Source organism: Carettochelys insculpta, chromosome 6, assembly GCF_033958435.1.
Source record: "Carettochelys insculpta isolate YL-2023 chromosome 6, ASM3395843v1, whole genome shotgun sequence".
In the NCBI taxonomy this organism is placed as follows: domain Eukaryota; kingdom Metazoa; phylum Chordata; order Testudines; family Carettochelyidae; genus Carettochelys; species Carettochelys insculpta.
The window spans coordinates 69897250-70009975 of record NC_134142.1 but is presented as its reverse complement, the minus strand read 5'-3'; the positions used below and the strand labels follow the sequence as shown (position 1 = coordinate 70009975).

At 44.5% G+C, this 112726-nt stretch overlaps 3 protein-coding genes across 8 annotated transcripts; 1 reads left to right on the top strand and 2 right to left on the bottom strand.

Annotated features, from left to right (window-relative positions):
* Positions 1-210: 210 nt before the first annotated feature.
* Positions 211-19161, bottom strand: LOC142015403 (galectin-related protein A-like). Its single transcript, XM_074998879.1, has 4 exons — positions 18917-19161; positions 5980-6068; positions 1519-1693; positions 211-1126 (listed from the first exon to the last, which is right to left on the bottom strand). Exons 2-4 carry the CDS (start codon positions 6021-6023, stop codon positions 983-985), a joined length of 363 nt encoding a protein of 120 aa, XP_074854980.1. The 5' UTR covers positions 6024-6068; positions 18917-19161; the 3' UTR covers positions 211-982.
* A 367-nt stretch (positions 19162-19528) lies between these two features.
* On the top strand, positions 19529-98343 carry ZFYVE26 (zinc finger FYVE-type containing 26). Of its 6 annotated transcripts, none has more exons than XM_074997218.1 (44): positions 19529-19628; positions 20191-20354; positions 25328-25539; positions 26466-26544; positions 27189-27278; positions 30417-30969; positions 31202-31332; positions 32008-32172; positions 33233-33321; positions 33571-33731; positions 40966-41172; positions 44785-45441; positions 46072-46161; positions 46861-46929; positions 48964-49115; positions 53490-53688; positions 55222-55485; positions 55672-55791; positions 57547-57711; positions 58869-59096; positions 60555-60660; positions 64086-64825; positions 64993-65189; positions 65879-65983; positions 66803-66925; positions 67955-68131; positions 71143-71389; positions 72914-73012; positions 75248-75405; positions 76098-76267; positions 77458-77489; positions 77609-77629; positions 79764-79897; positions 80009-80229; positions 81232-81379; positions 82612-82821; positions 84914-85132; positions 86343-86540; positions 87211-87413; positions 90821-90962; positions 91463-91522; positions 92713-92895; positions 93627-93671; positions 94874-98343. In XM_074997218.1, exons 3-44 carry the CDS (start codon positions 25346-25348, stop codon positions 95081-95083), a joined length of 7761 nt encoding a protein of 2586 aa, XP_074853319.1. In that variant the 5' UTR covers positions 19529-19628; positions 20191-20354; positions 25328-25345; the 3' UTR covers positions 95084-98343. The 6 variants fall into 6 exon arrangements, with proteins under 6 accessions (XP_074853319.1, XP_074853321.1, XP_074853317.1 ...); XM_074997220.1 differs by having other exon boundaries at positions 79761-79897; positions 84917-85132; XM_074997216.1 differs by having other exon boundaries at positions 79761-79897.
* Positions 98344-99109: 766 nt separating this feature from the next.
* Positions 99110-110206, bottom strand: LOC142014540 (retinol dehydrogenase 12-like). The gene is made up of 7 exons (XM_074997213.1): positions 110107-110206; positions 106756-106874; positions 105895-106050; positions 105010-105114; positions 104337-104546; positions 102629-102818; positions 99110-100741 (listed from the first exon to the last, which is right to left on the bottom strand). The coding sequence occupies exons 1-7, from the start codon at positions 110184-110186 to the stop codon at positions 100639-100641; spliced, it is 963 nt and encodes a 320-aa protein (XP_074853314.1). The 5' UTR covers positions 110187-110206; the 3' UTR covers positions 99110-100638.
* Between the last annotated feature and the right edge of the window lie 2520 nt (positions 110207-112726).

Genomic DNA, 112726 nt, shown 5'->3' with positions numbered 1-112726 from the left:
CAATAACTCACATCAGAACTTGGCTCCTTGTCTTTAGGGGAGAGTGTCACAGGGAAAGGACAGAAGCATAAGAAGTGTAGATTGAAATTTATTGGGAAGGAATGTATCTTTTTCACTGTTTGCAAAACATCAAGTACACAGTATAGTGTGTCTATGTATAATAAATGTGTGTATGAGTATAATATAATAATTTGTAACCGCCACATGTTTGGAAGCTTTTCTAAACATATTGGGGAAAATGATCAGCACAACATTAAGATGGTTTGAATGTTTATTTCATAAAGCAGTAAAGAGGTTTGCTAGTAAATGGGGAGATATGGCTTGATACATTAACAGATGATGAAGATTTAGGTACTTTAGGTAACTGCATAGGGACAGTTAACACAGGCTGCCAAGATTGGGGCCAGATGCAAAGAGCTGCCAGTTCAGGAGGGCTCCACCAACTACAGAGAGTTGGAAAATGGTAGTGAGCCATTCACTGTTTGGAGGTGTGTGGCACAAGCAGCTTTGTACTGACCTGTGATCATAGTTTGGGGTAATAGAGTATCTGGTCCCATAATAAGGACCTTGTTCCCTCACCTATTTAACAGATTGCCTTCCATACGTACTAAATCCCACTCGCTTCTTTTAGATACGTGACCTAATAACCCCACCTATCCTCAGATGACGGAGCCCCTCTAGGCGGCATGGCAGAACAGTTTAGAGCCAACCAGGATAGAAAATGCTGTACACTGTCTGCATCACAGACCTTGTGGTCTAGGAAACCCAAAAGAATGGTTTTGCAAGGGACTTCACCCAACCTGTCATTGCAGCTCATCAGGGTCTGTGAGAAAAAGCAGGCATTTCAAACTTGTTAGGAGACAAATCCAAACAAATTCCACGTTTAAAATCTCAAGAGGCACCAAGAACGAAAGAGAAAATACTTCTATGTACAAAGGGTAAACACATTGCCTTAGTTCTTCGGTGACATGGAGTCCTTCTCTCAAGCCACTTTAGTAAGCTTGATATCCCCTGAGATTTGTAAAGCTGTTACCAAGTGGAGGGGCTGAACACGGTGAGTGAAATAACAGAGCTGCCGTCCATCAAGCAGGACCCGGATCTGCTGGTGCTCACACAAGAGCTCCATCTGCAAGGGAGCAAGGGCAAAGGGGGAATTAGACATCAGCACCATGGGCTAATTCACTAGCCTGGACTTTGGAATCCCAAGTGCTCTAGAAGTAGAATCCAGCTCCTCCATATGCCTTGTAAGTAAATTCTTCCTGCTGGAAAACTCTAACAGCAAATTGTCCTCAGTGAACAGGAGAAAGAACTTGCCTATAGAGATGGTACCTCCAGGCCAGGAGATGTTGGGAGAAGCTTGCACTGCAGCTCCCCATGCTGTATTAATTTGGTGGATGAACAGAACTCTCCAAGGCTGTCAGTCTGACACCTGTCAACTGTATAAAATTCACTGTTGTACCCAGTTGGTCATTCATTCTCATGTCTACCCTGTACAACCGTGACAAATAACAAGAATACCTTAAATGTGTCTCCTGCTGTGAATGGGAAGTACGGAATATTCTTCTCCTCTCTTCCCCATTTCCCAGCAATCTGTGCATTCCGCGTGATGGATTTCTCACTGAAGTTGACTGCAAGTGACAGCCCAATATCCTTGCTTGCATCCATAGGGTCACAGAGCAGGGTCACTGCAAAGCTGTAAGGACCAAGCCAGTGATTATGAACAGGACTTTTAGTCTGTGTCTACACTTGCATTCCTCTTTTGAAAGAGGTATGCAAATGAGGGAAGACGGATTCTTTCAAAGATGGGGTTTACTTTCAAAAGAGCAGCATCTACACTGGTTTTCTTCTTTCGAAAGAAGCTCTTTTGCAACAAGAATACGCAAACGAGGTGCCAAATATGCAAATAGGCACCTCATTTGCATTTTTGATTCCCCTCATTTGCATACTTCTTTTGAAAGAGGAATGCAAGTGTAGATGCACACTTACAGCAAACTACCAGAACAGGGCTGGAGTGACAGATGCACATAAGGACATATAGCAGCCATCCCAAAACACTTAGGCCGTTTCTACACAGCCCACTTCCTTTGAAAGTGGCATGCTAATACAGGGAACAAAAGATGCTAATGAGGTGCGGATGCAAATTCCCCGTGCCTCATTAGCATAATGTCACATGATTTGGAGTCCGGAAGACCGTTCTTCCAGACTCCAAAACGCCGTGTAGAAGTGCAGCTGCTGGGGGGGTTTGTGGAAGGAAGGAATTCCTTCTTCTGGAGGCCCCTTGGACTTCCTTCCAGAAGCCCCTCCAGGGCCACACTTCTACCTGGCATTTTGGAGTCCAGAAAAATGGTCTTCCGGACTCCAAATCACGTGACATTATGCTAATGAGGTGCAGGGAATTTGCATCCATGACTCATTAGCATCTTTCACTCCCTGTATTAGCACGCCACTTCCAAAAGAAGTGGCCTGTGTAGAAACGGCCTGAGGGTACATCTACACTTGCATTCCTCTTTCGAAAGATATATGCAAATGAGGTAAATCAAAAATTCAAATGAAGTATAAATTTGCGTATTTGATACCTCATTTGAATATTCTAATTTCAAATGAGCTTCCTTCGAAAGAAGAAAGCCAGCATAGACGCTGCTCTTTCGAAAGTGAATCCATCTTTGAAACAAGTCTTCTTCCGAATTCGTCTACACTGGCTTTCTTCTTTCAGAAAAAGCTCTTTCGAAATTAGAATATGCAAAGGAGGTGTATATCTCATTTGAATTTTGGTTTACCTCATTTGCATACCTCTTTCGAAAGAGGAATGCAAGTGTAGATGCACCCTTAGTGTCGCATATACAGCCATGTTTTAATGGTCTGGTGGTTGTAATAACCAGAAATAATATTCCCCTTATTCCTCTGCAAGTCTTTGGAATAACTGAAGCAGAACTGCCCTGAAAGACTCCGTTTCAGGTTTTTCACCTTGGGAGCGCTCAACCAGTTTTATGCAGATATCAAGCCAATTTGGATGCATTCAGTAATGCTGGGTACTGTAGGTTACTGAGTCTTAAAGTATTAACTAGTGACTTATTTTATGACGTGACAGTGATACTGCAGTTATGTCCAATGTAACAGTGCCCTATAAATACTTCTACTATGTAATTACTGGAGATTGTTTTTCTGTTTTAGTGTGATTAGAAAAGCAAAGAAAGAAGTGAGATCTTTAGTGCTAGATTGGTACCTTGATCGCTTTCCTTTATCTGAGTTGCAAATCATATGACAAAAAAATAAATTAGTAGAGTGCCTATATTTGATAATTTGTCACAGTTGCAGAGTTAACTGCACCTGTATTCCCCTTTGGTGCTTCCCATAGGGTACCATCTTAAGGTTTTAGCCTTTTGGCTATCATCTCTTTTGGGCAAAAACATCTCCCTCTTCCCTCTCCATGGTGACTGGGGTTTTAAGGCTATACAGCTCCCTGTCATACACTGAAATACCCAGCAATGCCACCCAACAGTTAGCACCTGTGCATTGTTTTCTCACCAACAGTTACTATGCAGCTCCTTCTAGGCAAGGACATTTATTCTTAAGCATTACAGAGAAAACATTTAAATAAAAGTTTCTACACACATTCACCCACCAGTTTAAGGAGGACTTAGTAAGCTACAGTTTTTCTCTCTCTTTCATAAGGGCTGGAACCTCACTTAGGCAGAAGAAAGTGTCCATTTGCTGGTCCAGAGTCAGTTTAAACCCAGCCTTTTCATATCAAAACCCCTTTCTTTGTGTGTTGGTCTCTGGAAAACCCAAATTGAATCAGAATACACAAGCCTTCCCAGGGGGGTGTTTAAAACCTCAGCATAAATTCTGAGTCATCAGTAGCGTGATTCTCCGCTGCTGTAGATTTTGTGTAGTTATATTCATCCATGTAAAGTGCCAAACAAATACTCAATGAAGGACTCATTATGGGAAGTTCTATTATTTGTGCTAGACAGGAGGTCAGACTACATGTCTGTAGTGATCCAGTGTCACCTTAAAAAAAATCTATGAATCTGGAGCAGAGGTGAAACAGAGCTGTAGCTCCAGAAGAATGGGGGAGGGAGCACGTTGTTTCATATTTCCCCTTGCCCTGTTCCCAGCTGAGCTATAAGCACACTTGGGATTTTGCTGATCTTTCCCCTCAGCTGGTGGCTGTGCTTGACCAGACTTTTACTGCTAACTCTGTTCAAGGGCATACCTCACAGATAGTGCTAAGATTTACTTACGAGTATTTTTAGTAAAAGTTGTGGAAAGGGCATAGGCTGTTACCTGTCCATGACTTTTACTATAAACACGTATTGCTAAATCTCTGTGCCTGGGCCCAGATGCTCTGAGGTGAGGGTCCCTTCTGCAATACTGAGGACTGACTACCCTGAGTTGCTGGCTGCTGGCTGTTCCTGGGACCACTGCTTGAGTGATCCTCAGGGCCAGGTGCCTGAGGCCACCAGGGCAGCAGCCAGTGCAGCTGGCTCCAGGGCAGCCCTTGGGACCACTCCTCAGTCACTCCCATGGACCATCCCTGGAACTGCTGCTTGGGTACTCATTAGGGACAGCTCAAGCAGTGGCTGGTGCAGCTGGTGTGACTGGCTGTAGGCTTCCCAAAAAACTGGCCCTGGGGACAGCTGCTTAGGCATCCCTGGGACCAGCTGCATTGGCCACTGCAGCTGTGAAAGTCAAAGAGGTTGACGAAGGTTATCAAATCCATGACTTTTGCAACCTTCATGACAGAATCATAGACCTATGCATGCATTAAGAAAAACTATGGTAGGAAAGGAACGCTCTACATCAAAGAGGTGGCTCTCTTGCTGGTCAGTGGTAAATATATCAGGATACATAGCTGTAAATAACTGGCATCTGAACGGCACAGCTACAGACCAGACTGTTTTATGCTTGAAACCCTGGATTCTACAACTTGTGCCAAATCAAATGTAGGATAGTGTCATCTTTATATGCCTCCAACGACTAGTGGACATCATAATCCCAGATCCTGGATTTGTCTGATACTGTCCAACAGAGCAACAGACCACACACACACACCAGATAGTTCATATCACAGAGACAAGAAGCAGAAGCTGGTGTTCCTCGCCCAATCACTTTTACCACATTTTTAGAGAAACTGAACTATCAGTTGTCTCCCCAAATTCAGTCTAAGGTTGTCAACCATACAGGATTGGCCTGGAGTGTCCTGGAATTGGCATCAATGTCCTGATGAGCCTGGAGATTTTACTAGGATATTTTAAGAAAATTATATTATGTCATGTTGTGGAGGAGAGAAATCTTCCTGGACAGCTTCAGTCAAAGTTGGCAACATTGCTTCAATCTCAATGCAAAAACAGAGAGATTAAGTTGTGGTTCATGATTATGAGTTTGTACAGCTTCCCTTCCACAGTCAAAGGAATGCAGGCCCTCAAGGAACCACTTGTTCTTATGGCCAGACCAGATGGCAGATACAGTAAACCCCTGGGTTATGTGGGAGTTGCATTCTTTCAACTCCCACGTAACTCAAATTTTCACACAAGTTGGGGGGAGCTTGCAGGAGCTGGGAAACTGACCTGCCCACCAGGGCTGGTCAGCTTCCTGGGTCTTGCAAGCAGTGGGGAGCTGGGAACCAAGCGGCAGCCTTATCTGGGGCTGCCACTGGGGGCTGGGCTTGAAGCCCAGCAGCTTCCCAGCCGCAGGGCAGTGGGGGAGCCCCCCCCAGCCAGCTGTGGGGCTGTGAGGTCTCCCTATCCCTCAGCTGGGGACCTCAGGTCTGTCTCTGCTGACCAGGTGCTGCCTGGCCAGCTTCCAGCTCTAGGGCTGCGGAGTCTCCCTGCTCACCCCCACAGCACCCCCCACCCTCCACTCCCATCTCTCGCATAAACATGAGATATGCACATTTTGAATGCGCGTTTCTCAGGGGATTACTGTACATCTATATGTGAAACAACCAATTGAACAACAGTTCCCCAGCCTACCTACCTCTTCGGGTTGGAACATATGACCCCAATAATGGTAATTTTCATGGCTGGTCTCAGTCCTCCTTTAATTTCACCAACATATCGCTCCACCTAGTGGGGAAAAAAAACTATTAAAGATCTCTTGATTTACAGCCTGCATAGTAAGTTTCAGAACCATGTGATAAACTGCATTTATTATACACTTGTGTCATTTCACCAGCCTTCTGGTCACTAATCAGTTTTTCTTGGGACTTACTCTAACAGTGCAAACCTTTAACCCACTGCCATTTTTCAGTATACAGTTGTACTCATTTACATGTGTAAAATTTTTTGAGAAATCTCAGATAGTAAATATGATAAAAGAGCTATTAGCGGTTTTCATCATTTATTTTACCAGCTGAGTCCACCATTGAAACTAAGTACAGAGTCAAAAGACTAAATCTTGCCAGACTTATCAGTCAAAATGCCAACTGACATCACCAAGAGCTCTTGCTAATACATATTTAGGATTTATCAGACTTTAGTCCAAATTGAGAGAGCTGAAAAGAGTTAAGAGAGTTGTGTAAGGAATTAGCCAACAGGAGCTCAATACTGCTAAAGGATTTGGGGAATGTGTCCTTTAGAGATAATTTGCATGAAAACGCAAAGGTGTGCATATCTAATGCCTTGTAAACAAAGCCTGGCGGGTAGCAGGTGAAGCAATGACGTTTTGTCTGTTGTAAACAGCATGTTGTAAAGTCACAATTTATGCTATCACCCAGTGCAAGAACTATGGAGTCTCACCAATGCTTGAAGCTGTTGTGTGGGTACAGGGCAGTCATCACTGCTGTGTAAGATATGGGTCACACAGGACTCCCTCCAGCTAAGTACTACCAGGTGTTAAGTGGGGAGGGATAGTGGTTGAATGAGCTGGCTGGGAGCATTTTGGCCATACAGTTGTAAGACTGGTTTAGCTTGTTCTAACCCCCCACTGTTCAAAGATAGATCTAAAACTAGATCTATAGTTATTCTGTGAGAATCCACCTTGGTGGATACTGAGATGCTGTGGCTAGGCTCAGAGATGAATACCACTATGAGCTGAAGTCACTGAGGTCTGGAATCACAGCATTTTGCCTACAGCAAAACCTACAAGACAGTGGGGAAATGGCCGGCAGAGCACAGCGGGAAGATGGCTGGCAGGAGCAACTGGCAGGCAGCCAGTAGGAGACGCAGAGGGGGCAAGCAGGAGCAATCAATGGGGCAGCTGGCAGGGGCAAGTAAACAGCCAGACCAGCACAAAGGTGCCATTGCCTCAGGCTGAGTGAAGAAATGCATCAGGGTGATGTCTCAGGGCCTGCCTGGCCTGGACAGAGTTGTAAGTGGGGCATTTGAAGTGGGGTACAGAGAAAGTTTGGGTGTGTGGATTGGATCTTTACAGTATTGGACTGGTGAGCCTGGGAGGCAAAAGACGCTGCTCAAACCATTTGAGCTGGGACAGTTACTTGAGGGTTGTTTATGAATCTGGGCATGGTATTTTCAGTGGTTTGAGCATTGGCCTGCTAAACCCAGGTTGTGAGTTCAATCCTTGAGGAGGCCAGTGAGGGATTGGGACAAATAGATGTCTGGGATGGTGCTTGGTCCTGCCAAGGGGGCAGGGGACTGGACTAGATGACCTCCTGAGGTCCCTTCCAGTTTTAGGAGGTGGGTGTATTTTTCCAAGCTTATGCCATATGACTTCTCTGCCTCTCTCCTTAAAAGGTTTTTTTCTACACTCAGATTCTGTGCTTGCGAGTGGGGAAGCATTGCTTGTCTGAGCTACCCAGAGGTGTGTGAACTTCCCAGGCTACTGGGTGGGGGCTCGAGCCAATTCTATGTGAGATGGATGAAAAGGAACCCCTAAATGTTGAACATGACTCTGGTTGCTCCCAACTCCTTCTGGCAGAATGGTTACAGTTGATTATAAAATACAGTAAACCCTCAAAATGTGCGAGTTCCAGTTGTGTTTAACTCGCATTAACGCAAGTTAAGCACAACTCAAAATCTAGCTTCCCCTCTCTCCCCAGCTCCAGCTCACCCCTGTATTTGGCTCTGGCTTCAGCTCACCACCCCTCATGCGTGGCTCAACTCCCCAGCCCCAGTTCAACACCCCCACCCCATGGCCTGGTTCACCACCCAAGCATTCCACATGTGTTGAATTTGAATATGTACTCAACTTAAAATTTCACGCTTTAATTTGCTTTAAATTTTCTATTCAATGGAGTGGGCCATTCTGTTAAAGACCTGAGAACTTGTATCCTGCAACATAGAGAATTTAATGAACGGATTAGAGCGTGAGATTTCTGAGTTAGATTACATATTCAAATTTGACACATTAACAGGTGGTATGAACAGACACATCAACTACCTCATGCATTACAAGGACTGCTTCCCTTCCTTTCATGCTCATAATTATCTCAGATAGGACAATTAACATTCCCCCCCACCTCTCACCCTCTTCCTTCTATCCTATTTGATTTATCAGTTTTACTGCAATTTTTTTTTCTTTTTGGTCCTCTGTACTTATATATGTCAGTCTGTACTGGAAATTAAATTGATCTGAAGAAGTGGGTCTGTCTCACGAAAGCTCATCACTGAATAAATCATTTTGTTGCTCTTTCAAGTGATATAGTTCTGCTGCTTTATTTTGCTGGAGTACAGACTAACACAGCTACCTCTCTGTTAGCACTAAAAATTAGAGCATTGTGGCAGTTTGTACAATCTCTTGTTCATAATTAAGCAGCTTCCATTCAAGTGTAATTTGCTACAGTAAAGTTTAAGAGTTACAAACATCTCAGGCAGAGCTGATGCGTGGGGGGGGGGCACAAGGGAGCACCTGCACCCCCCAAACACTGTAGGTGGCCCCGTGGCTAGCAGAGGGAAGTGGGAGAGGCATGGCACTGTCTGCAGTGATTAGACCCAAAGATCACTCTAATTTTTCCCATCTGTGTGCAGAACAAATTTTGTTCTGTGTGCCAAGGCATGTGCAGGTGTGCAACACCAGTAGAAACACAAGCTGCTGGCTCTGGGTGCTGTGCTAATTAGTTGGGCAGCATTTGAATCTCTCCTGGGTGGCTACCCACACACTCAGCTTACTGGGAGCACTTGTTGGGCCCACTTACTCTCACTGGCAGGAGCAGGAAGAAGTAGGGCAATGTGGCCTTAGCTCACTTTGATCCCTGGCTCCCAGCAGTTTGTTCAGGGGAGGGAGTGGGATCACCCCTGCACTCCAGGGCAGAAAGTGAAGCCATGTGGCCAAAATCCAGAGAAACAGAGCAAGCTACAACTGCATCACTCCGCTTCTCCCTGTTGCTGCCAGTGACTGCAGGGAACGGGGCTGCGTGACCCTTATGCCAGTGTCAGAACCCAACCCTACTAGTCCCATAGGATGCATTGCATAGGGAAGGGAGCATGGGGGAAGAGGCAGGGCGGATGTGAAGCAAAGGAGGAGAGTGGGGAGGGAAGAGGTAGGGCCTAGGGCTGAGGGTGTTGTCCTGACTCTCCCCCAGGCTAGAGGTGGCAGTCACATGGCTGGTACCCCCTCTGTATCCCTCGTCAGCAGTCACCCCGACCTCAGGAATGGAGGGATTTTGTAACTCAGAAATGTCTGCAACTCTGAACAAAACATTTTGGTTATTTATTCAAAAGTTTATAATGGAACACTGTCTGAATACAGGTTTATAATTTTACTCTGCAGAACAAACGTTACTTTCCCTTTGTTTTTATTTTATGTTTAACATGATACTTTACTATATTTGCTTGTTTATTTAAGTAATTTATTGTCTCTGATTGTGTATTTACAGTTCCAAATGAGGTGTGTGGTTGAGTGATCAAGTGGTCAGTTCAAAACTCTGGTGTGCGTAACACTGAGGTTCTGGTATATGTCACATGATTTTTTTTAACTACATCTGAAAATATGAAAAATTAGATCCGCTAGAGGATTAAACCTTAAAAACCAGCAGCTCTTTAATTCACCAAATGTTTGTTCATTTTCATGAGCATACAAACTACAGATAGAGCAGATTTCCCTAGTACAGTGATCCTCAAACTGAGGATCATGAGCCACAAGCCATGTGCTCTTTGCAGCATATGGTATTAATACACTAGGTAATTTAAAACAAAAAGCAGTCAAGTAGCACTTGAAAGACTAGCAAAATAGAACTATTTTGCTAGTCTTTAAAGAGCTACTTGACTGCTTTTTGTTTTGATAGTGTATAGACTAGCACAGCTTCCTCTCTGTTACTAGGTAATTTAATTATTTAACATCCTAAGGTTTCAACCAAGGGGGATGTTTTTACTGTTATTAACCAATTGTAGCTGATAAAACAGTAATACTCGGTCAGTCACTTTGCTGTGAAAATAATATAAACAAAACAATGAATTCACACTACTTTTTTTTTACGTAATGTTCATCACTTATTTGGGTTCTGAATGCTTGAGGTCTGAGTATCACTGGTCTAGTATATAGGACAAATGGTAAACATGCTTCAACAAAGAATGAATGGACACAAAACAGCTGTCAAAAAGCTCTTAACTCACAAGCCTATCAACCAGAACTTTAATGGAGTGGGCCATTCTGTTAATGACCTGAAAGTCTGTGTTTTATTGAAAAGGAACTTTAAGAATCGCCTGCAAAGAGAGAGTGCCGAGCTCTCTTTTATATTCAAATTTGACACATTAACATGTGGATTGAACTGGGACACCAATTACCTGGGCCATTATATGGACTCTTTTACATACTTGGTTTTATCTGGCTCTTGACTCCGCCCCACTCCAACCACCCCTCTCCTCTTCTGATTTGCCCACCTTGATTACAATTATTCTGATTTGTCAACCTTGATAATTATTTTTGGTTCTCTGTGCCTTAAATATTGAGTCTGTTCTGGTATGGCTATGGTCTGAAGAAGCGGGTCTATCCCATGAAAGCTCACCAACCAATAAATTATTTTCTGAGTCTTTAAAGTGCTACTGGACTGCTTTTTGTTTTGATAGTACATTCCTGTGTAACTAATCTAGCACTATTGAAAGTATGGCCAAGTGGTTAGGCTGCTTGCTTCAACTATGAAAGTGCTAGTTTCAATGCTTGGCTATACCCCAGACTTCCCCTGTGATCTTGGACAAGTTGCTTAATTTTTGTGTGCCTCATTTTTCCATGTGTAAAAACAGAAACAACAGTACTTCTTACCTCACAAGGTGGTGGTGAGCCTAAATACATTAAAGGCATTATGAATCAGAATAAGTACACAAAAATTATTTACTATGATTCCCAGGCATTTTCTAGGTTACTTTGTTTTAAACTGCCTCAAACAACTGAAGGTGGACCATTCCCTGTGGAGTCCCATCCCCTGTAGAATCCCATCCAAAGACTATCTCAGGTGCTTATAAATGGCTAGAAATTTTTTCTTAATATTCAGCTTAAATTTTCCTCATTTATTTCAGTGTAATTATTCCATGTTCTTCTTCTGATTTCAAAATAACTCTTAAACTATGTCTAGATTACCCAGATTACGTTGTCTGTTCTGGTATGGCTATGGTCTGAAGAAATGGCTCTGTCCCACAAAAGCTCACCACCTAAGAAATTATTTTATTAGTCTTTAAAGTGCTACTTGGCTGCTTTTTTTGTTTTTATAGTATATAGAGTAGCACGGCTTTCTCTCTGTTTCTAGATTACAGGGATTTGTCTGCAGAAGTCATGAAGTAATTTCGTAAGACAGGGATAACAGTGCAATGAAATTTGAGAACTCCTGTCGTAGAGCATCTACAATTTTATAAAATGCACAATTATTTCTTGGGGAAACTCAACAGCAACCGCAAGCGGGTAAATATAGGTTATTTATCAGAAGAAAAGTGTCAAAGGATGAGAAGCATTAGACTGTGGAGTACCCCAAAGAAGTGGCAGACTCCCCTGAGATATTTAAAATTAGACAAAGAAGGAGAACATGTCCTCCTTGCACCAAGCTTCATTTCTTTCTTAAGTGAGAGACAGTAAAATGAAATAATAATAATGTACAAACTGAAATATGGCCTATGAAGATTAATTACTTAATGTTTGCGAAACTCCGTATCGAAAGTACAATAATTCATATATATGATACCATAAAGAATAAATGTAAGTGTAGTCCTGACTTTCATGCCATTTTATCACTTATAAATTCTTCCATGGTACTCTGATTACAGCCAGAAGTCTGATCATTCCAGGTCATCCCTTCGCTGAGATGGAGCAAATGGTATGCTTGAAACCTACTGAGGGATCCAGTAAGAAATCCTTAAAGAGACCTAATTTTGTTACAAGAGGGCACATGCACCTTTTGAAGTTGTCTTTTTAATATATTTATGTATATAAAAACATATTTTCTATTTAAAATAGCTCCCACAAAGTGGACTTTTTCACTTACATTTGTGCCTCTGTCATTTTCGGTCATCTCTCTCTGCCTTTTACTGTATCCTATGCAGCAGCCAGCCACACAGCAAAATTTTCTGTGTGTGTATGTGTGCTAACAAAATACAAAACCCCCGGAATAAGGGGAGGATGTTAGGGGGAGCATTATCTCAGTCAAACACTGGTTAGACACCACCCGCTCAAAAAGCTGAGTCATAACAGCCTACTTACTCTTCATCTTCTGTCACACAGCAACAAAGAGATAGAGAAAAAGTGAGGAACATGATGGTACAAAGATACAGAAAACAGCTGGGAACTAGTTCTGGTAATAGTCTAAAGGCTGTGATAGTGCAATTAATTTCATGCATATGAACTCTGGCACCTACATGGAACCCATTAACTTTAGTGGGGTTCCATGCAGGCACAAGTGTTTAGCCAGATAGAGCCCAGTGCAGAATCAACCCTAAACTACATCTGTAGGGGCATACCATGGATTTATTATGACAGCATTATATTATCTGTTGTATTATCTATCTCTTTCCAAGGGATTCTTACATTCTGTTACTTTTCTGTCACTACTCATTCCATGTATGTTTTCAGAGAACTATCCACAACGATGCCAAGTTCTCTTTCTAGTATGGTAACAGCTATTTTAGACCCCCTTGTTTTGCATGTGTATATTTCCAATTTTGACCCCGGGGCACAGCTACACAGCCTGTTTACTGCCCATAGTAGCCTCTGCCAGCAGGGAGATCTCATGTGGTTATGCTAATTAACTGTGCAATTATACTAATGACACTAACACAAATGACAATACGCCTACAGCTGAATTGGAATGCATTATATCCTTGTGAAGCTCTGCACCAAGTCAGGATATGTTAACATCATCAGTGCTTATGCACCCACATTGGCGTCACGCACTGAAGACAAGGACTACTTTTATTATGGTCTTCAGAAAGTTATTGACTCCTTTCCAGCTGGAGAACAACTGTACATCCTTGGCAACTTCAGTGCAAGAGTTGGACTTGACCATCAGTCTTGGCCCATCTGCCTTGGTCATCACGGTATTGGGAAAACAAACGAAAATGGTCAAAGGCTTCTCAAATTCAGCTCTCAGAATCATCTCCGCATCACTACTACTTTCTTTAACTTGAAAGAGTGTCACAAGGTTACATGGTGTCAAATATCAGAGGAGTAGCTGTGTTAGTCTGGATCTGCAAAAGCAACAAGGGGTCCTGTGGCACCTTACAGACAACAGAAATGTATGAGCATAAGCTTTCATGGGCAAAGACCCACTTCGTCAGATGCAGGTTACATGGCACCACCTGAAATCCAGTCACTGGCATCAATTTGACCCTGTACTGGTACGCAGGAAACATCTCAATGCCATCAAATTTACACACACATAACACAGCACACACTACAACACTGATCATTCCTTTATCCTCAACAGAGTGAAAATCATCCCAAAGAAACTCTACATGACAAAGGAATGAAGTAAGCCAAAGATCAATACCCTCAATACGTGAGATGCTCTGTCTTCGCAAATGATCTCTCGCAAAATGGAACACAAACCAAACAAACCATTGATGAAACATGGTCCATGCTGAGAGATGCGATGTATGATTGCGCCAAATCTGCCTTTGGAACATGTAAATTCTCTAACAAAGACTGGATCGATGAAAACGCTGACATTCTTAGGCCTCCTCTTGAAAAAAACAAGGCACAGCTGAATAGCATAAAGAACCCATCTCAATGCATAAGAGATCAACTTCGATGTGCAAGATCTGCTCTTCAGAGAGAATCCAGGTGGTGTGCAAACAAGTATTGGGCCAATATATGGTCTAATATTCAAAAGGCATGTGATATGAGCTACCTGAAAACCATGTATGATGGACTGAAGAAAGCACTCAGACCAAATGTTACAAAAGTCTCCCCACCGCAGCATTTAAATGGACAGATGATCACTGACAAAAAGCTCCAGATGTGCAGATGGGTAGAACACTACTCAAGTCTTTATTCCCATGAGTGTACAACACAACCTGAACATGGCAACCCCATCCCAACTCTTTCAGATAGGTCTGAGTTAGATGCAAAGCCTACAGAGGAGGAACCTTCTCTGGCTCTTGATGCTCTTTCCAATGGAAAAGCACCAGGAAACAACAGAATCCCAGCTGAAGTCCTGAAGGCAAACAAGGCTATGCTCTTCCCCTTCCTCTATGACTTACTCCTAAAATGTTGGAGAGCAGATGTCCCACATGATGTGAAGGATGCAAACAACATCATCTTCTATAAAAGCAAAGGCAACAAGGGTAACTGCAACAACTACAAAGGCATCTTGCTACTGAGCATCACAGAAAAATCATTTGCCCACGTGTGAGCCGATGCCCAGGTGCCAGCTAAAGGTCTGGTGGGGCAAAGGGGGTGATGCCGCACCAGCAGCTACGCTAAGCAGACAGGGCAGGCTGGGTTCTTTGGTTTGCATTTAGTTCGAGTACAGCAGCAAGAGGAAAATTACACTTATTAGAGGCTTTAACAGTTACTTTTATTTATACAAAGATAGAAACAATTTAAATAAGACAAATGATTAAAGTACCACAATTGTGAATTTTTGTTTATAACTTTAGTAACAGTTAATAGGAAACCGCTGGCAGCGATTTTACAACAGAAGCGGCTGCTGCGTGTAAAAGGGGGTTTTAAACTGACCGCTCAATTTTATGAATGAAACCAAGATGGCCGCCGAGTGTATGACAGGATAATGATTTTTCTTGTGGTTACTAACGTTTACAGAAGGTAATTGCTGACCGCAGCTTGCCAATTAAGGTAAGGACCCCCTGTGGTTTGACAGACAAGATAATGATTTTCTACAGTTGGATGTAAAAGATAGTGGCCAATCGCAGTTTTCTAATAGATCAAAGGGGTAAACACGTTTTAAAGATAAGATAAGGTCTTTCTGCAGTTTGATTGACAGGCTAATGGTTTTTAGCAGTTTATAGCCAAAACAGTTAGTACCTGCGGTTTTTAAAGGGGAAACAACACAATTTAACTTAAGAAAAGTTTTAGACAAGCTAGCTAGCTCAAACTAATACAAGTAATGTGTACACAAGAAAAGCACATTGCAGGTGTGATTTTCACCCCTGCCTCTTAGACCTGGTGGAACCAGAGTCTTTCCCTCAATTCCTATACGAAAGAAGTGTAATACAGGTGTAATTCTTACCCCTGCTTCCTAGATCCGGTGTGACCCAGAATCTTTCTCTCAATCCCTTGGGAAGAAGTAGATACAAACCAGGCGTCCCCAGTCTCGGGAGTCAATTCCAGACCTGGCCAGCAGGTGTAGGTGATTGGAACTCAAAGGGGGTGGGCTGCCAAGCCCCTCTTTATACCCCTTTGGTCACGTAGGCTTCTTCCTGGTCTCAAGTGGCCAACTGGGGAGGAATGTGTTTGAACCCCAGGTTTCCCAGGGAAGGTGCAAGGCTCAATTTGCACCTGTGAATTGTGGACAGTTTGGCACCTTTGGAGGTGATGGGCGGAGATTCCCCGTTCTTCCTGGGGCAGTGATCAGGCATGTCAATCACCGATATCAGCCAGAAGGGCAGCCATTAGCTAGCCCATTCACTGTCTGGTTTCTGTGTATGGTAGAGAGGCTGGGTGAGACAGCACACCTGTGTTCCCAGGGCATCAAAGGCTGCCTGTCTCTCTCTCTGTCTCTCCCAGCGGGGGGAGAAGAAGAAAAGGCCAAATGGGGGGTTCATGTCTGGCTACACCACGTCATTCTCAAACACCTGCAAAAACTTGCAGATCGAGTCTATCCAGAAACACAATGTATCTTCAGGGCTGGCAGGTCAACAATGGACATGATTTTCTCTTTTCAACAACTACAGGAAAAATGCAGAGAACAAGGAAAGCTGTCATTCATAGTATTTGTGGACTTAACAAAGGCATTTGACACAGTTAGTAGATCAGGACTATACAGAGTATTAACCAAGATTGGCTGTCCACCGACCCTACTCAGGCTCATAACATCCTTCCACAGAAACATGAAAGCAATAGTGCAATATGATGGATCTCCATCAGACACATTTGCAATGAACAGCGGAATCAAACAAGGATGTGTTCTTCCCCCTACCCACTATGGCATATTCTTCTGTTTTGCTAAACTGCGCATTTCAAAAGTCTTCATTAAGGAACTCCTCTTCCCATATGATGCAGCTCTCATTGCTCATAACGAAGACAACCTACAGTCACTGATGGATTCTCTGTTCAGCACCAGCAAGTTGTTTTCCCTTGACATAAGGATGAAAAAAGCTGTTGAATTCACTCAACGTATACTTCAGTGACCCACTGTCATTCTGGATAAGAGCCCACTAGATATGTTTCAACAATTCTGTTACCTTGGATCTACTGTCACCACAAACCTATCCATGGACGAAGAACTGAACATCAGAACTGGGAAGGCAGCTACTATTTTTGGCAGACTTATGCAACAAGCATGAAACAATCCTCGGATGACAGGGAAAACAAAAATACTGATCTACCAAGCACACATATTGAGTATCCTGCTATATGGTTCTGAGGCATGGCCCGTCTGCTCAAACCAGGAGAAAAAATTGAACAGTTTCCATCTTCACTGCCTCTGAAGAATCATGAAATATCAACTGGCAGGATAAAGTTCCAAATGCAGATGTCCTGTCAAAAACTGGCATATCCAACCTCATAGCGATCCTCAACAGCAGAAGACTATGGTGGGTTTTTCATGTGAGAAGAATGGGTGACGAACGTCTTCCCAAAAAAATCCTCTTCGGTGAACTATCATGTGGGTTGAGAACAAGAGAAAGACCAAAGCTAAGATTCAAGGATACATGCAAAAACTCCATAAAAAAAATTCAACATCAATCCAAAATCGTGGAAATCTACATCATCAGATCAAAATACCTGGCAATGATTGCTACAACAGGACACATCATCTTTCAATAGTATATGTGCAAGCCACTCAAAAGAACTTCATCGCAGAAGGAAGAACTCTGAGACTCAAGAATTGGGAAATAGACTGAAATGTGGCTATTGCAATCGACCATGCAATCCCAATATTGAATGGATAAGACATGAGAGAAGCTGCAGACTCAAACACTGCCCATAGATCCTCACCGCCACTGCTAACCACCATCTCATGAGACAATAAGGAGACATAGTAGTATAGTGTACCAATGAACAGCCATTTGAAATTGTGAGACTACTTATTTCCACGAAGCTGCCGGCACTACAGGTCCGTGTAGCCCTGCCTGAGAGAGAACCTACTCTTTTATCCCATGACAGTTTACTTTGCTTATAGTCTTTGGTGAGGGACCATGTCAAAGGATTTCTGAAAGTCCAAGTATGCTATACCTACTGCTGGATGCTCTTTGTCCACAATTGCTAACTGCCCCTTAAAAATTCTGATTCGTAAGGCATTATATTATTTTAAAAAATCTGTGTTGACTTTTCCCCCACTTGTTTTCACATACATCTAATAATTCTGTTCTTAGTACAATTTCAACCAAATTCCCTGGTTCTAAAGTTACGCTTACCGCTCTGTGACTGCACAGATTCTCTTTGGAGCCTTTTTAAAAAATCAGTTCCATAGTGATCTTCTACTCATCTGGTACAAAAGCTGATTTAAGTGGTAGGTTACACACCATAATTAACAGTTCTGCCATTTCATATCTGAGTTGATTCAAAACTTTTATGAGAATATCATCTGGTCTTGGTTACTTGTAACTGTTTTATCAAATTTGTTACAAAGCATCCTCTATCACTCACTATGGACCAGTTCCTCAGATTTGTTACCTAAAATGTCTGAGTGGGACTCTCACATCTTCTGCAAACGAAGAGCAATGCCTCTCTTCCCAGAGCACTGCTTTACCTCCTCGATTGTCCAGTGAACCCACTGTTTGGCAAGTTCCCTGCTTCTGATGCACTTTTTTTTTTGTCTTTTTTGTCTTTTGCCTAGTTGCTTTTCAAAATCTTTTTGGCTTGCCCAATTATACTTTTCCAAGTGCCAGAAATTATGCTCCTTTTTATCTCGGTAGGATTTCACTCCAAATTTTTAAGATGCCTTTCTGCCTGTAACCTCTTTTTACCTTGTTCTTTAACCATTTTGGCATTTATTTAGTCCTTGAGCTATGTTTTATAATTTGAGGTGTTTTAACATGTTTCCCTGCAACTTTCAGGATTTCGTGATTGCATATTTAAATTCCAGGTAGAGTCCTCATTTTTGCGCAGTTCCTCTTTCTGAAGCTACTGAGGCTGGCTTCTCTGATGATTTCCCTCCCACATGTATGTTAAGTTTTACTCTTTTCTAGCTATTACCCAGCTGCAAGTTAGACAACTTCAGCGTTAGTGAAATAAACGATCTAGAAGGCAAGTCTTCTCCTACAGCCCAGCTAGTTCCGTAAGGTCGGAAGGAGCACGCACGCCGGGCTGGGTGAGTGAGTGGCTGAAGAGTGGTGCCGAAGCAGAAGCCGGAGAAAGGACAAATCAGGGAGGTTTAGGCCAACGGAAAGTCCTGCTGAAGCGCCACGGCACCTACCTAGTCATTCACAGCGTGGCAAGGGGGCGTACAACGCTACTGCGGTGGGGCCGAGCAAGGGGCAGGCAGACCCCCTCGGGAAGGGTGGGGGAGCAGCTCAGCGCACAGCGACCTCCCCAGGCAGAGCTGAGGTAACGGATCCGGCGGAGACAGCGGGCCGGGCACCCGTCTGCCCCGGCCGGGCGTCCAGCCATCTAGAAACAAGTGACACGACCCCCGCCCCTCAGCCGTTCGAGGGCGCAACTGCCGAGCCTCGCGGGGCCAATGGCTGAGGAGGCGGGTCGCCGGGGTGCTGGGAAGCCAGTTCACCGTGGCGGGGGCGGTTCTGAGAAATGCAAGGAGAGGGGGTGGCGCCTGCAGGACGTGGTTGACAATATGCCTGTGGGCACGCGACTGTTTGAGGGAGGGGTTTGGGCTCGGATTGGCGCTGCGTCATCGACACGTGGTTTCTTAGCCCGCGCGAGCAATGGAGCGGGTGAGGCTTCATTGCTCCTGAAGAAAGTTGTCACATTATTTACATATTCATCCAGTTTGACCAATAAGCTCTCGCCGTTCGGAGTATGCCGGTTGTCGGGACAGTCACCTGATTCGTCTTTCAAGATGGCCGCGGCTCTGGGGCGCTCAATTTGGGGAATACCGTCAGTGCGGACCGTCCCATAACTCCCGTGCGGGCAGGGGGAGCCGGACCGATCCACTGCGGCTTTCTTATGAGGTGTGTGTGTCTGCTATAGGGCTGCCGAGTCCGTTGGACGCGGAGGCGACGGGTTTGCAGATGTCTGCTGGACGCTAAGGGCCCTGCTCTCTGCTCCTGGCGGGCGGGCTCTGGGACGGGGAGCGGGAGGCAGCCCGCCAGTGGGAGGGGCAGAGAGCGGGGAGGGGGTATCTAGGCAGAGCGGGCTGGGGAAGAGGTTACTGGGGGCTGGGATTTCTGGGTGTGGGCGGAGGGCTGATGCCCCAGGTGATGGGTAGGACAGCAGGGGGAGGGGAGAGAGATGGGGGAAGTCCACTGCTGGGAGCGTGGTAGAAGGTAGCTATGTGAAAGTGTTTGGTGAATCTCTGAATGGGTACCCATGCGTGTGCTGTACAACAAATGCAAACACTTGGTTGTGGGGTTTGCACCCTTCACTAAGCAAATGATTCCAGCACCTCCTAGGTCTGGATTTTAGACTAGCTGCACCCCTGGTCAGATCTGGTATGGCAATTATTATACTTCTTGTCACTTGTATTTTGAGTGACAAGACCATGGAGACTAAACTCTCTCTTTCCCTTTAAAGTGCCTTCTCTAGACATGACTGAGACAACTTGGCAGAATAATATATAGGGACAAGAAGCTCCCAGTGTAGAAAAAGCTTGAGATGGAACTGCTCCTGCTGTAGCTGGTCTGTTTACTACAGAGTCCTGGATTGTTAAGATATAGCACTTTACTGGCCCTACAAAGGTGAGGTAGGCCAGTGCTCTTTGTTGTCCCCTCTTGTTTCCAAAGAGTATTGATTCTCTAAGCAATTATCAATGCATGTTTCACAGTGATGTTTAAATCATCTATGCTAATAAATATTGTGGTATTAATCATGTCACTGGCTGGGAATGCAGTCCAAACTTTAGAACACTTTGAGCAAAATAGATGCAGCTTAGCTTCTGATTCCAGATCTGTTATATTCCTGGATCCTATGATGGATATCATAGAATCACAGAGCTGGAAGGGACCTCAAGAGGTCATCAAGTCCAGCCCCCTGCTTCGAGCAAATGCCAACTAAGTCATCCCAGCCATGACTATGTCAAGCCGTAACTTAAAAACCTCTAGGGATGGAAATTCCACCACCTCTCTAGGAAACACAGTCCAGTGCTTCACCACCCTGCTGGTGAAGTAGTTTTTCCTAATATCCAACCTCCTCCTCCACATTCTGTAATTTCAGACCATTGCTCCTTATTCTGCTGTCTGTCATCACCTGAGAACAGTTTCTCTCCATCCTCTTTAGAGCACTTCTTTGGGAAGTTGAATGTTGCTATTAAATCACCCCTCAGTCTTCTCTTCTGCAAATTAAATAAGCCCAGATCCCTCAGCCTTTCCTCATAATTAATGTGCTCCAGCCCCTTAATCATTTTCATTGCCCTCCGCTGAACCTGTTATAGCAGGTCCACATCCTTTGCATACTGGAGGCCCCAAAACTGGAGGCAGTACTCCACATGTGGCCTCACCAGTGCCCAATAGAGGGGAACAGGTTCTCTAGATCTGCTCGAAACGCTCCTCCTAATGCAGTCCAATATGCCACTGGCCTTCTTGGCTACAAGGGCACGCTGTTTACTCATATCCAGCCTTTCATCCACCATAATCCCGAGGTCACTTTCCACTGTACTGCTGCTTAGCCAGTCTATAGCGATGCTCGGGATTCTTCCGTCCTGAGTGCAGGACTGTACACTTCTCCTTGTTGAACAGCATCAGATTTCTTTCGGCCCAATCCTCCAATTTATCCAAGCCACTCTGGATCCTATCTCTACCCTCCAGCTTATCTACCTCTCCCCCTAGCTTGGTCGCATCTGCAGACTTGCTGAGGGTGCAATCCAGTCCCTCATCCAGGTTATTAATAAAGATGTTGAACAACACTTGCCCCAGAACTGAGCCTTAGGGCACTCCGCTTGAAACCCACCGCCATCCAGATACTGAGCCACTGACCACTACCCGTTGGGCCCAACCATCAAGCCAACTTTCTATCCATCTTATAGTCCATGTATCCAATCCACACTTCCTTAATTTATAAGCAAGAATGTTGCGGGAGACTGTGTCAAAAGCTTTGTTGAAGTCATGGTATATCACATCCAATGACTTCCCCATGGCCACAGAGCCTGTTACCTCATCATATAAGCTAATCAGATTGGTCAGGCATGACTTGCCCTTGATGAATCCATGTTGACTACTCTTCATCACTTTCCTCTCTTCCAAGTGCTCCAGAATGGATTCCTTGAGGATCCCTTCCATTATTTTTCCAGGTACTGAGGTAAGGCTGACCAGTCTATAGTTCCCTGGATTCTCCTTCTTTCCTGTTTTAAAGCTGGGCACTATATTTGCCTTTTTCCAATCATCTGGAATCTCTCCTGATCTCCAAGAGTCTTCAAAGATAATGGCCAAAGGCTTGGCAACGACGGCTGCCAAATCCCTTAGGTACCTTGGTTGCATTCAATTCAGACCCGTGGGTTTGTGTACATCTAAGTTTTCTAAGTAGCTCTTATCCACCTTCCTATATTTTATTGCCTAGCACCATAGTGTGGGAGCTGTCCTTCTTTGTGAAGACTGAGGCAAAAATAATATTGAATACTTCAGCTTTCCTTACATCATCTGTCACTAGGTTCTCTCTCTCATCCATTAACAGCCCCACACCTTCCCTGATAACTCTCTTATTGTCAACATGGCTGTAGAAAGCCTTCTTGTTACCCTTCACATCCTTTGCCAGCTGCAGTTCCAGTTGTGCCTTTGCTGTCCTGATTACTGCCTGGCATTCTCCAGCTGTAAATTCATACTCCTCCTTAGTCATTTGTCCAAGTTTCCACTTCTTATACACATCCTTTTTGAGTTTAAGCTGACCAAGGATTTCCCTGTTAAGCCAAGCTGGTTGTCTACCATGTTTGTGTTTTTTACTATGCAGTGACATTGTTTGTTTTTTTCCTGTGCCTTCAGCAAAACTTCTTTAAAATACTGCTAGCTCTCCTGAACTCTTTTCCCCTTTATCTTTGTTTCCCAGGGGATCCTCCCCATCAGTTCTCTCAGGGAGTTGCAGTGTGCTCTTTTGAAATCAAGGGTCTGTATTTTACTGCTCACTTTTCTTCCTTTTGTAAGACTCCTGAAATCTACCATCTTGTGATCACTGCAGCTCAGGTTGCTGCACACTTCTATTTCTCCTACTAGTTCTTCCCTGTTTGTGAGCAGCAAGTCAAGTTGTGCACAAACCCTGGTAGGTTCCATCAGCATTTGTACCAGGAAGTTGTCTCCAACATTCTCCAACAACTTCCTGGATTGTTTGTATGCTGTCTTATTAGTTTCTCAGCAAATGTCTGGATAATTACAGTCTCCCATGAGAACCAGAGCCTGTGATTTGGAAGCTTCTTTTGGCTGTCTGAAGAAATCCTCATCTACCTCATCTCCCTGATCTGGCAGTCCATAGCAGACACCAACTACAACATCACCTTCATTGCTTCTGCCTCTGAACTTAACCCAAACACACTCAACTGGCTTTTCTCCCTCCTTGTACTGGAGCTCTGAGCAATCATAACGCTCCCTCACCCAGAGTGCAACTCCTCCTCCTCCTTTTCTCTCCTGCTTGTCATAAGAACGGCCATACTGGGTCAGACACAAGGTCCATCTAGCCCAGTATCCTGCGTGCCGACAGTAGCCAATGCCAGGTGCCCCACAGGAGGTGAACTGAAGACAGTGATCAAGCGATTTGTCTCCTGCCATCCATCTCCTACCTTTGACAAAAGGCTAGTCACCATACCTTACCCCTTGCTAATAGCCATCTATGGACCTAACCTCCAAATATTTTTCAAGCTCTTTTTTAAACTCTATTAGAGTCCTGGCCTTCACAGCGTCCTCCGGTAAGGAGTTCCACAGGGTGACTGTGCGCTGTGTGAAGAAAAACTTTCTTTTATTAGTTTTGAACCTGCTACCCATTAATTTCATTTGGTGTCCTCTAGTTCTTATATTATGGGAACAAGTAAATAACTTTTCTGTATTCACTTTCTCCACACCATTCATGATTTTATATACCTCTATCATATCGTCCCTCAGTCTCCTCTTTTCTAGACTGAGGAGACCACATCTGTACGCAGTACTCAAGATGTGGGCGTACCATAGTTTTATATAGGGGGAAGTAAGGTATTCTTTGTCTTATTTTCTATCCTTTTTTTGATTATTCCTAACATTCTGTTTGCTTTACGGACTGCCGCTGCACACTGCGTGGATGTTTTCAGAGAACTGTGTGCAGATGTGGTCTCCTCACCTCAAAAAAGATATATTGGCGTTAGAAAAGGTTCAGAAAAGGGCAACTAAAATGATTAAGGGTTTGGAATGAGTCCCATAGAAGGAGAGGCTAGAGAGACTGGGACTTTTCAGTCTAGAAAAGAGGAGACTGGGTAGTAGGTTCAAAACTAATAAAAGGAAATTTTTCTTCACACAGCGCACAGTCAACCTGTGGAACTCCTTGCCGGAGGAGGCTGTGAAGGCCAGGACTCTATTAGGGTTTAAAAAAGAGCTCGATAAATTTTTGCAGGTTAGGTCCATAAATGGCTATTAGCCAGGGGTAAAGTATGGTGCCCTGGCCTTCAGAACAAGGGCAGGAGATGGATGGCAGGAGATAAATCACTTGATCATTGTCTTCTGTTCTCCTTCTCTGGGGCACCTAGCATTGGCCACTGTCGGCAGACGGGATACTGGGCTGGATGGACCTTTGGTCTGACCCAGTATGGCCATTCTTATGTTCTTAACTATCCACTATAATTCCAAGATCCCTTTCCTGATCTGTTGTAGCTAAATTTGCCCCCATCATATTGTATGTATAATTGGGGTTATTTTCCCAATGTGCATTACCTTACACTTACCCACATTAAATTTCATTTGCCATTTTGCTGCCTAATCACTCAGTTTGCTGAGATCTTTTTGAAGTTCGTCACAGTTTGCTTTGGTTTTGACTATCCTGAACAGTTTGTCATCTGCAAACTTTGCCACCTCACTGCTTACCCCTTTCTCTATATCATTGACGAATAAGTTGAACAAGATTGGTCCCAGGACTGACCCTTGGGAAATGCCACTAGTTACCCCCTTCCATTGTGAAAATTTACCATTTATTCCTACACTTTGTTTCCTGTCCTTCCTAAACAGTTTAATCCTCTTCCATGACTGTGCTCCAGTTATGTAAATCATCCCACCAACTCTCCATTATTCCAATCACTTCATACTTAGGATATGCCAGGGCCTCCAGTCCCTCCTGTTTGTTTCCCAGGCTTCTGGCATTTGTGTGCAAGCACCTTAGAGAAGTGGCTGATTGGCTCACTTTCTTTCTTCACACAGGAAACCTACTTTGTGGTACCCTCCTCCTTCCCCACTTACCTCAGGGCTTGTGTCACCGTCCCCTGACAAACCTAGTTTTAAAGCCCTCCTCACTAGGTTTCCAAGCCTGCCGGCAAAGATGCTCTTTCCTCTCTTCGTTAGATGGATCCCATCTCTTCCTAGCAATCCTTGTTACTGAAACAGAATCCCATGGTCAAAGAAACCAAATCCTTCTCTTCTACACCACCTACGCAACCATGCATTTACGTCAACGATTCCAAGAGATGAAATGAGGGAAGATTTGCTATGACTGCATCAGAGCTGCATCTGACCTTTATGCTTGTTTGTTTGTTTTTTGTTTTTTTTCTTGTCTCTAGGAGTCTAGTCACAGTGGGATGATGTATCCATTTGGTAATGAGGAATTAGCCTCTCTCGAACATCTTTTCTGCTTTTTTTGTGAATGTGTGCGGCGGGGAGACTGGGAGCTCGCGCAGGCCTGTATTCCTCAGTTACATCAGTGGCAAGGGGACGGCTCTGAGAAAGTTGCAGCTATCCTGCAGGCTCTAATAGCATGTCCATCTTGGTTAAGGTAAGAGCTATGTGGCATTTTTGTCAAACTCATAGAAGTAGAAATGTATTAAATGGGGTGTAATGATGCAATTAACTGAAATCCAGGCTGATGCTTTATTCTGCATTATAGTGTGCTGTTAGAATCCTTGAAGCCAGTCTGCTTCCTTGCTAGTGTTTTTTTCCTTCAAACATTCCATTATTACTGTTAACATCTGAGTGATAACTTGCTTAGAGCTGCTCTGAAGTATGAAAGGGGCCTCTTCTTATTTAGTTTTCAACATAGTTCACATACTCAATGGACGAGATGATAGTATAATTGCATGCCAACATTTAGCAAAGGTCAGTTTTGGAAAACTTCACTGAAATAATTTGAGTTAAAGGAAGCAGATGGAATCTGTTAGTTGTAATACTGCTGACACTGAGTGCTTTTTGTTTAGATGATGATCAAACTATTAAAATATTTGCTTGTTACAAACAACATCTGTTGTTAGACATCTAATTTCTCTCCATTTAAGTTGTCTGTCTGCTTTTCACATTTCTCAGTTTTGATAGTGCACCAGCCTTGAGTTTCACTTTTTGATTTTGCTTTCAGTTTCTAATGCACATGGGTGTTAAGGCTGTTTTTATAACTACAGGGGAATTTCAGTATCATATAATTTTTAAAAAGAGAATCAAATGTCTTGTTTTTAGAATAGCAACTACTTTGACAGCATTCTGGGAACCATTTTTGTCTGGAGGATAAAACACAAATTTAAATTGGTGTTGCTGACAGACATGATGGAAATACGTACATTATACTTTATCATTGGTGCTGACAACATGGTATACGCTGGCTCAGTTGGGCCACTTTTCCTACTGTGAAAATTGATTGCACTTTTCCTAGTGCAGTCGGTAGAGATGATATTCTGGTACCTAGATTTTGTGTGTATGCTGTTACTTTTGCAGGTGTCGACAGAATTACAGCCCTCAGAGACTTGCTTGGCTTTGGCTTCTTGTGCTCAAAAAATGGCTGGCATGGGATCAGGTAAAGAAGTTAGTTTTTAGATGACTTCCAAATGAAAAATAATGTTTGGAAACAGAAAAATAATATTTTAAATGGGAAACTACAAAGGTAGACTTATTGCTGTTAATAGTTACAACTGATTCCTTAATTTTTCATTAAACTTAGCAAGAAATGAATTAACCATTTTGTGGGTTTTTTTGTATTTTTGAGGCTATGATAATTATTAGTGTGCATATTCAGTGTGAAATGTTCCTTTGAACTGAGAGCATAAGTTAATAACTTCAATTTCTATAGTTCCTTTCACCCCCAAAAGATGAAATAAACCAAGGATGGCACAATACTTTACAAATGGTATACTCTCAGGGAGTGTAATTTACCTATGCAGAACTATTGGGGGGAGACAGGTAGGCAGCTAGCAGACTGCGTTAGGGAAAAAGAAGCTAGACCTTCAAAAAGGGGAAGATTGCTCATGAGTGAGTCTTTCCTCGCCCTTTTTTGCTTCTCTGTACCTTAGAATGGGAGAAAGGGCTTTAATTCTGAATAAAATGTATCAGAATCTTTTTTTTTTTTTTTTGCCATTAAACTTAAGAGAGTGCCTCACATCTTCCTGCTCTTTTTAAATCTCTCTCTCTTTCTCTCTTTTTTTTTTCCCTTGATAACTTAAGAAAATAATTCCAGCTGTTCTCCAAAGAGAAACTGAATTTTTACTCCTATTAGAAGAATTGCAAAAGGATGCCTCAGATGAAGTGCTGAAGGTGAGCTGAGTGCCTGACTTACTGATCATTCTTAGGCTCAAATTTGATGCTAAGAGTTAACTAAATTTGTGTTTGAAACAATAACGTTCTTTTGAATTTCTCTGCATAAAATAAAGGCAGTTACATATGAGGGCAGTTCAAATTTACTTGCTCTAGTTAGCAAACTTGGTTCACATAAAGATGATGATGATGATGATGATTCTGGCTAAAGAAGGGTTAGTGTAGGCAGGTGCATTAACAAATCTGCTAATAAACCAGACTCCTGACCTCCAGCCGCCCCAGCTATTGCAGTCACACATTCATAAACAGTTGTGCACCACAGTCCTCTTAATATTTCTAGCTACATTAGCTGTGTGGCTTCCCTGGACAGAGCATACTATTCGTATGATAGCTTTCTGGCTTGCAGAAATGGGCACTAGGTTAGAAGCATCACATCTTGACTTAATGTAGAATATGAGTTTGGGCCTCAAAGGAAGAAAAGCTAGTGTGCTAGTGCAGTGAATTACTGAACCTTCTTTTTGATGGCTTTGAAATCTATGGCGGCTAGAACTGCCCTTGTTTTTAAAACTTTTATTGCCCTCTACCATTCTGCTTCTTGGTCCAATTCAAACTCAGGTTTGAGGTCTGACTCCAGACAATGGAGCTGCTACAGCTGTCTGACCATGTTGGGGAAATAGAGTTTTTAGTGGATGACATCAAGAAGGCTAACATGTTTAATGCTTATTTTACTGACGCTTCGCTAAAATAGTTAATGGTGGCAGGATACTTAATACAGTTAATAACAACAAGGAGGAAGGAATGCAAGACAAAATAGGATTAGGATAAAGAATATTTAGATAAGTTAGCAGGGCCTGATGAAATTCGTTTTAGAGTGCTTAATGAATTAGTTGAAGCAGTCTTGGAATTTTTAACAATTATGTTTGGAAAATCGCTGGAGGAAAGATGAGGTCCCAGGGGACTGGAGAAGGCAAACATAATACTTATATTTAAAAAGGAAATCCAAGAGGACCTGGGGAATAATAGACCAGTCAGCCTCATGTTGAGACCCGAAAAGATACTGGACAAAATTACTGAATGTACGGTTTTAAAAAGGTTGCTGGCAGAAATGGGAGACTCAATGGTGCAGTTCAGAAGGCTGCAGCCAGCTGCACGGTGGTTGGTGTCGGAAATCCCTGCAGTAGGTCTGATGTGAAGGAAAGCTTCATGCTAGTCTTACACAGGCTGCAGCTGGTATGGTTTCACCGTGGGACTTTATCCTCTTATTTGCCTATTGTAATGTCTGGCTGATGATTTCAGCTTGATTTCAAACTATTGTCTTTTGCTCTCACCATCTCAGTTCGCATTTTATGTGTGGCAAGGAGGTGTAAAGAGATTAGGTTTCTGAAAGCCCTTTAAATACAGTAACAATAAATGATTGCAAACTTATCTCAAAGGCATTTGCGGAGCAGGAAGGGTACTTTCCCCCTACTTCAGGTCACAAAATCCATTCCTTGATTAGCTCTAATGACCCTAACCTGAAAGACCTGATAAGGCAGACCAGACTGGAGTAAAAGTAACTTTACTAGCAAGACTGACCATAGGCTTCAGTGGATACAGGAGTCTTGTCTTGGGAGATAATTTTGTATGAAGTACAAAAGTACCTCCCTTTAAGATCAGGACACCATTGCTGTCTGTAGTAATTCTCCAGTGCTTTATCTAGCCTTGTTTTGAATCTCCCACACACTGTAGGTTTCAATTACTTCTGTTTTTATCTTACTCTGAAGTGTTATAGACCTCAGACAGGAGGTTTCTTCCAGTAATCAGACTGTGCTCTGATTCATTGCATTATCTCTTTCAGTAGCTTAAACAATGCTACTTCCTTATTTATATTAATCAGCTGCAACTAGCTGCTGAATGTTATTGTCTGGTCTGTATTTCTGCTTTTTTATTTGCAGCACTTTAATAATTCTTTTGCTTTTGAAATTGTGGAAGTTGGGGCAGAGAAGGAAACTATGGACACTTTGAGAGATGAAGGAAGGAAAGCCTTGATCTGGCTGCCAAAGTAACAAAAACAATAGGACACTTTCATAAAACTTAGGTTCATAAAATACCTTTTCATACATTTGAATGGTTTAGATAATTTAAAAGAAAATCCAGTGCCGGTTTATTTAATTAATTTCCACTACTGGTGAGGTTGGAAGTAAAGTAGGCTTTAAAAACTCATGTTTTTAATACACCAAATCTTTGGATGGGGATTTACTTTTCAAACATGAATTTTTGTCTGAAGGTGTATTTTTGTAAGATTTTAAAAAGAAACTATTAGTTTCTAATAGTTACTAGGGTCTGCAGTGTTTCTAGATGAGGTGAAAATCTCAAGGTCTGTGTATCCTCATGCCATGAACTGACCACCAGGAGAGGAGCAATACAACACTTCTTCAGTTGCGCCATAGTGTAATTAGGAGCACCATGGGAGTTGTATAGGTTAAGTATCCAGATTTGGCCACTGTTATAGATGAGCCACTGGATGAGATGAGCTAGCGTGACAGCATATGAGCTTCTTGGCAGTCATGAATATGGATTGCATGTGTTAGCAAAAAGTGCATTATATTTGGATTGAAAACGAGAGCCTGTAATTCTGGTTTCTGGTTGCAGAGTTGGTTGCCAAGGTAAATTAGTGATTCTGAGTAGATGTCTGTTGAATTTTTAAGTTTGTGTATCTAATCTATCAATCAATAAAAAATTGTGTGGGTGTGAAAGACATGTAGGGGCTGGAGCAGAGAGTTGCCCTGTGAGGCTGCTGTGGGTGGATGGCACGTCTATGTCTCCAGAGTAGCCCCTGTCTGCAGAGTCCTAACCTGGGTGCGCTGTGGCAACCCTACGGGTGGGGAAGGGCATCTGGAGAGGCCCTCCACCCTGACTGGGTTGGAGTGGCCCCCTGCCATGGACAGGTCTGCCTGACCAAGCTGGAACATCTTTCCTCCTTGCCCCCGTAGCACAACCACTTGGGCTGGAGCAGCCTCTCCAGCTGCATCCCTCTTCCCTCATTTAATTAGTTTACCAGTTAAATGTTAGATTTAACCGGTTAACCAGTGAAATGGGATTTTACATCCCAAAACCAAGTGATGTTCAAACCTCAAATATATGTTTGTTTCCTCTTAGGAACTGTTTGAAGCATTTCAACGTGTCCAGAGCAGGCATGCATCAGACAGGAAGAAAAGAGAGAGCCACACTTACAGATTCAGCATGGAAGTGACCTCTGCTCTTCGGAAGCTTTTGTTACAGGCTCCCCGGCAGGCACAGGCCCTGCTGGAGTTCCTTCAAGGAGAAGATGGCACACCCAGCTCTGCATTTCAGAACAGTTGCTCCGTACACAATTTTTACATTGACTTTCTCCGTGACTCCTTAGAATCTCTGCAGAGGCTTCAGCAGAATCCTGGAGCCTTGGGAGAATTGGATCAGAGTGAGACAGTAGATGCAATTTACAGGGCACTAAGCATGTTGCATTTTGAAGTGGAGCCTCAGACTGGGGAGCTCCAACGCTTGTGTAGGGAGCTGTTGGATGCTTGCTGCGCAGAAGGAAGCCCACTGAAGGAAGAGAGGTTACTGAGCTGCCTATTGAGGAAGGAGAGCCATGCCTTGCTCAGTTTGTACAGCAACGTCTACACAGAGGTGACAAGAGAGAAACTGCTAGGGCCAAAGTTGACAGGAAAAGGTTTGCTTTGCTTTCTCATTAAAGGTTGGAGCATTGAGGTTTTGCAGGCAAGACAGGTCGGGGAAGGAATGGGTGGGATTTCGGCCACATAGAGATTTTTTGTAATTCCAGAATATGAATGTGGATTTTACTTAGCAACTCCCTAACTGTTGTGCTGCTGAATACCTTGCCCAGAGTTTGCATTCTTTAGAAGTAGCTGTCGGTGTTTGAAAACCATTTGTGTGTGCCTCAGGTTCATCTGAGCAGTTGGATGCAGAGCGGGTAATGCTGGCTTTGTTTTCAGAGCCTGAAGAGATTTATTCTTGGAAGACTGCCTATTTCTACTGCCTGAGCAGCAGCAAGCACTTTCTGGAGCAGATTCTGGTATGTCAGTAAAGGAGTTAGCAAGGGGGAAACCCAGAGGGGGATCAATTACCACCATGATTGCATCTCAGTGATATAAGATACCAGCATGAAGGTCTCTAATTGGAACAGAGGTTGTAGGAGTTAGGACTCCTGTATTCTGCTCCCACTTCTGCCAGGGATTCCCATTGATTTGCTGAGTAACCTTGGCAGCCACTTAACTTCTGTGTGATTCAAGTATTTCCTAGGGAAAATTGGAAAGTCTTACAGCGTTAAGTGCATATTTGTGAAGTGCTTTGAGAATGTTGGGTAAAAGGTACGATAGGAAATAAAAGCACACAAATAAAGTCATGTTTTAAGAGCATGAGAATCCAGCTAGAGGAGCCAAGATTTATTCTATTACTGACTCAAAAACTCCATCTATAGCTCAACAGTTTCTAGTTTCTGCATAAAACTTATTTGGAAAATGTGCAGAATTAGAGAGAAGCCAAGGAGGGTGGGGTGGAGTGAGTCTCTGGCTTTTGCTTACAGTGACGCCTTTTATTTGTAGCCTGAATAAAGAGAAACTTAATGGCCTGTAAAATCTGGGTTTGAGGAAGTTAAACCACTTTCTGAAATTGCTTTTGTGACAGCCCTCACCCACCCCCAATGGGACTGTGTATGTTTTAGAATAACAAATGCTTTCTTTTTTTCTAGGTGACTGCTTTAACACTATTAAAAAGGGAAGATTTCTCAGGGCTGAGTAGCCTATTGAGGAGAGAATTCAAGCCTCTCAGCCGTCTTCTGGTATTGCTAGGATGGACTCACTGTCACAGCTTGGAATCAGCAAGAAACTTATTATCTGCTGTTCACAAAACTCAGGCAAGTAAGGGAGTGGAGAGCTGATTGCAATGGCAGAATGCTGTGACTGACAGTTCAGTTTGATTCCAGTCATAGTAAATTAATGGCTTGGACTGTTAATCAAATCTGAAGTGACTAGTTGTTCTTTAATCTTTTTTGTTATCTTTCTCTGTCTCTAAAATGAGACTTATTCTAACTGCATAAACTGAGATTCTGAACTTTAAATGTCTTTCCAAATGTAAGGTATAAAGGTAAATCCTCAGGTTAGGATTTTCAGTTTCATTTTAAAAAACAAACTTTTCCTTAAAACAAAGAGTGTGCAGGCAACATCGTTACAAGTTTGCCTTCACTACATCTCCATCACTGTGCCTCTACTGTGACCTGAATGGAGCTCCCTGGAGCCATTCTCCAGGGCCCATTTAGTCTTTGACTTTAGAAACTTAACACCAAATAATGCCAATAGTTTTGAGTCTGTATGCCCAAAGAACTGCATTGAGACACTTTGTCCACTTCACATGTGCCACTGAGGTTGTAGGCACTATTGATGTGAATGGAGTGGGGCCATCCACTTAGTCCTGAGTGCCCATAATAAAATCCCTAGTAGCATAAATAATAAGGAGCTTAGACTAGAGGGTCTACTTTATTTTGGCAGCTTTCACTTCTAACCTATGCAGTGTCTGGTCTGGATATATAACTAGAGTGACCTCTCTGGAAATGCAAGTCCTGTAGCACCTTTCAGAAGCACTACATTCTCTTTTTCAAATAAAATGTTAAAGGTTTATAGGCATGATCTTACAGACTGGAGAAATGGCTGTGTCAAATTTAGCTTGATTAACCTTAACATGACCCCTTCAAAACAAAATGAAGCTGTGTATCTTCCACTTTGTAGCTTTAATGTGCAAATAAAGTAAAACTGCAGATGTTTTCCCATCTTAATAGAAGATTCCTTTAGCCATTAAACATTACACATATGAACCAAATTATAGTCACATGCGCTTCTTGGTAGGTAGATGGGTCCAGTGTAAATGTGATCTTTTAATTTTTTGTTAGCTGATGCTAATTTGCTCACTCTCTTGGACAGGATCTGTGCAGTGACTTGGTATTAAAAGAGTTCTGTGATGGGCTGTGGTCTCAAGTGGAGATTCTTGAATGGTGCATACAGCAAAGCAGGTACAACAGCCAGAAGCATGCTTTCTACTAATGCTGTATTTTGACAAAGGCTCCCCATGCAGCACAAATTACATATACGTGAGTTTACCGTAACAAACGTCAAGCATACAATAGCTGCCTTAGTGACCACATGCCATAAACTAGAGAAACTTGTCTACCTTTTCTTTTTCAATTAAGAAGTTGAGCCAGTATTAAAACTGGAAGATCATTGTCACCATATTGATTAGTCTTGGTTTTTATTTCATGCAGTATTACTATCCCAAAGAAGATTCTTTTGCAACACTTGTACAGTGTAGACTGCCACTCTGCACTCTACTCTCTTCATCACCTCACAAATCTTCTGGCCCTGAATGAAGACGATGTCATTGAGCTTCTTCATAAGGTTCCAGCCAGAGGCCAACAGACACAGGGTAAATGAGTACGAATGTGGTTGAAGAAGTATAGCTTTAAGAATTATGTAATCCTGATAGTACTCCCGTCTGGAAGCATCAGTGCCTACAAATTTGCACTTTGCCAAAAATGTATCTCTTAGCAGAACTTAAACCCAACTCTATAGGATGTAGGAAAGTGATTCTAAACAATCTACTTTTTAAAGAAGAGCTGTCTCCTAGGAGGAGAAGGTTCTGAAACACAGTTCCAGGCATTCTCTGAAGATGGTAATTTAGCTTTACACATATATGATACAGCAACGAAGGGTCCTGTGGCACCTTATAGACTAACAGAAAAGTTTAGAGCATGAGCTTTCGTGAGTTAACTCACTTCTTCAGATGCATCTGAAGAAGTGAGTTAACTCACGAAAGCTCATGCTCTAAACTTTTCTGTTAGTCTGTAAGGTGCCACAGGACCCTTCATTGCTGCTACAGATCCAGACTAACACGGTTACCCCTCTGATACTTGACATATATGATAGTGTCCTTTACCTGAATATTTCAAAAATATTTTGAAGATTTTCTTCTTAGTATAATTTAATGAAAATGAATTCATTTTAAAATCCCATTTGCTTTTTCTGAGCATAGTACCTCCCTGAGATACAGGCATTCGAGTTTGTGCATATCTCAGATTAACGTGACTGAGCTGCTGTGCTGGTCAGTTTGCTGGCTTCTCTCAGGGGCAGCAGCCAACTTAGCTGCAGCCCTGACAGGAGAGGTTTCCCTGCTTCTGTCAGGGATGGCAGCCAAGAGTCAGGTTCTCAGCTGCTGCCACTGACAGGAGTGGAGAAACTGACAAGGTCAGCTGCTCTGGTCAGTTTCCAGGCTCTGCTAATGGAGGGGAGCCAGGAGCCAGGCTGCCACCTGGTCCTTGGCTCCCCTCCCCTCCATTCACTGAAGCCCAGAAACTGCCCAGGGCTGGTGCCCTCATGCGTTTCCTGGCTGCCCCAGGTTGCATGGGAAATTTGACTTAAGCAGGGGTTGTGAGAATGCAACCCCACGTAAGTCGGGGATCTACTGTATTCTCATCTTGGAAATAGACCCTAGAATAGGGGCATGCAAGACATAGTCTGTGAGCTGAATCTAGCCCACCAAACCTTTCTCTGCTGCCCCTCCCCTGCAACAAAATCTCTGAGCTTCTGTTGGCTGATTTTTTTTTTTTGGTTAATAGTTGCTCAGAGATTTTGCTGGGGCTGGGGACAGTGCACTAAGCCCCCTCCTCCACAGCTCAGAGAGCCACATGTAACAGCCAATGGGCTGAGGCTGTTAGTGGGGAGGACAATCTGCCTGAGAGTGCTGCAGGCCAGGAGCTGCTTAGGTAAGTGCTTCCTGGCCAGAGCCAGCCTCTGAAACTGCACCTCAACACCCTCCCTTACCTTACACCCCCTCCTATTCCTTTCCCCCAGGACAGAATTGTTTCCTGCATCCATGCCCTCTCCTAAATGCTGCACCCCAATTCCCTGCCCCAGATCTTCACCCAAACCCTCTGTACCCTCCTCCTCCCTGCCCCAGGGCACAACACCCTCTCAGACCCTCCACCACTGCTACATCCTGCTCATAGGCCAGAATCCTCTCCTCAACCCGTATCATATCCCAGATCTGGACCCAATCCCCAGGCCAGGTCACAAACCCCTCCTTCGCCAAAACTCCATCTTAGACCCCCACCCCACACTCTCTGCTGCACCCCCGTCCCCTATCCTTAGTTCCCTTGTGCACCCAACATCCCCCATAGAAATGTGCGGCCTTTGACCACTTATCAAAATCTTGGAGTGCCTCCTCCCCCGCATCAAGAATTATTGCCCGCTCCTGCACTAGACTGATTGCTTTCTCTATAGGACACGTGCACATGGTGCTTGGGTTTCAGTTCCCAAATGGAAGGAAAGATTAAATTATGTTTATAAAAATCATTACTCATTAAAACACCATAAATTTGCTAACATTTGTAAAAACATCTTAAATTTAACCGTAACATTTGACTCTATGCTACCCAACAGAGTGCCTATTTTTAGTAAAATGAATCTGGTCCTTGAAATTCCTTAAATTACTATGTAGTGTTTATTAAAGAAATTTTCAAGAATTTTTCAGAAGTTCCTATTGTGCCTGTATCTTCATTAAGTGGAGATAATGTTTAGGTCAATGGTTGCTTTTAGACGGGTTCAGGTTGATGCATGGTAACTCTTGTAAGATGTCTTGTTTTTTGTTTCTTTCCTCCTCTCTCTGTGTTTGTGTAATCAGAAGTTGAATTGTTTTAAAGGACCACCAATTTTCAATTATAGAACTTGCAGAAACACTGAAACTTTCTAATTTCTTTTCTTTCTAAAAGGAAGCCAGTTCTTTCTCTCCTATCAAAAATTCTCCAGAGGTGGCTTCCTATTTTTTAATATTAAAAACATTCAAAGCCTCACCTTTTGTGTGAGTGCTTATGACAGGGAGTTGTGGATCAATTAGTGCCCATAATGAATGGTGCTTGTTCATACGAATGTTTGAGACAGAGGGGAGAGAGAGGTTGGGCTGAAGCTGGTTATGGGATAGGATTAGAATGAAAACTTAACTGGGCTGGTAGCCGGAAAGATGGTGAGACCCGTCCCCAGCTGGCCACCCCCTTCCTGGTGTGGCTGTTCTCAGTGGTGACTCTGCAGTATAGCTGTCCTCTGATCAGCTCCCACCTTTCCATGTTATGGAAAACAGTCTAATTCCAAGCACATTCCCTTTTCCTGGCACAACCAAGCCCTGATCTTGCTTTAAGTTGGAATAAGAGGAAGTTGCACCGCAAATTTAGTGGTCCTAGCTCTTACCGTTTAAGAGGAGTTCTTGAACAAACGGACTTGAAGACAGACGCTCACAGACAAACATCTCTAAAATATATAGCTAGATTATCAAACTCAGCAACTTTATTTTTCACAAGGTCTGTTCTTGAGATTTATTTTGCTGCTCTGTCAGTACATTAATTTTGCTCATTACTCCTCTCTGCAGATAGAGGTTTGTTAGAATCTCTGTTTTATAACACTGGACTCTACCTTTTAAAGGCCTGCTGATAAGACCTCTCATCTCTGGGGTGAGAAGACTCAATCCATTTATATCTGCCTGAGTCATGCAGCTGCATGGAGGGGTAGTTCTGCCTCTGGTTTCACTTCTCTGAGATCACTTTAATTTACAAAAGTAGTTAATGAAAATCACTCAGGCTTGCATTGTCCCTGTGAGTTCTTTTACACCTCCACTTCCTCATAGAGTAGCTTTAAATATCAGCATGTCCTGAAATTGGAAGAGTGGGTGTAAGGGAAACCTAAAAAAAATTTAAGTTTTCTACTCCATTGATTGTGATTAGAACAGTCATTTGGGTAGGCACCAAAATAGCAGCACACATTGAGCAAATGGCTTCCACCCACCTCCTTTTCTTCCTGTGCACATGCCTATCTGCTACTTCCTCAACTTATGCTTTTGCTGTTACTGGTTAACAGTCTTCTGCAGGGGTGTGGGAAGAGCATGCTTCTGAGCTTCCCTCTCAGGTCTGTCTTTCAGAGTGATATCTCTTTTAGTATATGACACAGTGTAATTGCTCATGAGCAAAACAATTAAACTGACCAGACACAAAGTGCTATCAAATGCACAGATTGGTGTAGGAGTAATAGGACCACTGGCTAAAACACCATCAGTGGCTTTTCCTAAACTATCACTCCAGCAGTTATCGCCTACAGAGCTACAGTAGTGGAAAGTTTCAGTGAAAAAAAACATATTTCAGCTGTAATGGTGTTTGGAGAGACAGTGAGGTAATAAATTATGTTTGAATAGTCTGGATAAAGACTTTTTCTGGGAAACCACATTAATCAAACCCCATTCTAATCTGTGTGGTTGTATCTGCCTTTGTACATTTCTGAAAATCTCCTACCATGGTCTTAGCAAGAGAGGATGTATCCCTGCAGACAGGAGACTGATATTTTTATCAGTGCAATGACTAACTGTACTGAGTTGGTGAGGGGTATGTCAGCATTGCAATTAAATACCCACAACTGGCCTGTGCCTCTTGACTTATGGGACTTGCCTATGGCGAGGTTGTCCAATTGTGGTATTAACATTCAGGCTCAGGCTGGAGCCCACATTCTGGGACTCTCTGTCATTGTGGGATCCTAAGCCGTGTCTACACGTGCACGCTACTTTGAAGTAGCAGCACTAACTTCGAAATAGCGCCCATCATGGCTACACGTGTTGGGCGCTATTTCGATGTTAACATCGACGTTAAGCGGCGAGACGTCGAAGCCGCTAACCCCATGAGGGGATAGGAATAGCGCCCTACTTCGACGTTCAACGTCGAAGTAGGGACCGTGTAGTCGTTGCGTGTCCCGCAACATCGAAATTGCGGGGTCCTCCATGGCGGCCATCAGCTGAGGGGTTGAGAGACGCGCTCTCTCCAGCCCCTGCGGGGCTCTATGGTCACCGTGTGCAGCAGCCCTTAGCCCAGGGCTTCTGGCTGCTGCTGCTGCAGCTGGGGATCCATGCTGCATGCACAGGGTCTGCAACCAGTTGTCGGCTCTGTGGATCTTGTGTTGTATAGTGCAACTGTGTCTGGGAGGGGCCCTTTAAGGGAGCGGCTTGCTGTTGAGTCCGCCCTGTGACCCTGTCTGCAGCTGTGCCTGGCACCCTTATTTCAATGTGTGCTACTTTGGCGTGTAGACGTTCCCTCGCAGCGCCTATTTCGATGTGGTGCTGCGCAACGTCAATGTTGAACGTCGACGTTGCCAGCCCTGGAGGACATGTAGACGTTATTCATCGAAATAGCCTATTTCGATGTCACTGCATCGAAATAAGCTATTTCGATGTAGCGTTCACGTGTAGACGTAGCCCTAGAGTCCTGGCTCCAGCCCAAGCTCAAATGTCTACATCACAACTAAACAGTCCTGTAGCCAGAGACCCATGAGCCCAAGATAGCAGACACAGGCCAACAGCAGGTATTTAGATGCAATGTAGATATGCCCTTAAAGTTCAGAATAGTAAAAATACCTGAGTACTGGCTACACTCCACCATTGCTACCACTGGTGGAGCTGCAGTGATGGATCTTAGGTTGTGCTTATACCGCAGAATTATTTGGCATAAAACTTCATTTTACGTCATGAGCCTCAGAAAATCTGGACTCATGATTTTCATGGAAATAATGCTTGAGCACTCTGATTAACATAGTTCAATAACTTCAGCTTCCAGTGTTTGGAAAGAATGATAAAATTATGTGACTCCAATGTATTCATTTGAACAATTTTTGGATACCCATGCTGCGGGCAGACGGGCTGGCCCAGTCCTTCTCAAAAAAGTACTATTATGTTTTACAGTGGTCCTAAATATTGCAGTAATACTGTTTTAAATGGTAGTGTTGGGGAGATAACTCCTGCATTATTGTACAGCAGTAATTAGAGACCTCTATATTTATCTACATAGGGAGCATAAGTTGTGCTGAAAGCAGAAATGCCATAACATGCTACTGCCTGCACATTTTGTTCCCTGGTGAGCTAGGGGTGACTTGTACATTGTATTTGAGTGTGGTGTTTTAATATAATAACAAGGGGCCATATTTTTGGCATGTGATACTTTCCAGCCCCCAAAACAAGCTTGGGAGGGGAATTGGCGTGGTAGACCTTTCAAGCTATTGGTATCTGTTGTAAAGAAACCAAAATGGTATCATGCCCTTACTTCCTTCAGATCTTCGATTGGTCAGCTTTCTTCATGCTTATGAACCATGCTTAACTGTTGTTTAAGTGGGGTACTGCCCAAACGAGGCTGTAGCAGTTTGATCAGCCAGTTTGGTTGGAGCCAAGTATAATACTCTACTGGCCGAAATGGTAACGGCCAGTCTGCACAAGGAAAATCTACCATATTCTAGGACATGCTATAACATGCTAGCATTCAATCTGGCTAAACCAAGATTTGGCCTGGCATCGTAAATGTCCAATGCTTTTGTGCTGTATCTGCCTTCAGCAACGATCACCTTTCGGCATTGTCGTCTGCACTAGAATAGTTTTGCTTAAAATTCCCACTGTTGCCAGGACTGGATCTTGTTCTCCGTTCTTTAAGTTATGTCCTAGATGAAGGTTGGAAGGCAGCTGTGGAAGGCCACCTGTGTGAGAAGTGACTGGAGGAGAGTGATTTGTGGGGTGTATGGGGTGAAAGTTGATAATCAGGTGTATAGGAAATGGCAAGAAGGAAAAGGAGCGCAACTCATGGGAGAAGGAAACTAAGAGCATCAAGATTACCTGAATTATCAGAGTGCAGGGAAATGGCAGAAGATAAAATGGGAACCAAGCTGTGCCAGGGTTTGGAGATGTGTGATATGTATAAAAAGCAGATAACATACCTGACGTGGTACACAGGGAAGATTATTTTGATAGCTGTATGTTGGAGGATATTGAGGGCTGTGATGTGGAACCTGGAAAGAACAGATTGGAAGAGATTGCAGTAATGGAAGCAAGAGGTAAAAAGCCCAGGTTTAGAAACAGAATTGAAGAGGAAGAGACCAATTCAATATGTGGAGAAGTTAGCAATAGCCAGGGTGAAACAGAGCATAAATCAGGTAGGGGAGTCTTAATACACCAAGACAAGGAACCTGTGTGACAGGTAGAATCGGCTGAGGATCAGTTTAGTATGTAAGTCTGATATAAGGTATTTAATTCTCTGGAAGCGTATCTGCAACTTGAAGTAGAAAAATTCAAGGGTAACTGCCAATTTGAAAATCTTACTTCTGTTAAAATAATTTTATCCTACTGTAGTCACGAGTACCCTGTAAAGAAGACTGTACCCAATAGAGATGTGAGGCGAAAGTACTTTATCCTCTTATTATTTGTATTAACTTTTGTGTCGTTGTTTCATGGTCTTCCAAAGTATAAATTGATAGGTTTTTTTTCTTCCCGAACATTTGCCCTCTTTATAAACATCTGTACAGGGAGGGCAGAAAAATCCCTACTTTCCTTTTCTAAAACAAACTAGAGATGGTGGTAATGTTCCCTGTAAGCAAATCTGCCATGGCCTCTCTGATACTGCCAACATCATGTGTTTCTACTAGTGGTGCAATCTGCACGTGCCTCAATGCACAAAGCAAAATTTTTTCTGTACTTGGGTATTAAAAATTAGAAGGAGTGTTGGATGGAGGGGGATTTGAAGACCTGTTAGAAACTATAATTAGTCACTATCCCTCAAAATGTATGAAAACTAACCCTCCCATGTTTCACTTTACAGCAATGCCAGTTCCCAGCCTCCTGAGCCAGAAACGCAACCTGGTGCTCTTCCGGGCATTTTGCGCCATGAAATACGCAATCTATGCACTGTGTGTGAATTCACACCGTCATATGAAGTGCAAGGACTGCATGCACAGCCTTCTAAGTGACCTCCCTGAGGACTCCACTCCTCTTAAAGAACCAGCAGGAGATCGGCCCCCTTGCCTAGGTTAAGTCGCTTGTACATATCTTGTTGCTAGATTCTGTAGATAGTAATTTATTTTAATGGTGCAGTGTGAATTCTATAATCCGTGAATCCGATAGAGCTCAATGAGCTAACGAGCAAATAAGTCTCATAATATCTATGTGAGTTAGGCAATTGTTACTTTCTGCATCTGTTACTAGAAGATGTAAGATATCCACCTTTTGTTGAGCACTCTAAAAACTGCTGTCTATAAAACATTCTGTAAGTGGAAGATACTCATATTAATGGGCTCTTGTACCTGGGATTTTTTTTAAAAGATCTTGATATTTACGTAGCTAATGTCTTGGTTACGTGGTCTTTCTTAGTTACCACATGCTATGGAAATACACTAAAATGGAGAAAATCTGAGTTTGGGCCTCAGAGCATAAGATGGTTATTGCTGGTAGCGGGGCCAGGAAGGAGTTTTATTAACTGTAAGTGTTGGTCACAGCTGGAGGCAGGATATTGAGGTAGATGGCTGGGAAGAAATGCAAAGAGGAATGTATAACAAAAGTGGACCCTTGGGTTGAATAGTGAGGGTGGAGAGATTGACTGGTTATCTAAGGTGTTTGTACACCAATGCCAGAAGCCTGGGTAACAAACAGGAAGAATTAGAAGCCCTGGCTCAGTCCAAGAACTATGACTTGATTGGAGTAACAGAGACTTGGTGGGATGACTCGCATGACTGGAGTGCTGCCATGAAAGGGTATAAACTGTTCAGGAAGAACAGGGAAGGGAGAAAAGGAGAAGGAGTTGCACTGTATGTAAGAGAGCACTATGACTGCTTGGAACTCCAGTACATAGAGGGAGGAAAGCCTGTTGAGAATGTATGGGTCAAGCTTAGTGGTGTAGGCAACACTGGAGATGTGGTGGTTGGTGTCTACTACAGGCCGCCAAATCAGGATGATGAGGTAGATGAGGCTTTTCTTGGGCAACTGAGAGAAGTTTCTGGATCGTGGGCTCTCATTATCATGGGGGACTTCAATTACCCTGACATCTTTTGGGAGACCAGTATGGCGGTACACAAGCAGTCCAGGAAATTTCTGGAGAATGTTGGGGATCACTTCTTGGTACAAGTGCTGAAGGACCTGACCAGAGGTTGTGCGCAGCTTGACCTGCTGCTTACGAACAGAGAGGAACTAATAGGGAAGGTAGAGGTGGGGGACAACCTGGGAAGCAGTGATCATGGGATGGTAGACTTCAGGATTCTGACCAAAGGAAGGAAAGAGAGCAACAAATTACACACCTTGGACTTCAGAAAAGCAGACTTTGACTCCTTCAGGAACCTGATGGGCAGAATCCCCTGGGATGCTACCATGAAGGGAAAAGGAGTCCGCGAAAACTGGCAGTATTTTAAGGAAGCCCTATTGAAGGTGCGGAAAGAAACTGTCCCAATGCGCAGCAAGAGAAGTAAATATGGTAGGAGACCAGACTGGCTTAATGGGGAAATCCTTGGAAAACTTAGACACAAAAAGGGAGCTTCCAAAAGTGGAAACTGGGACAGATGTCTAGGGAGGGGTATAAATGTATAGCTCGAGAATGTAGGGCAGTTATCAGGAAGGCGAAAGCGCAACTGTAATTGCGACTCGCGAGGAATGTGAAGGATAACAAGAAAAGTTTCTACAGGCATGTTAACAAGAATAAAATGATCAGAGAGGGCGTGGGGCCCCTACTAGATGAGGGAGGTAACCCAGTGACAGATGATGTAGGGAAAGCTGAAGTACTTAATGCTTTCTTTGCTTCTGTCTTCACGGACAAAGACAGCTCCTGGACTAATGCGATAAGTGATGCATTGTGGGATGAAGGTGGACAGCCCTTGGTGGGGAAAGAACAGGTTAGGAGCTATCTAAAAAGGCTAAATGTACATAAATCAATGGGCCCAGACCTAATTCATCCAAGGGTTCTGAGGGAGTTGGCATATGTTGTTGACAAGCCCTTGGCCATTATCTTTGAAAAGTCGTGGAGATCGGGAGAGATCCCGGATGATTGGAAAAAGGCAAATGTAGTGCCTATCTTTAAAAAAGGGAAGAAGGATGAACCAGGCAACTATAGGCTGGTCAGTCTTAAATCAGTCCCTGGAAAAAGCATGGAGGGGTTCCTCAAGGAAGTTACTTTGAGGTACTTGGAGGAGGGGAGAGTGATCAGGAATAGTCAGCATGGACTCATGAAGGGCAAGTCATGCCTGACCAATCTGATTAGTTTCTATGATGAAATAACTGGCTCTGTGGATAGGGGAAAATCAATGGTTGTGATTTATCTGGACTTTAGCAAAGCTTTTGATACGGTCTCCCACAATATGCTTATCGGCAAGTTAAAGGAATGTGGATTGGATAAATGGACGGTAAGATGGATAGAAAGCTGGCTAGAAGGTTGGGCCCAGAGGGTAGCGATCAATGGCTCGATGTCGGATGGCGGTCGGTTTCTAGTGAAGTGCCCCAAGCTTCGGTTCTAGGTCCTGTTCTGTTCAACATATTTATCAGTGACCTGGATGAGGGACTGGATTGCACCCTCAGCAAGTTTGCAGATGACACTAAGCTGGGGGGAGAGATAGATACGCTGGAGGGTAGGGATAGGGTCTGGACTGACTTTGACAAACTGGAAGACTGGGCTGCAAGAAATCTGATGAGGTTCAATAAGGGCAAGTGCAGAGTTCTGCACTTGGGCCGGAAGAATCCCAAGCATTGTTACAGGCTGGGGTCCGACTGGCTCTAGTAGTTTTGCAGAAGAGGATCTGGGAGTTGTAGTGGATGAGAAGCTGGACATGAGTCAACAGTGTGCCGTTGTAGCCAAGAAAGCTAATGGCATATTAGGTTGCATCAAGAGGAGCGTTGCCAGTAGATTCAGAGAAGTGATTATTCCTCTTTATACGACTTTGATGAGGCCGCATCTGGAGTACTGTGTCCAGTTCTGGGCCCCCAATTATAGAAAGGATGTGGATACACTGGAAAGGGTCCAGCGGAGGGTGACCAAATAATTAGGGGGCTGGAGCATATGACTTATGAAGAAAGGTTGAGGGAATTGGGACTGTTTAGTCTGCAGATGAGAAGACTGAGTGGGGTACTTGATAACAGCCTTCAGCTTACTGAAGGGAGGCTGCAAAGAGGCTGGAGAGAGGCTGTTCACAGTGATCAGGGATGGCAGAACATGGAACAATGGTCTCAAGTTGTGGTTGGAAAGGTCCAGGTTGGACATTAGGAAAAATTTTCCACTAGGAGGGTGGTGAAGCATTGGAATGGTCAACCCAGGGAAGTAGTGGAGCCTCCATCCCTGCAGGTGTTTGTCTCACCTCGACAAAGCCATGGCAGGGCTGATCTGATGGGTTTGGTCCTGCTTGGAGCAGGGGGCTGGACTCAATGGCTTTTTTAGGTCTCTTCCATCTCTATTGTTCTATGATTCTGTGAACTGATATGCCAAAGATTCTTATAAAAGTCCATTGTCCTCTTGTTCTTTAATGGCTGTCTTGGTTTGCATTCTTGTAACTTTGAGTACTTTTGTGGAGTCAGAAGGGGGGTAGCGAAAGAGGAAACAATTCATGGAAAGTGTTTTTAAGTGATCCTTTTTTTTTTTTTTGTTTTTTTTTTTTGTTTACACATACAGATTGTCCAGCTATTTTTCTTCAGTATCTTGCCAAGTGCCAGCAATTCTTACGGAGTGTCCCTGCTCCTCTGCATCTTGAGCTTCTGGAGAACATCTTCTCCCTGCTTTTTGTCTCCTATAGTGACCTCTACACAGAGACTCCCCTTCCCGAGGACTATGCAGAAGAGGACGATATTGTGAAAAAGAACTGTGTTGCTGGGAACTTGGATGCCAGTGTCAGCCGAGAGTCTTCCACCTCAGAAAGTCCACAGCATCCAGCAGAGCCTGATAGGAAGACAGAGAGATGTCTTCAGGTCTCCTGGACTGTCTGCCAGGGGGCCCAAACTCTGCTTCACTCAAATTTGGGTAGTGAGACATGTGACTCCTCCAGGCTGAGCTATCTAGATCTGAAGCATTTTACCACTGGCGTCAGTGGATTTTTAGTGGATGATCTGGCACTTGATGCCTTCCTCAAGATGCTCCACAATGACCTGGAAGAAATTCAGAGTTCTCTCCCCTGGGATTCGAGTAATGTGCCCCAGGAGGAGTTGGAGTTGATGGAGTGTTTAAATTTCTCTGTGAATCGAGATGTCTTTGAGAGCAGAGTGCTGCAGTTCTCCAAATACCTCTCTGAAGCTCAGTGGAGATACAGAGTAGTTAAGAGTAACAGAAATGCAGGTAAGATCCATTCTGGTCTCAGTAGCCTCAGCCTGATGATCTTTGAACCAAAAGATCTACAGGACACATGGGAGAGGCGCTCATAGTGAGCTCATGTACTGGTCATAACTGTGGCTTGCAAGTGACTGTTCTCCCCATTTCTTCTCTTGTCTGCTTCACAAAGCCACTACATGATGTGGGATGGCTACAAGCTTCTGTAGTAAAGAGGTCCAGGGCTGTGAAAACAGTGTAGTACAGGTCAGTCTTGAGGTATAGTGCTAATATCTTCTGAAGCCTGTGTGGGCCCAGCCTTAGTAGGACATTCACGGAGCGGAAGTGTTGTGACCTTTTTTTCCGATGAACCTGACTACTGAGGGTGTATTAAATACCAGCTACTTTGAGCAGAGCCTAGTAGCAGGGTGGGTAGAATCCCAAAACCTTCCTTGGCATCTATGAACAGATGAGATTGGACTTCTCACTAGGCCCTTCCCTTGACCACACTAGTGTGTGTCCGCCACTGTTTGTATTAGGCCCCTAGTTTCTTGTTATGTGTTTGGCCGTTTTTAATGGCAAGACCAGTTGCCTGATGGTGCATTTGTATGTGTATAATCATGACTCCTGAAGAAATCACTAAGACTGCTGCTCTTTCAGAACATCAGCTTGCAGCCTCCAAGAGACACTACTCCTTACCCAGATGTTCCAGCTTGAGGAAGCACCGTCAGACTCAGAGATGGAGGATGGGTGAGTTAAGAAATTGCCATGGAGGATGTGTTGCAAGTGCATTGTCATGTGACCTGGATAGTCATTGCGGGTGCCTTGGGATGGGTGGTTGCAGGACTGGAAATGCAGTACTAAGACTCTCTCCTCTAGCTCTTTAGTCAGTGTCCTAGATAGATACAGTTGGTCTTCTGTATAAAGTTTGGCTCTTCCCAGTCTAGTACCCATGGGTTTGATGTCATTATTCCAAAATCCACCTCGCATTTACGATGCAACCTACTTAAAACTTTATACTTGTACAGAAGGAATTATTTCCATCTGATCATTCTGTGGAACGTGAAGGGTACTGTGTTCCAATCTATTTATGGCCAGGACTGAGCACAGGATCTGCAGTATTAGCAGCTGGGATAAGAGTTGTAGTATCCCTTGATTCTTCTGCCTCAAGACTTGAACTGATTAGGAAGAAAATCTGACATTCTTTCTGGCTCCCAAACAACATTCTAGAACTTGAGCTCTTCTTGGAATGGAGGTTTAAGCTTTCCTTCGAAGTATCTGACATTTTGCAGTATCAAACAGGGCCCACTCATATTAGGGTCACATGAGTGGTATCTTGCTGTTGCCTAAAAATCTGTGCTATCCCTATTGAATGCTTTTACCCAAAAGAGAGCTTTGATTGTCCTGTCTGTGATACAGTCCTCATACAGTTTTTATTTTCCACCTCAGACAGTAAAGAGGGCACTTCAAGCCAGTCATTGGAGAATACAAGCAGTGAGCTGAGCACCAGCACATCAGGTACTATGCCTTTCTCAAAGGAAAGATTTGTTTGTCTTATTGTTACATATTGATATAATGCAGTACTAAAATCAACTGATTGGTTTGATGGAGACGTATTTTTCCCTATTAACAGAGAGTCTAGTTTGAATGCCATGGGCCTGTTCTTTTTGGAACAGGAGAGTCAGCATTCTTTCGCTGTGTTTCTGTGACACCTCCACATTTGATGCTGGAAGTGGGCCACATCCTCCCTGACTGAATTAACCTTGTCAGCTCTGGCCTTCCTCTTGATTGGGACTCCCTCCTTTTCATGAGCCTGTATAATTAGACCTGCCTCTGGAATCTCCGCGATATTACATCTGACAAAGTGGGTCTTTGCCTATGAAAGCTTATGCTCCAAAATATCCATTAGTGTATAATGTGCCACAGGGCTACTTGTTTTTTTGAGGATACAGACTAACATGGTTATCCCTCTGCTACTTGCTGCTTTTATGATTCTGCAAATGGCTATGTTATTCAGTGTAGTGAAAATCTTGAAACGTTAAATTTGTTAGAATATAAAATATTTAATAAAAAGGCAAATAATAAAAACTGCAACTTCCCACTCCCAGACACTGGGGCACCAGTGGCCTGAACTTTCTCCCCTTTATTATTAAAATATAAATATTTATGCAGTATGTTTAGCAGCTAATGTATTGACCTAGAATATGTATGTGCCCAGATGGAGGTATGGTTGTTGCAGAAGTTAGCACCATGGCTATCACTGTTGTGTTGTTAGTGTGACCTTCTGACTGATATTTTAATTTAGAACCTAAGTTGTCCCTATATAGCTTTCTGAGGCATCTGACATCGTGGTACCTCAGTACCATGCTGACTTCATTAATAACTGTGTGACTTAGTCAACTCTGAGCCTGTGGTTTCTTTGCTTGACTCACATATGTGGTGGTGTTACAAAAACCTGCAGAGCAAATCCCTGTATTTTTCCATGGAATATGGAGTTGTTTGGACACTTTCAGTTCCTTTGTCCAATTCTCTGGCACTAGTTACTACTCCTATTTTGACAGTACCTATCACTTCGGGCTGTGATCTTGGGTAATCTCACAAGCTAATTGGAATAGACCAGGTCAGGACCATCAACAAACATGTAGGCTACAGTTACACTAGTGAGTTTTGCCAACAGAACCCCAGTTTTGCCAACAACGCTAATGAACGTCCACACACAAAATGCGTTAAAACTCAACATTTTCACCACCAGCATTCTGCCTCTCAGCCATGAGGCATAACACTGCTGTCGACAGATTCTGTCAACAAAAAAGCTGTGTGGAAGCTCTGTGGGGGGGAGGCTTTCTATTGACAGACAGGGCATCCAGAACAATGAGCAGACCTGTCTGCTGCTTCCAGCAAGAGAGCAGCGGGGCAATCTGGCTGCTCTGTCGACAGAGTGGAGCACTCTTCCAATTAGCTTTTGTGTGTGGCCTCACTCTGTCAACAGAAGTTTTGTAGGGAAATCTTTTCCGACAGTGACTTCTGATGACAGATCGCTGTAGTGTAAATGGAGCCCAAGAGTTCTACGTCAACATTGTTTGATTCAGTACTAGAGACTTACCCTCTGTTACTACCAAACCATTGTTCCTGCTGATGCCTGGGGATCATGGGCTGCTGTCCTTCAAGTGAAATGTAAAACTGAAGTCCAGATCAGTAACAGTTGTTGAATCTCCCCTGAAAACTTTAACAGTAGGATTGTTAACTGAAAGTGTTCACTTCCTGGCCTAAGTAGTTGTGTGATGCTGCAGTGCCTATTAAACAGAGTCTGCCAGAGAAGTGGGTTGACTGATCTCTGTAAAGTGCTCCAGAGCCTTTGCAGTAGGAAGCATTTTATGTCTGATTGTTGTTAGTTGGGTTTCACTTAAAGGAGACGATGCAGCCCCCACAAAAACAGTTTGTAAACATGCTTCAAATTCCCAGTCTCCATATTAAAACAGAGACACATTGCTGCTTGCTGTAAAGTTTTTTTTTTTTTCCATTATAACCCAGCATGCTGTTTCCCTCCTGCAGAGGGAAGCACCAGTACTGTATCTGGCTGGAGTGACCTGGAGTATAGATTAAAGCCTCAGCAGCAGAACTTTCTCATCCCCATGATGCTCTCCCCACCAGAGTCACTCCTGGCCTCCTGTATCCTAAGAGGAAACTTTATAGAAGCCCATCAGGTAAGTGTGTGTGAGTGTGAGAGAAGGAGAGAGAGAGAGATGCCATTGCTACCTAACACGTGGAAATTGGTTCTGTATGGAAGCCTGGGTCAGTGGTGTCTGGGAATATTTGTATTGAATGTCTATTGTGCGAGCCAGCGAGGTGTTGAAAGACAATGCCTTCCAAATTCATGTGTCGAAGGGACTCTGGCAGTAGGGGTGAAACAAGGATAGCCAAAGCTGCTGCCTCCAAATGTTTTTTTTTCCCCTTTTTTAAAGAATACCCTTTTTTCAAAGTTTGCAAAGGCTTTACTAGGGTTAATGTTACAGCTGCATGAGGGAGAAGGAGAGGAACCCATATGTGAAATACTGCTCTTGAAAGAGAAACAGTATTTGAGCTATCGGAGTGGTAGCCGTGTTAGTCTGGATCCGTAACAGCAACGAAGGGTCCTGTGGCACCTTATAGACTAACAGAAAAGTTTTGAGCATGAGCTTTCGTGAGCAGACTCACTTCATCAGATGCTGGTCTTGGAAATCTGCAGGGCCAGGTATAAATAAGCCAGAGCAAAGGTGGGGATAACAAGGTTAGCTCAGTCAGCGAGGGTGAGGCTTACTACCAGCAGTTGATCTGGAGGTGTGAACACCAAGGGAGGGGAAGCTGCTTCTGTATTTAGCCAGCCATTTGCAGTCTTTGTTTAAGCCAGAGCTGAGGGCATCGAATTTGCAGATGAATTGTAGCTCAGAAATTTCTCTTTGGAGTCTGGTGCTGAAATTTCTTTGCTGTAGGATAGCTACTTTTAAGTCTGCTACTGTGTGGCCTGGGAGATTGAAGTGCTCTCCTATGGGTTTTTGTATATTGCCATTTCTGATGTCTGATTTGTGTGCATTTATTCTTTTACGTAGAGACTGTCCAGTTTGTCCGATGTATATAGCGGAGGGGCATTGCTGGCACATGATGGCATAAATTATATTGGTAGATGTGCAGCTGAATGAACCCACGATGGTGTGGCTGATCTGGTTAGGTCCTGTAATGGTGTTGCCGGTGTAAATATGTGGGCAGAGCTGGCAACGAGGTTTGTTGCATGGATGCGTCCCTGAGTTAGAGTGACTGTGGTGCGGTGTATAGTTGCTGGTTAGGATTTGCTTCAGGTTGGCAGGTTGTCTCTGGGCAAGGACTGGTCTGCCTCCCAAGGCTTGTGAAAGTGGGGGATCATTGTCCAGGATGGGTTGTAAATCCCTGATGATGCGCTGTAGAGGTTTTAGCTGAGGACTGTAGGTGATGGCTAGTGGTGTTCTGTTGGTTTCTCTCTTGGGCTTGTCCTGTAGTAAGAGGCTTCGTGGCACACGTGTGGCTCTGTTGATCTGTTTTTTCAGTTCCTCAGGTGGGTATTGCAGTTTCAAGAATGCTTGGTAGAGATCCTGTAGGTGTTTGTCTCTGTCAGAGGGATTGGAGCAAATGCAAATATCTTAGTGCTTGGCTGTAGACAATGGATCGTGTGGTGTGTCTGGGGTGGAAGCTGGAGCCATGAAGGTAGGCGTAGCGGTCAGTAGGTTTACGGTACAGGGTGGTATTGATGTGGCCATCGTGTATGAGCACCGTGGTGTCCAGGAAGTGGATCTCCTGTGTGGACTGTTCCAGGCTGAGGTTGATGTTGGGGTGAAAGTTGTTGAACTCCCGGTGGAATTCCTCCAGAGTCTCCTTCCCATGGGTCCAGATGATGAAGATATCATCAATGTAGTGTAAGTAGAGACAGGTTGTTAGTGGACGAGAGCTAAGGAAGCGCTGTTCTGGGTCAGCCATGAAAATATTGGTATATTGAGGGGCCATGCGGGTACCCATAGCTGTGCCGCTGATTTGAAGGTATATGTCGTTGCCAAATCTGAAATAGTTGTGTGTGGGGATAAAGTTACAGAGCTCAGCCATCAGATATGCTGTAGCATCATCAGGGATACTGTTCCAGACAGCATTTATTCCATCTTTGTGTGGGATGTTGGTATAGAGAGCCTCTACATCCATAGTAGCTAGGATAGTGTTTTCTGGTAGGTCATCAATGTCTTGCAGTTTTCTCAGGAAGTCAGTGGTGTCTCGGAGATAGCTGGGAGTGCTGGTGGCATAGGGTCTGAGGAGAGAGTCCACATAACCAGACAGTCCTTCAGTGAGAGTGCCAATGCCTGAGATGATGGGGTGTCCAGGATTTCCAGGTTTGTGGATCTTGGGTAGTAGGTAGAATAGCCCCGGACAGGGCTCTAGAGGTGTGTTGGTATAAATCTGTTCTTGTGCTTGTGTAGGGAGTGTCCTGAGCAGATGGTGTAGTTTCTTAGTGTATTCCTCGGTGGGATCTGAGGAAAGTAGTCTGTAAAATTTGGTATTGGAGAGTTGTCTGGAAGCCTCCTTCTGGTAGTCAGACCTGTTCATGATGACAGTAGCTCCTCCTTTATCTGCCTCTTTGATTATAATGTCAGGGTTGTTTCTGAGGCTGTGGATGGCATTGCGTTCCGCACGACTGAGGTTGTGAGGCAAACGATGCTGTCTCTCCACAATTTCTGCCTGTGCGCATCGGCGAAAGCATTCTATATATAGGTCCAGACTGTTGTTTCTACCCTCAGCAGGAGTCCAAATGGAGCTGTTATTTTTGTGCTGCTGGAAGGGTGTCTGTGTAACGGTGTGCTGGTCAGTGTTGTGTTGAAAGTATTCTTTGAGTCTGTATTTGAGCTATTGTTTTCTTTCACAGAATCAAGAAACATAACTCTCTACCACCTTCCTGCCCAGCTGTAATGTGTAAAGACATGCTGTAGTCCTCTAGCTGTTGGCCTGGACTAGTGTGCATGGCAGTGGGCTTTGTGGGCAGGTGAAGGAGATGTGTTTTGTGGCCAAGCTGTCAGAATAGGAGGCCCTTCTGGCTACGTCTACACGTGCACACTACATCGAAATAGCTTATTTCGATGTAGCGACATCGTAATAGTCTATTTCGATGAATAACGTCTACACATCCTCCAGGGCTGGCAACGTCGACGTTCAACTTCAACGTTGGGCAGCACCACATCAAAATAGGCTCTGCGAGGGAACGTCTACACGCCAAAGTAGCACACATCGAAATGAGGGTGCCAGGAACAGCTGCAGACAGGGTCACAGGGCGGACTCAACAGCAAGCCGCTCCCTTAAAGGGCCCCTCCCAGACACAGTTGCACTATACAACACAAGATCCACAGAGCCGACAACTGGTTGCAGACCCTGTGCATGCAGCATGGATCCCCAGCTGCAGCAGCAGCAGCCAGAAGCCCTGGGCTAAGGGCTGCTGCACACGGTGACCATAGAGCCCCGCAGGGGCTGGAGAGAGAGCGTCTCTCAACCCCTCAGCTGATGGCCACCATGGCGGACCCCACTATTTTGATGTTGCGGGACGCGGATCATCTACACGTGCCCTACTTCGACATTGAACATCGAAGTAGGGCGCTATTCCCATCCCCTCATGGGGTTAGCGACTTCGACGTCTCGCCGCCTAACGTCGATTTCAACTTCGAAATAGTGCTCGCCATGTGTAGCCGTGACGGGCACTATTTCGAAGTTAGTGCCGCTACTTTGAAGTAGCGTGCACGTGTAGACACGGCTTCTGTATGCAGAAGTTTGTGCCATTGACTCACTCATTTACATGTGCAGTTAGCCAACTTGTCCATGCAGTTGTGCACTTAGTTATAACTGCATGTACATTTTTGAATGTAGCTTTCTGTCTGCTTTTCTGAAAAATTGTCCTGAAGTATTTTGGTAATAGAATTGCCAAGAAAGTGCTCTGGCCTAGCTAAGAGTAAGAGGGACACTACCAAATGCTTTTTTCATAGTTACCCAGGGATCGGCAGCAGGTGAATGTCAAGCTGTTAATCAGTTCCAGACAGCATCTATGGTATTTTTACTTTCCTATCCTGGGGCTAACGGATCTGTTTTCTTTGCTACTTTGTGTCTCTACAACACTAATGGGAACTGTGCTAGGACCAGGGTTTAACTGATGGTTGAGTAATAGCAACCTGTACAACCCTTGGCATCCTAAGGTAACTTTGGGATGTTCTAGAAGGTATTCCTTGTCTGATGAAAACTAATTTATAATAGTTCACACACTATGAGACTAGCTACTTGATCCTTTGTATGTACAATGTATTGGAGTCTTTTACAAGTCAGTTGTTAAAGTGAAGCCATATGGTTGTCAGTGCTGACGTGCTACCATTAGAAACCCCTGTTGTCATGCATTTATAACTTTCTGAATAAAAGTGCCATGTGGTGCTGAAATTACTCATGTTTTTTTTTCAGTTGAGGCATTTTTTTAAGTTTGTAACATGTTATTTAGCCTTGCAAACAGTATTTTGATGTACGGTATAACTTGTATTTATTATTGCCTGTGACAGGTGGCTTTGATGTTTAATCTGGAGACTTCAGCTTGCTATGGTGAGCTGGTGTTCATGGAACGCTACCAAGAGGTGGTGCAGGAGCTGGCAAAAGTGGAGCAAAAAATTGCAAATCAGTCAGCTGATGGTAGTGGAGGCATCAGGAGATCTGGCAGTGGCCGCTCAACGCTTCAGGCTATTGGGAGTGCAGCAGCAGCAGGTAAGGACTGAATGACCAAATTAGAGATGGCGAGTCTAGCTAAGAGATGGTAGACAAGTGAGGGAAAACAAGAGATCAGATGATACAGCTATGACTATGAAACTTAACCTTACAAATCTGCAAGATTGAGCAATGGGATAGCAGATGATAGGTTGTGTTGATGAGTACAAAGTGGTGCTGCCTGTTGTCAGAAAAACCTAAACTGTTCCAAGGGGCATGTTGCTGGGTTGTAAAACAGCAGTAATCACTAAGTCTGTGCTAGAGGGTTTTGTCAACGAAACTCCAGGAGCATCCAAATCAACAGTAAATCAACAGAACGCAGCACTTTTGTAGACAGTGTTATCCTTCTCTCCACAAGGCATAATGCCTGTCGATAGAGGTCTGTCTGACAAAAGCTTCAATCTACAAATCGCTATAATCTAGACCAGGGGCCGCACGGCAATTTTTACATATTCTGGGGGGGCTGAACACAAAATAGCCCCAAGCCACCATCCCTCACCCCATGCCCAGCCTTAAACCCCCCACAGTCCCAAACTGCTCCCAGTCTTCGCGCCAGTCCACCCATGTACCCCTTTGACCCGGTTTTTTCATATGTCTGCCTCTACGGCTCAGCCTGTCCATCTGCACCAAAAACTCCCCACGCTGCTTCCAGCCCAACCACTCCATTTGTTTATCCTGACAACTCTCTACTGGCCCTTTGGCCCTGCCAGTCCATCTGTCTGGCCATACCCCCGACCCAGTGCCCCAGACTTTCCATCTGTCTGTCCCAACACCCTCCTACTGCCCCTTCAGCCCAGCCAGTCTGCCCATCATCTGTCTGTTCATCCAGGCACCGCTACTTTGAGGATGTTGCTCATCTTGGCAAGAAGAGCATGGAAATCCTGTGGCACCACCTTGGGGTAGGGTAGAACTGGCCCTACAACAGCTTCTCAGTAATGCCGGCCTGGCTGTAATAGGCAGGCTGGGCGATGCCGTTCAGCAGCATGCTCAGTGGCTTGATTACCCTCAGCAGGGCTGCACCACCACCAGGCCGGCTGGGGAGCGAGCAAACAAGTGTGTGCCAGGGCTACTAGTTATGGGAGCCATGTGGGGACAAACCCCAGTGTAGGGCAGAGCCTGCGTTCTCCACAGTGACCCCTGCTTGCTCCCACCCACATCCTTTGCAGCAGGGTGCTGGGAGCTGCCCCTGCCGCATTGTACAGGAGCCAGGGGATGGAGCAGCAGCGACAGTGGAAGCTGCCCAGCCACCTTTTAAAAATGGCACTGCTGCCAGCTCAGCAGGCCAGATAAAAAGCCTCCGTGGACCAGATTCTGGCCTGTGGGCCACATTTTGGGCACCGTGATCTCGACATAGCCTGAGTGATATTAACCAGGCATTTTGTGGCTCCATGTAGTCCTCTTTTCCATGTGCAATGGTGGTCCAAAAAGCAGACCACATGCTGTGTTAGTAAAAGACTAAAGGATTCTCCATTCTGGGACACAGACTATTTGTATAGTTTAACCAATGACTGCGTGTTTTGCTGGATTGTTTAGGTATGGTATTTTATTCCATCTCCGATGTTACTGATAAGTTGCTTGCCACCTCTGGAAGCCTTGTCCCTACTCTCCAAGAAAACTTTTGGACCAGCAGCGTACAGCTGGAACATACAGATCCAATGAGCGAAGTCCTGGCAGACCTCAGCCCTTCGGCAATGGCAGCATTTGACTTAGCTTGTACTCAGTGCCACCTGTGGAAAACCTGCAAACAGCTGTTGGAAACAGCAGAGAGACGATTACATAGTAGCCTTGAAACAAGAGGTAAGTTTCCCCTTTCTTTGTTCAGCTGGGTGGGCTTTGAAAAAAACGCCCGTATGCTCGCTGAAGTTTTAAAATAACTGTTGTTCTTAATAACAATGGAGTTTTAATGAAAAAACATGATTTGTGTAAACTTATATCTCTGTCATGTTTTCCACCCTCAACTTCTTCTCCGATTGTTGCTTGTAGGCCGCAGACTTGACTTTGTTCTTCTACACTCTGGCGGCATAAGGGGTTTCCCAGCAGTTCTTCAACAAATAAATAAAATTCTCAACTATCTTTGCCTGTCACAAGGTCAATCCAAATCAGGTAGGTGTTTTCTATCTGCATGTTCTGAGCTGTTGGTTTCTGTTGTATTGGTAGGTAGTTTTCCAGGGCTGGAGAGTATACATGGAGACTTTGATTCTGATATGTCTTTGTTGTATTATGAATTTATATCTGTTCCCTTTGTATTATAGAGAGTAGTTGTTTAATGTATCAGCAACTTCTTGTGTGTACTGAAAATCCATAAACTGCATTGGCTTTTATCACAGTGGGTATGGAAATATAGCTGAGTTAGACATTTAACAGAGTCTTACACTGTGGAAGAATATAGCTTACCATATAATAGCTTGAGGTTTGGAAGCCATAGGGAGCTGATTTTAAGAGAGAAAAATAAATGATTACATTTGTTGGGTTTGATTTTTAAAACTTGGGATGATAAAATTTTTTCAGGTCTTCTCATGGTTTTTCTCTGTGGCACAGGCATGCATTAAAACTTTCAGAGGCATGCACATGCAGTTCCCTGCAAATTAGGTTGGTTGCTGCCTGAATAGCTTTGGGTGCATGCATATATCTGCCTTTGAAAATCTAGTCCAGCATACAAGGTATGGAAACATTGACGTGATCTGGGCATGTGGCTAGGGAAGAGAAGATGGGAAGCAGTCAGCTCCTTCCCCAGAGAGGGAACTAGAGAGCAGTAGCTTCTTAAGAGGGAAGGCAGAATTGAAGACTAGAGCTGCTCCTTTAATTTGGAAGGTAATGAGAACCAGGGAATGAAAGGAGTCTAGTTTCACTTGAGAGGAAGGGAAGCCAGGAGGCAAGATGGGTTGAGTTTCTACTCTCTTTCCTAATAGTATGTCTACACTGTTGAGTAAGCCCAGGATTTGAAGTCAAGTTTAGCGCTACCCTCCTTTCTTTCTTGATAATAATCCAGGGCATTGATTGAGGACCCAGTACAGGGCAGGAGGGTTCAGGTCTGAATCTGCCGAAAGTATTCCACAATCTCATGCTCTGACTTTCTTTGTCCTCTGGACAATCAGGTTTGGTGTACAGTCAAGTTTTCCATGATGCACCATAAACAAAGAGTTAGTGTGGCCATGCTGTGGGTGCTTGGACTCAGGCCTACATAATGCAGATGCTGGAGCCCCAGGTTGGGACAACAATTCCTAAGCTGGGGCTACAAATGAATATAGACACTCAAGACCTGTGTTATTAAACCCAGGATCTGTTATTCCACATTCTGCTACCCTGGGCTTATCTTATAGTGTAGTCATATCTTAAAAGGGTCGATGGGAACAGAGTGAAGAGACTGTGGGATGGTCATTGAGGACACACAGAGACAGAAAATGTGGAAAAGAAGTTTAAGAGCACAGTTTAGAGATATAAAGATTTGGGGACAGGAAGAGAAGATATGAAAATAATAACTTGGAGAGGATGCCAAGGATAAAGAATGATGCCTCCCAACAGAAGAAATGAAATTAAGCCAAGGACTGGACAGGTGACCGACACAGTTAAATACAATACAAAACTGTTGTTTCTTTAAACTGCACTGCCTATGGCTTTGGGAGGCCGTGATAACAGAGGTAACTTTGTCCTTGCTTTTTCACTTCTTTTCTGGCCTCTTAATTCTCTCTAGGAAGGTTAGCTCTGCTACCTACATCTCTATAGTTTACCTAAGAGTGCTGGTTTTGAATGGGTTAACTAGAAGTGTAAAGCATCTCATCTTTCTGTGAGTCTTTTAGTTTCACAAAACTTAGTGTCCAGTATTAGCTAACATTAGTGTCATTCTTTGTTTTTCAACAGAGGTTTTAGATGAAAAAATAAGTAGTCAGTTTCGATGCAATATTGTGGACCTTCTGCACACATGCTATCCAACCCTGACTGAGGACTGTGTTTCTAATCAGATTGTTTTATCACAGCAACTAGATCAAGTTCTGCAAACACTGACACACGTTGAAGATTTCCCAGGTGAGTTTCATGGGTTCTCTTAGCTTTAAAGACTCTTGCAATCTCTTTGCTTAAAAATATTTGAAATTGATGTAAAGGTATACAGCGTAGTAAAATAGCTCCTGAATTTAGGCAGTATAAAAATAAGTCTTTAAAAATCTAGCCTTAGTAGGAAAGCTGTTGTGAATTTTATGGGTACATGAAAACATGTTTTTTGGGGTGGAGCTTGAGTGGAGAGGGAGGAAATTTTAAACTCTTCCCTCTGCTTCCACTCCCAAGCATTTGTTATATAAACTTTGCAATGGCAAGCTTTTGTATCCAGATCAGAAGCTTGCCAGTAGCAAAAGTTAAACTGATTAGGCTGTATTCATTCCAGCAGTGAGAAAAGCAAAATATAAATGAGGAAAATGAAATTTCTTTTAAATGTTCAGCTTTAATAAGCTGAGATGTTTGCAACACAAAAAGAAACTTGATTAACTTTTAATCTGAAAATGTCTGTTTTACATGAAAACAAAAGATTTGTATGTAAAGGATAGGTAAATGGTAGTTCTGCTTCTCTTGGTTTTTCCATTTGTGTTTGATTGTTGCTGCCAAGTAAAGAAGAATATCCATCAGTAAAACTTTAAAACTTTGGTTGCCTAAGAACCCTGGCTGTTGTCCACAGTTCCTTGGTTAAACTATGTATCAGTTGTTGTTTGTTACCAGAAATAGTTGATCCAGTGTTGGAACAACTGCTGCCTAGTTTCCAATTTTTTCTTAATTTGTAGCAGTGACATTTTTTTCACTCAGACTTCTAAAGAGCTTTAGCTGAAAGGGTGAGAAATCTGTATGCCCTCTTGATTCACTGAAAGCTTGGAGAACTGTAAGTGCTCTTTAAACTTCTTGGTTCAGGGCCTAAGGGTTGGCCACCATCTGAGTTTAGGAAGAAATCTATATCTTTCCCCCTGCCCCACCATGCAGTATTGTAAAAATAGGTGCATTTGTGGTGGGGTTTATGTTTTTACCTGCTGCTTAACCAAGCTGCCAAGCTAGATGGGGCAGTTGGTCTGTTCCCAGTATATTCATTCTTGTTATTTCCCATTGAAAGTCATCTCTAGATTTTGAGGGGTAGAAGTCTCAGCATACTGTGTGTTTAAGCATTTTTGTTCTAATCATTTTTTTTTATTTATTTTTACTAGACTCCAAAGGGAGCCTGATCACCAACTTGGTAGAACAGGCATCTCTGAAGCCTACAGAGTTGGAGGCACATCCAATTCGTAATCAAATCCAACTTCTGCTAAAAACCCTGGACCAACACATTCAGACCATGCCAGTGAGCAGTGTGCGGATGAACTGTGTGCAGAACTTCTTTGATTATATTAACACACTGGCTGCCATTGTGATCCGGAGCCTGAATGCAGAGCTAGGTGATGTGTCTGTTGAGAAGCGTATCGCAAGGAGGTGACATTATCTTCAATGGCCTCTGTACCCATCAAAGAAAATGGGAAGACTCCCAAATAGTTATTTTCCCCAGAGAAATCCTGCTATAAACTTAAGATAAAGGGACAGTGTAAATGTAAATGGGAAGAACATTTTCATAGAATCACTTAGTGATATGCCATGTGAGCTAGAAGAGCCCTAGCTTGAGTATATTATTCTGGCAGTCAGGAGATAAAAAGCCTGTAAACCAGGCCAATTTAATCTGAAGTCACTGAGCTGTACTGATGTGGAACTCTGCAAATCTAGTTTAAGAGTTGCTTCCCAGCAAACTTCCTTCTAAAGTCACAACCCTCAGTGAGGTAGAAATTAAAAAGGAAGATGACAGAGCCCATTTTAGACCTTCCCTTGAATGGGTCCGATCACTGTATTTGTGGAAGGTACAGGTGCTCTGATGTTACGCAGTCTCTCCTAACTTCATGTTTCTGTCACTGGAGAAATGTGAAGGAATAGTCCAGTGGTGCTTTGTGTTTTCTTGCTTAAGGGGTAGTTCAGAGGGGATGTCCTTGAGTACTTCTGCACAACAGAACCATTCCTGGCAAAGCTGTGTTGGCATTCCCCCTCGTGGAGACTCAGCCTACACCAATAGAAGGAGTTTTTCCTCTCAGGGTAGGAACACCATCTCCCCAAATAGCAATGTTGATGTTGCCGGAAGCTTTCTTCCACTGACACAGCTGAGTCTGCCTTGGGGGTTTTGTTGACATAGCTATGTTGGTCAGGAATGGGTGGTGTGGTTTTTTGTTTGTTTGTTTCACACTCCTGGCCAGTGTAGCTATGGTGATGTAATTTTAAAAAATTCCCAGCAATGTTGCGCTTAATGCTAGGTTTTAAGTCATAGGACAAATTCAAGTAAGAAGCTTTACGCAGCTCCTTTCTGCATTCCAGTGAAGTTAGCCCAACCTTTCATTCCATTTGTAAGAGCACCAGCAATTCTTGCTTCAAAGCAAGCAAAACAAAAATAGGCTAAGCAAATAAAGCTAACTTATGTTTATAGAATTCTAATAAACCAGCTCACTGTAGTAATGTATGTATTGTGAATCCCGCTGCAACTTTTCCCTGTAGTGTTTTTCATGCTGACAGAGTTGGTCTGCCATTTGCAGCAAGGTCTTAATCAGGCGTCAGAATTCCCCATCAGGCACTGTGCTGGTTCTTGCGAGCCTCCTCCGAAGTACTCTAAGATGGTGCAAAAGGTCATGAGGCACATCAGAGTCAGATGAATTAAGTCATTGGGTTCCCAACTTGCTGCATTCCTTGTGCCTTTATGATTATGAGCATAGGGGCTTCAAAGGGCTTCAGGTTAGCTGAATAGTACTCAGTCTGTGTAATACATTAATCTAGGTTTGTTTGTTTTTGTTTTGTTTAAAAAAAATCTCTCTTTATGCTTGTAGATCAAACTGCAGAGGTGAAGGTGGGGAACCCTTTCATACTGCTTCAGCAAAGCCCATCTCGCTTGCTCTCTGTGCTCTTGTTTGAGAGACAAGTTCCACCTGACAGGTTGGTGTTTTTCATGAATATTTAACTGATGAGTGCAGTACTCATAGACTGGGCTGGGCTCCAAAGTCCTCTATGATGGGAGTGGCTGCGGAGCAGAATTTGCATATGGTGGAAAGTTCACTGTTAGATCTGAAAAAGGCACTAGTCCCTGGCTTCTCTAATGAGGTGTTCACAGAGGATCTCAATGAATGAAATTTATGGTGGTGCGTTTTGCAACCTAGACAGCTAATGGCCATTGGGAATTGAACTCAGAGCTAGGGAAGTGTGTTTTTTAAATTTGGAACTGTCTAATTTCTGAGCACAGTGGTCACATATCTTATATGTGTAACAAAATAAAAATGAAATCGTTTCCCAAGATAACCCCCAGAGAACTTCTGGGTGTGGAGCTTATGCTGGCAGGTAAGAGGACTGGATTGTCTAATACATGTTTTCCACCTCTGACTTCTATATTGGGCGGGCACTGAAAGTGTGCAACTTAGTAAGTGAAGATGTTGAAAGAGACAGTATTTGAAAATACCTAGGGCGGAGTGAGACAAACTTTTACGTCAGGCCCCATTTTTCATCCGTGCAACTAGCAGGCTCCTCCAGCCTGTCTAATGTAATCCAAACCCATGGAAATCTCAGTTACGTTCATGTGGACAAAAAAGCCATTTCAGCACAAGTATGAATATAAATAAGTAGAATGTAAGAACTTCATTAATTAATACATAAATATGAATACACATACATAAAACCAGAAACATATTTCAACATTAATGAGACCCATGAACCTTACACCCAGCACCAGACCTTGCTGTGTCCCGTTATGCAATTTCATGCCCCACCCTAGGGGACCCACCCTCACTTTGCGCATCCCTGCCCTAGAGGATCTTTGAGTCTTCTTGCAAAAACAGGATTTAATTCCAGGGTGGGAGCAGTTGCCAAGCCGTTCATTTTAATGACTTTATGTGCAGGAAACTTATAGTTCACAGAAACAGACAGTGGGAAGGAGCTGAGAAAATGGGTGGTATGAACCCACCTGATTTTTAATGATACCCCCTGCTTGATGCCCCAGAGAGAGGAGAAAAACACCCCAACATCTCCATTGTAGCCTGGTTTTAGGAGATATTCCTTTCTCCAAATTTGGAGCAAAGTCAATTGTTATAAGTTCATAGGCAGTGATGGGAAGGTGTTGGAAAAAAGTCTGGATACCATGCATGAATCAAGCAGGAGGTTTATTACACAGAGCGCTGGCAGAGTGCCACTTCACTTCTTAAGTTTAGCGGACACTGTCAAGCAATTAGTTGCAATTGATTATATAGGATGCCAATGGGCAGAGAGAAACGATGGAATGGGAGTTCCTGAGCCCCTACATAGGCTAGCAGTGAGATGGAATAAGCACAATCAGCCAGTAATCTAAAAGGCCACACAATGATTCTGCCCATAGCTCACATCACATTTTATCTAATACTCAGGTGGTATTTCTCAACAATTTACTTAAACAATACAAGCATTAGATTCTAATTATGTGTCCAGGGGAGTAATGATGATTCTCTTCACACTCCTGGTACGGGTATGTTCCACAGGTGCATATCTGAGGGATTTAAAGCAGAACAGTAAAGGTAAATGGCAAGCATACTGATTTTGTTATACAGTAAGGTCTCAGAGTACGCAAGGGTTCCGTTCCGCTCACCCTCGCGTAAACCTGGATTTCATGCATGTTGGGATCCGGCTTTTTCCCCGGCAGAACACATTTTCTGCAGCCAGGGAAGCAGCAGAAAGGTAAGTCCTAGGCTGGGGGTGGTAGCTGGGGAGAGTTAAGCCTGGTAGTGGGTTGGGGCTGTGGGAGGCGTGTGGGGGAAGCTACGCTTGGGGTGGGTTAGGGCTGAAGAGGGGTGAGGGTGGAGTTGAGCACCGGTGGTGAGCTGGGCTGTGGGGAGGAAGGGGAGTTGAGCCATAAGCAGAGCCGTGTCTGGATGGTGAGCCAGCAGGGGGGTTGCACCAGAGCCATGTGGGGAGCGGGGAGCGGGTGGGCAGCTTGTGAGCTGGCAGCAGGGGTCGCAGTGGAGCCATGTGGTGGCACGGGGAGGGCCGAATGGGAAGCTTGTGAGCCAGCAAGGGGGGTTGCAGTGGAGGTGCATGGGATGGGCAGCTTGTGAGCCGGCAGGGCATTTGCGCTAGAGCTGTGCGGAGCTGTGGGGTGAGGGGCGGTTAGCTTTTGAGCCGGCAGGGGCGTTGCGCTGGAGCCGTGTGGGGTGTCTTGAACCAGAGCCGCTTGCAAGTGGTTTAAACTGGGCTGGGGAGTGGCGTCAGGGTGAGACGTGTAAGAGCAGGGTCGCCTACTCTGAATTCATGTCCTCTGAGACCTTACTGTACTTTGTTCTTATCTCTGAAGGGCAGGGACATTAGGTTCTCACTAACACTAAAAGGTTATCTCTGTTTTTCATCGCTCTTCTGCTTGAATCCTTGGGAAGACCTTGGTGTCTGGGTTGGCAACAGTGGGAGGTGTTTAATAGGGAGGACAGGATGTTAAGATGTTGTATTTCATTATGATGGTTTAGGACTCTCTCTGACCTCAGGATCGGCCTTGGAGCATCTGCTATTATTTCTTTCTTCAGACTTTTAGGCACCATTTCTGTTTACAGCCTTGCCTAGGCCTGTAATGTAAGATAAAGAGCAGGTACATTAGGTTCTCACTAAAAGGTTTACAAACCATGTTTAGCGAAGCCTTATACCAGACTATGAAATTTGGGTCTAATGGGAAAGGGGACAACATAAGCCATGATACACATTGGGAATTTTTACCCTACGGAGGGGAATGACAGCGCTCACCTGACCCCATTTCACCTCTTCCCCCAAGTCCCTAGTTTTATTCGACTTCTGTCTGGCCCTGCTTCTTCTCCACACTCCCAGAGCTTCGTGAACCCTGGAAATCATCTGTTTCCAGCTCTCTGGAAGTTCTGAGAGGGCAGAGGAGGAGGAACAGATGAGCAGGGCCACAAACGGGTGACAGGTGTGGTGGTGACAAGGCAGAGTGGGAACTTGGCTACTGTACCCATTAATTTTTCTCCCATGGATGCTCCAGCCCTTGAGCACTGCGGAGTTGGCACCTGACTAAGGTTATAAATAGGATTCGGTGTTTAATCCTCGTGATTCTCACTCACATGCAAAAGTTGCAAAGGATATTAAACCTGTCATGGGAGACCCTTCCCCTCCTCCCCAGTGTAAATGCTCACTTTGAAGCTGTGTAGGACTCTGAGTTCTCTTCATACCTCTCCTGCTTGAATCCTTGGGATGACCTTGGTGTCTCATTTGCCCCATCAAAGGGGGTAATACATACCTGGGAGAACAGTTGAGGATGATTAATGTTGCAATACTACTTGAGATCCTGTGTAAGATATTGTGCATGGACACCTGCTAAGTTGGTGCTGTTTTCACTCCTCCAGGCTCTCTTCACTGTTGGCAAAAGAAGAGCTGAATTTAAATGTGCAGCAAGCTATCATCTACTGTTGTTGTGAACCAATGTCTCTGTGCAGTGTCAGGCAATGCAGCCAGATCAGGTCCGTTTTGACTAGCATCAGCAGTCTAGCACATCTTCACGCCTACCATTGTTTGCCGGATGTGGAGATACCTATCCACAATCCAGCCATGGGCTCTGAGGAGGATTCTACACCACTCTCTTCCTCCCTAGCTGGCTTCAATCAGCATGCGCTCACGGCCTCTTCCCTGGCCTTTCTGAAGTGTCAGTCGAAGCTAGTGGCTACTGTGGCATGTCTCTGTGCATCTAAGGCACAAAAGGTCCCTAAACCAAGCCTGTCGTGGATGGAATTTCGGGGCAAGAGGGAGGTCCCTTTGAGCATGGAGCAGATTTCCAAAGAGTGTGAGACGTTACTGAAGGAGTTCTTGATACTGGAGCGTTTTCTTCTCATGATGTCTGAGCCACTTCAGGATCCCCAGGAGGAGAGTAGCGGTTTGGTCAGTGGCCTCTGTGGCAAGCCATACATCTCACTTGTTCTGTTGGGTTTGCATTCTACCATGGCTGCAGAGATGTTAATGGAAGTGTTTGAACAAGCTCTCGCTGCAAAGGACTGGCCCAAAACGCTGAGGGTCTTAGACCTGTACATTCAGGATATGGAGGAGTTGACCAGTGTGAGGGATGCTGTGCTGAGCTGTGCAACTGCTGACGGTAAAGGGAATGAGTTTTCCTTTATAGCATGTATACAGTCTGAAATAGGGATGGAAACTGGGGACTGATCTGTGGGCAAATCCAAAGAATGGACTTTCTTTTCTCTTCTCCCGCTGCTCTCCAAAGCCTAGAAGGGGGCTGCATGCTGATGGCTTGTCTTTTCGCAGATAAGGATGGCTGGCAGTATCTATTTCCAGTGAAGGATGCGATGTTGAGAAGTAGACTGGCCCTGCTCTGCCTGGACAGGTGGCCCCTTGAGGCTTGTCTGGAAATCCTAGCTTACTGCATCTGTGACCCGGGCATAACTGAAGAACTGAAGTCTGACCTGCAGAGCAAAACAGGAGAACTGCAGGTTTATCAAAAGGTACAAAAGCTGTTGTGTTAGGTATTCCATATACTTGCCTAAAAACTTCTTTAACTCTGGTTGCCTTTGGCACAGAAACCCTCCTTCCAAAACACTTTTCCAAAAGTCAAACCTGGTCAGCTTTAAGAGAAGTACTGAAATATCAGGTTAACTTAAATCCATATTTCTTCCTTTTCAGCTGTCTTTGTGCTTTCAGTTTCCAGAGAAGACCAGAGATAAAAGCATTAAAAAAAAAAAAAATGGAGTGCATTCTCTGAGTCTCCTTTCCCCACAGCCTGAGCAGAGGCAGCAATCCCTGGAAACTTCCTAGTTTATCTTTGTTTGAATTTTCAATATCAGTTTTGCAAGCCTAAGAAGGAATCCAGAGCCTTCCTTGCTTATCCAGTAGGCTTGGCCTATTCATAGCATAACTGGTGCTGAGTTTTCTCTTGGAATTCTACCTTTAGTCTTTTCAGACAGGTATATTCATGGGTGTAGGCCTCAGTGATTGAATCCTTCCATCTAATCCTCTTAAAATTGAAGTGGATCAGCTAGGATTCCCAAATCCTTTCTGATATGAGAAACAGGTTCATGGCTTGAGTTAACTCCTGATGCAACCAGTTCAGCCATCTGTGCGGGCCTAGTGATGGGTTTGAAGAAATATTGTTCAAAACAATCAATCATTGAAACTCAATATTTTATGTTGTTAGATTTTGAATTTGCAAGCTGTCCCAACATGGAGTGACTGGCAGGACCTGAAAGAAGCCTGCACTGATGATCCCCAAGCCATCATGGGTGTTATTCTGGAGGCAAAGGTATGACATCTCATATGGATTTTGTTTTTAAAAATTAGAAAATGGTGGCACTACTACATTTTTGTTAACCAATGTTTTTAGATGCTTGTTTAAACAGAGTTCACAGGTCAAGGGAAAAAAAACCTGCTTAATAAATTGTGTATTGCAGAAGGCAGTTGGAATCTTTGTTTAACATCAGGATTTAAATGGAAACTAAGCACTCCCGTAGTTCTGTCTTAATTTTCTTCCCACACATTGTCCATTTCTTCCATTCTACCCTGAAATCTGACAAGGAATGACTCCCTTAGGTGTTTGTGTAAGTAACATGCTGTCCTTGCCAAGCACAAGCAAAATTAGAGGTGTTCTTTTTTTTTTCTTTAATGCTTGGACAGATAAGCAGTATGCAGTGCATGCACTAGTCTGGGATTAAAAAAAACAAACAAACCCTCTTCCAGATAGAGAGATCTTAAATTTATTTCAACTTTGAATTTTAAAAGTTAAAAATACAGCTCTTGGTGAAATACAGGTTTGGACCACATGCAAAAACTAATGATGTAGAGCTCATGGAATATCTTCTTCAGAAATGGTCCACCACCTTGGTGGAAACTCTCTATATAATCCAAGAACATTTACAAAAATATTTGTCCAAAATGTCTAGCAGGTTACAATAGTTAATTCAGTGTAGGATGGGACTGGCAAAATTATGTTTAATAACTTCTCCTGATCCATCCAACCTGGGGGTTGCAGAAAGAGTTATGTAAGGCTTCTGAACTGACCTTGACTGAGCATAGGTGTGAATAGCTGTAATAAAGGGAGTTGTTTTGCCTTCCTTCTCCTTAGGACTATGAATTGTGTGAGGAATGGTGTCACTTACACCCTGTCCCAAGAGAGAACTTGATCAGCCTTCATCAGGAGCACCTCTTGCACTTGCTGGAGATGGGAGACACTGAAAAGGCTTTGCAGGTAGCCAGAGGACTGTTTCTTCTTTGATATCTTCAGAGAGTGGTAGAGAAGGCTTCCTAAACACTGCTGTGGCAACCCCCAGATCTCAGCACTCCCCTCCCCACCCTTAAGTCTGCAGAAGCATTCCTGATAAGGATGCACATCACTGACGGAAGGAAAGTAGAATATACATAAAGTCCCACTGAAATTATTGCAGTGATGGTAAATCAACCTAGCAGGATTACTTAACCTTTCTATTGCAGACATGCCCTAGATCCTAGCAAAACCCTCTTTCTTTTACCAGAGTTCTGGTTTTTAAGGTATGTGTTCAATAAAGGATGATGGTTTGAACAGATACTGTGAGGCCCAGATTTCAAGTTCTGTGGGGGGAAGTTTTCTTTTGCAAAAAGCTAATAACTAAAATATTTTCATGGCTTTTTAAACTTAATGAATATGTGGGGTTTCCTGGTTTGGATTCATTCATAATGGCAGGTACTTGTGCTGACACTGCAGAAGTACCTGACAGTGAAACTGACCAATCTGGTTTTGCTCTTGCCTTGACTTAATGATGTGTGGAAGCAAAAAACTGAGTTGAATAATCATAGGAATCTTTGTTACCGAAAAAGAGAGAGAGAGAGAGAGAGAGAGAGAATAATTAAGTGCCCTCTTACAAAGAACTTTAGAATCCTTACAGGTTATTGAAGGGGTTATCTTGCTGACTCAGTATTTAACACTCTGTTCCTAGTCTCCTATATTTTATTTCCTGCTAAATTAAATTAACTTGCAGTAAATCTGTATATTTTTAATTGTTAGGAGCCTGTTCTTCATACTTGCGTGAAGTTAGATAGTGTAGTGATCTGTGCACTCAGGTGACTAAAACACCATCAGGTATTTTAAGGGGATGTTGGAATTTAAAAAAAAAAGTTTGAAAAATTGTTTTAGGGGGAAACCTCCTCCTTCAAAGAAGGTAAAGGACTTGCTGAATTGAAGACCTTTCCTGTTGCGTAGTCAAGATTGTTTGTTTGGATATTTTTCTCTTGGTTTTTGTAGCTCTTACAAAGAATAGAAGACTCTGATATGCGCCTGGTGATAAGTGAACAGTGTCTTGACAAGCATCCCAGCTTGACAGCCTCTCACTTTCTAGCAAATTATCTCACTACCCACTTCTACAAATACCTGACAACTGCACGCCATAATGAAATCCAGGCCCTCTATGTGGGATCTAAGGTGAGCAAAGCCACAGCACTTCAGCTGGTTCACTGCATTCTCAAGTTTCAGAAGTATGTACTGGAAGGTCTGAGGGGGGAATTCTGCAGTTCCATATGGGAAACCCAGGCACCATTTCTGGGTACCTCTCTGCAACAAGTATATGAACTGGAGGTGAGAGAGGAAAGTGGAGGAAGCTTTAAATCATCTTTGCATACCCTGAATTTTGGGGCTTTTGGGGCTTCCAGGATCATCCGAGCAACCTCTGGATTCTGTGGGCCATGGGAAGGAGAAGACAGTCAGCACAGAAAGGGAAGGTGGAAGAGAGGCAAGCAGGGAAGGGAATAGTTGTTGGTTCTGAGATCCTGGGCATATACATGGGAGAATCTTACTACTTAAGCAAGCTAGATGTCTTCAAGTCACTGGGGCCTGATGAGTACATCTGAGAATACTAAGGGAACTGGCTGAGGAGATATCTGAGCCATTGGCAATTATCTTCAAAAAGTCATGCAAGACTGGAGAGATTCCAGAGCATTGGGAAAAGGGCAAACATAATGCCAACATATAAAAAGGGAAGTAAGGACGCCCAGAGGAATTTTGGACCAGTCAGTTTAACTTCAGTGCTCAGATTATGGAGGAAATAATTTAGCAGTTTTCAAACACCTGGAAGATAATAAGGTGCTAAGTAACCATCAGCATGAAATGGTCAAGAATAAATCATGTCAAACTAGCCTACTAGCTCTTTTTAAAAGGGCAACAGTCCTTGTGGATAGTGGGGGAAACAATAGATGTGGTATATCTTTAGGTAAGGCGTTTGGTACTGTTTTGCATTTCTTCTCATAAACAACCTAGAGAAATACAATCTAGATGGAGCTGCTAAAAGGTGGATGAATAGCTGCTTGGAAAACCATTCCCAGAGTCATTATCATCTATTCATAGACAATCTGGAAGGGCATGTGAGGTCCCACAGAGATCAGTTGTGGGTTCAATTCTGCGCAATGTCTTCATTGATGATTTATAATGGCATAAAGCATACGCTTATAAAGTTTATGGTTTAAACCAAGCTGTGGGGGATTACAAATGCTTTGAGGATAGGATTAAAATTCAGAATGATCGGGACACACTGGAGAAATGGTCTGAAGTAAATAAAATGAAAGTCAGTAAGGACAATTTGAAAGTACTCCCTTAGGAAGGAACAGTCAGTTGCATACACACAAAATGGAAAATTATTACCTAGAAAGGAGTGTTGGTTAAAGGGACCTGAGGGTCATCATGGACTACAAGCTAAATACGAGTCAACAGTGTAAAACTGTTGCAGAAAAAGCAAACTTCATACTGGGTTGTAGTTGCAGGCATCGTATAAGCAAGACATGAAAAGTATTCTACCACTGCACTCCAGACTGATTAAGCCTCAACTGTAGTATTGTGTCCAGTTCTGGATGCTACTTTCCAGAAAAGATATGGACAAATTGTAGACAGTCCAGCGAAAAGTACCTTATGAGGTTGTTAACAAGCAGGAGAGAAAAAATTGCTCTTTAACCTCTGAGGATATGACAAGAGGCAATAAACTTATACTGCAACAAAAGGCAGTTGAGGTTGAACATTAGGGAAAACTTCCTAAACTGGTGTTGAGTACTGGAATAAATTGTCCAGGGAGGTTGTAGAATCTCCATCATTGGAGACTTTTAAGAGCAGGTTAGACAAAACTTGTCAGGGATGGGCTAGACAATACTTGGTCCTGTCATGAATGCAGGTGACTTGATTAGATCACCTCACGAGTAGCATAGCTGTTTGAGACACTCTGAGCAACATGCACACATAGCACTGCTCCCTGTGTAACACTTAGGACGTATGTAGTGTATTTCATTTGAGTCTCTCCAGGTGTGGGCAGTATGATTACAATATCTGTATGGGAGAACTGCGGCAGAGAGAGCAGCTGCCTTTACAGAAGTCACACCAGATCCAAGACAGAGCTTGGATAGCACTTGGGTCTCCCGATTTTTGCCATCCCTTGTCCTAGCCACTGTGTCCCTTTCCCTTGTCGCTGTGCTCCACTTTAAACAGACACTTAAGCAGACTAAATGGACTGAAGGTGCATCTATAACTTTCTCTCTGCCCTGTAACTTTACCAGTATTATACCTGGTTCAGTGCTCCCTAAAATAACTGGTCTGTGGTGCAATGCACACTTCTCTTACCTAGCTTCCTCAGCGTGCTGGCATATTGGAGAGTGACCATAGTTAGTGGCTGTTCATGGAAAAAATACTACAGTAAACTCTTTCGTATCTGGCATCCTCGGGACTGGGAGATTGCCAGATAGTCAGATATTCTGGATAATAGAAAGATATGCCTAGCAATGCATAACACTAAAGAAAAACAATGCTATATATTAAGAAAAGAAAAATGTGTGCAGAGTACTTTATCTACCAGCAACAGTAGTATTGTACACTGTAAACTTACACTGTATTTGCTGTATTTATTTGTATTCACTTTCATTATGCTCTATTTATGGAAAACGTAACTGAAGGTTACTTATGGTTAAAATGGCAGTTTTTTGAGCGTTCCAGATGATAGAATGCCATATATGAAAGAGTTTGCTTTATCTAGTTTCTCTTTTATTCTGTGTTGAGAGTGATGAAATCCAGCAGCAAGCAATATTAAAGATTGGGTTAGTTGTTGTGTTTTTGCATTGGGAGAACAATATTCTGCCTTTCCGTAACTCCTCATCTGACAATTATAAAGCACTTTACAAATGCTCATTAAATGCTTACTTCACAGGAAGATTGCGATAGTTCATTATTCAGATGGGGAAACACTCTCTTGCCACAAGAGCTTTGCCCATGGCCAAATAGCAAGTCTGAGGCAGAGCCAGGAATAGGACGCAAGAGTCCTGGCTCTCGGGTCTCAGTCCTAACCTCTAGATATGGCTTCTTCCCCATATAAGCTGTTCTGCTAGTTGTTTTTTGGATGTAGCCAGTCCATGGATTCTGACTGTGTGATAATGGTCTCTGTCTGTCATCTTCTTCCATACAAGGTGTTGCTGACTCTTCCTGAGCCCTACCGTGCAAACTATTCGCACCTGTCCTCCAGACCACTGCTCATGCTGGAGCAGCTGCTCATGAACATGAAGGTGGACTGGGCAGCTGTGGCTGTGCAGACGCTGCACCAGCTCTTGGATGGTCAGGAGATTGGCTTCACTGTGGAAGACATGGATGCTTTGCTTTCCAAGTATTCAGAGAAAGCCCTCGACTTCCCTTACTCATTAAAAGAGAAGAGATCAGGTAACTGCTTTTCAGAGTTTTCCCTCCTACCAGGGAAGGCACAGGTGGAACTACATTGTCATCAGTCACCTGAAGCACCCTCTCCCATTTTATTGCAGGGTTTTACACAGCCAGACAGCCCCTCTTCATTCTGGCCTAGGGTATATTCTTTGAGAAATCCTCTCCTTTTCACCACAGTAGGTGTTTTCAAAACATTGATAGCCCAAATAATGTCTTCTCTGCAGAGTCAGTTGCACATGTACAAAGTGGGAAATGACTATCTAGGAAGGAGTATTGGGGAAGGGGATCGGTGGGGTCCGAATGAACTACAAGCTATATGTGAGTCAAAAGTGTAAAACTGTTACCAAAAAAAAAAAAAGCATACTTCATACTGAGGTGTATTAGCAGGAGTAGTGTAAACAAGGCAAGAAAAGTCCACTGCACTCTAAACTATTAAGCCTCAACTGGAGTATTGTGTCCAGTTCTGGATGCGACATTTCAGGAGAGATGTGGAGAAAGTCCAGAGAAGAGCAGGAAAAATTATTAAATTTCTAGAAAACATGACCTGTGTCATGGCCTCACCCCACACTCCCAGCAGCAGCCTCACCCTCTTCTGCCTCCCCAGCCCAGAGCCCCTCTTGCCCTCTGAACCCCTCAGTCCCAGAGCTGCCTTCTGGATTCTGAATTCCTCATTTCTGGCACTGTCCCAGAGCCCACCCCCTCAGCCACCGCTCTCCCTCAGCCCCCCTGCAATTTTATGAGCATTCATGGTCCTCCATACAATTTCCATACCCTGATGTGGTCATCCCAGCAAAAAGTTTCCCCATCCCTGATTTAGACCCTTACAATATAATGTCTTTAAGACCTGCATCCTGTTTGTACTCTCTGGAAAATCCCCTCAGTCTGGGTGCAGTTCTGCTTGATTGGTTGTCTCTGCCTCAGGATGTCTGGACTGGAACAGCAGAGGGTGCAGTGCAAGTCAAGACAGGTGCAATGGCAGAGATGTGTGAGAAGTCTGCTCCGCAGTTGCTTGCATTATGGTTCCATCTAATGGTTGAACTTTTTTTTTGTACAAGAGGCATCTTTTACTTGTTCCAGTCATTTGCTTGGTGGCGGTCAAGTCTGATACTCCAGGATGAGTGTTTACCCTGCCATGGAGTCAGATGCTTCCTCTTCATGTTGACCACCCTGTTCCAGGGGAGGGGAACCCAAATCAGATAAACAGTTTTGTTATATCTGTCACAACTGCGATATTCTAGCAGAGAGTCACACCACCTGTCCCATTATCCCTCTGTCTTTCATAATAGTCCTGTCCCTAGATATGGAATCGCCATCTGTTTTGGTCTCTGAGCAGTTAAGACCTATGTGTAGAGCTCATTAATTTGTGACCTAATTGGCATGAAAGCTGTTGTAGTTTGGGCACATAAGCCAATCCTATGTGGACTAACACTTGTTTTGCGTACTGCTGTGAATAAATTATTCTAATCTTCCTGCTGACAGATGAATGCATGACCAGTACTTTATCAGCTGTTTTCTTGGTCCTAGATTCTGTGATTCGCCTCCAAGATAGTCTCAGTCAGGTATCAGAGTCTGACACCTCATCTAAATCGGGATCATCAGAACTGCCTTCTTCCACTTTTCCTGGTAAGAAAAAGGTCTCATAGTCATGATGTTTCTGGTCCTCCTCTGACTATTTTCTCAACCTCCCACTCCACTCTAATCCTGCATCCCGCACACCTCTTTAAAATAACAATTTTAAAATTCACCACAGGTCAGTAATTATCTAACACTGTTTGGAGATCTAGGAAACATGAGTGTACAGGGAGAGGATCTCAGCTGGGTTTTTATTGGATAGATGTCCACATCACAAAAGCCACCAGCTCAAATGGCACTTAACTGTCCCTTTTCCAGGCAATTCCAGCAGAGATGCCAAGGGTTGAATGGGCCATGGAAATTGAACTGCCCTTTCACTCCTGAAATTGTTCCTGCCATGCTAGGGCCAAGGAAAAGGAATAGACAGTTATGTGGGATAAGCCTATGCTGCTAATGCTTTGACAGTATCTCTTCTGTAACTAAACAAGGATTGCAGACTCCAAGGCTATCACCTTGGCACTCCTTGTTTGTTCAAGGTTCTCTGCTTGAAGTCCTGTGACTTTCATCCTGTCCCTATTTTTTCAGCTAGTTATTTTCCAGGATCAGTGGTTCCTCCCATCTCCTGGTGGGCAGGTCTTCAGTTGTCACAGCAGATTCGGATCACCAGTCCAGAGCTCAGATAGCCCAGTATTTGGTAGCAAAAACAAAATAATTTAAAACAAAACAAACCTCCCGAAAAGTACATGCAGCTAAAAATAAAACATGCTCAGTTCACCATCAAATCAGCCCTAAGTGACATCAAAGAATATGCAAAACCATCTTCAAAGGGTAAGTGTCACAATAGGTAACAAATCTACACTCCCAAGGCATATGACTGGTAGGAATTCCCATTATTATAGTTCTGAAGGCCTTGGCTGAACTGTGGTCTTAGACGGTGGCATGCCTTACTGTAGCTAGTTATCAGTGGTTCAAGCTGGAAGGATATTTTGGGCTTGTCCATACTTCCTAATGAAGTGCTTCAGTGAATAAGTCTGAAGCTTCGAAGTTGCTGCGTGGGGAAAGTTAGTCTCATGTAGTGCTGCGTATTCACCACAGCACTTCATTAGTAATCTCTCATGGCCCTGATTACCATGCCCCCTTTGAAGCTGGGGGCAAGTGTAGATACAGCCTTGGAGTAGTATCCAGCAGGAATGTGTCCCAAGTTGGGTTCTGTTTGGTATCTTCATAAATGATTTTGATACTGGCATAGAGAATACACTTAAAATCTTCAGACAGTACCAAACTAGGAGAGGCTGCAAACACCTTGAAAGACCGGATTAAATGATCTTGAGGAACTGGAAACATTTTCTGAAATAAGCAGGATGAGATTCAGTAAGGACAAATGCAAAATACTAGACTCAGGAAGGAATAATCAATAGTAGATGCAAAATGGGAAATGACTGCCTAGATCTAGGAATAATTGCAGCAGAAAAGGATCTGAAATTTTATAGCATATCATAAACTATATAGGAGTCAACAAAGTAACACTGTTGTGCAAAGTGGGCATCATTCTGCGAGGCATTGTCAAAAGCAAGACACGAAGCAGTTCTTCCACTCTACTCAGCGCTGATAAGCCTCATTTGAAGTATTATGTCCAGTTCTGTTCTGGACATAGTGCTTTCGGAAAGATCTGGAGAAACTGGAAAAAGTCTTAAGTGGAGCAACAAAAATGATTAAAGATCTGGAAGACATTATCTATGAGGAAAGACAGGGAAAAAAACATTGCTTGTTCAGTGTGGGGGAAGAGAAGCTCGAAGGACTTGGAAACAATCTTCAGTTGCATGAAAGGTGATTATAAAAAGGAAGATGATCGTTCTTCTTAACTACTGAAAATGGGACAAGGGGCTTAAATTGCAGCAAGGGCAATGAACATTAGGAAAAACTTCCTAACTGTAAGGTAATTAAACATCGAAACAAATTACCGTATGCGTGAAATGGAACCCTGGAAGATTTGCCTTTGGTAGCAGGTGCTGAAGTGGCCAAAAGAGTTTGCAGTCTCTGTCAGCATATGTTGTTGCAAGATGCCAAGAAGCCTCCTTGTGTTTAAAAAAGATCCTGTTGCTTAAAGTATCTGACTATCATACGGTCTGCTGTACTATGTCTAGTGTGGAGGGTTGAAAGGTACCAGTAATCTTTCCGTTGCTAACCAAGGGGTCAGTCTGACTCTGTGCTTTAGCTTGTTGTCTAGTCTCTGAGATTCCACTAAGCAGCCTAAATGCAATTCCACATTTGGCTTGGCTCTCCAAGGTATCAGCCAGCCCTCAAGTCCAAGAGAGAGAAGCCTGCCTCGGAATCTGTCTCCTCAAGAGTTTGTGCCACCTGAGGTGCCACCACCAAAGCAGCAATGGATCCCTGATGAAACTGAAATAACATGCATGGTCTGCAAAACAGAACGTTTTACTATGGTAAGGAACCAGGATCCTAGGTCTGTGGTGGGGCATATGTGTTTTGGCGGGGTTTGTTTGTTTTTCTGCAGTCAATTATTTGACATAATGCGGCTTATTCAGATGGACTGTTTCCTAGGAGTCCTAGTGATGCTAGCAGTCTCATTGATTTGTCCCTTACAATGTTTGTATTGTTCAAATTGCAAGCCAGACAGATGTGGAGGGGGCAGTAGTGAGGGTTAAATGGTTTTTGAGGTAACAGGCTACACTGATAGCTCCTGAAGGATCTGTCTGCAGCAGGTGAAGTGATAGAAATCGAGCCAAAAAAGGGGAACTCTGATCCTGTGAAGTAAACTAATGCGCTCTTGTGGAGTGTTACTGTATTTTTTTCCATTTAGACATAGTTTATAGAACTTCTTTATCTGGGGAGCTAAAAGCTGAAAAGCCAAAGAGTTCGGCTGACTAGTCTCAATTGGGCACATTGTCCCTCTCCATCATCACTGTCTTTTGGGGGAAAAAAAAACAATCAGTGGCCAAACCTTAGAGAGATTGTTGAAGCCCGAGATGAAAAGGAATGATTTGCCCTTTGGTGTCCACGGCTTGTAATGGGGCAAACTTACATATGAGCTGAGGTAATTCTAAGGAAGGAAGGAAATGTCAGTTGCTAATATACTACATGCTTCCAATGAAGCATAGCCTCTCCTATGTCTCAGTTTAACAGACGCCATCACTGCAGACGTTGTGGGAGGTTGGTCTGCAGTTCTTGTTCTACGAAGAAAATGGTGGTGGAGGCTTGTAGAGAAAATCCAGCTCGTGTGTGTGACCAGTGCTACAGCTACTACCACAAGCAGTGTCCACCTGCCTTAGGCCAAGACACAAGCATGTAAGTCCCTCAGGCAGTTTCTGCGTAGTTCCAGGTAACCTGCCTCCCCAACTCTGGACGTGTGTGCGACCACATGATAGCAACTGTGCAAGTACTCTGCTTTAGTCTGACCAGGAGGGACCACTTCCATGGGTTCAGAATTGAGGCAGTGAATTAACTAGGTCTTGGAGATTGCTTGGTGGGATTTGTCACGTGGATGCATTTCCCTGAGAATTGGGCTGAAACCCATTTCGTACAGACTCAGGCTTTGTTCACTTTTAACAGCTTTTAAAATTCAGCCGCAGCCGCGTTTTAAACTAAAAATGTGGCTCTGGCAACCCTGAGCTGGAAAGTTACAGTGCTGTAAAGCGCCAGTGTAGACTTGGCTTAGTGAGCTGCTGGATGGTGTGGTTGGGAGAAGTGGGGTAGCAGTCACTCTGTGCCCCCTGCTCTGCTAGCCATGGGCCAGCTGAGAAGAGAAAAGCACAGTGCAGTTTTGAAAGGGCACAGGAGAGAAGCATGAGTAGCAGCTCGGGATCGTGTGGCATTTCTAAAATGTATCACCAGCTTCCTAATGCTCTGTTGCCCAGCACTGAGCCTGCGTATCTTGTCACGCTCCCCTTCCCTCCTGAGTTCTCTGTGGAAATTCTGTAAATGTTGTGGGGGTTTGGGGTGGGGGAGGAGGGCCTCCCCACGCGCGCACACACTCTCTCTCTCTCTCTCTCTCTCTCTCTCTCTCTAATTTTTTTTGTTTGTTTGGGTGTGTGTGTGAGGCAAGGGAGCCAAGGAGAGCAGGTAGGTTGAACACATCTAGTTCTTTCTGTACTGTGGGTGTTAAGTCAGCATAATCTGGGGGCAGAGCAGAGAACTGGATCCCAGGAACTTCAGTTTTAATCTCAGCTCTGACGCATTTTTCTTCTTTGTCCCCCAGCAAGTCTCTGAAAACCCTGTCTGTTTAGCAGGTACAGCCCCTGACCCTCTGGAGGTTATAAGGATTAACTGCTTAGTGTTGATGAAATGCTTGTAGTGCAAATCACCTTTTTTCCCCACCTGTAAATTTGGGGGGGGGGGGGTTTGGTTATAAAATATGACTAATGCTATGAAGAAACTGGTAATATTGAATGAACCCTTTTATTACTGTCAGAGACTTGAATCATTCTTTCCTCATTGTGTTGGAATGGGGGTGAAGCTTCTGTCTTTCTGTTTTACAGCACAAAAGAGGAAGATCAGGGCTTGGTGGAAGGTAAGAGCCCAGTAAAATTCAGTCTCTGCTGTTACAAGTGCATGATTCTCATCTTTGTATTGCTAGTCAGCTAGAAGTTGTGCTGTAGCTTCCATTAACAAAATCTCTACTGTTTTCAGGTATCATTGGTTTGAAGACAGGTAAAGTTGGAGTATATCTCCTGTAAAGTACGTAGTAATGGTCTTTAATGGACTTCGTGGAGTCTGTGGCATTTCCCCCTTTTTAGGGGAAAGCTCTGCTTGGTGCAGTGTCTGGGTCTGGAGTTTGACAAGGGGTTTTGCTGGCTTTTTGGGGTGGAAAGGAGTGTCAGTGCTGTCCCTTTCAGCAGCTAGTATTTCAAATAACTGCATCAGAAGGATAATGCATCCAAAATTGCTTTAAGATGACCTGCAATTTTGGTCTGACTGTAGCTTATGTCAGTTTTAATGGAAGAGTTTCTTAGCTCAAAATTAAATTTGGAACCAAAAAAAGCCAGGTAATGATCAGAATGACCTGATTTGCAGGCTTCTATATCTTATGGACTACAGTACCAAGGCTAGAAATGAATGCTATACATCACTGAAATGTGAGATCCCTAGCTTTTGATGGTAATGTGTACGCTAGAGCAGATATTCTTAGCAATCACAGTTTAAGATATTGGACCTTTAAAAATTCATTGGTCTGGTCTCTCACACTAGTAATACTGTTTTGGCATTGCTCCAGAACTACTGGGAGATTGGGTGGTGGTGGGGGCGGGGGGTCTTATATATACACAATAGTTAACTAGATCTGGTTGGAAATTTGTTTTTTCTTTCCTGTGGAAAACTTTGGAAAAAGAAAAGTCTTTTTCTGAAAAAATTTATAAACTTTCTTTTTTTAAATACCCTCCCCAACTTTGTAGATTTTAGCTGAGGAATTATCAACTTTTTTACAAAGAAGACGTTAGTGAAAATTTTTGCCGAGTTGACTGCTGAATTTTCCATCAGTTTTTTTTAGACCAGCCTTGTAGTTAAAATCAGCTGTGAGTCAAGGTTGCTATACTGTACAGCTCTTCAACACAATCCTAACAAGCAAATAAGTAGATAAGTCAGTTAATGCTTATAGGAGCAAAGTCTGGACACTGTAGAGTCAGGCAGAAGGGTTTATACACAGCTGGTGGGGTGCCAACTTGCCTGTCAGGATAGGCTTAGTGAAGTACTGCCAAGCAATAGGATACAAGCAATGTTATAGGATGTCAGTGGGCAGAGAGAAATGACAGGATGAGAGTTCCCAAGCCCCTGGATAGGTACTGTCAGCAAGACATGATGAGCACAATAAACCAATAATATAAAAAGTTACACAGTGACTCCTCCACCCATAACTTATATGCAACATTTTATACAATATATAGGTGGTTTTTCTTTAGCAGTCTGTTCAAACAACATATACATTTATTCTAATCCCACTTATGTATCCATGGGAGTAATGACGCTTTTGTTCGATTAGTTATGATCCACAGGTTCATATCTGAAGGAGTTAAAACAAAACAATGAGAATACATAAAATCATTACTTATTTGTAACACATTGTTCTTCTATCTGAGCCCCTGGGCAGGTGAACTAGGGAGATGTCTTGTAGAGGGTACTGAAAAGGCAGGAGGCATATCCCATCCTTGGCAGCTCAGGCTTGTCTCAAAGCTTCTGGACTTGTCCTTGGAGCACAGTCACTGTGGTCATTAGCTCTTTTTCCAGACTATAGAAGGTTATGGCCCTCTCACACTAGCTGTATTTGTAAACCATGATACATATTATGAGATAGTTAGGTCTTATACCAGACAATGAAATTTGGGCATAAGAGTGTGTGGGGGGGTGTCTTAACAGAAACGATAATATGCATAGGAATTTGGGATTTTCACCCTACAGTGCTTAATCTATAATCAGTTTGATTCCCCTTCACAACAAGCTCATATTATAGCTCACAAGTGGTCAAAAACAGAGATGGATATACCGTAATGAAGTGGCACCAGGAGGGTCAGTCATGAAAAATATGTGAATTGGGGATATAAGTGTTATTAAGGAAATATTTTAGGCAGGATAAAAGTGGAAATCTGCTGCAGATCATATGCACTAATTGATTGCTGTGGTTCTGTGTTGTATATGTGAAATGGTTGTATCCCATTAACTTCTGGAGTGTGTACTGAGAACAACATGGGAACCTCAGACAGTAAAGCATTCAGAATAACTTTGTAACACACTTTCAGTCTGATTTGCCCCACCCCTAGGTAATTCTGATTAATTAGTTCCTCTTTCTCAGCAGCACAGACTTCTGGCAATGGAGGCCTGGATTACTCCGTGGTGATGCGAGTACCCAGGGCAACTGAACTTGAGTGGCCTCTTTCTCTGAGTGAAGATGAAAATGAAATTGTGCGTAATGAATTTTATTATGAACAGGTAAGAGCTTGAGAGAGAGAGAGGTGAGTCCAATATAATCAGTTCCTATTAGAATTCTATGGTGCAGCATCCATTTACAAGCTCTTGGGTCTTTTTACTCTTACTTGGCAGGCCCCTAGTTCTTCTTTGTGCATTGCCATCCTCAGTCTGCACTCTGATAGCACAGCATGTGGCCACCAGTTGATACAGCACTGCTGCAAATTGTCCCAAGGTCTGACTAACCCTGAAGTAGATGCTGGGCTTCTCATGGACATCATGAAGCAGCTGCTTTTCAGTGCCAAGATGATGTTTGTAAAAGCTGGAAGGAGCCAGGATCTAGCTTTATGTGACAGGTAAATTGCCAACTGTCCTTTGGGAGTCATTGGGGCTCTCGGCCTTGTTTTAAGGAATTGAAGTGTGGTTGAAAAGTGCTGGACTAACATCTGTAGAAGTCAAAGTAACTTGTTTATCCACAAAATCAGTGCTGGGAATCCTAGAGTCTTGCAATAGAAGGGAATAATTTGTCCTGCTTAAACTTGCTGCTTGTTCACGGGGGGGCAGAAGTTGTTCGGGGGGGGTTAACCTCTAACATACTGTCTGTTTTCAGCCACTTTGTAGTGTAGGTTTTACAAAGGTACTTGACAGGAAATTGGAATTTTTCATTCCTTCCTGGCATCAGCGTAGGGCAGAATAGAGTGGGAAGTGCAATGCATGGGGTCCCAACATTCTGGTAAATGTACCACAAAATCAGATGTGACAGTCATAGTATTAGGGCGACCGTATCTCCCTGTCCCAGATGCAGGACAAGGAGATATTGGGGGAGGGGCTGCTCATCCCAGCTATACCAAGCCCCAGCAAACTGGCACACCACCACTCCCAGCCCCGGGGAAGTGGCAGCTACCAGCCCTCCTCACCCAGATCCCCAGGGAAGTGGAGGGTTGCAGGCACCCCCTGCCCAGAGCCCTGGGAAAGCAGTGGCCGTGGGCGCTCCAGCCCCAGCCCCCCAGAGCCTAAATACAGGACAGTTTTTTCCTTTTTAAAAAATCAGTCAGGATGCCTTTTTGGTGTCCCAGGTACGAGACCGTTCCACCCAGTACAGGACAGTTAGTCACCCTGGGTGTGGCTGAATGAGAAGCAGATAGCAGGGGCAGCAGAACAGCTGTAGGACAGTGCATTAAGGCATGGAAGTATCACTAGTGTACCAGAGGCAAATTTGGAAGCCCCAGTGGTTGGGAACCACTGATGTAAAAGTTGTCACAGGCAAAAGCCTTGAAGATCTTTGCTAATGATCTTCAAAGTGTAGTGATATACTGTGCACGTGCCCACTTGTGTAATTCCTGCTTCCTTCTGGACAGTTACATCAGCAAGGTGGATGTGCTGAATATTTTAGTTTCTGCTGCTTATCGCCATGTACCATCTCTGGATCAGATTCTGCAGCCTGCAGCAGTAACGAGGCTAAGGAATCGTCTTTTGGAAGCAGAATACTACCAGTTAGCTGTTGAGGTAACAGGAACAGAGGGATCAAGGTGTTAAAATTTTTTTGCTTGTTTGTTAGTTTACATCGTCTTTAGATACCTTGCGTTCTCCACTGAATTTCACCGATGTGATCTGCAATAGTAAATAGAAAGCAGTTATTGATCGTTGCTCATAAATGATAGGACATAATTTAAAAAAGGAAAAACTTAGGAAATGTTTTCACATGTTCAGTTTAACCATGAGGTGCGTTCTGCTTGGAACAGTCAGCCATGGGGAGTTTTTCAGTTATTAAAACCTTGACAGCTCATCTGATCAAGTGGGTAGAGAGGCAGAATGGAGGGGATAAACCATATGATTTCATGAGGGGCTGTTTTGTGGCATCACTGTTATTAGGGAGGAGACTGTGATGATACAACCAGGATTAGGATTTCTAGGGGGAAAAGGAGCATGAGCAGGTGAGCTGCTAAACAGCAATGGTTTACATGCTATCATCTCTGTTAAAGAAACTGTGGCTACGCCTACACTTACAAAAAACTTCGAAATGGCCATGCTAATGGCCAAATTGAAGAATACCAATGAGGCACTCAAATTAATATTTGGCGCCTCATTAGTATGCTGCCAGCCGCAGCACTTCGAAAGTGCCGCATTTCGCTCACGCACGGCTCATCTATCAGTTGATAGGAATACGGGGATTTTGATGTTTGCAGGGTCCTTTTGAAAAGGACCACTGTGTAGACGAGCCGCGAGCGAGCAAAATGAGGCACTTTTGAAGTGCTGTGGCCAGCAGCATGCTAATAAGGTGCTGAATATTCATTTCAGTGCCTCCATTAGTATTCTTCAGTTTGGCCATTACTATGGCCATTTCAAAGTTTTTCCTAAGTGTAGGCCTGGCCTGTGAGGTGCTTTCTGTCAGAATTGTGTGAAACTGAATGTTCCCAAAATGTTTCCATGATGTATCAGCATGTCTATAAACAAAAAACTAGAAACATTTCATGTCACTTCTTAAACCACATACCGATTTAGTATTGTTCTGTTCTTATAATAAAATCATACGGTCTACTATGACAGAATATTGATTTACCTTTAGGAATGTAAAAATTGTTGGATTGAACTTTCCTTGACCGGTGTACAAGTAAATATTTCTTTTATGGGCGATGGAAAGTCACAGATTTAAGTTGGGAGTATAATTATCTGATTCTCCTGTTTTTCTATGCGGTGTCTCTGTATTTTGTACTGCTAACTAATGATTCGGGGATTAGGTTTCTACAAAGACTGGACTGGATCCAGGAGGAGCATGGCATGCCTGGGGCATGGCTTGTCTTAAAGCTGGGAACTTAAGTTCAGCAAGAGAGAAATTCAGCAGATGCTTAAAGCCACCCTTTGACCTGAACCAGTTGAATCATGGCTCGAGGCTGGTCCAAGATGTGGTACAGTATCTGGAGTCTACAGTGAAACCCATCCTCCTGGTGGTAAGAAGCTATTCTACCTCTTCTGGAGACCTGTACCAAAACTATCAGTCCTGAGACTTGGCACAGTCCTTTAGAGAGAATATGATCCAACCGGCAGGAACGGGAAGTGGGGGAAGCCATAGCATATTCTTTTGGTTAATGCTGGTGCAGTATTATGCAACTGCTTTTGCCTTTGTGACATAATTTGTATTTAGGGCAAATGATGTGAGGATTTGTACCACAAATATTGAAACCTAAGCAAAAGTCCAGCTGGTTGCACCCCACAGTCAGTGACTGACAGCAGAAGGGTGGGATTCTGTTTGTGTTGTGCCCCATAGTTGGGAAAGAAGCTCATCTTTTCAAGGTTATGCCGTAATGAAGAAGCTCATGTAAATGCTGTTTGGAGGCAGTGTGAAATGTGGTCGAGAGCTCAGTCTAATCCTTAATGAATTGGGGGTCTGTGCTGCTACGTATCAGAAGTGGCATTAATTTTCCTCTTTTTTTAGTCTCGGAGACCCAGGATTGCATGAGTCATAGAAGACATACTTCTCTTGCCTTCTCCCATCACTGATTTAGCCCTTCCAAATTAACTTGTGGTACTATAACTAAGGTCGTTGTTAAGAAGCCTGATTTTTTTTAATCCGTTTTCTGTTGTGTGGTTAGTTTTCCCTCACTCACAATCCAGAATCTGTGGCTAGCACTAAATTCGCTTTAACCAAAAAACAAACACACACACCCCTCATCAGTTGCAGGTGGAAGTTCAGACTCTCCTTTGACTAGCATTGTTTCAGTAATTAGACTAACTCAGGAGTCTGCAACCAAAATAGCAAGAAGAGCTGTTTTTTCAAATGCAGTTACAAAATCAATACTTAGAGTCATAACGCATTTGATTACGAGACAGTCCTTAATAAATAGTGTAAAACCATAATTTTTGTTACCCCTAATTTAAGAACGACGCGCGCACACAGTTAGTTATTCATATCAGTTAGGAAGTTGTTACCCCATCTCCAGGCTTTACCTGCCTCAACCCCCTAATCCTCTCCCCAGTCCCCAAGTTTTTCCCCCATCCCATAAACTGCCCCCCAGCCCCCAGTTTTAACCTTTCTCAGCACCACACTGCAATCCGAACCACAGGTTTAACCCCTTCAGCCCCAGGATTTACCTGCCTCAGCCGACGAGCTCAACAGGCTGTTGCTGCTCCTCTACGGCTCCCACCTTCCTTCCGCTGCTCCACTCTTCTGCCACCTCCTGCGTGCAGCTGCGCAGCTCCTGCAGGGCAGGCTCAGCCATCTGTCCCTCCAGCTCTCCTGCAGGCTGACTCGCCCCACGTGGAGTGGCTCCCTGCCTTGACGGCTTCCTCTTGCAGGGCTCCCTGCCCTGTAGGCTTCCCTCATCCCCCCCTGCCGCAGCGACTGACTGCTCAGTGGCTCTGGAGGCTGCTGCCACTTAAACAAAAAAACTAAATTCCATTTAAGTGGTGGCAGCCTCCAGAACCGCAAGAAGAGTCAGCGGCAGCAGCTCCGCAGCCCCAGGTTGCTGACCTCCAGGCTAACTCTTACACATTATACAGAGTTTATAATGCCTCTTAATGAAGACACTAAGTTCCATTCAGCTGTGTGATGTGATACTGTGTATCTTTTGTCAAGTACTTCTGCTAGTCCTGTAATAGTTGATGGTGAAACTTGGAACCTCAGACCCCCCAGGCTGGAATAGAAGCTAAAATTTCAGCATGTATATAGTTTGGGTTTACTGTAAGCTGGAATTAGGTACCAAGAGTAGTTTGGGCCACAATTCTTTAAATTTTTAAGTAAACTGGAATCCCGAGAGGACTCCCCCGCCATGCTTATATTTGTGGTCCTAAAATTTCTGATCATCTGATAAAACAGCAAATAAAGGAGTTAAGTGCATCTTTGCTGAAGTCTGTCAGCAATGGAAATGTCTTTAAAAACAAAGCTCCTACAGAGACCCATCCTTATTGGGGAACAGAATCACAGTAACTACAGTCATGTTTAAGCCTCATTGATGTTAGGGAAATGGTGTTAAGACCTTGCTAACTACAGAATAAGCTTCCTATATTTGTTCCTGGACAGTCCTCGATCCTCTTTCTTAATAGCAGGACGATGACTACTTTGCTACATTGAGAGACTTAGAAGCAACCCTGAGGACACGAAGCCTGTCTTTGGAGATGATGTCTGAAGGAAAGATCCAACACAACAGCTATTATCAGGAGTGTTTGTTCTATTTACACACTTACGGCACCAACCTAGCAATCATTAGCTTCTATATGAGACATGACTGCATGCGAGAAGCACTTCTGCATTTGTTAAATAAGGTGAGTAATGAATTCTGGTGGCAGTGTCAGAAACTGCTCTTGTATCATCTAAATCAGAGCTATGAAAGCAATTAGGAAGACTTCTACCTTCCAAACAAATATGAGATGGAGACTAGGATAGTACAGTGATCATACTGATGACTGCAAATCCAGTGTGCTTTATTTCCTCTGAGCTTGCACTACTTATAATCTTATAGACCAGTCTCTGTGGATTTATTCCAAGTGATAGAATATCAATGTCATGTAGACTGTTTAATGAGCACTCTTCCATCTTGGAATTATTATTTGCCCATCCACTTGACAAAGTAGCAAGGGCTAGAGAAGAGAGAGTCACTCTTTGTTCACCTCCAATACTATCAATCCACCAATTCTTATCAGCAGGAAAGCTAATGAAAAATATTTAAAAAGTCTAGAATGTGTGGAATTTTAACTGGTTCTTTGATCTTTTAGAATTGAAATAAATTACATACAACATACTGATTGAAATACGTACTTCCCTTATCCTCCATCTGTTAATTGGTTTATTAACAGGTAATTGTTTAAGTGGCCTTATCCACCCTAGTGTCTCTGTATATTACCAGTGTGACTGCTATAGTTGGAATTGAGGAAGATCCATTAAGTCCTTGATCTCCATTAGTTTTTGAACAGATTCAGTTTTTTCTTTGCTTAGAAGTGAATTGTTTTTGTTAATCTGCTTGCTTTTGAGAGCCCACTGGTGAGACAGGCACTTTTCCACCACTTAAATTTTTCAGGTAATTCCAAACAGTTTTAGGTTGAAAACTTCATGCTGCAGTTTGGACAGTGAGGCTTAAAATGGCAGTTGTCACTTCCTGGCTCTCTTACTGCAGTGCAAGGCTGTTTGGGTGCTGAGGCTCACACTACTGCAGAGGAAAAGTTCCATTGACAAGTTAACCTGTTTCCCCCAAGTGTCATTTTGTTCAAACATTTCTGTGCACACCAGGAGTTGCAACTTGCACTGTGCAATGGTTTTTAAAAATATAGCAAACCCAGTTGCTACCCCGAATGAAGTGATTTTGAAGAACCTGATAGCACCCCTGTAAAAACAGTTCATCACCAGCTAAGTGCTAGGTGTCTGCCTGTGCCCAAAATGTAGGGTTAACTTCGCTCTCACTGGTATTCCAGTCAGTGGCACGAGAAGAGCCTGTTCTTGCAGCTGATTTGCCTCAACCTATCTTTTCCCACACCATAGGAGAGCCCACCAGAAGTGTTCATTGAAGGGATCTTTGTCCCAAGTTACAAAAGTGGGAAACTGCACATGTTGGAGAACTTACTGGAAACGATTGATCCGGGTCTGGAGAGCTGGGGCAGCTACCTGATTGCAGCCTGCAAACACTTGCAGAAAAAGAACTACTACCATATTCTGTATGAGCTCCAGCAGTTTATGAAGGTAAGGGTGTGGTATGTTGCCTCCCCCATTTTATTGCTGTAATTGATGCTATTGAGCAATTTTACTCAGGTGTTAAACAGTGCCTTGGTCACATTATGTTCTTTTGTGAATTCCTTCGGGTTTTCTTGGCACAAGAATTAATCTGTATCTTCCATATGCTCCATGCACTGTGACATAGGCACGTCTGGGACAAGACAGGACAGCTGTTTCTGTGTTGCATCAAATGATTCCTGAGTCTAGTTTTGTACCACACTTCAGGATCCTTTTGTGTTAGTAGCTGTTGTTGAGCTGAAATTTAAGACCACTGAAATGAGAGAGCAACTGCAGAGTTCGTGTCTGCAGTTGTTCCCTGTTTCACGTTTTCTAACTGTAGAAAACTTTTGTGACTGGTGAAGTCTTTGTGCTTTGCAGATGCACGATATGTCTTCTGCTTCTTCAGTTTTTATTGATTGTAAGCTGCTAAGAACTTTGATCCTAGGATGATCCTAGGCAATACTGTCTATTCATTTCAGCTGTGCTTATTGTCATGAATCTGGTTCCATTGCACTATCTTACCTGTTGGTACCTTTGGGAAGATATTTTCAGCTTCTGAAATCCATACAGTGTTTCTTGATGTTACAGGTCATAGTCTTGCTCTTTTAAAAGCTCATTGCTTGTTTGTTGCTTCAAGGATCATGTCCGTGCTGCGATGACCTGCATTAGATTCTTCACTCACAAGGCAACCTCTTACACAGAGCTGGGAGACAAACAGAAATGGCTCTTGAAGGTCAAGGACCACCTCAAAGTGTACCTGCAGGAGGTTTCAAGGAGTTCAGGAAGGAAAAAAGCAGCTTGCACTTTTCGGAAGAAAATGACTGCCGCTGATGTGTCAAGGTATCTGCAAAAGAGGGAAGGAAGTTCTAGGAATCAGGCATCTCTTGGTTAGCAAAACTGATTGGGTTTAGCTAACACTCTAGCTAAGCCCAATTTCAGATCAACCTTTTTGCTGGTGTAGGTGTACAAGCTGCTCTTCCAAGTCCTGATAAGCCCCAAATGGCAGAATGTCAGTCATTGTACCACTTCCCCCTTTATAGGTAGATAAAACTGATATGGGCATAACCTACACAATTTACATTTTGGCTGCCTGAATGAGATGGTTTAACTGAATTTCCAAACGTTAAATGTTGGTGTAAGTTTAGTCCTCTTTAACTTTTGGGGTGTCTATAACGACAGTCATCTAAAGGTCTATTTTCTTCTAAAGTAACTGAAGCTTTTTCACCCTTGACTGCATCTGAACATCCTTTTTATGTGTGTCTGGGAGTTGTTGTCAGGGCTCCACAGCTGGTTGGTATGTGTAATGCTGAACTTCAGATGGACACTTGTAATGCTCATTTCCCATGCAGTTCTGGCAGTGCAGCAGATGTGGCTAGACAGAAGGAGCTAATGTACATATTACAGTATGCTCAAGTCAAAATTGTCATTTTTAATTTTTTTTAAATAAATGCCTCTTGTTATATGGAGATATACCTATCTCACAGAACTGGAAGGAACTTTGAGAGGTCATCAAGTCCAGTCCCCTGCACTCAGAATAGGACCTATCACCATCCCTGATGATTTTTTTTTTCAAATCTGTTTGCCCCGGGCCCCTAAAATAGCCCCCTCAAGGACTGAGCTCACAACCCTGGGTTTACAAGGCCAATGCTCAAACAACTGAGTTATCCCTTCCCCCTAAACCCCCACCTTTGGAGACACTTTCAATAATGATCAGAGAGGTAGCCGTGTTAGTCTGTAGCTTCGAGAACAACAAGAAGTCTTGTGGCACCTTATAGACTAACAGATATTTTGGAGCATAAGCTTCTGTGGGCAAAGACCCACTTCATCAGATGCATGGAGTCGGGGGGGTTTCAGAGGGGTATTTAAAGAATGGGGTCCCAGTAAAAGGGAGGGCCAGAGCTGACAAGGTCTATTCAGCAAGGTGGAAATATCCCAGTATCAATAGTACTTATCTACATCCATGGTGGCCAGGATGGTGTTTTCAGGAAGGTCACCAATGGATTGTAGTTTCCTGAGGAAGTCGGTGATATCTCAAAGAAAGCTGGGGGTGCTGGTAGCATAGGGCCTAAGTAGAGAGTCCACATATCCAGACAATCCTGTGGTGAGGGTGCCAGTGCTGGAGATGATAGGGTGTCTGGGATTTCCAGGTTTATGGATCTTGGGCAGCAGGTAGAATAAACCTGGTTTGGGTTCAAGGGATGCATCTGTGTAAATGTGCTCCTGTGTTTTTAGAGGGAAGGTCTTGAGCAGATGCTGTAGTTTCTTTGTGTATTCCTCAGTGGGATCCTCGGACAGAGGCCTATAGAATGTGGTATTGGAGAGTTGCCTGGCAGCCTCCTTTTGGTAGTCTGTCCTATTCATGATGAAAACAGCGCTTCCCTTGTCGGCCTCTTGGATGACAATGTCAGAGTTGTTTCTGAGGTGTTGATGGCCCTATGCTACCAGCACCCCCAGCTTTCTTCAAGATACCACCAACCTCCTCAGGAAACTACAATCCATTGGTGACCTTCCTGAAAACACCATCCTGGCCAACATGGATGTAGGGGCCCTTTTACACCAATATCCCACATGAAGATGGACTCCAAGCTGTTAGGAACATTATCCCTGATGAGACCGAGGCACAAATTTTGGCGGAGCTTTGCAACTTTGTCCTCACCCACACCTATTTCAGATTTGGGGACGTATTATACCTTTAAATCAGCGGCACTGCTGTGGGCACCTGCATGGCCCCACAATATGCCAACATTTTTATGGCTGACCTGGAACAACGCTTCCTCAGTTCTCGTCCCCTAGCGCCCCTCCTTTACCTGCGCTACACTGATGACATCTTCATCATCTGGACCCTTGGGAAGGAGTCTCTTGAAGAGTTCCACCATGATTTCAACAGTTTCCATCCCACCATCAACTTTAGCCTGGACCAGTCCACACAAGAAATTCACCTCCTGGACATTACTGTGCAGATAAGCGATGGTCACATAAATACCACCCTATACCGAAAACCCACAGCCAGCTATGCTTATCTACACGCCTCCAGCTTCCATCCAGGGCACCCTACACGATCCACCATTGTCTGATCCCTCAGACAGAGACAAACATCTACAAGACCTTTACCAAATTTTCTTCAAACTACAATACCCACCTAAGGAAGTGAGGAAACAGATTGATAGAGCCAGATGGGTACCCAGAAGCCACCTGCTACAGGATAGGCCTCGCAAGGAAAACCAGAGAACACCACTGACCATCACATACAGCCCCCACCTAAGGCCTCTCCAACGCATCATCAGTGAGCTGCAACCCATCCTGAACAATGATCTTTCACTCTCACAGACCTTGGGAGGCAGCCCTGTCCTCGCCTACAGACAGCCTGCCAACCTTAAAGAAATCCTCACCAGCCACTACAAATCACAAACCAGTGGCTCTAGGCCTGGAACGAGCCCCTACAACAGTCCTCACTGCCAGCTCTGCTCACATATCTACACCAGTGACATCATCACAGGACCTAACATCAACCATACCATCCTCCTTTACTTGCACATCTACTAATATAATATATGCCATCACGTGCCAGCAATGCTCCACTGCAGTTTACATTGGCCAAACTGGACCGTCTCTCCATAAAAGAATAAACGGACATAAATCAGACATCAAGAATGGTAATGTGCAGAAACCGGTGGGTGAACACTTCAGTCTCCCTGGACACTCAGTGGCAGATTTAAGGGTGACAGTTCTGAAACAAAGAAATTTCAAAAATCAGATGCAGAGAGAAATCTCTGAGCTGCAATTTATTTGCAAATTTAACTCCGTTAACCAAGGATTAAACAGAGACTGGGAGTGGCTCGCAGCTTACAAAACCAGCTTCTCTGCCCTGGACATTAATATCTCCCCATTAGACTCTGACAAAGGCTCACATCCCCCTGTGTGATCTAACTTGTTTTTTCCTCTTTTGATAAGTACTGTTGATACTGGGGCATTTCCACCTTGCTGAATAGACCTTTGGTCTGGTCCTCCCTTTTACTGGGACCCCATTCTTTAAATACCCCTCTGAACTGCCCCCCCAACTCAGGCATCTGATGAAGCAGGTCTTTGCCCATGAAAGCTTATGCTCCAAAATATCTGTTAGTCTATAAGGTGCCACAAGACTTCTTGTTACTTTCAATAATGTAATAATTTATGGACGGAGCACTTTATTAGTTGTGTGAATATTTTTCTGTACCTAGCTAAATGAGATTTTTTCCCCCCCAATCTAGGCACATCAATACAGTTGAGCTTCAAATGGAAGTCACCAAGTTCCTGCATCGGTGTGAAAGCTCAGGGACCTCTCAGATAACTGGTTCGACCTTGCCCACACTCTTTGGAAACAATCACATGAAGATGGATGTAGCTAGCAAGGTATTACCTGCCATTTGAAACACAGCTTGCCATGAGCTTGCTGCCTTACCTTGACTCTTTCTGAGGAGTAACAGATGATATTTGGAGCCTGGAGCACTCTCTTTCAATGTCACATGTGCATTTCAGAGAGAGCTAATTCCAAATAATTCTAAAGGTACTTTTCTTTCTTAGCTCTCTGTTCATTAAAGTCAGGTAAGTATCCTTATCCTTGTGCTACACATGAAGAGACATTATATAACTTGCCCACCATGTGGCATCTGGTGACAGAACCTTCTTTGGATCATAGTGCCACATCCCATTGTTAGGGACTCCTTCTTAGCAAGGTTGTAAATTTCTGTATGGCAAAAGCCATTGTAATGCTAAACTCAGGCAAGAGGCACAAAAATACCCAGGCTACTTTTGTAACACAAGGAACTTAATTTTCTTATGAGTTTTCTGCACATAACCAAGTGGGCCCATCTCTCTTTCCCCTATGTGTGGTGTCTGTGATTTCTTCTTAGGTCATGCTGGAAGGAAAGAACATTGAAGAAGGTTTTGGAATTGCATTCAGAGTCCTCCAGGTATGGAATGCCCAAAAAGTTGCCACATGTAAGGTTGATTCCATTCATGAAAGCACCACTGTTTATTACCACTTTATGTCAAGCAGGGAAAACACAGGTTTCAAATTAGTCACCCCATTCATGTAAAATATGGGCCAATCAATCATGTGGGTCTATACCTCGTCAAGGTTCCCTCTTTGGCAAGGAAAGCTGTTAGTTGGAGCATCGATGACATCAGCTTCCAGAGCTACTTTATAAGGTTCCACACTCTATATCCCAATGTCATGATGGCCTTTCTGAGATCTCTACATTGGTCAGAAGGCTGTCTTGCTGTGCATCTGAATAAACTGGTGCCCTACTGAAGGAAAGGAGATTAGAGAGGGGCACCGTATGGGAGAGAGAAAGTGACGGATGGGGCACCATGTGGAGAGAAAGCTAGGGCACTGCCTGCCCTGCAGAGAGAGAGGTGTAGCTGTTTCAGAGCTAATTAACTTGCCTACTTTCTTATTCACGGAGTTAGCAATGCATTCTCTTTCTCCTGGCTTCTCTCTAGTAACTAAGCAGCATTCTCTACTGCCTTGCACCTTCCTGAGTCACTCTCACACTGCAAAGTGCTACCACAGGTGTGAATGGAAAATTGAGACTTGCTAGCTTTTGACACACCCTCTGCCCAGGTGTTAGTGACTGCACAGGATATGGAGGCAGTGAAGAAAGAGGCCTGGAGCTAGCTCTGTGCTGCTCTCGGAGGCTGCTGACCAGGGAGCAGAACGAGTTTAATTGAAGACTGTCTGTCTGTCTTTTGGGAAATGTGTCTCTCCAGCATGTCCGGAGGGTGGGACACTAGTGAGCATGGTATGGGTGGTGCACATGCCCCTGACCTTGCTTTGATGAGAGGGCCTCAGGTTAGTAGCTTGGTGGGAGTGCAGTGGGAGAGCCTGCCTACTATGGAGTTGGACTAGGCTGCAGCTTCCTAGATTGCCAGTGCAGAGGTGTAAGAGTGATCTGAGTGGCCTGGCTTTTCAGAGCAAAATGGCATGCTGGGACCTCTTGCGTGGAGAACTGTACTTCTGTATGGAAAACAGGAGTGGCAATGGGACTTCACTTAAGCCACACTCTGCTCTCCTAGCAGGGTGCTCCTCCTCTGGGCAGGCCTGGTGGGATCTGCCATGACTGAATCTGCTGCTTTGACACTTTCCATTTTCCCACCTTAGGACTTCCAGCTGGAGGCTGCAGCTGTGTACAGCAAAGTGGCCAAGGCACTGGTGAAGCAGCAGAACTACAGTGAGATCCGCCAGCTCCTCAAATGTGTCAATGAGTCTGGAGTTGCAGCCAAAAATGATGGGGATAACATCATCCTAAACTGCCTGCATGAGTTTAAGGATATCCCCTCAGAGGTAGTGCTGTCCTCCTGGCTCCATCTTGTGAGGGCGGGATAGGCTAGAAAGGGGACAGTCAAGGGACCCTTTTCATCCTCATACCCTGCACTGAGACGTGCAGTCGGTTTCCTGTGGCCCCTTATTTCACATATGTAAATCAGTGTGCATCTGCACAGGGAAATGGCTCTTCGGGGATATGACTGTCTGGCTGCAGAGTCTTTTCCCTCAAAGCTCCCAGCCAACAAGGTGCTCTGCAAGTGGCCCCAGGTTCCACACCTAATTCTTCCCTTTCACTGCAACTTACTTCCTGATCCAGTGTCAGTGAGGTGTCTTCAGGGAAGGTCCTTCCTGCTCCTCCACACCCCCAGTGGTAAATTCATGGAGAAATTCCTGGTTCCACAATTCCATGACTCACCTGTCCCCACCCCTGCTTTGTGATGGGCAGGGCAATCTTAATGGGTGGCTTCCTACACAGGCAGCAGTTCTTGGGGGGCACACATGGCTGTGCTTCCACCTCCATATGCCCTCTCCACCAGCAAGATATCTTCATGGAAAGATACACTCCTTCTCATCCCACACAGCAACATAAGGGAGGGTCCCACAGGTGGAAAAGTCTGCGTGGGATGACTCAGAGACTTTACTGTGATTTCACCTGGGCAATAGCTTGGTCTTTGATAGGCTGTAAAGAAGTAATGGTTTGCAAGCTACAGTTCTCTAATTGCCACTTGGTTTTCCCCTTTGGGGTACAGGATTTGGACAATCTGATCCAGGATATGGACAACGACGAAAACAAGGTGAGGGGAGTGAAATGAAAGACCCTTAGCCTACTGTGGGAAAGCTGTGCCTGGAAACCATAGTTTGTCTCCTCTGGCTGTCTGCATGCTGTGCTCCCCTCTTTGACTCAGCAGGAAGCTTTGGGGGCCTGCTTGTTAGACCCCATTTGTAGAAATTACAAGGAATCCCTTCAGCCTGCCAACAATGTGACCCTGCAGGGTGGAGCAGCAGAGCTACTGGAAGGAGTTGGGGGTGTTTTTATCACCTGCTTAAAATTGAGCTTAGACACCTTGCCTGATCTCATGTCTCCTTCCCACTACTAGGAGGGAAGTGCAACCAAAAGCTGGAGATCCTGAGGTCTCTGAGCACTACTGTATAGGACTTAGAAGATGTGCAAAGTTTCAGTTGATTCTTTTTGGTTCATCCCATCTGTTTTCTCCTAAGTGCATGTAATTTCCCAGTGGCAGCAGGCAGCTGATGGGGGACTAGCATTGAGCTCATTATTATTCCATGTTTATATTACTGTCTTTGTGGTAGGCACACGCTGCCCTTTATCTCACCAATTCAATTGTTTCTCCTCTTTGTTGTCTATGCTAAGAATGAAATTCATGGCTTCTGTTAATTAGATATACTGCACTTGTCTACAGTGTTCAGTATAAGGCTCCCAAATCACTCTACATTCACAAATAGATGTTATCCCCATTTTACAGATGAAAAAACTGAGGTGCAGAGGTCACATGATAATCAGAGCTGGGACTTAAACCAAGGAATCCTGATTTCCACTCTCCTCCTCTGACCACAAAACATGCTGTTTTACATAGCATTTGAAACTGGATTTGATTTTTGTCAGTGTTACAGTGACTCTAATGTGAGCCTTTGAAAGAACTAGGCTATGGGCAGAATGCCTCTGTGAATCTTTGGTGTTCAGATGTGGAGGATTTCAGGCATGAGGTACACCTGCAAGAGTCCTGCCGTTCCACGATTAGCACCCATGGAAGTTCCAAAAGCCAGTGATAGACACATTCTTAAAAGCCTAATGCACTGGCCCTTGGTAGCGCACTTCTTACAGCAGAGCATATCCTGTGCTGCCTCCTATCCTCTGCATCCCAGTGCAAACCCTCTGACAGCCCATTGACCTAGATTTCCCACTGGGCCCTCCCCTACAGATAGAACTCCAGTCTAGGAAGCGGCAGCGAACAACAACTTTGTTTTATTCCTTCAGATCCAAGCCTACCTGGTGTGCAACAAGCTGCGTTCTGCCTACCTGGTCTCAGTGAGACAACAGACAACCAGAGCTGTGCAGCTAGTGCAGCATGTGCAGCAGTTGGCTGAGAGCAATGGAGAAGATGTTGTGCAGGCCATCTGTGCCCAGTGGCTTTCAGTGCACCAGCCCAAGCAAAAAAGCTGGCTCACCCAGACTGCCAAGAAATAACTAACAGGCACCTGCCTCCATAAAGGGAAAACATCTTGGGGCACAGAGGAGAGCAGCTCAGCAATCTCTCGGTGCGAGCCAAGGGGGCTGCTCGAATGCCTGCAGCTAAAGGGAAGGAACCGACTTCATACAAAGTGCCAATCCTGTGTTCTGATGACCAATAATCTCTACCTCAGGGTGTTTTTGTGTGTTCTAAATCTGAACAAGCAAGACTAGGGATTCTGGAGAAATTAATTTCTCCTGTTTCAAAGAGGTATTTAACTCTTTTGCCATTGGTTTGGTTTAACCCAGGAAACCTGTGTCCATCTGAGCTCATTGTAGGCTGACACATAGATCTTTGATTTCTCTTAGGCAGAGTCATGTTATAGTGACTCTACCATTGCAAAGGTTGGAGAGAGGTTTTTGATTGGGACTGAACTTCTGAGGTGACTTTTTAGAGATCTATGCTAATTATCACTGATTGTTTTTTACACTAGCACTGTGTGTGCAAATCCTTTTAAGTGGTTTGAAAGGCAATGGCTAGTCGTATATGGCAGATGTCCCTATGTTGAAATCACTGGCAAGTGTTTGCCTGGTGTTTGGGTCTTGGATGGATGGATGTAATTGGAACTGGATACACTACAAGGGAGAACCTTGAAAAAGTTTGTGAGGATTGTTTTTAACCTCTTGCTTTCCTGGTTTAATTCACTGAGTGGATCAAATTGGCGTGATACAACTGTCATTGGATAGTCACAAGGACTTGCGTAAGAAAGCTGAACTGTATACCCCTTGTGTTGTATGTGAAGCATCTTCCTATTACAAAAGGGTTTACATGGTGAAATTTAATCATACAGCAAAGGCTGCTGAGCTGTGCAGTGAATGGCCTTACCAGAGCAAATCTGCCCCTTCTGACAAAGTGAAACACTGAGCTGAATTGTTCTGTACATGCTGAGGAGGAGAGAGAAAACCAACATCCTTATCCCTCGGGTGAACAGATGGCTCAGACTGTCTGGATGTCACAGTCCCAGGCTCCTGCACAGACTCTTTCCCCAGGTGTCTGTGGCCAGCCAACAGCAGGCTAAAAGCCCCACTCTGCTGGTCTACTTCGCTTCACAGTAGCCAGACTAAATTAACTTTTTGTGGGCCTTGCTCCAGATCTATTTGTGGGGCCCTCTGGGGGAAATGGAACGTGGTGCAGGGAGTTCAGTCCTTGGCTGGGGCAATGGGGCATGGCAAAGCAGGGCTGGTCCTGCTCCACCCAGTGCCAGGGCACTGTTTACAAACTGGCATTTGCCAGATGCATGCTGGCCCACCTAGCCTGTGCTGCCAGCATGCCCCTTCCCTGTGGAGTGGGTCCGTGCTGTTCCACATAGCCCCATCACCCCTGCCCAGCACAACTGCCTAGGCTCCCTCCCCATTGCCCACCACTCTACCAGGTGCAGATCTCCCCCACCTCACTGCCCAGTGCCCATCACAACTACGCAGCACTCAACAGAAGCACGCTGCCTAGCACCCCAAACTACACAAACCTTCCCCTGCCTCCCACCACCTCCCATCCCAGCATGTGCTCCACTGACCTGCTCCCCCATGCCCTGGCCATGCCCTGGCCATTCCCCAGCCCTGCTGAGACAACACAAAGCAGGGACTCCCCCCTCCCAGCTCACTGCTAGGGGGCAGGACAGATGAAGTGCAGAGCAGCCACAGGGTTGCATCCAGCCCAATCTGCCTGGCACTGATGGTGCTTGCAGTGAAGGAGGCGTGTCCTTGCATGGGCTGGGAGGACAGGCAGCTTCCAACTTCCCCAGCCTACTGCTTCTGCAGCGGCAAGGAGAGGTGACCCCAAGACACAGGGTTCAGTGGCAACAGCTTAGGGCTCCTTTCTGTCCCAGCTCTACTGATGGCTGCCTACTAGCAATGGCTGTGTGTATGGGGGAGACAGAGAAGAACCATCCACTGGCCGAAAGGGACAAACAGTGGAGAGGAGGTTGGGGGCGTAAAGAAGTCAGCAGGTGGGGCCAAGAGCAGAGAGACCTGCCCAGCCAAAAGGAGCAAGCATGGGATTGGTGGCGGGAGATGTGGGGAGCAGAGGAGCACAGGCGTGGGGGAAGGAGGAAAGAAGCCAGTTGCTCCAGGCACAGCACAAGCAGAGCAGGCCAGGGTCCTTTTTAAGAGTGAGCCCAGCACCTTAAACCCGCTACTGAACAGCAGCCACCCCTGGTGTAAATTAACCTTGTTAAGGGGCATTTGAATTGGGCTGTTGCTTCTCTGCGGCTGTTAATCAGAGAAGCAAAAAAAGGAAGGAGAAACAAGCAGTAAAGAATGGAAAGTCGACAAGAGTGGTGGTTAAAACCAGTTTGCTCACTGGTAGCCCAAAAAATGCTTGTAGTACAAAGGTAGACTGCTAACATTTAAAGGTGGGCAACTCAATTTCCCTTTCAGCAGCTCCCCAGTACATTAGTCACCCAGCTTGCTTGTGGCCAAATGAAATCTAGAGATGTTTAGTTTCCGGAAGCGTAATATAACTAATTCCAAGGTAAGCGAAGCAGGCAAATAGATGTCCTTGTGATAGACCACAGACCTCCAATGAGATGAAAAGGATGTGGTTGATGTCAGCGTTTCACAACCACAGTTCCACTGCCTCAAACATCTCTCCCCACTGGAGATACTAAGTTCATGGGACCTGGGTTAGAAGTAGCTCAGAGCTAAGAATTAGGGATGACAACGCTTATCTTCGGAGATCTTGTTACTCTTTTATTGTCTCAGCCAGAGACTGTGTGCTGCAAGTTAAACTAATCGCATTGGGTATGATCCTTGTTGCGGTTTGGGTCAATGTCAAATCTACAGCTAAATGTGGGTGGTGGAGTGTGTCAGAGGCACTGATGCAATAGCTACCATTATTCTGTATGCAGCCCTGAGAGGAATGAGAACTGCACAGAAGGAAAGAACGGTGCCTGCCCCGCAGCCCAGCCATTTTTGTGCCTGTCTTTCTGCTTGACTTCTTTGCACTGTATTTTATGCACTTTATAGAGTATTTGTTACAATTTTGACCATCCTTGACTTGGAAGTCTAAGGATCTTTTTTCTTACCAGCAGAACTAAAACTGGAATTTTAGCCCTGACCCTAAAAGGCTTGTGTCACAAGTAGTGCAATTAGTGATGGGCCTAAAAAAAACCGAAGCGTAAAAATGGATTGCATACTAGCTGTCAAAGAGGCATTTGTCTGGTAACTGTTACAATCTGTTTATAATGAACAAAGGAGAATAAAGTGTTATCAGCAGAGGTCATGTGCTTCACTCTGGCTTTTGTATACTGTTATTCACTGCTAGCATTGTTTGAACTCTCCCTTTTAAGATTTTGTGTTTGTAACTGGTCTGGGGCTCCATCTAAATTGGAAAACACCTAGGCTATGTCTACAGGGACAGCTTCTGTCAACAGTGATCACTGGTGACAGGTAGCATCTACACACAAAAACAGATCAAAAAAGCAAGCTGCTCTGTTGACAGCGAGCAGCTGGACTGCCTGGCCCTCTCTCAACAGAACAGCTGCCCGGTAGCTCTGCAAACACTTCTGGGGAACCGGAAGCCCCCCTCTGTTGACAGACGTGTCTACACAGGCATGCTGTCAACAAAACACTGTTTACCTGATCAGGGAGAGGTGTAACACAGCTGGCTGAACAGCTGAGTTTTGTCGACAAAGAGTGCTTTTACCGTGTAGATGCTCAGCAAGTTTTGTTGACAGAAAAGCTACCTGTGTAGATGTGGCCCCAGAAAGGAGCCGATATATGCCTGTGTCCCTGAACTAGAGCTCCAATCCAGGGAACCAGTGGTGAATTGTGTATGGTCTAGTCTAACTTTAAATATCAGAATTATCAGAAATATCAGAATTAGATGGGAGATTTGTTGCACAACCTTATAATTGTCACTTTAAGAAAGTGCTTCCTGATACACAGCCTATATTGCATTTAATTTCACCCCTACACTGTATGAACTTGATGCATGCCACTGCCACCCCTTCAAGAATGACTCAAGTGTATGAGAAGGAGTAACAATATAAAACAGGAATGATTTTATTTAGCAAAGTGCTGGCTGGAGGTAACACACTGGTAACATGCAGGGTTGGATTTCTGGAGAGAGTGGGTAGTGCTACCCTAATGAAGAAGTAGGCATCTGCTTCACATAGCAAATGCCATTCACTTGTGACCACACAGACTGAGCGTCCAGGTGGAAGACAATGCTGTCAGCAGCCAGACCTTGATTGCTCTGACATTTTAGCCATGGAATGCTCCCAGAAAATAAAATTCATACACTACAAAATATGGCAGCTTATTAGGCAAGCAGCACAATTACCACAGGGAGAGGAGGAAGAGTTTACATGGCTGCAGCAGTGACCAACTTCACTTGCCCTTTGCAGAAGGTGTGGCCCATACATTGGAAGTGCCCCACACCAGCCTCTCACTAGAACTACAGGGCAGGCAAACAACACCGATGTAAATAAAGAAGGCAAGAGTGGCATCTGTCCTACTGCTAATGTGCTCAGTACTGGCTCAAAGTGTCTACTGTTTATATGGCTGCAGTTCCAATCTCCTCCATCAGGCTCACAAACTGGGCAGGGATGTATCAGGCTGAGTACGTCGAGATCTGCCGAAGTAGAGGCTGGGTCACATTACAGTGCTCGTTCTACAGGCAGCTCTTCTCTCACACTGTTTTGACTTCCCTGATCTTCCATACCATACAGGTGTCTTTTATTGCAACATGTTGGTTACTTCAGCATTGACAAACTGACGTAAAAGTATTTCGTACTAAACCTCTTCTAGGATTCTGTCTGCTATGTAAAACTAAGCAGGACGACTGCCCTAGCTGAGGGCTCACTAGAGTGTTTACTTGACAACTTAGGTGCTAACAAGCTACAGAACCTGTACACTTACATGAGCAAACACTGTGCATTCTTCTAGGCTGTTCATAGCAGGTCTAACACAAAGTGGCCCTAAAGCCTAGGTGGGGTCATGAGAGCTACAGGAATACAAATGATTAATTCTCTAGGGGAAAGGTGGGCCTCAGCGCTCAGCTGGGACTTGTTTCTTTGTGCTGGTGGCTGCCACAGCTTTCAGCTCCCTTCTCAGGCAGCAATCTCAAGACAAGTCAGTCAGTGGGCATACCCTGAAGAGCACCCACATTAGTCAGTCTGATTACAACTGCTAGGTATAGACCCTTCCCTGAGCATTAAGCAAAATGTTTAAATGGCTGTGTAATTAAAAACCTAGCTAGCCTAAAGCCACCACTTCTGTAGGGAAACCAAGGAGGGAATAGTTACACAATAAGAAAGGATGAGGAATGGCTTACTGCACTTTGCCCCCTGCCCCAGAGCTTTCAATTTAAGAAAGGGAGCAAGCAGGGCAGCAGGCTCAGCTTTTCTTTTCCAAGGAAACAATCACAGAAGTTCAAGGGTGGGTGTGTCTATAAAAACACTGGTCCAGCGGCTGCAAGTGCCAGGCAGGGGGCTGGCTGCATGGCAGCTTGTTTTCCTGGTCTCAAGAAAGAGGTCCTGGCCCTGTGAGCTCTAGATCAGGGGCACCACAGTTCAGTCCCACTGGATGCCCAGCAGCTCACAGCTGACGATCCAAAGCTTCTTTGCCAGCTCATCGTTCCGGCCTTGAGGGGAAACATACGCAGGCTGGCAGTCACTGCAATAGGAGAGAAGAGACTTTCATCAAGTGTCCTGGCTGCATTAGCACAGTTAAAATGTCCAGTGAGAACAGAGACATACTAGCTGCTTTCCATCAGCTTGGCTCCTTCAACCTGGGTTTTAAGATACAGCGAGGAGAATCAGGAGCCTTGCTCAATGGGGTGGGGAAGACATACAAGGGGGGGTGTGGGAGCAGGAAAGGAGGCAGCTGGCCTCAGTTTAAGTGTTGGTGGAGGTAGCAAGGAGAGCTAGTATGTGAGAGAACACCAGCCCCTGCAGTTCCAAGCTGGGCTTGTGGCTGGCTTATATAAAGGTTACATGGATCACCCAGCTGCCATCATTGACTGAAGACCTTTTGGGACACATTATAAAAACACCACAATCCAGAATGCATCTGAAAGCCTGACCTTTCGTTGTGCGCATTTGTAAAGCCCCTTATACATGCATGAACCTTATAAATTAATCAGGCTGGCTACCCCACAAGTGATCATAAGGAAGGGCAGTGAGGTCGCCTCCCCCCGCCCGCTGAGAGTCACAGCTGAGGAATACACTGCAACATTAGCTGAGCATGGAGAGATGTCATTGCAATCAACAAACAACTCCAGCTGCCAGTTGGCTAACCACTTCTCCGCTAAGTTCATGCTTTTTTTTTTTTTTTTTTTTTTTTAAACACAAACCTGAAATCCACTTAAAAGTTCATGTGCTCCAGCAAAGCTTCACAAAAAGCTACATTTTTATGTACTGGGTGATACAAGAGCTCGAGACAGAGGATTAGGGGACCTATTTCTGTAGCCAAGGCAGATTAAGATAGCATAAACTCTGTACTTGAAGATCAGACACAAAAGCATATCTTGGAATAATCCTGCAGTTCAATCACAAGAGAAGATTGTGTTTCTAGCCTCGGAGCTGAATGTCAGAGTTTTGTCTCATGTCAACTATAGTCACGCTAAAATCAAAGGGCCGTTTCCATACTAAAATCCCAAATGTGAGATGGTCATGGTGGAAGTAATCCTGGCAGAAAGGCAGTACTGAATATAGCTGTGCAAGAGTAACATGTGATGATCACTTGGTTAAACTCAGCCAGAGTTTTTGAAAGAGGTAAGAAGAGGGTTAAATAGGTCCCAAGACAAGTCAGCTGAGATCTGTAGCAAAACAAAGCTGGACGGAATGAGGGAGAAGAGCCCTGGACAGAATGAAAAGCATTGCCTGCCCAGACATGCAGGCATCTCTTCTCCCAAAGCTCCCTGCTATGTGCCATGCTTTGGAGAAACAGGACACTTACAGAGGCATCTAACTTGAGACACAATTTTGAAAATATTGAGCTGTACTTGCGCAGCCGTAGCCTATTTGCTCCTGCCTTATTAATATAACGTCTCACGCTTTCAATCCAAGGACCTCCAAGCACTTTACAAACAAATGCCAGTACCATCATCCTTTTGCAGGTGGGGGGAAAACTGCACAGAGGCTCGAATTCATTCCTCCTGTGACTCAGCTGAGTTCAATGAAGATCCAGCTGGGCTGATTAGGGCCAGAGACCTTATGTGACTTCCCAAGTTCTTGCTACCAATCTGGCAAAGTAGGAATAGAATCCAGAGTCCGTGATACCCATCCTGCTCTTTAAGCAGGAACCTGTTCAGTAGCTACAGGACTGGTATACGCTAAAGCATTACACAGGTAAAAAAATTTCTTGGAATTAGACTTATCTTGGTGTCCCCTTCCACGATCAACCCCTTTCTAATCCATATTTTTAATCACTTGACCCCCTTGGATCTATGTAAACCTCAATACAGTTCCCTTACCCCGTCCACACCTCCGTCCCCATACCCAGAGATGGCTGGGTTGCATCACTCTGCCCCGTGCCAGCAGCTTAAGGACCTCTGCTCACCTGAAATACTGCCCAGTCACAGACTCCAGCTCTTCAGCCACTGCACAGTACACGCTGGTCTGGGCTCCTTCTTGTGGAGTCTTCAAAAAGAAATAAAATGACTTCCACAACAGGGTCATTAGAGTCGAGTGCCGGACCAATTCAGAACGAACTGATCCAGGATGCAGTGAGTTTGCAGTGACTCCAGTGCCTATAACAAGAGGTACAACAAGAGCATGTATCAAATTAGACCCTGCCTACTTGCACTACAGCCTCCTTTACTCCCATGCCCAAAATGTTAAAGTAACAAAGCTCCAGGTGCAGATATAGCTGGGCCAGGCCTGCCAATGGAGGAGGGAGGTGAAGGGGGCAGTTGCCCCACGGTCCAGCGTTTCAAAGGGTACCGGAGCTCTAGCCACCACTATAGTTTACTTTGCTGGGGACCCCAGCACCACGGAATGGGATGTACTAAGGGTTCACAGCCCTTGGCCCCACCCCTTCTAGGCACGGAGCTAGGTCTCCCCCCCACCTTGCCCCAGGGCCTGCAGTGGCGGTCAGACCTGCTGCGTTAGACAGACTGAACTGCCTCACGCTTGTTTTCTGGAAAGCTGGGCATTTCACCACAATTACAGCACTGCCCCATTTAGGCCTTGTGAAAAGCAGACTGGCAAAACACAGAGCAGTGGTAGGCAACCTCCAGCCCACTGGGGCTCTATATGCAGCCTTTGGACATCCCTGTTCCCCCTCCAGCTGCCTTCCTCCCCCATGCACCTCTCCTGCACCAGGGCACTGGAGCCACACGCTTCCTTGCTCTGTTCCTCCCTCACCGCACTTTTGGAGCACCGCAAATCCGCTGACTCCTGCTCTGTCCCTGCTTCTCCTCCTCCCTCCCAGGACTGGAGCACAATGGATCAGCTGTTTGTGGCATTCCAGTGTGGGGAGGGAGGGGGACAGAGTGCAAATCAGGGGATCTGCAGTGCTCTGAAAGTGCTGGGAGGGAGGGGCAGGAGCAGGGAAATGCAGGGCCCTGGTGCGCAAGAGACAAATGGGGAAGAGGGGTCTGCAGGATTGCATAAGGAATCCCTGCCAGCTGCTGCAGCCAACTGAAGGGAAGGAGAGCCACTTGTGAGGCCTGCTAACCCTTCACAGTTGCCCATCACTGCACTGGAGGCCTGCCCACTGCTTTGTAAAGGACAACCCCCGGTTCATTTACTCTAGTACTAGGACTCTAGATAAGAGACCTTATCTCTATTTTTCATACTTTTGAGTTTCAGCCTTTCCACTATGGACCTTGCTTCCTATGCTGAGCTCAGCAGCGCTGAAAAGCCCTTTCAGCTGCAGTCCGTGACTCAACTGCTGCTTTGCCAGTGCAAATGCAGCTCCTTGATGTTTGCAGATTTGCTTTTTGACAAGCATTAAGCAATGAAACCCACTCCTCTGAGTAGGGTCAGCTCACTCCCTTCCTCCAGCCCCAAGAGCAGGAATCACTGTGTTAGGCCAACCCCTGCTCACTCTGAATGGACTGTGCCTGCTCTCCGACCACCTTGAACGCCTGCCAGGGACCACCTAAAGTAATTTCTTTACTCCATCTTGAACATCAGCATTTCTGCACAGGATACAAGTACAGCCACTTTCCAGCACCAGCTTGAACGCCACCTTCTGCTGCCCAAAGGATCTGATTATGCCACAGCTGATATACTACCTCGCCCACCCCACCTCCCTGACTCACCTTGCAGGCGTCTAGCCAGCTCCCGGGTGAAGAGTATATTAGCCAATTTACTGTGGCAGTATGCAAGGCCCTGGTTGTAGCACTTCTCACCCTGGAGGTCATGGAAACGGATTCTGCCTCCGTGATGAGCCAGTGAGGATACGTTTACTATCCGGGCTGGGGCTGACTGTTTCAGGCGCTCCAGCAGCAGGAAGGTCAAGAGGAAGTGACCTAAGGAGAGGCGGGATTTGTTTTACTTTGCCTTTTGGTTGTGCCTTCCATCCTAGGCTCTCAAACCACTGCAGACTAGGCATTGAGGCACCTCACCATTAGCCCATTTCACAGATGGGAGACATGAGGCATGCAGACAAGTCAGGGCCCAAAATTTCAAAAAGTGGCTTCTACTTCTGGGTGCTCAAAGAGCTGGAACTGGCGAAAGGTTGCAGGAGATGGTAACCCCATTTGCCAGCTCAGTACCCCCATAATACGCACTCAGAAATTTAGGGCCCTCCTGAACCAGCTTGGGTTTCTACCAAGGCTTAAAGGACTCTGATCTTCAATTATTCTCCAGCCCCACGAATGCAGGGGAGGAGGAGTTCTGGATGCAAAGTCTCAGCCTGGGATTTTTGACACAAATGTTTACTAAAAGATTCCAGTTGGCTCTGCCTGCCACATCCAAACCTCTGACCCTTACCAAGATGATTGACTCCCAGATGCATCTCAAAGCCATCAGCCGTCTTGGAGTAAGGGCACAGCATCACACCTGCATTGTTAATGAGGATATGTAGCTCCTTTTCCTCTGCAAGAAACAACGGATGGGATGGAGCATTAAACAGGGATCCCACGACAACCACCCAGCACCAGCATGGAACAGATCAGCCAGAGAACTCCAGGAGACTGCAGCTGTCCCTGCCCTCCAAAACATGAAAGGATACTGCCACAGCCTCTTGTTGAAGTTTCTGGTGATTCTAGGCCTACCAACAAGGGGGAACAAAGAGGACAACTGACTCAGGGCCTGAAAATTCTACTGAAGCTAAGACTCAGAGCCTTGGGCCCTATAAATTGTCACTGGAGTGCCACGCTGCACACTTGGGGTGGCTCTGCAGGCTGAGGGTGGAGGCTGGTGTGGGGTGTTCCAGGCAGTGCTGAGGGCTGGCTGTCCCCAGCCCCACCTGTTCCAGGAGCACAGAGCCCACTTCCAGTGCCCACACCCTGTACCTTACCCAGGGGCCCAGCACATCTGTCAGTTTCCCAGGCGATTATCCATCATACTACCAAGCAAAGGCATGCCTGCTTAAGTCCGTAGGCACTAGTATGCCTTCCCTTCTGGTTTGTTATTGCTGGCAGTGTTGTGAGGTGGAACTGGTCCAGCCCATGTGTCCAGGGTGGGCTGTTACCATTTTGCTGCCTTCCTTCAGGATAGCATGAACTCATGCCATCACTGAGAGAAAAAAAAAAATCTAGTTAAAGTAACTGGGACTCATACAACAAAAATAAATATATCAGAGGGATAAATACCAGGGAGAAGGTGAGTTATTGAAGATAGATGCCCATGCGTGACAGCATCTACGGGCCATACCTGCCAGGAAGTTCTCAGCAAACTGTCGGATAGACTTGGTATCTGCCAGATCCAGCTTCTTTACAATGACCTGTTGGTTCCCAGTGTCAGCTTGGATCTCACACGCTGCTGCTTCCCCCTTTCCCAGGTCTCTACAGGCAAGTATTACCTGGGCACCTGTAAGGGGGAAGGATGGCAGTGACACGGACATGAGCAGTGGGAAGCCAGGACAAACAGGCAGATGAACTACCCAAAGGGTTACAAATAAATTTGTGACCAGAAAGTGGGTACACCAGGGAATTAGCTGTGAGATAATCAGCCTTTCACCTGTGAGTTACTGGCTGAAATCCAGCCCAGTGAGGCAGTAACCAAAGGGTGCTTCCTTCTCAAGACTGTTCTTTTATGAAGAAAGTTTCCAAGTCCTTGTGGGCCAGATGTCCACTGCACAAAACCAGCACTTCTGGTCCTACCAGATTCCTATACTGGTAATCTCAGCACAGGGGCCAATGTTTGAAGGAACTACTTCTGGACCTAGGTGGCCTTGCCTAGGACACTGTTTCTAAAATGATTCAGAATGTATTTTAGCCCCCCCTTTGTAGTAGCTGAACAAACAGTTTTAAATCAAAGTCTGGTCTCTCCAGGGTTCTAGCCTGGTTCCTAGAAAAATGGTTGAATCCCAACTCCATTATAACTTTTAGCTGTGTTATACGGGGTCAGAAGACAACCATGTGTCACCAGTTCTCCAAACTCCATTATAGGTGTAGTGTAGGTGGGGCTGTGAAGATCATCCCCTCCCAGCTCCAGAGAAGAAAACAGTGACACCAGTAAAGATCTAAGTTACAGAAGGGCTTTCGGAGGTGGAGCTGGGGACAAGTGACTTGCCTCTTCGTGCGAGATCTCTGGCTGTCTCCTTCCCAATGCCTGTGTTGGCCCCTGTGATCACCACTACCTTCCCATTCAACTTAGCTGTTGACTTACAGACTCCTCCTGCCAAGTACCTCCTAGAAGAGAGGACAAGAAAAGGAGTAATTTGGCATTCATAAGAACAATTTTCTAGTCACCAGGCTCAATTTTGGGTCTTGGCATTTAATGTTCTGTGTTGTGCAGTCCCCTTGTTGGCTTTGATCCAGCAATACTGTGTTCAGAACAATTAGGAAGACAAGAGCACATTGATAAAAACTATTAGTTACAGGTTCTTGCTTTCCCTCACATAACCATCCTCTCATTCTCAGTTGAGAATAGCAATATTTTGGACAAACCGCTGAGAAAGAGGTCAAATATGCTCCAAAATGGTGATTATTCTCCTGTGAGATATACCAAACCAGCAACAAAAATAACCATCTGTTTCACCACACTGGCTAACAAAAAGTCAGAAAAGTAGTTCTCTGAGCCATTCCAGTCTTTGTATCACTGCCCAAAACAGTGGATTTAAAGATTAACGGTTCTTTAAAACCAGTCTCTTCAAATAGGTTCTTCTGATCCCAAAGGATTAGCCACACACCCTATACTATTACTGTACTTCATATACTCTACAGGAAAGTCCTTTCACATTTCTCATGGTCCACTGTAAATTAAGAATCTCTTGATAAGCCACTTAATTTGACTAGTCCCTTCAAGATGTGCTGGCTAAATATCTTGTGGGTGTTATCCCTGGAGCAAACATTTGAAATACAAGGATAGGTCCAATACTCATAACTACAAAAACAATACATGCATACAAATAGCATAATCATGTTCAGAAAAATCACAATCTTTTCACAGTATCGGGGGGTAGCCGTGTTAGTCTGGATCTGTAACAGCAATGAAGGGTCCTGTGGCACCTTATAGACTAATAGATTCTGTTAATCTTTTCACAGACATCTTACGTGCCACATTTTGTGGAAGACTTGTTGCAAATATAGAACAGAAGTTATATGGTCACACATAAATTTCCCACCCCTCCCCACCCCCTTGTGCTAGCTACTTTTTTCTTAGAGATCATTACAGCAATTGATGCAGGGTCCCATTTATGTTCCAAACCCCTGCACACTGAAGTGGATAGTATTCCAAGCTGCCCATTCTGCTATAACCACGAGCCCTGGTCTCCAGTGGCTACAGCCCAAAGAAGACATAAGCCCAGGTACTACAGCCACCTAGCCCAGAACATCCTTTGTTTACTTTGCGGCATAGATCTGAAGTTTTCCCTGTCATGCTGCACCGGGGAACCCCAATGTCTGTACATATGCAGCTGAGGGTTTGTTATGAGCACCACTCAACAAAGGAACATGATGTACAGCTCCAGGGCAGGGAGGCACTATACACCGCCCCAGAGCACAGTCGGCAAGTCCTTTCTCCCATCCCATCCCATGAACTAAGAAAGGCACTTTTCCTCACCAAATCCTAGCTCAGGTGCTCCAGCATGTTGTTTCTGTTCCAGATCTTCACCTAGGCTTTAGCATTAACCAACATACTGGTCTTCTTTTCCAGCCCTAGCCTGCGGCCTAGGTACATGTGGGAAGGCACAATCCCAGCCGGAAGTTGCCTTAGGCACCAGCAAACACAGAGCATAGCATTCTGTATTTCTGTAATAGCTGTTCTGAAGTCTTTACTCAAAAATGCTAACTGCTGAGCTGTTACCCAAGTGGGATGAGCTGTTGCCCTATTGGCTGTTGATATGTAAGATCTGTGAAAGAACCAATGATCCTCCTTTCACTTAGGCCATCTGAACAAATCTACTGCACCAGCACTAAAGGCATTTGAAACAGTGTGAGGTGAATAAAAAGCAGAGACACTATTGGTTTTTACTGACACAGGCTTTGTCTAGATTACAGCAATTTGTGGAAAGAAGTTTTTTTCAGGAGATAACTTCTGACAAAACTGTCGACAGATGGTGGCCAAATTGACAAGCAGATTGCAACATCGAGCTGTTCTGTTGACAAAGAGCAGCCAGACTTGCCAGTGGTTCTTTCAACAAAACGGCCAACTGGAAGTACAGCAGACAGGGCTGCCCAGTGTCCCACAAGACCTGTCAGTTGACAAAGGGCCCCCTGGAAGGTCCTGACTGGTTTTCTGTCACCAAATCTCTGTCAACAGAACACCTTGGGAATCTGGACATTCCCTGCGTGTAGTCAACAAAACACCAGTTTTGTGCGCAAACCCTCTAGCCTAGACATAGCTTAAGGCACTGGAACAGATGTCCCAGGTGCAAATCTAACCAAGACAATGTGGTTACACCAAGGGAAAATTTGGCCTTCTTCCAGCATCTTTTTAAGTCTTTGAAACTTCGTATTTCCCAAAATAACTTGACACCTTACATCAATTTTAAAGAGCTCAGAAACAATGAAAAGGCAATTATACAAAGTTTACAAAGCATTTGAAGTAGCTATCTTGTAGTCAAGTTAGCTGTGATAAATTAAGGTGTAATGTATGGTCTTTTTACTGCCAACAGTACAAAGACTTATTTTAACCTGAGAATTGATTCAGAGAATCATAGAAATTAGAATTAGAAGTTCTCAGGGAATCTCAATTCAGTTCAGGCTCAGGAATTAGTGTGAGATTGTTTGCTTTTGGAAAAGGTGTGAACAGAGGCTTCTTTTCTGATGTCACCAGGTTAAAGTGTTAGTTAGGCTAACCATGAACCCGGTGTCTAGGAAACAGAAACGATAAGGGAACAGTCTATTAAAGTTTACTGGAAGCAAAACAATTTTCTTCTTTTACTTAATCCTCTATCCTAAGCATTTATGGTCATACTTTTTTAAAGCAGCATTTTTATGCCTTTCAAATGTTGCACAGACACTAATGTACTAAGCCTTATAGCAGCTTGATAAGTTAACTATTAGCTCCATTTTACTGATGGGGAAATTTAGGCACAGAGAGCCGTTCCCAAGAGTATAAAACAAAGGGATAGCAAAGCACAGTTCAAACCAAATATAGACTGTTTGGCTGCCAGTCCACCAATTTAATTGCTTGTTAAATCTGTTTCATTTATAAAGAGGAATGAAGAGGTTTTACAATTTATGGTAACATAAGGTAAACCCAGGAACCGTTTTTTTTTTCCCTAAAGATTTGATGTTCATGTTTATTATTGAGCATATTATCTGATCTTTCTCTAAGTACCCATAACGAATAAACTGATCTGCCTTCTCTACTAAGAATGCATTTGCCACTTCCCCATTTAGCAAAAGCAAAAAATCTCTGATTTTTAAAGGATTTACACAGTAGTTATTCAATAATTTACTTTAATTTAATGCAGACCTGATGTAGGGAGCTGCCATGATCAGGAGAAGAGGAACACACGCACATATTCCCAGCACGGTCACCATGTAGTTTAGCATTACAGCTGCTGTCTGACCACCAGTCCAGTCGTATAACTGGAAGCAGACCACAGAGGGCGAGTGATATACACTAGCTAGGGAGCATTGCATGCAGGGAATTGTAGTCTTAGCCCTCAGTTTCGTGCGCAGAGAGGCAAAGCACAACACTATGGGAATTGTAGTCCCAACAGCCCACTCTGGGTAACGTGCCGTAACAGTGGAAAAAAACCCAAAGGAGAGTAGTGCATGATTTCTCTGGAGGAGGAAAGCCAGAGAAAGAGAGAGATATCTTCTTCCCAAAAATAAAACTGCAGGCAAGTCAGTTCCTCACATCTAAAGGACCAATAGCTTCCTAACCACTCAGTTAATTTGTTCTCTAGTCTGTAACTTTCTCAGATTTGCTTTATCATTTGCTAAATGCCAACCATAGGATGGTTCAAGGTGGCTGCCCCTGTCTCTGTGCTTTAAAGGGCCATGCAGTGGCTATCTCAACCATCCTATGGGTGGGACCTGCAGGGCTCACAATTACTGGGGCCTGGAAGGGGTGGACAGTCCCAGTGGTGGGAGCTGGAAGTGGTGAAGCTGAGCAAAGTAGGCTGGGAGATGGATTGCAGAGGAGACTGCGAGGTTGCTCCTGAGCCTGCAGACATGGTGAATGCAGCAGGGCACTGACCCCTGCTTGCTACCCTCTGTCAGGCCCCTTCATAGTCCCCTGACTTGTGTTGCTCAGGGGAGGGGCCTTTGAGCAAAGGGGCAGGAGGGAACAAAACAGGGGTGAAGACAGAGCAGGGGCAAGGCTCCAGGGAAGTGGTGGAAAGGGGGCAGGGCAAAGCAGAGGCAGGGCAGGGATGCCCCAGGCTCCATGCCTAGGGCACTGGGTGGGCCCCACACCCTCCTAGGGACAGCAGAAACAGGGTGGAGGTGGGGCCTACAGCAGAGGGGGTGTGTCCACCAGGCCTGGAGCAGGGTTGCCCTAGACCCCACGCTTCCCTACGCATGGCCATGATGCCAACCAGACTTTTGGTCTGATGGGTCCTATGGGTCCAGAGAATCTGGGTTCTATTCAGGACTCGGCTCTTACCTTGCTAAGTGACCTCTGAGGTAAGTCATTTCCCTTTCTTTCTGTTGCTCCGCACCTGAAAAAAAGGATGAAGAGTACCTGCCTTGACAAAGTACTCTGAAGTCAACCCGCATTAGGTGACACTTGACCCCCTGCTAAAACGTGGGGGTGGGGTTCCGGCTAGCCCCAGTAGCAAAAGGAGGGGGAAAGGCTGATGAGTAATCAGGGCCCTGAGACTGACAGTCCAAAGGGGCAATGGGAGGAGGCCAACACTTCAGGTTGGCGTGATTGACAGGAAAGGCAGGCTAATGAGGGAGTTAGGTGGCTATTTCCCTGTGGCCAGGTGTACACCTCACAAAAACAATTGCCATAACTGCCTCCACCTTGAGCCCTTGTTAGTAAAGGGTGAGGGAGAATTCGACACAGAGACACATACATACACACATCTCATAGAGCTGGAAGGGACCTCGGGAGGTCATCAAGTCCAGTCCCCTGCCCTCTTGGCAGGACCAAGCACTATCCTTTTTTTTTTCCTCCCCTATTTTGCCCCAGCTCCCTAAATGGCCCCCTCAAGGATTTAACTATTAACTCTAAAGTATCAGAGACGTAGCCGAGTTAGCCTGTATCTTCAAAAACAACAAGAAGTCCTGTGGCACCTTATAGACGAACAGATATGTTAGAACGTAAGCTTTCATGGGCAAAGACCCACTTCATCAGACGCATGAGTGGGGGTGGGGGAGTTCAGAGCAGGATTTAAAGATGGAGTCTCAGTCAAGGGGTAGGCCAGCGTTGACAAGGTCTATTCAGGCACTGAAGATGTGGCCCATTAACTGCTGATAATGTGGTGGTGTTAACATCAAGAGAGCATTCAGGGGGCTCCTCCAGGTCACAGTTCAAGCACTTTTAAGCAATGATGTAGCCAAAGTAACCAGAATTTTATCTTTTCTCACTTGGGAAGTATGGTGTTCACTCATCATTTGAGAAATAAAGACTTTAGTTGCTTTCTACTCTCCTGTGACATGCAAATTGTAGCTGTCTGACCACAACAATTGCAGTGTGTGCCATCTACTGGCTGGTCATGTCCAGCACCAGGCAACTGGCCTGTAAAATCTGCAACAAGAATCCAGCGCTGCTCCATATGAGGACTGACTGAATACACATATTATATTAATTATTATTATTATACTTACAAATTAACTGTTCTTTTGCTGATAAGATTTCTTATGGTTTGAAAATGAAGGTTGGGAAGCAGCGTTTACTCACTCCTTTTGACACCACTATTGTTAAGCCACATGAAAAAGTCTGATTGAGTCTTTCTGACTCTTTCTCGTGGCAAGCAAGGATTAGAGGGGAGTGGGAGAGGCCGGACCGCAGGGGGAATAGTGGGGCTGGAGGGCTGATGCCGGCAGCGTGAATCCTCACCCCCACACTCACCAGCAGCAGCATGGAAGGCACAGGAAGGTGGCTCTACCTCATGCTGCTCTCTGGCTCTCCTGCTCCG

Bases quoted from the DNA above. Each gene is read 5' to 3' on its own strand.
- LOC142015403 (XM_074998879.1), bottom strand. From the start codon at position 6,023: ATGAAAATTACCATTATTGGGGTCATATGTTCCAACCCGAAGAG. The intron at 1,694-5,979 runs GTAGGTAGGCTG...TGGTCCTTACAG, and splicing joins ATATGTTCCAACCCGAAGAG to CTTTGCAGTGACCCTGCTCT. The intron at 1,127-1,518 runs GTATTCTTGTTA...GCTCCCTTGCAG, and splicing joins CAGCAGGAGACACATTTAAG to ATGGAGCTCTTGTGTGAGCA.
- ZFYVE26 (XM_074997216.1), top strand. From the start codon at position 25,346: ATGATGTATCCATTTGGTAATGAGGAATTAGCCTCTCTCGAACATCTT. The intron at 41,173-44,784 runs GTTAAGTCGCTT...TTACACATACAG, and splicing joins AGATCGGCCCCCTTGCCTAG to ATTGTCCAGCTATTTTTCTT. The intron at 46,930-48,963 runs GTACTATGCCTT...TCCCTCCTGCAG, and splicing joins GCTGAGCACCAGCACATCAG to AGGGAAGCACCAGTACTGTA.
- LOC142014540 (XM_074997213.1), bottom strand. From the start codon at position 110,186: ATGCTAAACTACATGGTGACCGTGCTGGGAATATGTGCGTGTGTTCCT. The intron at 106,875-110,106 runs GTCTGCATTAAA...CCTCTCTTCTAG, and splicing joins ATGGCAGCTCCCTACATCAG to GAGGTACTTGGCAGGAGGAG. The intron at 106,051-106,755 runs GCAAGTCACTTG...TCCCCCTTACAG, and splicing joins CAGAGATCTCGCACGAAGAG to GTGCCCAGGTAATACTTGCC.